At 39.6% G+C, this 125,382-nt stretch overlaps 1 protein-coding gene across 1 annotated transcript; it reads right to left on the bottom strand.

The window, feature by feature from the left end:
* Window positions 1–7,712: 7,712 nt before the first annotated feature.
* RNF180 (ring finger protein 180) lies at window positions 7,713–72,755 on the bottom strand. Its single transcript, XM_087815384.1, has 7 exons — window positions 72,695–72,755; window positions 56,658–56,792; window positions 47,289–47,384; window positions 44,713–45,651; window positions 22,698–22,923; window positions 20,079–20,207; window positions 7,713–8,701 (listed from the first exon to the last, which is right to left on the bottom strand). The coding sequence occupies exons 2-7, from the start codon at window positions 56,790–56,792 to the stop codon at window positions 8,502–8,504; spliced, it is 1,725 nt and encodes a 574-aa protein (XP_087671510.1). The 5' UTR covers window positions 72,695–72,755; the 3' UTR covers window positions 7,713–8,501.
* Window positions 72,756–125,382: the final 52,627 nt, after the last annotated feature.

Here is a 125,382-nt window from a genome sequence, read left to right as displayed (position 1 = left end):
GACTTTCAGCCTGCAGCTGCCTGTTACTGCTCCCACCTGGCTGGGTGTGTTGCTTTTATACTGTGTCAGCCTGGCTAAGCTGAAACTGTTCTCAGAATCCTTTTCTCATATGGCTCCAGGGTGGTGATTTTGTACCCTGCCTGTTTAGCTAGGTTGGAAACACTTTTCCCAGAATTTCATTTCCTGTACGGTGTCATGTAGAGTTGGCCGAAAGAGAAATCTGCGTAAGATTTGAAAGGCTGAGGGAAACAGCTGCCATTAACTCTGAAGGTCTTTGTGATGAGAGCCAAGAGGATGCTGTGGGGAGGCCAGCAGGTGCCACTGTGGGCTTGTTCTCCCCTGATCTGCATTCAGCTCTTCTCCCTGACTGCTGGTCCTCGGACCAAGAACATCTGCCGGCCCACCACCCATCCTCTGGCTATGGGTTGACAGAAGCAGCTGCATGAAGACAGTAGCCTTAGCAGGCCAACAGCTCTACAGAGCCCAGCTCCTCTTTGTGGTCCCACTTTAACAGCTGGTTGAGCTTAGCTCCCACACTTCCCTGAAACCTCCCTGTTCTAATGTTTTAGGACTTTTCTCTAGGACCTTTAATTCCTTAGCTCTTCCCACAATTGTGTAATGTCTAATTCCTACAGTAAATTCCTTATTCCATAGCATAATACACATTGTGGTTTTCCTTCCCTGATTGAACTGATTGATACATTGATAAAAGGCTGTGCTGACCAATACAATGGCCAGCAGTTAGCCACATGTGCCTACTGAGCGCTAAAAATGTGGCTAATCTAAATTGCAATATGCTGTGTGGAATAAATGCAAGATTTTGAAGACTTAATACAAAGAGACAATAAATATCTTACTAATTCTAAAATAATTTCATATTGATTATGTTAAAATGATAACACTTAAAATATATTGGGTTAAATTTATTAAAATTAATTTAATACTTATTTTTACTTTTAGATGTCCATTAGAATATTTAAAATTACGTATGTGGCCCACATGACACATATCTTTGACAGTGCTAACCTAACCCTCTTTCTATTATTTAGATATGCTTTTTACACTCTGGGGGCTCCTCTCTTTATCTGTCACCTTATTACATCTGAGGTAGGTGTTGCTGCTGAACATATTCCAGGTGTCTAGAGCTTTTAGAAAAACTCATGTTCTAGGTGGTGGTTAGGTATAGTTGAAAAGTTGTATTAGTGCTATGCTTATACATTATATAAGTTTGTATGGAATGTTATGGACTAATCTGAGAATCCAAATAACTCTTTTTTTTTTTTTTTTTTCTATGAGAAAACATATTCAAATGTAGAAGAAAAATAAACTTGGAAGATTTTGTGAAAACAACTTGTACTTTGTTGGAGATGGTTTTATGTTAGGAAAGAAAAACACTGTAGAATTTGCTGTGAAATACCTGAGTGTGGTAAAATATAAGCATTGACAATGACTTCAGAATAGTAAAAAACAGCTCTTCTTATCACATCAAGAATAGCCTTATATGAAAGAAATGATTATTTTATTCAATTACAGTCGACAGCTTTATAATTAATCTGCAAGACCTTTACTGTCTTATGTATAAGTTAAAAACTTTTGGAAATAAATCTAGTAACAGTTGTTTGATGAGCTTCAAGATAATTTGGTATGATAATCTGAGGGTTATGACCACAGACAAAGCTCGGTGATGTACTGTGACTAGATACTGTGGTTTACTGGCTAGATTACTATGTTTGTAGTACTGTTATATGAAGTCATAGCTGTAAGTAAATGAGGCTCCTTTAGCCCTGAATTGACATGGGATGGCACGCTGCACCTACAAAGTACAAGTGCAAAAAATTACTATGAGTACTCTTTTATGATTGAATTTATGGTAATAAAACAGTGTACTTTTGCATGTTAAACATTAAAAAAAATTCTGTGACCCAAATTTTGCAAGTAGGTATCATCAGAATCATTTTAAATGTTAAGAAAATTAGTAAGTACCAAAATTGATAACAAATATTTAATTGAACAAAAGCTTCTGAATAACATCAAAATTAGGAAATCATACTCTTCCCTGTTCAGAGTAAATTTAGTAAATTTAGCATAAGACCAATGCATTTGCTTTAATTTCTCAGTAAGATGTTTTTCTTGGTGTGGCCATGTGCCAGTAGCCATGAGCCACGATGCTACTAAATCTGTGTGAAATAAAGTGAGAGCACATCAGCAGCCCTTCATTCTGTTGGCGAGACAACTTGACTTATAATCCAATTCTGCCTAATGGCCCAGGTAATGACTCAGTCCTTTGCTGTACTATGGCTGCCAGCTTAAGGGAATATAAGATTGAGTTGGTGGTTAATTGATTCTAGTTGTACATGAACAATAGGGTATTTGTACTTATTAATATCTTTTTAAATAAGACCTTTTCTGTGGCTCCTTCAAAATAAGTTTTTAAATAAAGAGAAGGGAAAGAATAACACAATTATTGTTTGCTTTCACTAGCATTATTTCCTTTAATCCATAACACTATTGTTTTCCTTTTCCTTTTAATAAATGAAGAAACTGAAAATGAGAGAGGTTAAATAACTTGCACACATCAAATAATGTAATTTGTAAATATTGCGTTATCTTTGCACAAACTGTTTCTTAACTTCTAGATGTTCCCTAATTTTCTTGTGAACTGAATTTTATCCCAGCAGAATCCTAGGAAGTTCTGTTTCATAATGCATAATTTTACAGGTGAGGGAAATGCAGAAAGAAAGGTTAAGTAAATTTTAGTCATATAGCCAGGACTATAAGGAGGTCTCTTGATTTTTGCAGATACGCTGTAGAATAAGAATTAGAGGTGAGCAGAAATGCCATACTGTATTTTATTTTATAGCTCCAGATGTGACATGATGAGTGGAAAATAGAATCTCATTTTTTCTACTTAAATATATTGGAGAGCCATGAAGGCCAAAGGGTGGATAATGGGAGAAAATAGGGAAAAGCGGGGAAATATTTTTTTTCCCTTAAAAATAAAGGGAAAAAATTTTGATTTGTGGATTTTAAATAAACTACTTATGTATTGCAACCTAGCCTTAAAACTCCACCAAATAATTTCAGAAGCATACTCTATAGATTTATCTGAAATTATTTATAGCATCATTCATTATAATTCCTGTATGATGGATGACCAGTCTAGTACAACTCTCAAACGCCAAAATAATGAGAAATTTGTCCTCTTGGGACACTGCTATTTTAATGACAAGAAAGCAAGATTCATTGCCTTCTTTTTATTTGAGCTTCTTTCAATTCCTTGTTATCCTAAGAGCGGTAGCTTATTACCCATGTAGAATCTTAGGCCTGCCCTACACATTCTGAAAAATATACATTTTAACGGGATTTGATGGAGGCATATGAAGGTTTAAGAAGCCTTGTTGTGGTTGACTTTTGATCTAGACTGATTGCTATACTGTCTTCCTGCTTTACCTTCAAATATTGGGACCCGAATAAATATTACCAGCAGCATCCATTTAGTCCTACAGAATTTGCAAACCAGAACTGAGCTTTTTTTTTTAATGACATGGGTTTAAATTTTTCTGAAATGAAAAATTAAATTACATTCTAGCTACATCATTATGTTTTAAAAATCTGATATGTAATTCACAACTAAGTTCCTATTAATCTTCTGTTTTAAGGCAAAATGAGAAGTCAGGCTGGAAAGCAGTGTGCTCTTAATTACAGCTCAGAATGAAATTAGTATATGTCATAGTGCTATTAAGTATAGTCAGTAAACTACATTTTTCCCCCTTCAAAAAATGGCAAGGCTTGCTTCTGAAACGAGTGCCTTCCTGCACCCTTACCCAAGGATGGCAAGTAGCTGGCACGAATTGCTTTTCCTCACCCCTCTCCTTTGCCCATACTCCAGGAACACTGTCAGGGGAGCCAAGCTGTCACCTCAGAATCCCGCTCAAGAAAGCACTCTAGGCAGCCACCTCACATCAGTCACAGCTGGCCCAGAGAGTGAAAACTATTATCAAATGTGGTTTGGCGTACCAAACAGTGTCCTGAAGATATTAAGGAGTTTTTCATTGGTATAAGCAATGACAATTATTATAAACACAGTGCAAGTAGTTCCTGCCTGCATCCCTGATTCAGACCATCTCTCACCCCCGGCGCTGCTTTAGCAGGATTGTCACCAAGGTTGCTTCGGTGAATATTCAACGTGATACTGACAGTTATCGGCTCTCACTCACAGTGTAGATAGTACAGGTCTTGCAATCGGTCAGAAATGAAGACAAATCCATCACTTTCTGTTTGACTTTGTTCACATTACTTTTCTTCCTCATCTGTAAACATCAAATTATTCAAAGTGTACTGAGATTAAATGTTAATGTGACCAGCAAAGTATCTGAGATACAGAGCCGTTTCCTTAATGCTAGCTGCTGCCCCTCTCACTTCCCTCTGGCTCTTAATGGCTTCTTGGTGGACAAGGTGGCACCTGTAAAGCAACTGAAACACTCGCTAGGTTCTTGCATGAGCAGTATCGTCTCTTGCAATGCTGTCAATAAAAGTGCATTTTAGCGGGCAGTCTGTTTACTTATTAGATATTCTTTGGGGGAGGCTCTTACACTTATGAAAATGTGAAAGAGTAACAAAAACTTAGGAGGACTGTGTCTTAACAGTTCTTAATACATTGATGCTATGTGTGTGGGAAGGACGCTAAGCTTTGTGACCACAGTCCAATAACTATTTTTAGAAGCGTTGAAATAAGAAAGATGGTTCTCAAGGTATATTTACTGCACCCTGTGAGAGGTACTAACCAAGAGTGGGAACGCTAAAGTATTTGTTCTCCTGACTATAAGTGGAAGCGTGACAGAAATGAACACTGCGGTAGATACATATTATTGTAATAGTAGTTAATGCCCTGCTCTAATGATACTTCCTACGGAGAATTCTCACAGGATCTATTTTTAAAAAGTAAAAACTGACATGTGGACAAGGAATTCTTATTATAGGTGTTATCTTCATAAAATAGAAAAAGGAAATAAATACACTCTGGAGAAAAGCATACATCGATAGAACTTACTGAACGCATACATTGTAAATTACTGAAAATCAGGAATTTTTCAAGAAAGAGTTGAGCATGTTAAAGTATTCAGGACCTTAGAACACTGTGCTGTATGACAGTGTCCTGTCCTCTGGCTTCAATTGCAGAATTCTAAGAACAACACTTTAACTGTCATTGCATTTAATTGGAGAATGCTCCTCTGTAAGTCATTCATTAACAAGTGATCGAGATAAAAATTAAGCTTTTAAGAATCCGGGTCTTGCCCTGGCCAGGTGGCTCAGTTGGTTGGAGCGTGGTCCCATACACCAAAAGGTTGTGGTTCGATTTCTGGTCAGGGCACATACCTGGGTTTCGGGTTCGATCCCCAGTCCAGGCATGTGGGGGAGGCAGGCAATCCATTGATGTTTCTCTCTCTCTCTCCCCCTCACCACCTTCCTCTCTCTAACATCAATTAAAAAAATATATTCTCAGGTGAGGATTAAAAATAAATCTGTGTCTTCACTTAGCTTTATGGAAGACATTTAAGTGAAGATTTTAACTGGCTTTTTTTTGTCATGCCCTTACAACTATCTTAGGAGCCACATTCCAAGGTAGAAGCAAAATTGATGGTGCTTCTGTTGTTATATTTAGTATTTAATGCTAGAGCGACATTAGTAACCAGCAGACACAGAAATAGTGTGGGGTTTTCACTGTTGAATTTGGTGATTCACCGTGGCAGGGTGACTGCATAACACAAATTCTGATTCCTTTTATAGTTTATTTAATTTAAATTTACCTAGGTTCTGCTGAATATAAAATGAATTGGTGTTAGTTTGTGAATTTGCTTTTTTAAAGTGAAAAAAAAATCACCTGCTGAAAGTATTCAGAAATGTACTTCTATTGGAGCATTTTTTAAAAATGTGCAAAAATGTTTAAAATTAACCTTCACCATAATTCAGTTTAGTAGAAGTATAAATTGTTAATAGTGATAGCTCAGAAAGTGAAAACTATTAAATAGTATTAATTAGGGCAAATGTTGTAGTACACGATTAGTTTTAGGATTTTCCTTACCTTTGTTCTTTATTGGAAAATGAGTTTTATGTAATTCATGTGGTGAAAGATACAGTAAGAACCTTAACTTTTCTGTTTAACTCTAAAGCTCATTCATGTATTTTATTGATACATTTAACAATCACCTATTTAATGGCTGCTGTGTGATACATACCAGGAGAAGGGTTTCTTTTCAACTCCAGTTTCATCTGGCTTCTCATAAACTGGTAGCTCTAGAAAATGCTGAGTTAATAGTTCGCGACTGTTAACTCCGTCTGTATAAAATTTTAAATATTTTAAAGTAAAATTAAAAGTTTATATTTTCTAAATTTAATTTTAATTTCAACATGCCAAATGATGTAATTCTCAGGTCAAGCTATCAATCAATATACATAGTCAATCCAGTTAAAATGTTCCTGCAGACTATGCTTTATTTTTAAGAGTATTATAGTTATTTAATATAATGTATATTTATATTTATTACATATTTGCATTTAGTTTATAGATACATCTCTCTAAAATGATATGTATCACTGACCTAACAAATATATACTGAGAATCAACATTATTTCTCTGAGAAATATGTATCTATACTACTACTTACTTTATTTTACTTCAAGAATAATTAAAATTAACTTTCTAAGTAATTTAGGAATGAATGAAGGCACATTTCCTAGAGTTTATGAGACAGGAATTGCCTGGGAAAAGGCTGGAGCAAACTCCACTTAAAAATTCCTAAAATATTGCTCCCCGTATGTGTTTTAAAAATTTTTTCAGCCCTGACATATACTTCAGGTGGGCAGTATTTCCCCTTATATTATCTTTACTTTGAACAATAAATTAGAGATTATATATGGCAATTTTTATTCTTGTAAGGTAATACTGAGCTTTGTCTACAACAGTTTTCATATTAGTAACATATCACAAGACGCAAGCATAATTTATATATTTTATTATGATCTCTGAGCAAAAGTTGATCTGTTTCTAAATTATATTTAGTTTTCTGCTTTGTGAATTTCATGTCTAATGCATACTACTGTTTTCTTTCACAAATATGATTTAAAACACAATAACAGTTATAGAATAAAAACTGTACCATGCTTCCATATTTCTTAGAACATCACATACCATCCGTTAAGTGCTTTTATTCAAATAATTATTTTATTCAAATAATTATAAAAGTCAGTTATAATTAGGCCAAATTTGTACTTTTTATAGGCTGAACTATTGAAGCCTGATCCATCCCAATTTGTTTGGATGATGGTAATATTTTTAGTGGCCTGAGAGATTCACCTACCTTATGTAAAAATCTGTATATTGCATTATAGTGTAGGAATTATGGATTAGTAGTTCCTAATAAAAACTTTTGTCCGAGGTTTACACAAAGACCACCTGAGTGACTGAGACAAATAAGCTTACTTCTCTGTGTGTCCATTTTCACACTCTTAAAACTGGGATACTGGCCCCAATTCTTTCCCACACTGGGATAAGTCAGAGCTTTTTTTTTTTTTTTTTTTTAAATAAGGAAAAATCTAATTCCAAGGGTTACTGTAATAATAATAAATGCCATGTTTTCTTTCTATAAATCTAATAGAAGCCTATTTCCAACAATTCTTTATTCCAGACATTAAATCACGTAACAATAAAAATGTAAAAGTCACTCTTTATTGCACATTTACTATGTATTTGACAACCTTATAGTTAAATGAATCATTAGATTACAGTTTGGACATGCACTGCTATTTTAGACTACTGAAAATCAGTCAATAATTTTATTTCTTTGGGTGCGTAATCTTGTAATTCAAAAAGTATTAATATATTTCTCTAAGTTTCTATTGGTGGGGGTTAGTCTCTTTTTTAATACTTACTATTTTGTTCTTGTAATAATTAAAAATGTTGCACTAAAGCTCTCTTAGGTCTTAGGACAGCCAGCTTTCTTGGTAATAGAAAGGGGCATAATTAGGGATGACTGGAAACCAAAACAGAATATACCCTGTTGGACCAGTGCCCGAGAATGTGGCTTATCTCGAATGCATATATTTGCCTGAGAATAAGTGGTGACTGACTAAATATTTTTTCTGATACATATCCATATTATCATTTTATTTTGTATTTTTACTATTTTTAAGTGGAGGAAAACAGTTTTTACAATGAAGGTAAGTATGAAAGACTGTAAAATTAGAGCCCACAAATCCTAAACAAAGAACAACTATAAATTCATAGTGCATTGGTGCTAAGAGCTAGATAGATCAAGTCTAGTTTGTTACATGAAAAACATTAATAAATTACTAATAAGTTACTTATTCTCGGACTTCCTATAAACACCCACATTTTATATAATACAACATTATAAAAAGTTCAAAGCACAGTTACAAAATGTTTCAGCAATTGTTATCTGTATCACCCGTGATTGTTCAACTGTGGTAAGGTGTGAAAATTCCTAAAATGGAAAGAAAAAATAGCAAAGAAAGCAGAAAACAATGAATCCAATGATCCAGTTCACTGAGTAAATGTAGATGATCACCATATCCATGTCAAACCACCACCCACGGCTGTCATCCTCGAAGTGCAGGTAGTCCATCCGGTGCGCACCATGCGGGAACTGCCTCCTGGTAACTGGGGCCGCGCGTCTGTGGAAGCCTAGAACAGGTATGAACACGCTATTTTAAAGTCCCTTCAACTCCAGACATGTGATCAGACAGGACGATGCACTATGAACTGAGCATATCAAATTCCACTCGGTGGTCATTGTATTCCTGACAGGTTTTTCCCCAATGATAAGCAACTATCAGCAGTCTCTTTTAGTTAAGGGTTTTTAGGGTAGGGGCAGTAAAATCAGCAGAGTTCAATGAACTAATTAATGAAATAAAATTAGCTTTAATTTTTATAAATTTCTAATTATATGTCTATTTAAATGACTGGTTGGTACATAGAGAGCAACTCTCAAAAGTAAACAATAGTCCAAGTGATATGACTAAATGAATGTAACATTTCTGAGAAATACTACCTCTCACTGTGAAATGCTGTCTTTTTTCTTTGTGACATTTACATGCCAATTATTCAGAGCTTGAGTATACACTTCCCAGTGGCAACCTGGTTTTGTTGGCTGATTAATATGTAAATTCAAAAGTTTCTAAAACTAAAATTCATTTTCTAAAGACTGATAACCTGGTTATTAATCGTTGCTTTTTACTTATCTACTGCCTCCTCTATTTCTGTACTTATTAGTGTTAGTGCGTGAAGAAAACACAATAAACTGAACAGAAAAGATTAATTCTAGTACTTGCTAGTAACTCAATGATAAAAGGTTCTGCAATGCTCAAGATGAAAGCAGGTTCTAGTTCACCCACTGTAACAACTGAGTAAGATTAACTATTAGCTCTAGATTAGGCTGCTTATTCTGGTCACTAGGTCACATTCACCTGGGGATTAGTGCAGTTATTTAAAGTCAAACTTCTTTGATCAACAGGCCTAAATTATTGTTTATTTTTTAAAATAAAAATTGTATGCATTTAAGGTACAAAACATGACTTGATATAATTATATGGTGAAATGACGATTATGACTTTTTTGTTGTGAGATCACCTGAAGTCTTAGCCAATTTCCAGTATCTCTTATCACAAATGGTTTGCAAATATTTTCTCCCAGTCCATAGGTGATCTTTTCATTTGGATTGTTTCCTTTGCCATATGGAAGCGTTTTAGTTTGACATAGCCCCACTTGTTTATTCTTGCTTTTGTTGACTGAGCCTTTGTGGTAATACGCAAAAAGTCATTGTCAAGGTTGATGCTACGAAGCTTGCCCTCTGTCTTCTTGCAGAGTTCTACAGTTTCAGGTCTTTAATCTATTTTGAGTTAATTTTTGTGTTTGGTGTAGATTCAGGTTCCAGTTTCCCCAGCACTCCCTATTATCCTCTCCTCACTGTATTCTTGGCACCCTAATTAAAAGTTAGTGAACGTACCTGAGTGGGCTATTTCTGGGCTGCCTGCCGTTTCCATCGGTCTGTGTGTCTGCTTTTATGCCAGTACTACACTGTTTTGATGAGAGTTTTGCAATATAATTTGAAATCAGGAACTATGATACCTTGAACTTCGTTGTTCTTGAGATCGCTCTGGCTGTTTGGGGTCTTTGTGGTTCCCCAAATTTTATGATTGCGGTTCATACAAATTTTATGATTTTTTTCTATTTCTGTGAAAATTGTCATTGGTATTTTGATAGGGATTGCACTGAATCTTTATATTGCTGTGAGTAGTATGGACATTTTGACAATATTAATTCTTCCAGTGAATGAACATGGAACAGTTTCCATTTATTTCTTCAATTTCCTCCACCGGTGACTGAATTAACAATAGGATGAGGTGTCAGCTCCTCTATTTTTTGTTTGCTTTCTCAGTATTATCGTCAATCTGATTTCTTTATAGGGTTCTGTTTAATTAAGTCTCCTGTCCACTCTGTACTGGTAGTTCAGCTAAAAGTAGATAATATAACCTAAAATCAATTTAACTGGGCATATGTAAACTTCAATATATTGCAACACACAGAAAAAGTGAATGAAGTCAGCCCTTCTGTGTTGTCATACCTGCAGTTTTCCTCAGCTAACATTACATACCGTAACATGTAAGAATGCCAGTGTAAGGCCTCACTAAATACTAATAAAGCTTACTTGTTCTTCTGTGTAAGCAAATATAGTATAAATTTTAATGTTATCTTCCCACACACCAATGGATTGCCTTGCATGCAACCTGTGGGCATTGTTTTGGAGAGCATAATTAGGGGATTTCAATCCCAACAGCTTTTGAAAGCTATCTAACCACTATTCTCTAAACTATAGTCACTATTTTAAGAGGAAAGGGGCCCCCTGTTTGAATAAGAGATGAGAGGGATCGAGAAGAGTTTTTCTCACATTCAAAAATTATCCTAACGCATAAACACAAATATTCCCAAAGTAGTTTATATACCTAAAAACTTCGCAAATTTAGGCTGGAGAACTGGTAACAGTGCTATTGGAAATGATTACTGTTACTTTTACATTGGAAAGTATGTGATTTAGCTATCCCCAAAGATTTTTTATAACCCTTCGATTCTTCCTGTTCTAAAGTTCCAGTTTTTTGTGTCACAGGGTAACGGTGTTGATGCACAGCTGTAGGAAACAGTAGCGCCGAGAGCAGACGTGGCACAGCAGCAGTAGCAGTGTGAGGAGGGGGATCGTTCATGCTGGTTTCCTGGGAGTCCGCTGGTCGTGCTGTCCTGGTGTCATTACCTGTAGTGCCCCTTTTACTCTAAAGCTTTCCTCATGAGTGCTAATTTCCTTTTTAGGTGGAAGGCAGGAGAGAGAATGCAGTGGGGGAAGACAGTGCACTGTAGAATTTCCTGCTCTGGACACCAGAAGGCGATGGTGACTCAGGACGACCTAGGCAATAAGCTTTCATAGGTAAGCTGGATAATCATCATTTTTGCAATTATAGCAACTTGCACAGTATTTATAGTGGGCATTCAATACTCGTTTGTTGAATGGGTGAATGAGAGCCTATATATTAAAGGATGTACTTAAGAGAATACACTAAATAATTAGCATATTATGTAAGACTTCCCAAATCAAGCCTCTTGAATGCATTTGCAGTAGGAACAGAGTATTATTATGAATATATTTGAGATACATTTTATAGTTCTTATGGAAAAAAGATTCTTTAGAGCTTAATTCAGAGCCCTGAAATCAGTACTGAAAAGGACGTATGTCCTGTCCTTCAGGTAACGGGGCAAAGGGTGAAATGCGGTGCTTCACTACTCTGTATTCTTCATATTACATAAGACTTTTATTGTGTCAAAAGTTGATTGATATAAGTAGGTCTTAGCAGAGGTGGAGGAATATTTTTACAGTCACAAGTAAGTACAGAGTTACTCTGTTAATATACTCGAAAACAATGCAAAATGGATTTTAAATTTCATCTTTATCTCCTATAGCTTCACGATTGCAGTCAAGTGTATTAAGTCTGCAAAATTAAATTTTTATATTGAATAAATTAAAATATGTTGCAGATTATTTATAATTCTGTAGCACTTGCTTAATTTTCAATATAGCTTATAAAGTTATCAGGCCAAATTATAAAATTTTTAAATGTTTTGTTTCTGTAACCAGATAGAAAAGTAACAAGTCATTTAAAAAATATATTTTTATTGTAGTAAAATGTTATATAACAAAATTTGCCATTTTAACCATTTTTTTGGTATACAGTTCAAGTAGCATTAATTACATTCACAAAGTTGAGCCACCATCACCACTATCTATTTTTAAAAAATGTTTCCATTACCACAAAGAGAAACTGCAGCCATTAAGGAATAATGGCCCCGTTCCCTAATCTCTCTCGCTCCCTACTCTCTCCAGTCTCCGGTAACCTCTGATCTCCCCTGTCTCTCTGAATTTGCCTCTTAGATATCTCATGTAAGTGGGATCATACAATATCCATCCTTCTGTGTCTGGCTTATTTCACTTAATGTTTTCAAGGTTCAGAGATTTTGCTGCATGCATTAGAACTTCACTCCTTTTTATGGCTGAATGTCCCCACTGATGTGTGCACCACATTTTGTTTACCCATTAATTTGCTTACAGATCCTTGGGCTTCCCACCTTTTGGCTACAAGAATAGTTCAGCAAAAAGCATCAGCACGCGAGTGCCTGCTTCAGTCCCAGTTTTTAATTATTTTGGGTATATACCCAGGAGCACACCTGTTGAATCGTATGATGATTGTCTGTTTAGCTTTTTGAGGAAACTATAAACTGTTTTCACAGTGGGATGCATCATTTTACATTCCAACCAGCCATGTACGAGGGTTCCGTTTATCCATCAATGGACACTTAGGTTGCTTCCGTACCTTGGCTATTGTAAATAATGCTGCAAACAACATGGAAACAGTTATCTCTTCAAGATAATGATTTTTGTTTCCTTTGGATATGTATACCCAGGAGCAGGGTTGCTGGATCATATGGTAGCTCTATTAATTTCTTGAGGGAGCTCCTTCCTGTTTTCCATAGTGGCCACCAGTGTACATTCCCACCAAAAGTACACATAGGTTTTCTTGTATCCACAGCCTCACCAGCATCTGTTATCTCTGTGTTTTCAGAAAACTTGTTATAGAAACACTACTGATTTTTGCATAGTTTGTGCCTCCCAACTTCACTGTATTGATCAGTTCAAACAAATGGAGGCAATTTTGAGTCTTCCCTTCCCATTTGGATGCCTCCCATTTCTCTCTCACACCTAACTGCTCTGGTTATGGCTTCCAATACATGCTGAGTGGAAGTGGCAAGTGGCCACCCTCATCTCGTTCCTGATCTTAGAGGAAAGGCTTTCACCATTGAGGACACAGAATGGGGCAAAAGTCGGTTTACACTTGCTTGTAGGGAAAATAATACAATCATTAATAAATAATAATACAATAAAATCTGTGTTTTGCGTACTCATAACTGTAAACCGACTTTTGCCCCACCTTGTATTATCAACTGTTGACTTGTCATATAAGGCTTTCGTTAGGTTGGCATGTTTCTTTAAGATCTGCATTGTTGACAGTTTTTATCATGAACAAATACTGAATATTGACAAGTGCTTTTCCTGAGTCACTGAGATATCATTCTCAGTCTACTATTGTGATTTATCACACTGAATGATTTGCATATGTTGAACCATCCATGTATCCCAGAGTTAAATAATAAATAAATGTACTTCATGTATACTGTAAAAATAAAGGATGGGGGTACAGCTGTGGGATGGTAAATCATGGCAGTGGCTCCCGCTGGTGGCAAAAAGGGCCTGGAACTGTCAAGCCTACCTTCAGATCATGAGCATACTGCTCATGTCCCCCCAAAAAAGGCAGCGGAATTTCTTTTAGTCTCGAGACAACCTTGATAACCACCTTTAACGTGCTTTCAAGGTACCTTACATTCAGAGTCCACAATTCTATTCTGTTATGTAGTCATAACAGTTTTGCTTCACAAAGCTAAACAAAACCTTAGCTCTTCTCTTCCCTCATGAAAAAAACTTTTTTTGGTCGAAGTTAGTTGAGGACCATGAAGCTTTCCAAGGTGATATGTGAAGTTCTGTTTCATAACCATCGTCTTATTTGGTAGCTCAACTAACCCCTGAAATTCTGGATTAAGATTATGAATGCTGATGGTCTTTTATTTCTTTTACAAATGTTTTACTTCTTTATAAATATCATTGAACTAAATGCTCACTTGATTGAAATGAATTTGAGTTTATGCTTTACTTTCCCTAAGTACTAAATGATGCAAACTGTAATTTCCCTAGAGGCCGCTTATTTTGTTATTTTGAAAAATATTTTAAATGTGAAATTACATATAATTATGCTCTGTAAACAAAATTTCCTTCCATAACTTTGGGATTTTTTTTGAGTAAAATAAATTTATATGATTTCTGCACATTTACTATAATGGCTTATGAACAGGATGGCTTTTGGCCAATAATATGAGTAATGGTGGATAATTATCCAGTCTTTAACTAATATGAGGGAAAGCAAATTGTTTATAATTTGTTCCTTTTTGCATCTGTCATGACGGTGTTATAAGTGTTTTTGGTTGGAAATGACACAGACTTTAAAGAGAAATTCTAGTTTTCAATCATTTGTATCTGAACGTATATCTGAACGTTTAGGAAAATTTCATTAAGAAACTGCTGAGCCCTGGCTGGTGTGGCTCCGTTAGTTGGAGCATAGTACCATACACCGAAAAGTCTCCGGTTTGATTCCTGATCAGGGCACATACCCAGGTTTGGGTTCAATTCCCGGTCAGGGTGTGCATGGGAGGCAACCTTTCAATGTTTCTCTCTCTCCCTCCCTCTAAAATCATTAAGAAAACCCACAACAACCCTAATTAAAATGAGCGTAGGACCTGAATAGGCATTTCTTGAAAGAAGCCATACAGATGGACAAGAGACGCATGAAAAGATGCTCAATGTCACTATCATTGGAAAAATGCAAATCAAAACCACAATGAGACATCACCTCACGCCTGTCAGAAAAGCTATTATCAGAACGTCAACCATTAAGTGCTGGCGAGGATGTGGAGAAATGGAAACGCTGGTACGCTGGTACTCTGGTGGTGGGATTGTAAGTTGGTGCGGCCACTGTGGAAAACAGTATGGAGGTTCCTCAAAAAATTAAAAATACAATTACCAGAAAGCTAGCAATTCCACTTCTGGGTATTTATCTGAAGAAAATGAAAACACTAATTGGAAAAGATATGTTCCCCTACATTCTTTGCAGCATTGTTTACAATAGCCAATTTTGGAAATAACCTAGGTGTCCATCAACAGATGAACAGATAAGGAAGATGTGGTATAAGTATACAGTGGAATATTATTCAGCTTTAAAAAAGAATGAAATCTTGCTATTTGCAGCAACACAAGTGGACCCAGATGGCCTTATGCTAAGTGAAATAAGTCAAACAGAGAAAGACAAATGCCATATGATTTCATTTGTATGTGGAACCTAACAAAACAAATGAACTAAAACAGATTCATAGACACAGAAAACAAACTGATGGCTGCCACAGAAGAGGAAGGTGAGGGGATGGGTGAAAAGGGTCAAGGGGAATAAGAGGTACAGACTTCCAATTATAAAATGAGTACGTCATGGGGATATAATGTACAGTATAGTCAATAATAACTTTGTACAGTGACTGGACTTACTGTGATCACATTTTAAAGTATATAAATGTAGAATCGTTATGTTGTACAAATGAAACCAATATTGTATGTCAGCTATACATTAATAAAAATATTTTTATTAGCATTTCTTACCAACATCCAATTTCATATGGAATTAAAAAGCAACTTCTACACATAAGAAACAATGACAGGGATGAAAATGGTTTCTGTATGTGTGAGAGAAAAGGGGGAGGGGAAGGAAAGAGGGAAAGAGAGAGAGAGAATGAAACTGATGGTAATTTAAAAAATAAGTTATGAAATGGTGATATTTGAACAAAATACACAATTTGTATAATAATTCATTTGGATCATGAACTTAATATAAAAGCAAAAGTGTTTTGATTGAGTCCATTGCTCGACTGAACTATGTAGCCTTAGAGACCATGGATTCAGTGACCCAACACCAGACTAACATGGGTGAAAAGAAATGGAACTATTCCAGTCCTGTCAGGCTCTCTGACACAGAGAGCCAGGGCCCAGATAGAAACCAGGCTCTATGAGGAACAGCTGAAGGAATGTGGGCTATTCAGAGTGTGGAATAAAGATTTGTAGAGAACATCAAATGTGTCTTCATGTATTTAAAGAACAGTCAGTCAATGTGTAGGAAGATTAAAACAGACATGAATCAAGAAAAGGAAACAGAAGATAGAGCTCACTCAACATAAAAATTTGTCTGATAGAGTTGTTGAAATGGACACGCTGACTTTGTCAGGTGGTGAGCTCCCTGTCATTTGCATGTATAAGCAGAGTCCAGAAATCTATCTCTGAATATGATTGTTCAGGCTGTTCTTGTATTGGTTGGAAACGTGACATTATATATTCTTTCTAACTCTTTAGAATCTATGATTTTACATTTTGGTGGACTTGCATGTGTCTCTTGTTTTTAACGTAGTTTATGATAACACAGGGCTTATTACTGGGTTGATTTCTGAAATAAATGTAAAACTCATAAGTAAACCCTATAGCAAAAACAGGGCCTGATTCTGCTACTGGAAAACAAATAGAAAGGAAAAGACCCTTTTAAAAAATTATCTGTGAACACAACTGCTCGTTTCAAAAGAAGTGTAAAGGTTAGTGCACCTCCTGCTAACGTGCAGCACACCAAGTCTAGGGCACATTTGAAAATCTGACTTACCTCGAACTTTCTGGGAAGGCAGATTTCCGGGTTATACTCAAACTCCTGCTGTTTGAGCATATGCTGTTTTGTTTTCTATTCTTTTCCATGAGGACATTCCTTCATTTATACTGAGCACGTTTAAACTTGCAGAATCAATCTAACACCTTCAGGCAAATTAATGATCAAATAGAACAATTCCCCAGGCTTTTACAAGAAATGGATGGATTTGTCGTAAATATATCTCAGATGTCGGCATTTTAGCTGAATGTTTTAGTGCATGGAATATTAAATCATGACTTTTTTCCTCCCATTTCTTTGACTTGAGTATATTTAGAAAAGAATTCAACAGCATGGAACTATTTTTTTGGCAAAAAGATCTTAGTAAAATCTGCTAGCTTGAACGCTTTATATATATATATTTATATATATATATATGAACATGTTAATATTATATTCTTACATTTATATACTTATGTAAGATTTTTAGGGAACCAGCTAACATGGCTGGAAATACATCAATGATACCGATAACTGAGATGCAATGCCTGGAAACGTTAAATATTTCAGAGGAAAGAGCTGAGACCAACAGAGCTGTCAGTGCACTAGCACCTGAGAAGAGATGTAAAGTGCCAGCTCACATTTACCTAGAACATTCCTATTCCTTTTCACACTACCCATTGTATGTATAAGTACATACATATGTATTTTTAAGAAGAAAAAAATTAAAACATGTCTGCTTACTCTATTTTCAAGAGACTACTTGGTAGGTGAGAAGAAATGGGTCTATTTGACATAAGTGTGAGCTAGTTCAATGGCTGGATGGATTCGAGAAGAGTTTACATGAGCTTCCTTGGCTAGAAAATCTAAAACCATGTCAGAATGTTCTGGTTTTATAGAAAGAATGCTAATTGTGTGGAGCCAAAGGCATATATGGGGATGTCTATTCTTTCCTATAAGATCCCCCTGCCCACCTACTTCCTTCCACCAACCTTAGAAACCTCAGCTGAAAAGAAGCTCGCTTAGGGAAACAATTACCATGGCGTGGATGGCGTGGTATCTGGAGTCATGCTTTATAACTACGGAGTACAATCCCGATTTTGTACCTTTTTATTTTTAATGAGGATGATTCAATCAATATCTAATTAAATGTAGCTAATTTCTTATGCAAAATAATTAGAAATGAAGAATAACAAAAATACTGCATGTAATATATCAGATTACTGAGAGGAAAATATATGGCTTTAAATAATAGTCTTTTAAAAAGTTAAAAAGATGAAAATTAATGTTCTAGAAAGCCACCTTAATATCGTATAAAAGGGACAGAATAAATCCAACAAGAATAGTAATAAGGATTTAATGAAGAGCAGGAATTATGAAACAGAGAAAAAGATACAACAGAGTTATTTCAAAAACTGGTTATTTAAAAAGAATAATAAAACTGACAAATGTCTAGCAAGATCAGGGAAAAAACAGGGCATGAGTGAATAATATTCAGAATACAGAGACTATAAATACAGGAGAGGTTAAAAGATATAAAAAACTTTTTATCAACAAATTTTAAAACAGAAAAAATGAACAAATTCCTAGCAAAAAGATAAGTTATAAAAACTGACTCAAGAAGATGTTGAGAAAGCAGAATGTGAAAAAAACATGGAATAAATACAGTACTAACACGGAATAAATCTGTACTAATAAATACAGATGTAAAAATCTCCAAACAAAATACTGGCAAACCAAATCCAGCAGTCACAGAAATGATCAAGTTGAGCTTATCCCAGAAATACAGCAGCGCTGTAATATTAGAAAACAGATCACAATCATGAAGGGAAACCACTACGATCATTTCAAGAAATGCTGGAAAATGTTCACAAAATTAAAAATTCACTCAAGAAAAAACTATTAGCAAACTGGGAACAAATAGAGCTTTCTTAAAACCTGATTAAGGGTATCTACAAAAACACAGCAACAGTTCTAGAAAATGATAAATATTAAAAGTATTCCTTTTCAAATCAGGGATGCTGCTATCACTGTTTCTATTAAAAATCAAACAGAAATCCTAGCTTAGAAAGTATACCAAGAAAAAAGGGGAAAAAGAATACATATCAGACTGAAAGACATAAAACTGTCTCTTTTAAAAAATACGTGCTTATATAATGTCCTTAAACTACTTCTTCATTCAAACTACTGTATAAAGTTTTATTTGTCCTTAAACTACTGCCTTTAAACCTCAGGGATCTTGTAAATCAGTTTATTTCTTTACCTCAAGCATGCGGCTGTTTCTTTCTCCTTTTGGTCTGTGTCCTTGCTGCGCTGATACTATCCATCTTCTTTATAGAAGTCCCCAATTCCCTGAAGATCACAGTTCCCTGTATCTCAGATCTAAACCTTTCCAACCAGACCCCGCGGTATCTCAAGGGGCAAATTACTAGAACTGCACAGTAGTTCATGCTCTGACATACCAAGGCTTTCTCTAAGGTGAAATTACATTCTATGTCCAAATGGTATGAGCATCATTATACAGTAGCAAAGTCCAAAGGTGCAAAAGGTATTAGAGGTTGCCTTGCCCTGATTTTGATAATTCCTTACATCTGTCTATATAGTATATTTAGTTATACTTTACAATACTTTCCCATTAGTTTATTTGATCCTTAAAACAACTCTATTAATTAGGCAAGGCAGATATAATTATTCCCGTTTTACAGATCAGAAGACAGAAACGAAAGAAGGGGTTTTGATGACATCCCTGAGGTCACGCAGCTAGTGAGACCTGAACACAGAAGTTGGCATTCCCAGTCCTCTGTATGCCTCTGTGACTCTCTACACCACGGCTCTGCCACTCACTTCCTACTTGTTCTCATCTTGTGGGACAACTGTAAAAATACTACAACTAAATAGACAAACCTGTTACTTTGGAGATGCATTTCATTATCTACACGTTAAACATTACTGACAGCAAGGCAAAGCAAACTTAATCCCGAGTTTCTCCCAAATATTGCTCTTGTTGCACAGTCTCCATTTTCTTCATTGTACGCCTGTAGCTTTCAGCAAAATCCTTCCTTAAAACAGATCAATTCAGAAATATATTTCTGCTAACATTTCTAAGGCAGGAAGGAAATAGCTTTAAAAAGAGAGCTTGGAGAAAGTCAGCAGACTTTTTTTCCTTTTTGAATAAATTACCTTACCTCCAAACAGATGGAAAGCTTTCTTTTTGCAGCTCGGTAGGGGCCACTTTGCAGAGCTGGACTTCTGAAAGCTCTGCTTTATTTTCAAATATTCTTTAGTGAAGAATGTTTTTGTGGCATTGTTCAGCTCTAGGACAAAGCAAACGAAAATAGTATTTTTAAACATTAATGTGAGTAAAATGGCAAGAACATAAAAACAATTGTAGTATTTTGGCAATATATTCAGGTCTCTTTAAGACAGTGAAAACAAAAGTAGAGTTGATTTTCCTTTAAATTGAACCAAATGTAATTCTCCCAAATTCACATTTGAGGCAACTATGATTTACCTATACACAGGACACGTGAGCTGTGCCAGACGCGACAGTGAGTGAGACATACAGTTCCTGCTCTCAAGGCTGCAGACTAAAGGGTGGGAATATACAGCACACAGAATAGGGGGAATGATGTGTTCGGGGCAGCGACAGAACGGCTAGAGTACAACCACGTGAGGCCCAGGAGTGATCAGGGCTGGCTGAATCTGCAGATGCAAAGCCTGAGGATACTGAGCAGGCAATGTCCTTAGAAATCCTCAGAGCAAGTGCAGTAATGGGCTTTCTAATACACCTTAGAGGAGAAATCATGTGAAAACTCCTTTTAAAGTGCCAGAAAAACTTTTGCTTACCTTTAGGAAGTGCTATGTTTCTTTCCATGAATCATGAAAACCATTTAACTGTGTACTTACTTTTATTTTTCCTTAGGCAGCCAGAATATTTAAAACCAAATAGTTTATTTGATTATAGTTACAATGTAGGCTATAAGGCTTATTTATCAGCCCATCCACCCTCACCTGGTCTTTATATTCCATTTCAATTAATAAATTCCCTTGTCCTGCTATTCTGTTGACTATATCTTTAAAAACATCTCAAATCATTTTGAGGTAGGGTATAAATATTTAAGAAGTACAGTCTCATTATTATTGTCAGCTTCTAAATTAAATTACAGTACATACTTTAAATTACCGTACACAAGTTTATTCCAGCAGAATATGTATTCCCAATATGATTTATTTTAGAAGAACCGATTTTGAAAATTAAGGAAAATATTGCATTGTTGTTTTGATAAATGAATCAAGAGAGGCTTGAGTCATTACTGCTTCACGATGTTAAGGAAAACAATTTTAAAATATCTATCAGTGTTAAATTAGATCATGGGAGGCAGGGACAACATCTGTCTAAATCACTGTGTACATAGTCTAGATGCCTCCTATTAAGACAGGCTTCTAGTAAATGCTTCCTTGCATAGATAGCCAGAGATAATGTTGAGAAAGAGGTGCCACAGGGCCTCTACTTTTTTCACGCCAAAGAACCCAGCAAGGGACCCAGTATTAGGAAAGAATCCCTTTCTCCCACTTCAACATAAACCAGAAATGAGGAACTCCCGTCAGCTCCTGCCCTCTTGTGGAGCTGCTTCCTTCGCTCTCTCCATCCCTTCCTTGTCCTTCCCAACGAAACGGGGAGCAGCCTGCCTGGAGAGACTGATGAGCGGGGTGTTCCTAACCATACTTCTCTACTGGGTACAGTCACTATGCTTCACACGTCCTTTTGTCTCTGTCTCCATGTCTGTCTAAGCTCTGTTCAGCGATTCTGTGCTCCAGTCTGCATGCACTGGGCAGATCCAAGAGGCGTCTCTTTCCTTTCTCATTATTTGATCACTGGGCCTTACACGGGGCTTGCGAGTCTCCATGCGGGGGGTTGTTAGGGTACTCAGAGCTTAGCTTCATAATCTGACTCTCCCTCACGGGTGAGTCCTTGGATTTTCTTTTAGGGGAGGAAAATGTGCCATATGTTTTCTTCAGTTTACTATTAATAAAGCATGTACTTGGATCCCCATTAAATCCTCTGTGGTTGAGGCGAGAGCGTGGAGGTGGAAATTTTTCCCTTTAACACTGAGCACATGGCCGTGCACTCAGTACATACTAGCTCTGCTCACCTCCACCATTCTTCCCCTTTTTTCCAGCAGTTCTCTATGTCCCACATTCATGAGCTTTTTCTCTCTCCATTAATATGTTTTAAATACCGTGTTATACTCCATCTTTGCATGATAATCAGATAAACAAAGCCTGGCTCCAATTTTACCTTCTTCTCATTCAAGAAGAAAAACCTAAAGAGCAATAAGAAGGTTGAGGAGATTTGGGGTGTGGGGGGAGATATTTCTCTGAGGTGTACTGTCTGAGACTCTGGACAAAATAACAAGAGCCAAAGAACGAGCAGCAGCGGAAGGCAGACAGGAGGGAGAGACAACGAACAGGCTGCTTCAGATTTCAGTGGAATGTCCTTGACACTGCAGGAGTCCAAGTAAAGACTGAAGAGCAACTACTTACAGTGTTTTAGAAAAGACCTGAGCATAGAGTAAGGGGTCAGAGATAGGATCCTCTTCTTGCCTATGACTCCATGATTTTAACACAGCTCTACGAGTTTATAAAACAGTGCTTGTTTTATAAACTGGAGAGTAACAAATTATGTTACAGTATATATGGTTTTAAATATCTTTCCCATAATAATTTATAAAATACCTTTAGACCTGGAACAAAAAGGTAGTCAGAATAATCAGGCAATCATGTTAATGAAGGGGGAAAGTTACCTGTCTGGAAGAAGACTCTGGAAATAATTGTCCGACACAGTGGGCAGGGAGTGCTCGCAGGATTGTCTTTGGCAAGGGTCCGTAAGCAGGGCTCACAGAAGATGTGGTGGCAGGGGTAACACATGTAGGGGTTGAAATAAACATCCAGACACACTGCACAGATGTAGCTTTCCTTTTCTTCTACATATTCATTCTCATCATCTGTACTCATGTCATTAGTCAAAGTCTGCAAAACATAAGCAAAACCAATTTTTCTTAGTTCAGTATGAGATTAGTTTCCTTGATAAAGAGAGACTGACTTTATATTTTGTTAAAATGAATGAAAACGTTTATGAAAAGCACATATTATCTGTTTCTGTGACATACTCCAACTGACAGAAATACTACCTGGCAAAGTGAGAAGAAACTGAAAGCATACATGAAAAAACTCAGAAGTCTGAATTATTCTTTTTATATAATGCTAAATGCTAAAATACACCTAAGCACATTAAGTGTACCTGTATCTCTATTTAACCAGCACTAGTCAGTAAGTGTGAGGTGTACCAGTCCCAGGATGACAGATTCCCCATCCATCCCACTCCCACCACAGCAAGAGACTGTCACAAGGTCACGAGTCTTATATGGGCATCCACGCATGAGGAGAAGTGAGGACAAGGGGATATCATTCCCCATCTTTCTACTGTGCAGGCAGCGTTCTCTAGTCTGTGCTTTGCACCCTCCTGGACCTTAGAGCCAAGAAAAAGCCAAAGCGTCAGGTGGGTCAGGAAGCAGACAAGGCAAAGAAACTTGTGGTGATTCTGGGATCAGCCGCGAGGCTGGGAAAGTGTGTCCCCCCCCTCCGGCCATATGGGATAGTGAGAAAGCCGCTGTTAAGAGGCAGTTATGACAGAGGCAGCTCCGAGGTTAACAGCCCAAGGCCTGGTAGCAGAATTCCTGTTACTTAATTAATCTCACAATTTCCTCATCTGTGAGGATGTTGCAAGAATTAAATGAGGTAAACCACTTAAAATGTTTAGCACTGTACTGGCACGTAGTGAATGTTCCATAAATGGTAGCCCCGGCCACCGCCTCCCTTCACCCCAGCCCCTCCTCCCTATTCATCTCTGCAGGCCCTGGAGCTTTCCCTGGAACCCTGAGAAACAGTTCCTCAGGCCAGGCCTGGACTCAGTCCACTGGGGCACAATGGGAACCTACACTTGGGTGATCGTGAAAAATGGAGATTAATGATTAACACGTGAGTGGGCCTTGGGTTTAATAAATACTAGTAAGTTACATGAAATGTGTAAGTTATGTAAATGAGGCCAACAGAGCCTTGAAAAGACAGAAAAACCTTTCTCCTGGCTACACTATTATTGGTTTTATCCAGATGACTGGGCTTCCCCTCGGCCAGTGTCTTTCTGCCACTTGTTGGTAATTTCTCTTTTATGAAGGATGTATTTAAATCTTTATCCACCTATTTTTAATTGGGTTGTCTGAGTTTTCTTATAGACTTGTAGGTACTTTTACTTTCGTTATGTTTTATGGGTTAGATGTGTTGCACGTGTGGGTGTGAGGTCTGAATTAGCACTTCCCAAGAAGCTCGGAAACCCTGCATAGAAAAAAATGACATTAAGATAAGTCCCAAACTAGTGAAATCTATAAGACCACAGCAAATCAAACACAAAACTGGCCCCAATTCCCCCAAATTCAGGGCCTTTGAGATTCACACAGATACAACTTCTACTGAAGATAAACTCACAGTCAAAAATTATTAAGTATGCCAGAAAACAAGCTGCCAATGAAAATTGGAAGTAGATATATGAAAGGAAGAATTCACGAACTTTGAAGAACTACATATAACTAAAAAATATATAAAACATCTTAAAATAAGTGTGTTAAAAGAGAATTTAAAAGAAGAATACAGTCCATATGGCAAGAACAGGAGATAATAAAAATACAATAAAAACAAAAAGTGAATCTGAAGAAGAACCCACAGAGAGATAGTAAATATAGAAAAGCCAGGTTAAAGAAGACAGATTTAGTGAACTGGAAAACACTGTTAACAGAAACAATCTTTGATTCTCAGCTTATCTTAGAGAGACAAGGCAGGGGCTTCCATGAATCCTCCTAAGCACAGGATAGGAATAAAGGGAATTTCAGAAAATCATCTAACTCAGAGATAAAACCAAGGCTTCCCTAAAAATATCTTTTAAATAATACTCTATCTACTTCTCTAATAATTAAATTGCATTGTGCTCTTCTAGGTAGGCAGTTCCCAACTCCAACATCAAATCTGTGGGAACAAGTGTTTTTTTTCTGACCATGTCACTGGCTGCTCTCTGATACGACTCTACTAAAACCTCCACCAGTCGCGATTTCTTTCAAATTCTTCCTTGGATCCACACTTTTAATTTCTCCAATGGCTTCTCACATTTAAAAAAAAAAAAGACACAAAAACACAGAATTCCCTTAGTCTTGCATTTTGTTTTAGCTGCCATCCCCCCTTTCTCTCCTCTGCCACAGCCAAACTTCTCAAATAAACTGGCTCCACTTGTTTTCCAAATGTTATCACTTCTGCAAATATTCTTCAACTTGTTTTTAGCTGTTACTAGATCCAATAGATACATTTAGGTTTTTATCTTTCTTGATCTCTTGGTTGCATCTGACACTGCTGATCATTCTCTTCTAAAACATTTTTAAATGTCTTTAAATATTTGTCACATCTCTTGATTTTTATGGCACAATATTTTCTTTTTTGTCCTGCTTGTTGCTCCAGCGCATCTTTCTTTTGTCTCCTGAGAAGCTGGCACCCCTCAAGGCTTCCTTCTAAACGGCCTTCTTACTTTTCTTCCCAGTCTGTATGATTTCCCTAGGTGATGGGCCCACAGCTTCGGCTGACACCTGTACACAAATGACTTTCAGATTTAAAACTCCAGCCCTGGACTCTCTTTTGAGCTCCAAAATGACAAAGACACTACTTCAGGAAAGCCTTCTCTGACTCCCTAACCTAAACTAGGTACCCCAGTTATATGCTCTCGCAGCAACATGTACCTCTCTGTTACCGCATTTATCATAGTTTGAATGTTACATATTTGTGTATGAGAACTTGATTAATGTGTGCCACTGCCACGAGACTGTAAGCTCTGTGCTGAATACGTTGCCTGCTATGTAGAACGCACTCAATATCAGCTGAATAAATGATCTATAGAATATGTTTAATAAGTTAACAATGTTTGCAAATAATTTAGTTTCTATATTCCTTATTTCTAATCCATTCTATTATCCCTATACTCTAAATCTATCTGCATTCTGATTTTTTCTTGATTGGGGGGAACAAGGCAGGGTCGTAGACGGGGAGCTGGGAAGTATGTGTAAGTCTGGAGATGTTCCTGAGATGTGTATGAAGCTCCCTTTCATTTGTGTCATTGTGAGAAGAAAAAAGGCAGCTGAGATTGCCAGCTAATAGCTTATTATTTTAAAATTAAACAAAGTTCTAAGAAGATAGAAATAACTGAGACACATTATGCCTCTTTAGGCCAGTCAGCAACATGTGACTAAAGGAACTCAAGTCCTCTTCACTCTATTGTATCCACTGTGTGGTGTCCTAGTTATAACCTCCCCTCTGGGAATAAGCTAGCTTTTTTGATAAGTAACGTAACAAGCAGAAAGTAGAACAATCTAGTTCTCCAAAACAGTACTTCATGTTTATAACCATCCTTATACTGATGGTTACGCAATATCTGTATTATATTAGGCACATGCTTTATTCCAGTTCCATGGACAGCAATAAAAATTCAGTTCACATATATCATATTTTACTTAAGCCTTTCAGGAATAATGCTGTGAATAATATTTTAAATTAAAATTTTAAATGTTTTCCTATGAGTAGAAATTATTATACGTTATGAACTGAATGTTAGTGTCCTCCCCAAATTCATATGTTGGAATCCTTACCCCAATGTGATGGTATTTGGAGGTGGGCCTCTGGGAGGTTCGTAAGCCATGCAGGTTAACTCATGACTGGGATTAGTGGCCCTGTCCCTTACCACATGGCCCAGAGAGCTCCCTTGCCCCTTCCAACACGTGAGGATGCAGTGAGGAGATGGCCATCTGTGAACCAGGAAGCAGCTCTCACCAGACAGTGAATCTGCAGGCCCCTTGATCGTGGCCTCCCCGGCCTCCAGGACTGTGAGAAATAGATGTCGTTTAATGCGCCTATGCTATTTTTGTTATAGCAGCCAGAGATGACTAGGCCAGTAGTGCATCTTCCACGTAAGTGACTGAATATGACATAGAGTACGTTATCGTTCTGATTAAAAAAGTAATACATGCAAGAAAAACACAAAGGAAATAAAACCCCAAATCACACTTTATCTCAGATAAGATACTCACTGTATTTTATGTTATTAAAATTTTTTTTCACCCAGCCGGGTGTGGCTCAGCGGTTGAGCATCGACCTAGGATCCAGGCGATCAGGGTTCGATTCCCGGTCAGGGCACATGCCCGGGTTGCGGGCTAGGCAGCCGATCAATGACTCTCTCATCATTGATGTCTCTATCTCTCTCTCTCCTTCCCCTTTCCTCTCTCTAAAATCAATAAAGATATATTAAAAAAAAAAGTGCTTTAAAAAAAAAATTTTTTTTTGATGTGTGTGCATTTGTTTTTTTTTACAAAAATAAGATTATAGTATGCATATTTTCCCACTGCGAACATTTTGCAAACCTGTATTCTTTTCTGTCCTTAATAACGGATGCAAAATATTCTAGGGCAGTGGCTCTTAACGGGCGATTTTGCCCAATGGGGACACTGGGCAGTGCCTGAAACATTCTTGCTGCCATGACTAGATGGGAACGTGTGAATGGCTACTAGTGCCTGTGCATCTAGTGTGTGGAGGCCACAAATGCTGCTAAACATCTACAATGCACAGGAAGCACCCCACCCCAATGAAACTGTCCAGTCCAAAATCTCAAAAGTGACAAGGTTAAGAAAATACCGCCATTTGGGATGATATGGATGGATCTTGAGAATATCATGCTAAGTGAAATAAATCAGAAAAAGTCAAGAACCATATGATTTCCTCATATGTGGGGTAAAAAACTGAAAGCAACAGCCCTGGCCAGGTGGCTCAGTTGACTGGAGCACTGCCCCATATACTGGGTTCAATTCCCAGTTGGGGCACATACCTAAGTTGAGGGTTCATTCCTGGTGGGGCCGTAGGGGAGGCAGCCAGTAGATGTTTCTCTCTCTCTCTTTCTCCCATCTTTTCTAAAATAAATGGACATGTCCTCAGCTTGTTTGTTAAACAAACAAATAAAAACTAAAATACAAAATAAATTATTTTTTTTAAAAAGAATGGATAATCTTAACGAGACTATCCGGTACTCTTATTATGGCTTGCTTTATGACTGTGTAGTTACAAAACCAGTTTTATTTAATAAGTCCATTTATAAATTCATTTTCCTCCAGCTCAAACTCTCTGAAATGCTTTTGGTAACATAACATATTACAAAAAGCATGCTATAAAATGCAAGAGGTTTTCTGATGTCCCAAGGTATAAAATATTTTATTGCTATTTAAACAAAAGAAATAAAGTAAACAATTTCTGTTTGAACAGCCATACAATACCAGAAACAAGGCACCAATGTGGTTCTGCCAGTCTCTGAGATGGGAGGAAAGAGAGTGAGTTGCCCATGGATGTCCTTGGTCAATGTTAGCTCTGGGTCGGGGAGGGCATTTACTATAATGATTGTCATCCATTCATTTCATTCTTATTGAATTCCTATATGCATATCAGTAAACAAAACCTAAACAGACCTTTTTTTGTGTGGAGCTTACAGTATAGTGGGAATAGAAAAACAACAAAATAAATATATATTTGGTGGTAATAAGTACCATAAAGAAAAATAAAGCGTAAGGAAATAGAGAATGTATGTGTGGGATAGGCAGGCCACCAAGACAGGGTAGTCAAATAAGGTCTCTCTAAAAGAATGCTATTTGATTTAGAGATGTGCATGAAATGAGAAGCTCACATGGGTATTTGTGGGTAGATCCTTTTAGGCAGAAGAACTGAGAAGTGCTTGGTGTGCTCAAGAGGCAGTGAGGAGACGGCTGTGGCTGTAGCAGACTGAGTGAGGTGATCAGTGACACCATCAAAAAGAGGGCAGAGTGTCAGGGCAGAATGTTATAGTAAATCACTGAATAACCACTGGCTAAGTTCTGACGTAGCCCCGTCATCAAGTTTCCATTGGGAAGGTAAAAACTGGTGACTGTGTATCAGGTACTCTGGCTCGTTAGCATATTTAATCCTAAAATCCAGTTTACAAACGAGGGATCCGAGATTCATACAGGTTGAGGCTCTCACAGTCTCTATGATAAACACAACATGCTTCATCATTAGGGCACATGACCTGCTGGTCCTTGCCATATAGTTGTGCTAGAACTGCTGGATTAAGCAAGATTTAACAGATTTCTTTCAGAAAGAATTCATCCAGGGCCTTTATTATACTGATATGTACTTTGAATGTCCAAAAAAAGACACTCATCCTTAACCAGTTTACAGTGTGTTTCCGTATTTAAGACACTATGGAAACACAGGCCAACATTCTGCGGAACGCTAACTGTGACATGCTGCTGTATATCACAGTCCTGGGTGGACTTAAGGCGCTGCTGGTTAATGTGGAAGGAAGGCGAACACAAGCGTCACTTGCTATTCCAGCCTGTTTGAGTTCAGAGAGTGGGGAGCAAGAATACACGGAGAAAATGTGCATCTCCAAAACTGTTCAAATCCATTTGGTCCCTGCGTTCAAAGAGAGGGGTGCCTGTACGTTTTGATGGATGAGCTGCGCTTTAGCAGTTCTGTCTGACATTTGAAAAGGTAACATCTAAAGATATATTTTGTTATATCCAGCAAATAACTGTAATTTCAAGTAAAACCTTTATTGTGTTTCTCATTTTAAATGCACATTTGCTCTCTTTGAAACAATGCATTTACAAAATAAGCATATTCCAGTAAACATAATGCTTGTTTTTAGGATGATAGTTACTTATTTATACCTATTATAAAAAATTCATTAGCACCAGCATAGCTTGAAGAGAAAGACAACCGCTTCAAGACAAAGGGCACTGGGTTTCACAAGATCTCTGATTTAAAAATGTTTCTATCTGCAAAAACGAAGCCAAATTAATAATTCAGCTTGCTCTAAAATGCCAAAATCAATACAACAGCTTCTAACTCAACTATGGAACGATACTTTAAAGGACAACCACCTTGTTTTGAGCTAGACACACAAAAAGTAGCAAGCTTTTTCAAAGATAGGGCAGTGTTTACTAGCATACAGGAAAGTGCAACATACAGCAAAAGCAATTACCACCAGGAGCAGCGAGCTGTCCATATATAACGACTAAGAGCTGGGAAGAAAACAGCCTGAGGCAATGACTCTCAGGCAGTAACCAGCACCTGAACCCCCTGGGAACTTACTAAAATGCAGGTTCTGATTTGTTTGGTGGAATGGGACCTAGGATAGCGTATTACACAAGTTCTCTTGTGATGCTGATGGTACTTGTCAATGAACCTAACTTTCAGTAGCAAGACTAAAAGTATACTGTTTACAAAGTTCCTGCACCTGGGATGCTGTTGATAGATAAGTACATAAGTAAAAATAATACTCAAATCCTTTCTTTCAAAACCAAAATCAAAAAATACAAAACACCCAGAAAACACCAATCACTACTATAATCCTTCAACTCATAAAAATTTCAACTGATATTTGAGTTTGGGGGAAAAAGAAACTAATTTGAATATTAAGAACTTAGAGGTCTCTTACTGAGGAGATGTTAATCTTCCTGGCTAAAAACTGGGATGTCCACCTAGAAGACTTGTCAGTCTTTGAGGGGATAATGACAGGGTAACAACTAGACAGAATCGAGGATGTAAAGTTAAGCAACACATACCTAACAGTTGTCGCTTCTAGGAATTTGTCCTGAGGAAATGACAAGACTAAAGGTGTATGTATAGAATAAGTTATATCAGCCAACGACTGTGTGTTTGTTATCAAAGTGACCAAAGAAGGGGACTAGTTAAGAAAATTATGGTATGTCTACAAACTATACTAATCCATTTTATTTCAGGCCTAAAATGAAATACTAGGTGGCCAATAAAATGTTGATATAGATCTGTAGTTAATGACATGGGAAATTATTTACAGAACACTGTTAAGAAAAAAAGGCTAGAGCATAGTATGTGCAAAATTATTATTCTACTTAAATATATGCAAACATAGAAGGAGAGGTTATGAGGACTTTGGAAGGCTGTTTTTAACTAAAATAAATATCATTTAGCTTAATAAAAGCCAATGAATGAATTACTACATCTTTCCCGAGCACAAATGCATTGGTTTTAGAGTTATATGCCTCAAATTCTGAACTTGAATAAGCAACTTAATCTCTTTGTGAATCAGTTTCCTCACCTATAAAGGGGCATAGTAACAGTAAAACCTTTCCAAGGGCTGTGGCAAGGATTAATATGTGCTAATTGATGTAAAGTGCTTAAAACAGAACCTGGCATATAGTAAGCATGATATAAGAGTTGGCTATTTCTGTTTTTTAATTTTATTTTAATGATTAAACTGGTCTCTCGCTGATGCCTATCTGAGATGATATCATTATAATTCTGCTTTGGCACCTGAGCCTACATATTAGCTCTAGGAACTCTGGAGATAAGTAGCAGACCCAAGGTCTAAACTGGAGCAACAATACCCTGGAGTGGTCTTTTGGCAAGCAAGGCAGAACTCTGTACATGGCTATTCAGGAGTCTGAAACATGCAGTAGAATGACTGTTCATAAATTGCTGGTAAGAAGATAAACCGGTTCAATCTTTTTAGGATACAGTTTGGTATTATGTATTTAACCAACATCTGAACAATTCCATTCCTAGAATTTAGATTAAGAAAAGTAGCTGTGATATTCAGAACACAAAGACTTAGATTTAAGGATGCCAGTATATAATAACCAAACTTTGGAAACAATCTAAGTTTTCAACAATAGGATATGGCTGAAAAATATTTAATATAGTCATATACTATAATTTTTAAAAAACTATTTAATGTTCTAGAGTGTTAAATTTTGAAAAGCTGAATACAGACCTGGAGATAAAATAAGAACTTGTTGTTGTAAAGATTTTGAACATAAGATGCATAGAAGCATTTACAGACAGTCAATATTTCAAATGATCAAAATGTTAATATTTAAGAGAAAATTCACGCATAGATACAGACAAGAGCGTGGTGACAGACAGAGGAAAAGTAGGGTGGGGGAAGGTGGAGGTGGGCAAAGGGGGAATGAGTGGGCATGGAAAGAGACTTTGCTTTGGGCAATGGGCGCACGAGGCAATCGACAGATTCAATGTAACCCCTATCAAAATATCAATGACATTTTTCACAGATCTAGAACAAGTATTCCTGAAACTTATATGGAAGCACAAAAGACCCCAAATTGCCAAAGCAACCTTGAGAGAGGAGAACAAAGTTGGAGGAACCACGCCACCTGGTATCAAACTACCACAAGGCCACAGTAACCGAAACAGCACGGTGGTGGCATAAAAACAGACACATAGATGAAAGGAACAGAATAGAGAGCCTGGAAATAATTCCATGCCTTCGGGTCTAGTGTATCAGTTGTTTCCAAAATCTTCAAAGTCACTGGAGGTGATAAAATTCAGAACCAATGTGTGGAAAGCAGAGTTTGAAACAGCAATTTACGCTGTTGGGTGTTAGCTGGGCAACAGGAAGGGTAAGAAGTGACATGAAAGCAAGCAGGTCTCATCCTGTCTTTCACCCTCACTTTCCGGTACTCTACACCCCTCTCAACTCCCAAGGGCTTGCTCAGTTTCCTATTTGACTTTCCTTTCCACAGTAGCTGTAACTATTGAAAGCCTCTAATGCATGAGGCATGTGTCATTTAATCACCTAAGCGGCACTGTGAGGAAGTTGCCCTGCATCTTTCTCTGGAAGAGACACAGACCTTGAAACTGGACAGATTTGGTCTGGAATCACAGCTTGCCGTATAGCAATAGTACGACATTGGGCAAGTTTTTAATCTCTTTATATCCCATTTGTTTCATATCCTAATGGGGGTAAATGGAAAATAGTATAAAATTAGAAATATCACCTATAGAATAGGCACTAAATAAGCCTATACCACTACATACTTTTTTTTTTTTTTTTAAATATATCTTTATTGATTTCAGACAGAGGAAAGGAGAGGGAGAGAGAGAGGGACAGAAACATCAATGATGAGAGAGTCATTGATCGAGCCCACAACCCGGGCATGTGCCCTGGCCAAGAATCGAACCGTGATCTCCTGGATCCTAGGTCGATGCTCAACCGCTGAGCCACGGCTGGCCGGGCCCTATAACATTCTTTACGCTGCATAGTATTTACCTGTTTAACGTCTCAATGTCTTTAGACTGAGCTCCGTCCAGGGCAGCGGCCTTGCCTTTGGGCTCTCGGTTGTATCCCGGTGTTCAGCATACAACACAACATAAGATAGGTACTCAAAGGCTCCCTGGATGAATGGATGGAGCTCTACACCTTGATGATGCTTTGGTTCCTTGCAGATCGGGCATGTGACTATGGGCTTACATTAAGGCTCATTATAAATACAGCTTTCCAAAATTTATTTTTCTACTTACTACACAAAAAGCCACTGAGAATATGGTTCTCTACTTCAAAAGTCCTTTTTATGAGAGGCTTAAGGGAGAGGACTTCCCAACAGTACTAAAAATACTGGTTTCCAAAGCCACTAGTTTTTACTTCATGAACTGTGTATCTAAGTCATTTCCCTTACTGTACTGGCTGTGTAAGTTTTGTGTATTAATTTCACCCTTAGCTTCATCTTATCTTAGCTATTCTTGCTATCCTCCAGATTTCTTTACTTAAAAATATAATCATATATGTATTTTTATATTCCTCAAATCTTTCTAGAAACAAATCGGAAGATATAAACATATTATTAACTAATAATATCAAACTCAGCCAAAATTATAATAATCTGTGGCTGAGACAATTCTCCTAGTGTTATGGTGCTTGAATGGATAACTAAGGATGGTCAAGTTTCAGTTCCTACTATAACCAATCAGTATATCTCTGGATGATTCAGGTTTGAAGTAAGCATTTCAACACTGAAGGATATTTCCTAAATTGCATATTGGTTTAGTTCCCTCTGCCATTTCTCTTATGTTTCGCTCCATTCCTACATATACTGTCTTATTTAAAGTCCTCACCAGATTGGTTGATATTCTACTTTCTGATCTCCTAGTTTCCAGACAACTATCTCAGTCTCCACAATATGCTAAGAAGAGTAATCGTTCTAAAATGTAAACCTGCCATCAGGGCCTCTTTGTTGCCAAAAAGTCTCCTGAGCACGGACTACAAGCCTGTCACTGAGTTCTCCCGACAAGGTTACCAGTCTTTTGTCTATACTGAATTATGTGAGGTTCAGAGAAAGAGCGAGGCTCACTGGTGCTTCTGTACTATTCTCTGCATTGCTCTCAGTGTCTGGACTGCTCTTGTCACCTTGTCTAACGAACAAAAACCTTTCATCTTCCAAGATCACATCTCATTTACCAGACTCTGCTCAAGCATCACGTGTCCTGTGAAACATTTTCTTTTGTTTACCATTTTTTATTATCTTGCAATGTACCTCAAATACTTATGATTACGGTCATTATATTCTTTGGGCTCATGACCTAAAATCATCTTTTTTTTTTTCCAATTACAATTTACACTCAATATTATTCTGTTTTCGTTTCAGATGTACAGCACAGTGGCCAGACAATCCTCAACCCCTGACATTTCCAGTAGGCACCTAGCCCCACACATAGCATTAGGATATCACTGACTACATCCCTCGGCTGTAACGTACACCTCTGCGGCTGTTCTGTAACCACCCGCCTGCACTTGTCAATTCCTGTGAAACATTTTCAGTCTTCTCAGGTAGAGCTAACTGATCCCTTCCTCTTCTGTACCCCACGGCACCCTCTAAGATGCCCAGTATTATACTTTATTTCCATTCTTCTCTCTTCGATGCCCTAGGTTTGTATTCCAGTGCCTAGCAGAGGGCCTGACACATGGCAGGGGCTTGCACCTGGATTGAAAGGATTCTTCGCTTGGGCCCCTTGTTTATTTTTTCTGCCAAGTGCTATGATTATTCTCCTGAGAGGACTGTTGTGCAGCGTGGAGAAGGGAGCAAATGAAATGGCTGTTAACACTTGCAAACCGACTGTTCCGAGCAGCGGCACGTGGTGCGTGCTCCAGGACAAAGAGGCACAGTCTCCATCTACCCGCAACCTTCAAAGCAGCGTTTCTCAGGAGGCAACTTTTAACCCATTACTGAGTCAGGAAACAAAGTTAGGTCAATTTAGGCAAGAAATCAATCTTTCAAGTCAAAAGAGTTTGGAGAACTCTGCAAAAAGAAATTCTGACAACCATGTAGCGTCAAGACATTAAAAACACACCACACGATTCCTTTTGTTTTAGCCGTTCCTATACATGCAGAATGTACGACTACCTCCCAGCTCTAGGGTCAGAGCAATTCTGATTCATGGCTACGGTAAAAAATCAATGATTTCAATAGGCTCAATTAAATTAATCTGCCTTCACATGTAGTCCAGCTGGAACTGGGGCCATGTTCTGTTCCCCTCCCACTGCCACCTGACAAGGTTCCCTACTGCGCTCCTTGGGCAAAGCAGATGCTGCCGTGTTCACCCCAATCTTCTTAGGAAAGGGAGTCCGAGGGCAGAAACTGAGTCCCTCTGTGGGTGTCTGATTCCTTCCCAGGCCCTAACCTGACTGACCTCTGTGTCACCAGGTTTTCCCCTGAAGCTCTACCGCGATGCCTAGGAACTATTTTCTCTTCTTTCTGGACATTTTTCATCCTCACCACATGCCAGCCTGGCCTACTCCTGGCCTTCCACCCGTCTCGCCTGTGGAGAGCCTGGCACTCATGCGGACACTGCCACGCCCTCATTACAGTGCTGTTATCCCCGGCTCTGCCAGTCTGCTCACTGGGTGACTTCTGCAGCCACGCTCGAACCCTACTAAGTTCTACAATGCAAAGCTGTGTATTAATTTTGGTCCTCTAGGGACTATCAAAAGATCTGCAACTGTTTCAAAGATTATGATTAATTCAGCTGCAATACAGAATAAAGCTTGACTTTAAAACCTGTCATCTTGACTTTCTTTATAAAACTGAGCAGTTGATAAGTTTCAATTTTCTGCTGAAGTCATAGTACTTGGGAAACAACTCATGGAAAATGTTCCTATTTGTTATTTGCATAAAAAAGTGTGTTTACATAGACATGCATACATGCACATATATAGATACCTTAAATTTCACAAACATTAACTGCCTATGTGATAGCTGGGCCTGTGAAGTATTAAGTTGAAAAACTCACAGGCCCTGCCCTGTAGAGGCCCACAGTCTAGTCGGGGACACGTACAAATCCCACAGTGCGTTACCTGCTGTGATCAGGGCACTTCTACAGAGCCTAGGGGCTGGGGAAGCAGCTAAACTTGCCTGCATAAGTTGATCAGAGACTAATATTTTAATTGAGTCTTGAAAGATGAGTACCTTCTTAAATGGAGAATGCAGAGTAGAGAAATCAAAATAGAGGGACTGGTTATAGATGTATGAAAGCCCATATCATTTTCTAGGAAGTGGGAAGAACCTGGACCAAAAGGGGCGAGGGAGGCTCGAGGGAAATGATATACTGGCTTAGGTCATTTCACTCCCCTCTGCCAGCACCCACTCCACTCTGTAGCACAAGTTTTGCTGTTGATTTTATCCCGAATTTAGGGGATATGCCTATTTCCAGAAAACTGCACATGTCACCTGAAAGTGAAAACCAGAACAGATGGAGGATCTACAGCTCCTTCAGAGTAATTACCCCAAGCATTATCACAGGTAGCTGTTTCATTCCCTCTAACAAACATAATAAATACCCTGAAAGGCAGCTTAGTGAAAGCACCAGCAGCCTTTGCTGACCACAGCAAGAGGAAGCCTTACTATGATTTGTAAACTCTTTTTCACAAAGCGCAACTCACTTTTCTTAATCTCTCAAAATCTAAAAATATGCCATTCCATAGTCTACCCCAATATATGAAATTCTTTGATGGAAAGAAATGATTTTTACTATTTTGCTACAAGAGAAAATTTGGTGCCCTCTGGTGTTGGAAAACGAGATGATCCATGCCACTTTCACAAACTAGCACTCCATAGTTTCTTAAAAAATGCCTAACCTATGGACACGGACAATAGTTTGGTGAAGGCCTTGGGGGGGGGGGGGGGGCAATGGGGGAAAAAGGGAAACATCTGTAACACCTTTAACAATAAAGATAAACTTTTTAAAAAAGCATATAATGTTGTCCTGGCTGGTGTGGCTCAGTTGGTTGGAGTGTCATCCCAGACACAGAAAGGTCATGGGCTTGATTCCCAGTCAGGGCATATACCTAGGCTGTGGGTTCTATCCCCTGCCCCAACTGATCAATGTTTCTTTCTCCCTCTCTCTTCCTTCCCCTCTCTCTAAAAAAATCAATGAACATGTCCTCGGCTGAGGATTTTAAAAAGCACAGAATTTTAGAGCTGAGTAGCACATTCCAGTGCAGCACAGATACGTACTTTTACTAGAAATTTTTGCTCATGGATTATTAAATACTCAATTTTATTTTGATGAAGTATTAAATGGAGCTCCTTAGGAAAAAGAATACCTGCCTATATTATCTGTTGAAGCCTACCGCTTCACAACCAGGAGAACAAAGGTGAGTGAGCTAAGATTCTGTAGCAAAAACAATGAATAAAAAGGGAATTACATTATTAGGGTAGTACGATTTATAACTGATTCTTCAATGTATTACAAAATATTGGAGTCATAGAAAATGAAAGAAAACAGAAAATAACAGCTGTGGTAACACTGTCCACCTTAAGAACTAACACAAACAACAGAGTTGGAGCCGCAGGTGTGAGGAGAGGGGGCAAGAACAGCTCAGCCTCAGACAAGTTTTAAGGAGGTTTGAACAGGACCCGGAGGCGCTGCCAGCAAGTGACTATGATTTTTAATGGGGCAATGAGGGAGACAGCAGGTGGGCAGTGACTACCTTGGGTAACATGGTAAATGAAGCCAAAAGTAGAGGTTTAGGATGTAAATCAGGCACAGTCTTCCCAGTGCACCCGAGGCCAAAAGAGCTGGAGGCATAGCCTGCTTCTAGCTGTCAAACCCAGCGAGCACCAGGTCCAGCCCTATGTGATAAGCTCAACTGTCACTCTGGGACTAAGCTGCTGAAGACTGTTTTACCCTTCCCCAAACAAGTTGACCTTACACAAAATTTGGGAAAGGATAGCACGTATCTTGGCTATTCTCCTACTTCCCAATTTCCTTTTCCCCCGGTGCCTTCAGGTTCCTCTCTAGCTGCCAAACTTTGTCATCATCAGAGCTTCCCCATGCTCCAGCAGCCCAACAGCTCATGAAAATCAGGTAATACAAGTAAAACACCCTGTACTGTGCCCAGCATACACTAAAGCTCAGTGAACGTGAATAGCTGCTATCATCACTCTCACCACCACAACTCTCCATTCCATTCCCGCCCTCCCCCTTGCTCCTAGTCGGACTTTCATTTTCTTCATACCAGACTAAGAAAAGCTATCTGAATATACTTGGACATGGATATTTATACTGTCTTTTCCTACAAGCAAGGAGCTACATTAGGTTGGAAAATACAAGATGAAAATATTCTGTCTTCTCCAATGTGGTTCTTCTCCCAATTCCTCTTCTGCCTGCTTCCTGGTGACAACTGCCATTCCTCTGTTACAGCCACCAGAATCTGTTCTCTTTGTTCATTAATACATCATTTGCCAAGGACCCTATCGACTCAGTTCTAAATCACTAATTCCTTTGTGTGGACCTCTCTTCTTTCCAATAATTCTAAACCCTGACTACACATAGGAATCACTTGTAATATATATGTAATATACAAAAATGCACATAGCGATGCCCAGTCTAGACCAACCAAAGCATCACTGATGGGATTCAAGCGTGGAGTTTTTAAGAGCTCCTAATGGGATTTCAAGGTACAGCCAGGCAGGGTTAAGAATGACTCTTAGCCTCTTCCCTTAAATCATTTACCATGCTTGAAGCATTGAATACACCATTTGTTTGTTCAATTCATTCACTGAGCAGCCACTGACTGAGCTCCTAGTGTGGGCCCAGCCTGGAGCTACTCAGAACTCTCCAGCAGCTGTGTAGCATCCTCACGATCCAACGTAGGTTTCTGACCACTGCATCATAATTCTCTCTTCTCTGTCATCAACCTTTCAACTTCTGCCCAATCTTCCTGCCCTCCCTCCCCCAAGCAAGCTTGCTTTTTTTGTGACTGCTCTGGGACTTCCAATGGCATCTCAAGTTTTTGGTCAAACCAATCCTATGGCATTTCTGCAAATGTATGAGAGAGGAGACCGCTGAGGTTCACATGTGTCTTCCCCACTCACTCAAAAGTCCCCAAGGGGAAGGACTGTATTCTATTCATTTCTGCATCCTCAATACTTAGTGTACCGTTTCCAGCACATGGTGAACTACCCAGCGGGCATCAGTTAAATGCAGAGGAGGATGAGTGAATAATTAAGGTATACGATACTACAGTGTTTTCTGAATCACCAAACAGCAAAATATGTGAGGGGGAAATAAAAAAAAAATCTTCTGTGGTATGATGATGATGAAAGCATGCACTTTGGGATCTAGACCTGCCACATGCTAGGTCTGTGAGCCTAAGGAAGTTATTGAACCTCTCTGATCCTCAGTTTCCCCATCTGTAAAATGGTGATAATAATAGAAATCACCTCATAAAATGATGTAGAATTAAATGAAGAAGTCAGAGAAGTACCCAGTGTATATACAGTAAGATGTGATAGGCAGAAAAATGGTTCCCCAAAGATGTCCATTTCCTCATCCCCAGAACTTATGAATATGTTACCTTACGTGGCAAAGGGGACTTTGCAGCTGTGATTAAATTAAGAACCTTAAAATGGAGAGATGAATTTGGATTATCTAGGTAGGCCTAACATAATCACAAGGGACCTTAGATAGGTCAAAGAGAAGATGTAACAAAGGAATCAGAGGTGGAATGATTTCATTGCTAAAAGGAGGCCACAAGCTAAAGAAAGAGATCAGACACTAGAAGCGGGAGAGATCAAGAAGTCAAAGGATGTAGCAAATGCAGTCATATTAAATGCTTAGATGACAAAAAAGAGATTCCAATTAATAATGCAAGTTTCTACCATAAAAAATTTTATAAGAGAAAGGAAAATAAAGTTAAAACAAACAGAAGAAAGTAAGTAATAAAGGTAAGGGCAGAAACCAATGACTTTGAAAATAGAAAAAATAGGAAAAATAACTGAAACTCTAAGTTGGTTCTATGGAAATGTCAGTAAAATTGATAAACCTCTAGCAAAGTTACACACACACACAAAAGAGAGAGCGGTGGTGTGGGAGAGAGAGAAAAGATACTAAAGGTTATTATCATGATTGGAAAGAGAGATATCATTACAGACCCAACAGACAATAACAGTATAATAAAGAAATATTATAAACAACACTACACATAAAATTTCAAAAACTCAGATAATTCACTGAAAACAACAAACCACCAAAACTTACCCAATATGAAATATATCACCTGAATTGTCCTATAACTATTAAATGAATTAAATCCACAGTTAAAAATCTTCTAAAAAAATTCTTCAAGCCCGGATAGTTTCATTACCAAATTCTTTTAAAAAGTAATATCAATTCTCCAAATATTTTCCAGAAAATAGAAGAGGAAAGAACACTTCCTAACTCATTTCATAAGGCAAGTACTACCCTGATATCAAAACCAAAGAGTATAAAAATACGGAAAATTTCAGGCCAATATCCTTCACTTACAGACAGGGGTGGGGTTAGGGAAGAAATCCTCTAAAAATATTGGCAGACAGTATCCAGCAATATATAGAAAGAAAAATACAACATAATAAAGTGGTATTTACTGTGGGAATGAAAGACTGGCTCAATATTTGATAAACAATATTAACACTGAAAACACATGATCATATCAACTGATGCAGAAAAAGCATTTGAGAAGATCAACATCCATTTGTGATAAAACTTTCAGCAAACTAGGACTAGAAGGAAACTTCCTTGACCTGATAAAAAGCACCTACAAAAAACTTGCAACTAACATACTTAATGGTGAAAGGCTGATGCTTTCCTCCTAACATCAGGAAAAAGACAAAGTTGTCTGCTCTCACCACTTTTACTCAACATTGTACTGGACATTCTAGCTAACTCAATAGCACAAAAGAGGTAAGATCCACACTAGATAGCAAGAAGTCAGGCTGTATTTATTTGCAGACAACATGATCATCTAAGTAGAAAATCCAATAGAATCTACCAAAAAGCTACTATTCCTAATAGGTGAGATTAGAAAGTTTGTAGGATATAGGATCAACATAAACAATTTATTTCCATTTATTTCTATATATTGTCAATGAACAATTAGAAATTAAAATGTGATAAAACAATACCATTAACCAACATTATAAAAATATGAGCACTTAGGGATAAATTTGATAAAGGATATCAAAGGTCTGTGCTACTAATATTACAAGATACAAAGTTAAAATACAAGTCAACTGTGTTTCTACACACTAGGAATATACAACAGTAAACCAAATTTTTAAAAAAAATTAACAATAATATAAAAAGGTAAATACTTAGTTATAAATCTAACAAAACATGCACAGGTTCCCAATGCTGAAAACTGCAAAATATTGATTAAAAAAAAAATGAAGAGCTAAATAGAAAGTGAGACGTAACTTGTTTATGGACTAGAAAAATCAACATAGTAAAGCTCTCAGTTCTCCTCAAGTTGATTATATAGATTTTAACAGGGTTATTTTTTGTAAATAGAAACAGGGCCTGTTCTAAACTTTGTGTGGAAATGCAGAGGAACTAGAATACTCAAATAATTCAGAAAAAGAGCAGTAAGGTCAGAGGAATCACAGTGCCCTGCAACATGACTTACTACAAAGCTACAGGCAAGAAAACAATTTGACAGTTTCTTATAAAGTTAAACATACACTTACCATATGATTCAGCACTCCCACTCCTGGGTATTTACCCTAGAGAAATGAAAACAGGTTTACACAAAAACCTATATATGAATGTTTATAGCAGCTCTTTTCATAATTGCCAAAACCTGAAACAACCCACTTATCCTTCAACAGCTGAATGGATAAACTGTGGTAATACATACAATGGAATACTACTGAGCAATAAAAAAGAACTACAGGTATATGTAACAACTTGGGTGAATCTCACAGGCAACTGTGCTGAGTAAAAGAAGCCAGTCTCAAGACATTATATACTACATGATTCTAATTTTAAAACATTATGTTATTATTTTATAACATTATCAAAAAGGCAAAACTAAAGTAATGGAGAATAGAACAGTGGTTTTCTGGGATTAAGGATGGGACAAGGGTGTGATTATAAAGATATAATCAAGGCATAATTATAAAGGCACAAGGGAGATTGGGGGTTGATGGAACTGTATCCCCATGTGGTGGCTGTTATATGAATCTATACATGTGTTTAAACCATAGAGCTGAATTCCAAGCATCAATCAATTTTACTGCATGATAATTAAAAAACACACACAACCCAAAAGACTATGCTGAATTTAAAAAGGCTTGCTGGCTGAATGTAGCTCAGCACTGTCTTTCCCCAAAGGAGATGCTCAATTAACATTTGCCAAACAAAACCACTGAAAACTGGCTGTATTTTCTGCTTCAATATCAGTCTCATTTATATTCCTAAGCTTCAAAAGTTTCAATAAATTTTTGTAACGTCATGAACATTTTCTACAATGGTATCTGCCACAGACGTATATATAGTTTGCACAAAAACAAATCATTAAAAATGCCAAATGAAAGTCAGAAATCTATATTTCCCAACCAATTATTTTAAACTTTAAAAAAGTTATCATTAATAACAAAAACTTTTTCTTTATGCTGTGTATGCTTATTTTCCACATTAAAAAAAAGGGGGGGATCTGTACTGAAATTACACAAAGGCATGGTATACTAAATATTTAATAAATGCTTACAGATTTAACTAATCTTTATTAAACATGGGATGAACCAAACTGCTAAGCCATTAACTTATCTCAAACATTAACTCTTTTCAGAATTTATCTTTTTGTTTGAGTTAGCAAAGCCGACTGTTAAAGTTTATTTTTGTTCTTTCTGGCTCAAACCAAGATGTACACTCAGATCCCTAACTCATGTCATTTCTATGTTAAATTTTCTTTGCTAGGAGACATTGGGCATGGGCCTGTAGCTCTTGTGCAACCAACGAAACCTATTAGGATCCCACCATGTCACTCCCTATATTGACCTGTCACAGGTCTAAGGCTCACTCACTGTGATCAATTTAACAAAGCAGATGGGTTAAATCACATGTGTGTGAATGAATGAAAGTAACTATTAAGGGGAAAAAAAGTCCATTAACTTTGGTCTTGCTTTGCTCTAAACTGTAAAAGTGTTCCCTGCTGGAAAATGATCAATAAGATAGGTGAGGTTTCAGAAGTACCCAAGCTAAGAATTAAATACATTTTTAAAAATTGCAAGTATGTAATTTGTGTATACTTACAGTAGAGAGCAAGTACAGTTTTAATACTTCTTTTAAATTCCTGTTTGTTAGAGAATTACTTTAGAGCCTTCCACACTGCTTTTAAGGTATTCTTTCTGAATATTCACTTAACATATAATCATCTCCAATTTATCTAGGTTTAGGTCAACTTTTCAATAATATTTTTGAATTTTATAGCTTTAACAAATTAAACTATAAAGTATTTTATAATGGTGCTAAATTTACTCATTTATCCATTCTACAATACATGCTTTGATGCCACATTACACTATCATGTGCAAATAAAGCAACCTGGAATGCTCTTGTCAGTTAACCAGTCAAAAATAAATAAAGTTACCTATTACTATAATTGTACTACCTCACTGACAGATGACAAGGACCTAACCTTATCGAAGCACTCAATGCAGTAACTTTATTTTGTTCAGTCTGTGACTGCGATCATAAGCAACAATGAGTTCATTTAACTGTTTCTGAAAGAATGAACTGCTATGTAAAGTTGCCGCTTTCTACATTTTAGCTCTGAGGACGTTAATATTCAACATACTGATGAATTAGGACTACTATCTATTGTGAGCAAGAAAATAATAAAGGCCATTTGCAAAAATAAAGTTTATACAGAAATATACTAGTCCTCAAACTTCCAAATTTCCATGAGCATCTCACCCATTGGCTTTAATTGCTATCCTCAGCACCCAACATTCACTGCTCAGTCCCTTCACACACCCCACCCTTGAACATATCATTATGGGTATAGAAGTTTAAACCAAAGAGAGGCATGCTCTCTTATAAAACCACAGGAAGGGTCGATTATCCTTTGGATTATGTTCACAAGGTCACACAGTTAACCACATCTGGACCATGCGGGCACATAATCAAATAAGGCTCCTGGAAAATATCCATTTAAGCTAAATGTGATGAAAGGGAATGAATGTCATTAGATTAGATTTACTTAGAGAAACTTTTTTGCCCCAACTTAACCCAAAATAAAATCCTAACTCAAATAAATTTAAAAACGTGTATGACAATCTAGTCTCAATATCATGGAGGTTACTGTTCCTTTAAAATATTAACAGTACTGGGAAAAACTTCACAAAAGAAGATTTTCTAAACGTGCAACCACAGAGGCAGAGTTAAGCATGTCAATTATGACAGAGCTGCATCATTAAGTTCACCTAAACAGAATGCTTCAAAAATGATCAAAACCAAGGTTTTAGATAACACAGGTGTTCAAAGTTAGCTCCTCTCCCCAAGCCTCAACATTCCTAATATAGAATTTTCAGTAAAACTCTTTAAAAAACGTACCTGCTTCTGCAACCACCTTTCATGCCTTCGCTGTTTCCTTCGCAGGTTCTTCAACTTGCTCCTCTCCCTCTTACTGAGCCTCTGATTAATGGCCCCCAACGAAAAGCTGCCCGAGCGCAAGAAGTGCAGCGGGGACAGGCGCTCCTCCTGGTCCGAGGCCTCCAGCGCGCTCCTGCCGCCCGCGGGCAGGTCCACCAGGAAAGCCAGGCTGTCAGAGCCAGCGCGCTCGGCGTACGCTGCAGAAGCTTCCAGAGCATGCTGCAATTCTCCTCTTTGTCTCTGTGCCTGGGTCTCACGCGGAGCCGCTGAAAACCTCTGCAGCGGCGTGTCAGGATCCAGGCCTGATGCCACGGGAAAGGGGCGGCCGAGCTTGCCAGGCTCCGACGGCGCCTCCCTCAGCCTGGGGTGGGCCGCAGTCTTGCTCCGGATTTCACAGAACGTGGGCAAGAAAGTCAGCTTCTCGCTGATGCTCAGATCCAAGCTGTGCGATTTTCTATGGAGAGCTCTCCGGGGGCAGGTGGCAGCCCCAAGCTGGGGAACAAAAAGCTGGCATTTGGAGTCGGACGCTTTGAAGAGCAGCTTTTCCTTCTTGACCTGCAAAGGCGCCCACCCGACCTCCAGGCAGAGGGCCTCTGTTAGTCGCCCGGGCCCGTGACTCTTTTGTGCCATGGCCGAAGGCCTGCGGTTTCTGTTTCTGAAGGCGCCACCTGTGAGCAGAGTGTCCGAGCCGCCACCTGACTGAACTCTAGGATGTGGCGAGTGTCTGAGCGGCGGTGTCGTTAGGCGGCCCGCCCGCGCGGGCTGGCAGTCGGTCCGGCTCCGGGAGAGATGCACAGCTGCGCGCTGGCCGCAGGCGCATTTTGGAGAGCTGACAAAATTAAAGCCCCCGAGGCGGGCCCCGCAGAAAGGGCAATTCAGTTTTCCCACCGTCCACTGGGCCTACAGGTAATAAAGGAAGGTAAAGACAATGAGCTCACTGTAAATTCATCAAAAAGAATGGGAGTTGTGTTGTTTTTTTTAAGCAAACCACATGAAAGTTTCTATGCCACAGAAACGGCTGGCTTTCTGTTTTCTGATTAGTAGACAGAACAGTAAATGGAAACAAGCTTTCTAATAAAACAGAGATAAGCCGCTCCAAAGTTCTAGAACGATGCACACTGCACTTCATGCCCACTGAAACAATACTCTTAAGAATTCTAAATGAATCTCTTTAAACAAGAGGTTGAACATGGATACAGTGTGAACTCATGAAAAGAAAAATCCACTATGGAACCAGGAAGCACATCAGTCTACAGAGCTTAATTTGCAAGTAAAATCTCCCAGAAAAGTGTCTGTTTTGATACACTTCTTGCATACCAAGCACTGTGGGAGGGAGCTTTCCCAACCGCCAGAATCAAGCTTTCCCTGCCTTTCTACATACAACCCAAACCTACTGGCTGCACACATCAGGTAGAGTATTTTCCATACTCAGATTCAAAACTGATGTGCTGGCTTAAAATGATCTTTTCAACAGCGAGAGTGGAACATTTGCAGTGTTCTGATACAGTTTGCCAAGTTCAGGACACTTATAAGCACCACAGTGGTGTTTCCGCAGGAAATCATTACAATGTCAGCATGGATGCAGGAACAGCTACCAAATGTTATTGTTTAATAACAGCAACAAAAAAATATTGGCTAGTAGGCAGAGAAAGACAACTATAGTTTTCTAAAAATCACATTACTTAGAGTTTTCTAAGAATTAAGTGTCTTGAATTGTGAGAAAGAATGACAGCATACTGTTAACAAGGTGAGTGCTTGCTCTTAAAATATTTCATTAGAGAACCTTAAAATGTGGTATTTTGATTTTTACTGTGCCAATATTTGATCCAGTTTATTTTGTGTGTGCATTCATGAGTAATATATATATAGGATATCTCATTCACTCAACAGATACTGTTGTAGGTGCTGGGGATACAGTAATAAACATAATATAAAAAGCCTTGACTTCATGGAGTTTATATTCTAGAAGGGGAGCGGGAAATTGACAAGAGTGCATATATGTATGTGTATAATGATTCATATATTTATATCTGTAAGATGAAGTTATGCACAGTTATAAGTCCTACGTATTACTTATAGTTTGTGTCTGTGTAAATTATAGATAGGTAAATACAGCAGAGAAGGAAGAAAGGAGGTGTGAAGAGTGGTAACAGTGAGGGCCAATGACAGGTAAGGCCAGGCAATGCCTCACTGAATCAAGGCCTTTATCTGAGGGAACAGGTGAGTATCTGTGGGAAGAGCTCTGAAGCAAAGGGAAGTACCAAGTGTGCACACAGTTCAAGGGCAGAAAAGTACCAAAGCACCAGGAATAGTGAAGAAGCCAGTGGGTGTCATCAGGAACTACACAGCTTCTGTGTGTTGCATGTGTTCACCACCCCAAGTCAAGTCTCCTTAGAAAAATACAATTTAAAAAAATAGTTACATAGCCTTTCATGTCTGTTAGAACAATGCATCCAAGAAAAAATAGCTCTCAAATAAGGAACAAAACATTCTGGAGGAAACATATTCCTAATCTCACTCCGACTCTAAGAACTTACCTTTTGTATTAGGCAGTTTATCCACTCTGGAAGGGCTTCTATGTTCATGTGCCACACACGACAAGCATCGTGATCATCAGCTGAGTCATAGCTATCCTGTTATATCAAAATGCATGATATTAGTTTTTACTAGTTTGGAATTTATTTCACAGATTTCATATTTAAATAAAACACAAAAATATAAATTCAACTTTAGCTAGGAAGGAAATAGACACTACCAGCCTCTTCACCTCACTCCCATCTCCAAAAACAAGCCCACAAAGACAAAAAATATATATATTCAGGGAATAACTACCTGTGAATTTAAAACAAAAAAAGCCCTCCATTTTATTGAGTTCATCAATTAAATTTAATATTTATTGGTACGTTACTCAGTGGACAAACCAGTGCTCTATTCTTTTTCCTGTGTGTTTGTGAGAAAAACAGTGCCATTCATGACAACTTTCCCCTGCCTTCAGTTTCTAATTTTATCTGGATCCTACTAATGACAGAATAAAGGAGTTGCCATACTCTCTATCAAGATGACCAAGAAAAGTGCAAAGGGGTGCGGGTGAGGGGCAATCAAGTAGGCAGTGAAAAGCCCCAAATAAACAACAAAAAGCTACTAATGCATGCTAGATCACATTTCATTATCTTATACACTGTGCACAATGGCATTTTATACACCATAAACAATAATCAGTGCTAAACCACACTCAGGATTATAATGTTAAAAGAAAACTTTTGCTAAAAGGTTTGAAATTCTTCCAATTCTAATGCTTTAAAATCCACAGCACACTTTGAAAATATTTCACTGGCAAATAGGAAGTCTGTGGGAAGAGTTTATAGTTGGCCAAAGAAAAATGTTATAGACTTATTTGTGATGCCTGAACTCCAATTCTGGTCAACACAATGCAACTTTCCACGTCAATAGTGAGGCTGAGGAGAGAGGCCAGGCGATATGAAGAGGGTATTACTGAATGGAAGCAGGTTAGGGAGAGAAGAGGAAATGCTAGGAATAACTTCCAGCTCAATCACCTCACTGCTCCCTAACACACGTCTCCTCACCAGAGTGTCGGGCAAACATTCCGAAGTTTATTTGATTATAGATTCTCACAAAATGGTAATAGGGAAAATTCACTCAGGCAGAGAGGGATTTAATTCTTGGTTTCAAAATGGCAAGGTGAGTACATATACCAGTGTATTCTCCCTTTTAAACCACAAACCTATAAAATATATTTAAAAATAAAAGAATCAATAGCTAAACTAGAAAATATAGATGGGGAGATTTCAATGAACCAGAAATTGAGTGGAATCTCTGAAAGATTCATGAGGGAAACAACAGCATGCTGTATCTAGGTACATAATAGATAAGACCACACAGAGAGTGGTCCATGCCAAAGTGGTGGAGACGCGAAGCAAGAAGGGCTCTGGGAAACCATTAGAAGTGGAGTTGAAGACTGTGTGTCTCCAGCCAAGAGCAGTATTTGGGGCAGAGGGAAATAGGGCGACACAGCAGGAAGGCTGGAAAGGCCAGGCAAAAATGAAAAGCATTTGCAGCTTTTCAGAGGATGAGCTATGAGGCCAACTTCTGTTCTCATTGAAAAAGCACCATGACAAATAAGGAGTGTGATGTAGATTTGTTTGTGCTAATAAGACATATCGCTAATACATATTGTTTGGTGTGTAGAGTTTTTTTGTTTTTTTGAAAAAGCAAGTGAAAGAGAGATAACACATTCTGTATTATGATATTAAAAGCATATACAGCCTAAAAGACAGTGTTATACTTTTCTATGGAAACATATATATGTGCAAATATTAAAAAGCATCTAAAAGGAAACTTTAACTTTTCCATGGTTGTTTTAATGGGAGAATATATTATACTTGTAAAATTAAAATTTTACTTAAAAATTGATTCAAATAAAAATAAAATATTGAATCTGGCAATGCTAGAGTACGCAGTATTAGGCATGCTCTCACCATTACAAAACTAAAACTAGGCAAGATAAAAAAGGTAACAAGAGACAAAGATGGCCATTTTATAATGATAAAGGGGACAATTCATCAAGAAGATATAACATTTATCAATATATATGCACACAACCTAGGAGTATACCAAATATATAAAGCAATTACTAACATACCTAAAGGGAAAAACTGACAAAAACGCAATTTAGTAGGGGGCCTGAATACCCTGTTGGCAGCAACGGATAGATCATCCAAACAGAAAGTCAATAAGGAAATATCAGCCTTAAATGATACATTGGAACAAATGAACTTAATATTTTTAGAATTTTGCATCCCAAAACCACAGAATACACATTCTTCTCAAATGTACATGGAACATTCTCAAGGAGAGATCAAATCTGGGAGCACAAAACTAGTCTCAATAAATTTGAGAAGACTGAAATGATACCAAGCATTTTTTCCAACCACAGAGGTATGGAACTGGAAATAAACTACAAAAGCTGGAAAACAACCGATGTGTGGAGATTAAACAACATGCTATTGAACAACTATTGGGTCAAAGAAGAAATAAAAGATAAAAAAGTACAGAGACAAATGAAAATGAAAATACAACATACCAAAATTTGGGGGATGCAGCAAAAGTGGTACTAAGAGGAAAGCTTGTAGCAGAACAGGCCTACCTCAAGAAACATGAAAAATTTCAAATAATCTAACATCACACCTTAGGGACTAGAGAAAGAAGAACAAATAAAGCCCAAAGTCAACAAAAGGAAGGAAATGATTAAAAATTAGGGTGGGAATAAATGAAACAGGGAACAAAAAGACAACAGAAAAATTAATAGTTGGTTCTCTGAAAAGATAAATAAGACTGACAAAAGTCACTCAATATGATTCAACATACGAAGAGAATATGGAAGAAAAACATGAAGAACATTTCAACACACGTAAGAAAACCATCTGATAAAATTTAGCACCCATTCATGACAAAAACTCTCAGGAGACTAAGAACAGAAAGGAACTTTCTCAGCCTGATAAAGGACATCTTTGAAAAACCCACAGCTAAACTTGTAATGGTGAAAGGCAATTCTTTCACTCTAAGATTAGATATACAATGTCTTCACTCGCCATTTCTATTCTGCACTGTGAGGGTCCACATGAGAACATATGGCAAGACAAAGAAATAAAGAACATGCCGGTTGAGCAACTTCATACCCGCCAGGATGGCTACAATAAAAAATAAAAAAAATAATGAAGAAAACAGAAAGTCGGTGTTGTGAGGATGCAGGGAAGCTGGAACCCGCACGCTTGTGGTGGGAATGGAAAACAATGCAGTCGCTGTGGAGAATCGTTCCGTGGTTCCTCAGTAAGTTAAACACAGAATTACTAACTGGCCTTACAAATCTACTCCTGGGTGTGTGCCCAAAATAACCGAAAACACATGTCCAAAGAAAAATTTGTGCACAAATATTCACAGCAGCACTATTGACAACAGCCAAAAGGTGGCATATCCATATGATGAAGTATCATTCAGCTGTAAAAAGATGAAATACTGATGCCTGCTATAACATGGATAAACCTGGAAAATACGCTAGATGAAAGAAGCCAGACGCAGAAGGTTCCATACTGCATGATTCCATTTGTATGAACTATCCGGTCAGCAAATCCGTAAAGACAGAACGACTGGCAGTGGCCAGGGTGTGGGGGCGGGGAGGGGCAGAGTGGCTGCTGAATGAGCAAGGGCTTTCCCCGGGGCGACGAAGTCAGGTTCTGAAACTAGACAGCGGTGACCGCTGCACAACATTGCAAGTTTCCTAAATATCACTAGTGGTAAATGTTACGTTTTGCACAATTTTTAAAAAGAACAAAATAACTTTTTTATTCACAGACAATATAATATGAAAAAATACTAAGGAATTCACCAAAGAAAACTGTTAAATTAAAAAGTTAGCGTAATTTCAGTGTACACTGTCATTATACAATTTCTTGTATGCCGTCTCTCTGTATGATGGGAGAATGAAAAATTTCACAATAGTGTAAAATACACAAACTACTTAGGTGTAAATTTGACACAATACATACAGGACCTATCCACTGAAAACTAGAAAACACTGCATAGAAATGAAAATAATCTCAGGACCCAAAAATAATAACTATAAAGAAAAAAATGATCAACTGGATTTCATCAAAATTAAAACCATCTATTTTTTAAAAGGCACCACAAAGCCTTAGGAAAAAAATTGTATATGACATTCATGTTATTTACTTCCAATATAATTTTACAAGTAAAATGGGATGTATCAACTATTAAGTTTATAAGTCTATGGTCACATAATTTTAAAAAACACACAAATATGTGATAAAACAAGTTCTAATGGGTGTATTTTAAGATGAATGATGAAACTGGAAGCAGCCCGATTTGAAGAACTTAAAGCTTTTGTAGTAGGGACATGACAGGTTATCTCCTTGGGAAAAAAATTTAATTGAAAACCAGAAAAACTGTATTATTAGGATTTTAAAAATCCTACTACACAGATTTTCATGTCTCAAATTTATCACATTGGGTGAGGAGGAAGGAAAGAGAAAGTAACTAACAATTTAACATAATGCTGCCAGAAAAATGTTGATAAAACATTTTGTACCCTGGCCCGCATGGCTCAGCAGTTGAGCATTGACCTATGATCCAGGAGATCGGGGTTCGATTCCCGGTGTGCAGGAGGCAGCCGATCAATGACTCTCTCTCATCATTGATGTTTCAATCTCTCTTTCCCTCTCCTTTCCTTTCTCTGAAATCAATAAAAAAAGTACATAAAAATATACATACACGTGTTTTTTTTGTAGACGAAATAATCTGTTCAAACAGCAGGGGGAGCTAATGCACTATTATTTTATTTTTGTGTTGAAGGGTAGAGTGTGTTCAGTTGCTGTGTAGGAGAACTTCATTTAATTTTAAAATTATAAATGTTATACATTATCTTTTATCATTTAATGATAAGATTTTTAATTATGCAGAACACATTAAATGTAAAATGTTGACATAAACAATTTAATGTTATTACCCAACGTTTTGAAAGATGTTCAACACAATATTTCCAAATGTTAGCAATAACATTCCCTTAGCTAATTCATTAAAAGTAAGCCAAATGTATTATTTAGCTACTCCAGTTATAAACACTACAGGAAAAGAGCAGATAACAAAAAGGTCATTTAGATTAACATTACTAATTAAAAGTATTACAAATATACAGCAATCAAATTCTGTTAAACTGCTTGGTTTTTCTATTTGTATTTTGAGAAGGTACTTCGAAGGTGAAAACTTTTTATTCAAAAGAGAATGAATAAAAAAAAGAAAGAAAGAAAGAAAGCCTCTCTTAACGGCAGTCTCCCTGCATCCATTCTTGCTACCTTTCTAAATTCAATCTTCACACAATAGCCAAATGATCTTTTAAATATTCAATGGTTATGTCATTCCTTTTCAGTCACTTCCCAGCTCTTAGGGTAAAGATCAAAGTCCTTAATGTGATGTACAAGACCACAAATGACCTAACCAATATTCATCTTTCTAGCCTCAAATCTTGCCACACTCCCTCTGCATCTCTCAACTCCAATCATGCAAATCTTATAGCTCCATGGATATACCGCATTCTCTCCAACACAGGGCCTTTGAACATGCTGATCCCAAAGCTTGGAATGTTTTCCATCCTGTACCACCCTTGATACTCACCCACCTCATCCCCACACAAGCCACTTCCTCAGAAAAGCCTCCCCCACACAACTAGGTCCAACCTTCCGTCTATATCCTATTCTTATGGCTCCCTATAGTTTTCGTTTTTGCCACCTAAACAGCTAAAATTTAATATTGATGATTGCCCACTATCCTGAAAGCTTCACAAGAATAGAGTACCTCCCTTCTGCTACTAGAATTCCCAGTGCCTATGACAGGACCTGCCATGTCTTAGTCTGCTTGGTCTGCTCTAACAAAATGCCACAGACTGGGACTCAAACAATAGACATACACTCCTCACAACTCTGGAGGCTGGAAGTCTGAGGCCAGAGTGCCAGCACGCTCAGGCTCTGCTGAGAGCCCTCTTCACGCACTGCGGGCCGCTGTGTCCTCACTTGTAAGGGAGGGAGGAAGTCTATAGCCATGGCCTCTTACCAAATTGGGATCCCATTCTTATGCCCTAATTGGCCTTATTACCTTTGAAAGACCTATCTCCAGATACAGTCATGTTGGGGTTCGGACTTCAACATATGAATTTGGGGGGAGGGGACACAATTTAGTCCCCTCTAGCAGGGGTAAGACTAAATATGGACTAATATATGCTGATGCTAAGAAAAGGGCTCATAAAATATCTGAAATGTAATAAGCAAAAAATACACAATTTATTTCAATATTACAGCCATTGAAAGAAAGATGTCAGCAGGATAATAAAGCCGGAAAGAAAATGAGCAAAATACCCAGCTAAAAGATTAAGCAGGAAGTATATAATCCATAATCAATGCAACACCCATCGACCATAGCAATGGCCATCACTGTCCTGGTGATATTATAAGAATGAAACACTTCATAGCCCGGTCATGGAAAGGGTCATAACCCAAATAACTGCAATGCTTTAGAGTAAGTGTTGGACCATTCCCCAATTTCCACTTTCCTCAACTTAGTGGAATCTGATATCTGCCCCTACAACTCACACTACAGTGAACGCTGATCAGTGATTTCCTCTTTGCTAAATTATTGCACACCCTTAGCTGTCACTCAGGTGTATGGCCATACAGCTTGTACGCCCACTCTGTACCAATCTCGGGCACCTTTCACAGACAAGCACCCTCCAGAATTCTGCAGTGTACAACATGCACACTGAAGGCACCGTCTGGTCTCCTACGTCTCCCAACAACATTCACTACTGCTAACCAACAACTCCTTCGGGAAGACATCTGCCCCTTGATTTTCATAGCATCGTATCCTACTTCCTGGTCTTATCTTTGTCCCTACTCCCCCCCCCCAATTTTATAAGCTGCTTCTTCTGTCCATCCTGTAAATGTTCCTAAGCCCTCTCCTTTCTCACTTCATTCACACTGTAGTGATCTCATCTACTCTCACAGCCTCACTCACCACTTACATGTGACAACTCCCAGGTAGTTCAGATGTGTTTTTAATTCCATACACTCAGAACCAGCAGCCTCCCAAAAATCTCTATATGAATCTCATACACTTCACCTGTTCTCAAGTGTATCGAAGCTGACTAAGAAACTAAAATCGAGGACACCCTTCTCCTCATGGCCCTAGACATCACAAATGGAGATCATTTCTGCTATTTTATGTTTTTGTTTTTAGGGCTTTTTTGTTGTTGTTGTTTTGCTTTTGGTTTTGGTTTTGACCTACAGTTCATGTATCTCAGACTTGGTGTGGTAGGAGTTCCCTTTCCTCCCTGTAGACATAGATTCTTTCAAAATTCCATTCTAAGTTCCCTGTCACGTGCCTTACTACATGCCAGTGGCTGGAAAACTAAAGCTCAGATGTCCCAGGTTTCCTTACAGCTCAAGTTCCCCACATGACCCAGCTTCCCCCAACCTGACACACCTGCTCAGTATTATAAAAGCAGAGTGTTGACTGTACTTGCGCTGTTTCTTTTGGCAAACTTGGTTTTGGAGGCCCTTGGTTATTCTGCAGCAAACGTTACAGTAACTCCAGGTTCCCGTTCCTGGTTTTGTGGGTGATGTGAGGTTGAGTGTGAGACTCCCATTTCCTGGCATTGGACTGGGACAGAGAAGTGTGGTCCTGGAGCCAAAGGCTATGAGTGCTGTTTCCCAGCTTCCTAATCTTTAATGTTGTTCTGAGAGCCATTTCACATGTGCATGGCGTGTGGAACATGGGAGGAAGGTCCAGGGTTTGGTCAGGGTAGGGAGACGCAGGGGGGAACCCTACATACAGCTGGGCTGTAATCTCAGTATCAGGGTGACTGCTGCTCAGGACGACACGGCAGGAAGCCTGCCTATCTAAACTTTGGTATTCAGTGGAAGGAAAAAAAAAATCTTCCCCTCAGGTACAGAAGAATTTCTTAAACAAAAAGTACAAAACATAAAGGACATGATTAATAAATTCACCTATATTATATAATAAACTTCTGTTCATCAAAAAAGACCATAAAGAGAGCAATACAAGTTATATAAACAAGCAAAAGCTGTTTGCAATACAATAACTGTGGGATTAGTATTTAGAGTACAGAAAGAACTTCCAAAAATAAAAACAAAACTGCCTGGCTGGGCATGGCTCAGTGGTAGCGCATTGACCTAGGATACAGATCTCAGTTCGATTCCTGGTCGGGGCACATGCCCGGGCTGCGGGCTCAGTCCCCAGTTGGGAGCGTGCAGGAGGCAGCCGATCAATGACTCTCATCATTAATGTTTCTCTCTCTCTCCTTCTTTCCTTCTCCCTTCCTCTCTCTGAAATCAATAAAGTTATATTTTAAAGAACTAAAATAAAATAAAAACAAAACTACCTAACAGAAAGAACAGGCAAGAAAAAAAGATATTTTACAGAACACACAAATGGCCTCAGAAAATGAGAAGACAAAAGGGTGGGGATGATATAATCATGATCACATGTGAATGAGGCAAAGCAACAAACCCAGCAACAGTGTCTCTCAAAGAAGGGGGAGGAAACAGCAACAGGGGAGTACAGCCCCTCTCTGTTGAACTGAGAACTCCGGGTAAAATCCACGGCCTGCTGTCTAGTCTGCCCCTCTCTGATACTGCCTTCATATTGCTTAGGGGAGTTTAGGGATTTGACTTTTGTTGTTTTAAAAACACTTATTTTTAGCCCTGGACAGTGTGGCTCAGTTGGCTAGAGCGTCCTCCCATACACTAAAAGGTCAAGGGTTCGATCCCATGGGGGAGCTATCAAAGTTTCTCTCTCACATCGATGTTTCTCTTTCTCTCTCCCTAAAATAAATTTTTATAAAAACAAAACATTTGTTTTTATCAGGACAACCAGTTAAAAGTTTTTGAGTATTATTCAGGTGTTCTTATTGACTTTTCAATTATACGTGAACTTTCTCTTCTAGGCCCATACTGAATACTAAAAAAATACAATATAATAGGTTTTCCATTTCTTAATAGAATCTTGAATTTAATTGTTTGGTGATGACTAAAGTTCACTCACAGTAGGATTAAAAAAATGGACTACTATTACCTTTAACTTATTTCTATGATATTATACTTCAAACTTTAAGGTCATGTTAATGTGAGCAGCTAAAGATAAAATGAATCATCTCTGAGGAAGGTGGGATGCCTTCTGAGTAGCACTTTGAAATGTTTTCAGTGGGTCAAATAAAATTAGGTAAAGCTAAGTCAGGTGCATGTGTGAGGGCCCACAGCATCCCTGCACAGGAAACTAAAGACTAGAGAGGTAGCAGGACTGACCTTAATCACTTGATTCTCAAGATATTTCATCAAACAACCAGAACTTGCTATGCATTTTCTACATTTCCAACAACGAAGAACATTTATTTCTTCTTGATTATGATTTTTAGTTATCACTTCTTTACTTCTTTTCATCTGTGGGAAAACAAATTTAGTGTTAGATGTTAAACTGTGTCACATTAAACTTGATTCTCTAAATCCTTTGTACAGCATTAGCTACATGTGGAGCAGAGGAAGAGAATTATTATTTACTGAGGCATCTATCAGGGCTTAGGTGAGGAGCACTCGATAAACAATGTCTGGGATTGAAAATTCCATTTAATTATTACGATGATGCACTACGTTAGTAACTACCAGCTTATTTTATTTTTGCAGAACAGACTATTTCTTTCCATCTGTTACTAAAAATGGTAAAAGGCAACAACTCCTGAAGATTCAAATAAGTTATTGCAATGGCTTTAAAAGAGTCATAATAAAGAAGTATAAATATCCCTGTAAACAAGACATTTTGAATAGCCACCGCATTAAATTTTAAGTATAATAGAATTTATTGAGTTGTGGTTAATTCTGTGAAAATTGAAACTTACTTACTTTAAATTGATGGCAAAAATCCCTTATACTGAATGCAGTAATTTCTCTTGTGTATTGTACTCGGTAGAATAATCAACTATACTCCGTCTTGTGGTATGTGTAGTCAAACAAATAAACTTAGAGAACAGACCTACCAATTTTATAGTCTATCTTGTGCAGGATACTTTATATCAATGATGTGACTTAGAGCAATTTATGAAACCAGTTTCACAGTAATAAGAATTCCAAAATAGATGCAGCGCATTTAATAACCGGCCTGGTGACTATTCATTAAAAAGAAAGGAGATGTCCATTTATCACGTTACCCACAGGCGTCTGCTCCTGCTCCCTGGCCACATTTCCTCATTTGTCGGCTCTTCCATTTTTCATGCATTCCACAAACACCGAGAGCTAACCATATGCCACACAGTGCGTCAAACTCGGGGGGCACAAAGGTGGATCAATCTTATTTTCTCCCGCAGAAGTGCTCACTATGCTATAGGATCAACTATCCTACTCCATTCGAAGCACTTAGGAAGCTTTGAAAAACAGTGATGGCGAGGCCCCTCTCCTAGAAATTCTGGCTTATTCTGAGATGAGGAAGGCGTTAGGAGTGGGTACTTTAGAAAAGTTCCCCATGTGAGTCCAGAGTGGGTTCAGGGTGAGGGCAGAGATGCACCACACACACAATGCAATAAAATGCAACAGCTAGAAGGACTGTATGACAGGAACATAGGTGGACCTTAACCACATTTAAAGGAAGGACCTAAGGAGCTGCCTGAGAGCACAGCACGCCCCCTGCAGCCAGTCGGTTCTGACCTTCTGAGGTTGCTGGGCGGCAGTTCTGTCTCCACTAACATCTTCGGAACCCACCTTAGCCCAGCTACCACTCTACTGGAACTTTGTCCTCGAGGATTATCAATAATATCTTTAACATTTAACATGTTTTTCTTTTTATTGAATTTCCTGGGGTGACACTGGTTAATAAAATTATACACGGTTCAGGTGCACAATTCTACACCACATCATCTGTAGTGTTGAGTGTTCAGCATTATCAGTAATATCTCAATCTGCGTATGTCCTGACCTCCTCTGGCTTCATTATTGAACCCCCCCCTTCACTGGACTTCTTTAGCACTGCTTTCATCTCCCTGTTTCCCTAGCAGCTTCATTCTCATCTCCCTTTTAACCACCAGTGGTTCTCCGCCAGGAGTGGGGGCTGCAGGGAGGGGTCATACCAGAGTCAGTGACGGAGAAACTCCATGTCTGCCTATGTTCTCCCCCTCCCTGAGCTCCACGCATACCTCCAAATTTCCACACCCACCTCCCAGATTTTTCTGTGCCCTCTTGGGTGCAAGCATGTCATTAGGAAGAGCCCTGTAGGTAAGATTCTAACAGGTCTTCTCTGCAAAGCACTGGAAAGTATACTCGGTGTGACAACTATTTTATATAAAAGGATTTTTAATCTACACATCTAGCTTTGATCTTACTCCAAAGCTCTAGACCAGTATTTCAATCTCCAGATGTTAAATACACATCTCCACAGGAACCTCTCCTCCAGGCAGCCGCTCATCAGATGTGCTGCTGAACACCTGAAATGTAGCTAATCCAAACGGGGATGTGCAGACTATAAAATACACACTGGAGTTTGAATGCTTAGTAGAAAAAAAAGAATGCCAAATGTTTCAATAGTTTTTATATTAATTTCATACTGAAATAATGGTTTTAATGTACAAAGTAAAATATAGTGTAAAAATTAATTTCATTTTTTTATTACTTTTTTAATGTGGCTACCAGAAATTTCTAAAATTACATATATGACTTGTATTATACTCCTCCTGGACAGCACTTGTCTAGACTTCCTGGTTCCAGGTCTTTCCGTGGTTGGCTTCCTTCCCATCATCTCCTCAGAGGTGGGGCACAAGCAGCACCTGAGGAGTTTACTTAAATGAAGGTCACAGGGCTACACGCACAGAGATTCTGATTCAATGTTTCTAGGGCAGGAATCTGCATATTTACAGGTGACCTGAAGACTACACTTTGAGACACCAACCTACAGAAGCTAGCCTAATCTCCCTACTGTGTCAAAAAGGTCCTTTAGGTGGGACGGGTGTTCCTGTGATGGAATTGTTCTGCCTCCGAGTGTGGGGATGCTCACATGCATCTACACATGTGATAAAATTACATGGAACTAAATACACACACAAATCACATGTAACTGGTGAAATATGAATCAAGTCGGTGGAATGAAGGGTATACAGGGTCTTTCTGGGAATTCACAATTCACAATTGCATTTAAAACTATCTCACAGTAAAAGTTAAAGAAAAACTTTACCACATACATTAAAAACTCAAAATCTTAGAGTCATACTATTTTTACCAATTAACTGTCCTGACTACTTGCATAATCCTCTATACCTATTTTTGGCTGCATATTTTTGTTTGCCTGTTACTATGACAATTTTGCAATATTTTTTACGGAGAGATTAAAAAGATCAGTCTTCTTTTTTTTTTTTTTATTAAATGGCCCTCTACACCCTTTAAGACCTGACTCCAAACTGGTTCTCAAGTCTTAGCATCCCCTCCAAGAACACACACACCAGCTCTATGCAGATCTCTGTGCAGTTCCCTAAAAATACCTTTTTCTGCTTTTTCTCTTTCAAATTGCTTCTCTCTCTTCCTGTAATATCATTTTCCTTTCTCCTGGTTTTATGTTAAGAAATATTTTCCATCCTTGAAGGCTGAGCTCAAATTTTTCTTTTACAGATGCTCCCCAGAGAAAAACACTCCCCATTCTGTGTTCCCGCAGTACTTTGAACACACCTGGACAGCATCACTGGTAATGCTGTACTGCACGTATCTGTGTGTATTTGTGTCTTAGTGATTTAACTGTGAGCTCCTAAAAAGCACCGTATTCCATTCAACTCTGTATTGTTACAATTAAACATGGTATCTGGTACCAAAAGAGACACTCAACAAATGTTTGTTGTAGTCAAATTAACATCTGGCAGAGAGCTCAGCTTACAAAAAGTCTTTTTCCAATACCAAGTGTTAAGTATGCTGGCCAACTACTGGGACCAAACAAGCAGAAGTCGTTTTGCAAGGGACGTGAGAAGTTCAAGGGAAGAAATGAAGCCATGCCTATACATAACTGAGCTTGAAAGCAGAACTATAAGTTATCCAATAGTGATATATTTATAGGGGAGCTGAAGTGGCTTCTGCCAGAGAACTTATATTAAAAAAGGTTAAATATGGTAAAGAAACCTACTAACGAAATGGTAGCTCTTGAATGGAATACAGCATGGTTGTTGGCTGCTAACTCAAATCATCCCCAACTCAGCACCCAACACGCTAGTACGGGTTTTAGGAAGAGAGGGAACGGTATAAGTAAACAACAGGAAAGTCAGATTTCTGATGGGATCTAAGCAATTTGGGGCAGCATACACCACATGGCTTTAACACCCTGAGGAGCTGGGGCAGCAACTAGAGAACTACTGAAGCAAAAACGTGATCTTGGGAAACAATACAACATAACAGGAAAGTGAACTTATTGCTTAATGTATATGGATGCCTTGCATTGCTCAGAAATACTTGGAGGGACTCTGCAGGGGGCTGGGTTCTGCGTCAACAGAGGTGTTTAACAAGCTGTAAAATTCTGGTATTATGATTCCTATGACTGCTGTGGAACTTACGGGCTTATAAGGCCTAAGAAATTCAGGTACAGTCATCTTTTGCTTTTCTCTCAAATTCAGTTCCTCATCTCTTAGTCCAGTTCTGATCAGATCAGATACATACATGCATTTTTCAAAGATGGAGGGCTTCCCTTGGACCCTAGCTCTTCCCACCTCAGTCACAGTCTTTGTTATGGTGACCTTATCTCCTGCCCCACGGCTGGTCTCCAGGACCACACCAGCTGCTAATATCTACTTGACATGCTCCATAGTGCCTGTTCATAGAGTGCCCCTTGCAGCACCTCACTACCTGTTCTAATGTCCTTGCCACTTTCTGGTATTTCCTCAATGCACTGGGCTTTTAGAAAATAATGTTTTGCTGACTTACGGGTAATCTCCCAAGTTGATACATTTCACATTTCATTACAGAATATCAAAAAAGCCACATTTCTTACTATCACCTCCAATCCCAGCAAAAAATGTTTTTAATTACTGGGCAGAAATCAAATTTATAGTGGTAGATGCAAGTTTTCTAAAGTGCTAACTTTTGTTTAAAGCTCAGATTTTATCACCTGCAACAAATAATGCCAAATATCCATGACTGAATATCTGAATAACCATAGTTTGTCAATAATTCAAGTAAAAACGGTGTGCCACAGACGGCGGATGGTTCAACTTTCAACTCAAACAACTGCACAAGGGCTTTGCCTCAAGACTACCATCAGCCTCAGTGCACTGCAGAAGGGCTTCGCGCTCCCTCTTCAATCTTGGAATGGGCCAAGATAGAAAAATCTAACATAAAGTAAACCTCGACACAGGGACTGTGAACAAAGATCTGGAGATACCTTTTTAAAGAATTTTAAAGAGAGTTTATTCAGGTAAGGATCTGCAAACCTGGAAATGAAGTCTTTGATATTCTCGGTATGAACTGAGACTATGTTCCAAAATGGAAATACCTTAGGGTTTATAAGGCACAAGTTGCAAAGAGCTATTGATCAAAGAGATTGGTTGCTAGGGGCAACAAGATTGTAAACTCACATCACTCATTTTCTGATTGGTGGGAGCAATTCAACTTTCAATAGTTGACTGACTCAGTGAACAAGGAAGTGGGGCTGGGAGGTGAGAGCAAGGAGTTACCAGGAGAGAACGATACATATATAATGAATGAATGAAGCCTCATGCTTATCTCGGCAAGACCCAGTTTCAGCCCAGGCCTGCAGAACAAAAAGGCTGTCTTTGATCACACAATCATAGCACAGGGAGTATTATTTAACAGTGATGCAAGGAGTACAGTTTATCAGGCAGTACAATCAGCACAGGGGAGGCTGCTGGCCGTTCCGGAGCCCAACAGGGCAAAGTTATTCTGTGCAGGCAGCTTCAGAGCTCAAGCTGCAAAAATTCAAATTTGGGGTCACGAGTTATGATATTAAAGTTCTCATAAGTCCTCAGGACAACAGATCTGTATTTCATGCACAGAACTTTGAATGTGAAATATTCTAACTTTTCTATCAGAATAGTAAAGAAAAACAATTTTAAATTAGCATTTTCCAGCAATTTCAACATCTTTACGTATGAACATCTAATTATTTGGGTAGAGAGAGTTGGGGATGAATGGATTGAACACAGGAGAAATTTAGTTTATGTTACTATAATGGTGAATTAATGACATCATACATTTGTTAAAACTTCTAGAAATATACAACACAAAGAGTGAACCCTAATGTAAACCAAGGACTTTAGTTTAAAATAATGCATCAATACAGGGTGGGACAAAAGTAGGCTTACAGTTGTGAGTATTCGAAACAGAGTCTATTCTTGTATTATTACTTATTAATTATTGTATTATTTTCCATAGAAATGACTATAAACCTACTTTTGCCCCACCCTGTACTAATTCACCAATTGTGAAAAGTGTATCAATAACACAAGATGTTAATAATATCTATGTTAAGAGGGAGTATATGGGAGACTTCTATACTTTCTGATCATTTCTTTAAAAGCTAAAACTGCTCTAAAAATAAATTCTGTTGATTATAAATATTATTCTGATGTCTAATACTAACATTATGTGCTCAAATTTATTAATATTAACCAAAAAGAAGTTTGTTTTTGTCTTGGCTATTCAGATAATTAAAAATAGCTTTTCCTTTGAAATCTGACATTGGTTTCCTAAATGTAAGAAAAATTTCTGTCTTGTCAGTATGCTACCTGTATTAGTTTACTTGGGCTGCAGTAATAGAATACCACAGGATGAGTGGCTTAAACAGCAGAAATTTGTTTTCTCATAGCTCTGGAGGCTGGAAATCTGAGATGAGGGTGCCAAAAATTTGGGGTTCTTGTGAGGGCTCTCTCCCTAGTTTGTAGACAGCTGCCTTCTCTGTGTGTTCATGTGGCCTCTCTGTGCATGTGCACTTCTGGTCTCTTCCTCTCCTTATGACAGTGGTCCTACTGGACTGGCATCCCACCCTTATGACCTCACTGTAACTTACTTACCTACCTTAAGATCTATCTCCAAATACCATCATATTGGGGTTAGGGCTTCAACATACAGATTTGGTGTGTGTGTGGGGGGGGGGGGGCATGTATGACACAATTCACTCCATAACAGTACCCAAAGAACCAAAGCTTCTCAATTTTGACATTATTAGAATACTGTTTTATCGTGTCTTTTCTGTTAAAGAAAGTATAGAATAAAAAGCTCTATCATAAAAGAGAAAAATAATGAGTTGATAATTTCTCAAAAAGTAAGTCATTTGCAAGTGAGCAAGAAAGAAAGATCAGAAAGTGGCCAAAAAATGTGAAGTTCCCTTATCAATTATCTGTACATTTCTGAAAAACTGGAATAAGGTAAATCCAAGATGAAAAGCCAAGGGAGGTAAAATTGGTAAAACTGTGAAAGGAGCAATATGAATTAATTAGATTGTAAAACACTAAACTGATTTAGCCAGTTCAGACCATCTCGGAGCAAATAATATTCCTAAATTTTGCTCTTACTTAAAAAACAAAAACAAAACTACTAATGAAACTGCACTACAGATAAGGGGTAACATCAACCCTGCCTCTCAATATCATGTTACTACACCTAAATGATGCAGCATCTATAGTGCTTAAGTCTGCTAAAGATTAATGTAAAAGCAGGAGGTCTACGGATAAATATGTCGATGGGAGCACATTTAAGGCTGATGAGATGAGATTCCTCTTTAATGTACAACCAAATCAGTCATCGACTCTTATAAAGGAAACACGCTGTGGAGGAAAATACAGACTGTCAGTCTTACTCTGCTGCAATGATGACAATAGAAAAAAAAAAAATAGTAGAACTACCGAAGGAAATTTGAATACATACTTTTAATATATACACCTTTCCTGTATTTGTAAGGTTAAAAAAATCTACTGATCTGGCAGAATTTGGGGGACGGGGAGATTACTAAAATCGGAGAGAAAATGACCTGCAGAATAGGGTGTTGTACTACTGACTGAGAAATGCCGCCCAGCCTGGCGGGTGTGGCTCAGCGGTTGAGCGTCGACCTAGGATCCAGGAGATCACGGTTCATGCCCGGTCAGGGCACAGGCCCGGGTTGCGGGCTCCATCCAGAGTGAGGGACGTGCGGGAGGCAGCTGATCAATGATGACTCTCATCACTGATGTCTCTCTCTCCATTCCTCTTTGAAATCAATAAAAAAAATGCTGCCCATATGCTCTGGGGACTTAAATTTCAAATGTGTATATACCTTCATTTTTGCTGTGTGTGTGTGTGGTGTAAAGGCACCATTCTGTACTTGTGGCCATTAGACTGAGTCACAATCAATCACCTAATGGTTGATGCTAGAAGTGCCTGGTTCATTTTGTGTCCATGAAATGAGAAGGAGCACTCCTTTTGTAGTGTAAAGAAATAGCATATTGTTCATGTGAGAGAAATCTCATTGATACACAGCCACCTCAGAAGTAATCCACACTGTTTCGTAGAAGTGGGCTTTGGAACTGTTTGCATGAACAGAGCGCATCATATTAATAATCTCTGTTGGGAATAAGCTGCCCAAATATTGATTATTTTGTAAAATTGATACCATGTCAGCTCCCCATGCTGATGCTGAATATTTTTAATTTAAATGTGTTATAAACACAGGAGAACTGGAGTAAAACATGCCCAAATCCAAGCAGACCACAGGAAAGAGGTACTAATAACACTGTAATCAATAGTCTGTGGAAAACTGTAAAAATAAAATGACTGAGCTTTCAGAGCAAGAGAAAGTCACCTCATTTGTTTGTGAACTACCTAAGAACACATCAGGACCAGAAAAGTAATCTTACATTAAGCAGAAATTAAAACAGGGTCTTAGAGATCTGACTAGATTCCTGTGGAATCTATATGCCTTATGTAGTTCAATAGGTATTTCTAGGACATGTATTATTTAGTAAAAGGTGGCTGGTAATTCAGGATCCCTTTCACATTAGCTTTCAGTCTTTGTAAAGGGTATCAAATACTTTATATGTACAGCTAGGAGACTGGATCAGGTGATTTCTAACTCATCAATTTCATAATTCTAGACTTGGTAGCTGCTGAAGCCTCCAATTTATTAACTCTAGAACTGTATAAATCATGAGTTAGAGAGAGAGGCCTCAGTCTTCTTCAGTAATTGTTGATGCTACACACTTTGGGGTTTGAACATGCTGAAGTCAGCTTCAACAGCCTTTTAACTGTTGAAATGATTCTGCATAATATGCTTTGGTATTCATATCTAGACACATTTTTCTTGGAAAGCACCCAACCTTTGTTGATAAAAAAGTATTCAATAGTTTAAACTACCTCATCACCAACTAATCAGCTCTCACCTACCTTCCCTCTACTTCTCTTCTACCTCCCCTGGGCTTGCTGACCGCTTAGACATGACACAATGCATATTTAACTTTAAGAGAAATGGTAATATGAATTTGACGCTATTGCAGCTACCAGGTACTTGGATGCTCACTGTAGTCTTTCAATCCAAGTGACACCTTTAAGAATTGTAAAAAAAAATCACTGAAGAAATGCAGACATTTTGTAATGTCTATATTTCGATTAATTTTGCCCATTTTAAGTGTTACCGTTCTTTGGTAAAAGAAGGAATAAGTTCTAAAGATAAATAAAATAGTGTGAGAACCCATTCATCTCACACACTACCTGTCACAAATTACTTTCTTAGGGAGGAAATATAAGAAAACACATTACACACAGAATTAATGAGTTGTGAGCAAAGCTGAAATATACTTTTGACAATGGTGTCTGTATACTTGTACTTACATGTAAATCTTAGAAATCACCATATAAATGAGTCTACACATTTTTGTTCCAAGGGATACATTTAGCCATTTTTGAGCAGTTTAGAATATAAACATATGCCAATAAATTTTTATTGGACCAAATAGAGACAATAGCAAGAGGAAACTGAATCAGGTGATTTTTCAAAATTAATTTTAAGTTGTATTTTGAGGTCATAGATATTCTTTCATTCAATAAGTATTTGCTGAGCACCTACTATTTTGTCAGAAAACACAAAGAACATCAGATACCTGTATTATGAAAGTATATGAGAGAGGTTCTAAGCCAGGTGGGTAGGAGAGAGCAGGCAAAATTATCAGGGTCCTCAGAGGGAAACATCTAAGAACAGACCCTGAGGTCAAATAGAGCCTTCTTTCCCCAAATGCCCGTCAGGCTGATTTCTTAGGAGGGTATGTAAGGGCTAAAACATGTAACTTTATGTGAAATACGTTAATACGATATAAAGCTTGGTCTTAACTGAAAGTTAATAATAAGTTAGCTGTCTGACTTGCCAGAACTTTATTGGATAGTTATATTCCTTTTGATAGGTCAATACTGATGACCAAGGAAAGATTCAATGAGAAAGTGGCAGCAAAGATAAACACACTAGCCTCCCTTCAAACTCCTTTTATCTTCTGGGCAAAAAAGTAGCTACACAGAGAGGCTTTTTGCTGGCTACAGAGGCAGCTCTACCAAGTTCCTGCAAAAGACTGCTAGATAACAGAGACACAGAGGAGGAGGTATCTCCTGGTAGAAAAAGCACTAACCTGGAAGCTGAGAGACTCGGGCTATTTATTTTACTTATCACATCATCTTCCCCCCAAAAGCGTGTAAAGCTCCTAGGACGCTTATTGTTTTCTTTCCCTGAACAAACCTTCCTTTGAATAGTTCATGTTACCTAAGCCTCTGTTTAGTCCTCATGTCCCTGTGCCACCAGGTACTACACTAATGTGTCTTAGTCTACATATGTTTCTATACATGTTTCTTCCTTTAAATTGTAAGCTCCAGAGGATGGGCATAAGCAGTGTCTCAGGGCTATAGACTCCGTCACAATACCACCAAATACCTTGCATATGACTATATATGTTGCTGAATTGAATTAGAGGCAACTAGAGCTACTGTTCTCTCAGTTTTGGCAATGACAGGAAATTCTAACCCATCACATATAAACCCCATTCTTTATTAAACTCACTTATGAGCCAAATCTCTAAGTACATGCTACTGCATTAAATGGGGGGAAAGCCCAATTCAGAGACTAAATTATGATTTAAATTCTCACATGACTCTGGCTGAATCAAAATGCTTGTCCTAGGACACCATGTGCTGCCACAAAATTCTGCCCCCTCCCTAGTAAACTCTAATAAAGTTAAACGGCCAGAGTGCGGAAATTGCCCACGGTCCCTCTCCTGCCCTCCTGCTCAGATGTACGGTGGCAGAGCTTTGACACACAAAGCACCCAGTCCGCTTCCCCTGTCCCTCAGGCCTTCAGGGCCCGGCTCCCCATTCTCTACCCTGCTCTTCAGAGGGGGCACCGTGACTACCCTTTACTGCCCGTTTCCCTGGGTGACCTGCCAGGACCCATGAGGAGGACTGTAACCACGATGCTATTTATCATCACCAGGCTTCCCAGGCCTCTGGCCTCCTATGCTCTGGGGCACCCGCCACAACCCCCTGCATTCTGCCTGCGGCCTCCTGGAATTTGCTGGGAACACAGAAAGTGAAACGGAAATCCAGCAGTTGCTGCCTCGCAGGGCAGTCAGGAGAGGCAGAGAGGGGTCTTCCCAGCTTGGGAGCTGGCAGCGGACCTAGGTCACTGAGGGAGTTGGCAGTAAGGGGCAGAGAAGGAAGCCTCTTGGCCTGTATCGGACAGTCTGTACCGAGAGGCAGGGGTCGGGCAGGGCAGGGATCCCAGGGGCTGCCGTAGAGAAATTCCTCTGGATAGATAGACGACAATCTGCTTCTATTAAGGTCACTTCCTCCTGGTTTTTAGATTTTTGCTTTTGATTTTGTAATGAGTTTCCATTTTATTCTACATCTTCATAGGGAACTAATGAAAAATTAGAAAAAGCTACTATTTAGATGCCATTCTGAATACAGAACTTTTACGTAAATTGTTAAAGATGAATAATTTTATATATATTCCAGGGATGAACTGTGTGGCATTTTCATTTATTTACTTATACTCTACTTTATCTGGAAAGCATTTATGAAAGGTAGAAAGCCGCAAACTTTAGGAAGACCAAGGTTTTAACTGCATGTTGAGTCATAAAACTGTTCCAAAAAAAAAATTATATTGACATGTTTAAAATATTGATATATTTTTGAACTTCAGTATAAGAAAATACAAACAAAATTAAGAGACAACTCAGAGACAGGAAGAAGAGATCTGCGAAAACTATAAGCAGATAGTTAATATCAAAGTTAATTCTACAACACAAAATTTTAAAAAGACAAATATCTAACAGAAGACTGAACAAAGACTTTGAAAGCACAATTCCCAAAAGAGGAAGCCAAAATAGCCAACAATCAAGAGTGTTCAACTTCACCAGCAATCAGGAAAATTAAAATTAAAACAAGGTACTATCTCACACCGATCACACTGGGAAAAACGTAGAAGTCTAACAAAACCGAGTGGGAAAATGATACGGAGCAACAACAAGAACCTCATAAAGCACTAAGGGGAGGTATAACTAGGTACAATCATTCTGGAAAGCTATTTGGCAAGATTTGGTAAAAATGAAATGTGTATCTATGGGTTTCCAGTAAGACTTTTAGGTTTGTATGTGCCTAGGATAATATTATATCATATAGGAATGTTCATTTTAGCAACATTTTATGGTAGTAGCAAAAAATTGGAAACAACCCAAGTGTTCATCAATAGATTTGACAAACACTTTTCCGTTCATTGATACACTATAATGCTATGCAGCAATAAAACTAAAGCTATATTTACATATATATTGTGTATATATATACATATAATTCCAAAGTATGTTAAATATGGAAAAGACTGCAAAAATATACAGCAGTAGAGAATGATACACACAGCATAGTTAAGGTACAAAAAATTTTAAAGCATGTGCAATAATGTTATGTTTTGTTTACTATATATACATGTATATGCAGCAAAGATGTAAAAACATGAATGGGAATGAGAGATACCAAGTTTAGGACAATGGTAACCTCCATTCCATCTGGGTCTTAAAGGACAGAGGATTTAGACAGCAAGTAAAGTGGAGGAATGGGCATCCTGAACAAGGAAAACACCAGAAACCAAACAGCAAGTTGGGGCAGGGTATGGTGTTTGGTGACCGAAATGTATGTCTGACTAAAGCGGAGAAAGGTTTATTTAGGAGTCTACAGCCTTAGCTGGTTCTAAGTCAAACAGGTACAGCCATATAAATATTTATTATGCAATTTTTATATCCTCCAGAAGATAAATGAGCTGGGAAATACAGTCTACCTTAAACCAAAAATTTGAGAATATGTTCCTCGCCCCCCCCCCCCCCCCGCAATACCTGTTTTAATTTCTTTCTCTATGGACTAAACTTTAAGTAGACAGTCCCCAATTTACTTATCATTGGCCCACAGGTTTCTACTACTTTTGCATCCTGACTCAATTGGTGTCCAAAATTCAATTCTGGCCTCCTGGATAAATTATTTCAACAAGTTTTCAAATAGGCCAGGCAATTCTCATTCAGAATTAGTCTCATGCTTATCTGAGCAGTTTTAAAAGAATTTCTGAAGCTGCTTTAAAAACCTGTGCTAATAATCTATTGGTTGTTTCTAAGGTGTTCCAGCTACTAAACCATCAGTGAACTAATAAGGTGCAGAGATTACAGAACTTGAAGACACTTCTATTATTATTATTAAAATAATCTCCTATATTTCTCCTTGCTACAGAGAAAATTAACAAGATAAAAAATGTAACCACTCCAATTTTCTCAGCTAGCTTTGTAAGAGACTGACCACTCAAGACATTTCCCAAGTATTTTCTAAAATCTAAGAAAGCAACAAAACACCTTAACAAGTGGTTGATGTTCTCAGTTTTCATCAGTATGACTTTATTTTTGTACACTTTATTGTATACTAGGGCCAAACAAAGGTATTTTAATGTGGGCATTATTGGGGTGTTGATGAAGGGACATTTTGACTAGACCTTAAATATGAACTATTAAATTCCCAAATTGAGGGGGAAAGTTTATGTTATATATGTAACATATCCTTATAGCTTTCCTGAGACTTCTTCCTTCCTGAGCCAATATTCCTCTGCCCGGTGACGGCAAAGATGCTGTAAGGTCATAGATTAGGTGACAGTCAAAGAGGCAAGATACAATTCATGGGTAGGATGAGATGGGCGTGGACCACTATCTGGAGACAAAGTATGTGCATAATTAGGAGAAAAAAATCTATACTTTCTCATCTTAGAAAGGGCTATTCCAGGGGAAACTTCTACTTGTCTGCTGATAATTTACTTCACTTCGAAATCTGTGATTCTTCTCAAAGTTACCATTCACGCTCAATTTAAAAAGAGAGATTTGGCTGCTAAACAGTGGACTTCTTTTCTACTTAAATATCAAAAGGAGAGCACCCATTCTTTTTATATGCTCCTGATTACACATTTATTAATCAGCGGAATGCAGTGCATTTGTAGTCCCAGTATTATCCCTGTCCTCAGGCTACAGACTGCACAGAAAATCACCTCCTCCTAACTTCTCTCGGAAAATTTCATGTGTTTATCATAAAACTCCTTATTGATCTTAGGGGACCAGGCCAATATCTCTTTAACTGCTAGTTACAACAGACTTCTGGCACTTACAAAATATGGCATACAATACCTATAATACAGTTATAAAACCTTGAATCAACCCGGACATGAAGACATGAACGCATCTGGTAATCGGCGTCATGAGGAGATCTGCGTCACACACAACTTGCTAACATCTTTTTTGAAAACAGCAATTCTGCATTTTGATGAGGCCATTCTGACCCAGTTGTATTACATTCAAAACATATACTGTGGAGGCAAATTTCACGGTTCTAAATTATTATAAAGATGCACAATCGCATTTCCGTGAAGTTCAAACTTGTATATTAAATGTACTCTCAACTTAATACTGTCTCAGTGTTACCTGTGCTTTACTTACTGCGTCCTACTCAAAACCTGCCCATGATTACAAGGTAATTTCATTGAGCATATTAAAATGACTATGCTCCTAAACCTGTAATTCTTTCGTATGAGAAAACTTCCTGCTCAATAGTTAGGGGTGCCTAGGAACTCGCCCCCTCCATTCTACTTACTCCTTAATTAAACATTTAGCGTCCCTGCCAGGATGCCACTGTGGGTCCCAGTGGGAAACATATTTATATAGGAGACTAAAGATTTGACAGATGAAAGACAAAAGAAGTTCAGTCCTTCCTATGTGCGACCCTAGGGATCCTTTTCAACAACTGAAATGATTCAGGCCTTTTAAGTATCAGGTGGGGTGCTGCCCGGGAATGACTCAACTTCATTTTTTAAGAAAGGTTTTAGTAATAAACGAGTAAATAAAAACGTGAGTATCGGACAGGCAGGCACCCGAGCGGCTGGCCTGGGGACAGCGGCGCCAGACAGGTCCCCGTCCCGCCCGAGGTGCTGAGCGCCGGGCCTGTTAGTCACGCTTCCTCGCGGAGCCTCAGCCGTCTGGTCTATAAAATGGGCGATTTAATAGCAACCTGCCCGCGCAGCGCGCCTTTGAACTTCACTAATGAAGGCTCTCCCGGCGCACTTAGGGCTATCAGACGCCAGGACGGCAGGGAGTGCGATCTCTGAAAGACGAGGGTCCCCGCGGGGCTGACCCAGGGCCCCGCCGCCCCGCCCGCTCCGCACCTGCGCCCGCCGCATCCCCGCCGCCGCGCCGCACGGGCCGCGCGCCCGACCCCGCACCGGACAGACAAAGACCGTGGGGCCGCGCAGAGGGGCCGCCGCGGAGCGGGTGCCGACGCCGCCTCCGGCTCCCACGCGATGGGACAGCACGGGACGCAGCTCCCCTCCGACCGCAGGGCGCCCCGCACCGACCCCGCGGCCGCAGCCTCGCGCCGGCTCAGGTTCCCGGCCGCGAGTCATTCGACCCCCTCCCGGGTCACGCGGCGCCGCAGGTGCGAAAGTTAAACGGTCGCCGCGCCCCCTGGGGCCGGGCGGGAGGCGGCCGCGGCCGCGCAGCGCAGCCCCGCCCTCGCCGCGTCCTCCCCGGGCGACCGCGGCCCGCAGCCGCCGCCGGGCGGGGCCGGCCCAGGCCCGAGCCGCCGGCCTCACCTGCGAACAGTCCCCGCGCCCGCCCCGCGCCGGGCCTCCCTCCCGCAGCCCGCTCCGAGCGCGGACCCGGCGGCTCCCGCGGCGGCGATGCGGGTTCTGCGGGACGGGAAGCGACAGGAGCCAAACCCCGCGGAAAGCGCTCGAGCCGCGCCGGCCGGGGGCCCGCGGCCTGGTTCCCGGCGCCCCGCGCCCGCCCCGCTCACCCGCGTCTGCGATCCGGCCGTGCGCGCGTGGGCGGCGCCGCGCCCTGCCCCGACCCCGCGCAGACCCGCGAGCAGCGCGGCCGCGCCCGCAGGCGGCCGTGGGAAAGTTCCTCTCGCGGGCGCCCGGGTCCGCAGGCGGCAGGAGTCGCCCCGCCCCAGCAGGGGCCTCCCCCTCGGCCGCCCAGCCCCCCGGGTCCCGAGCGCGGGGCCCACCTGCTGCGTCTGTTCCCGGGCGCCCCGCCGCCCACCGCACGCCTCGGACTCTTCCCGGGCAGCGCCCCGCCTGGCGGCTCCCCTGCGGCCTCACCCCCGAGGTGCTCACCTGGTGCCCGGCTCCACCTGCGGGCAGCCCGACGGACCACCGAGGCTCCGGCTCCAGGCGGGGCGGGGCGCCGGAGGCCGCCGGAGGCCGCAGCCTGCAGGGGCCGGCGGCAGCTGGAAGGAGCGTGGGCTCCTAGCCGTCCGCACCTGGATCCTGAGCAGTGAAAATAGGCGATCAAAAGGCTATAAATAAGGCTGGGAATATAAAAAGCAGGTTTTATTAGTTGGCTTGAGGAAGCGGAAGGAAGCTAGGGGTGAACCTCCAAAAAGTGTGTAGCTGTGTGCCACCCGGGATGCCCATTTGCCTGAAGGGGGTTCCTGGGGAGCCTTGTCCCAGGACTCGGGCTGTATGAAATCATTTTCCACCTGAAAATCCGATGAATCAGTAACAAGACCAAACAAAGACATGGCAAGAAAACATCAGGCTAATAAACCTTAAGTAGTGCAAAAATCCACAACAAAGAACTAGAAAACCAAACCCCAAGACGTAGAAAAAGCATTTAAAACACGACCAAGAGGACTTATCTAAGTAATGCAAGTTGGTTTGGCAAACACTGTCTATCAGTAGGAGAAAGGATACGAACCACAGGATCATCTCAATATGTGAAGAAAATACTTTTCACAGAATTTAATGGTAAAAACACTCTACAAACCAGGAATGGAAGGGAACTTCCCCAACCTGACAGCGGATCCCTGTGAAAAACAACCCCCCATGAACATCATACCAAACAGTGGAGGAGTGAATCCTTGGCCCTCAGATCAGGAGTAAGACAAGGTGTCTCCTCTCGCTGCTTCTGTTCAGCGCTGTCCTGCAGGTTCTAGCCAGGGCGATGACGCAAGGAAAGGTCAACTTTTTAATAGTGAACAGAGCAAACGGAAGGAGGAGAGGTGTTGAGGGAACCCAGGCAACAATTCTCAGAACCGAAGGGCAGTAGGACACAAGCTCTCAGCTCAGTGGGTAAACGTGAGCAATACCAAAGTGTATTATTGGATTTTTCAAAGCACGTGTGTTAGAACTTGATAGCTTCCAGGGAGAAAAAATAGATCATTTATGAAGATTCAGAAATCAAAATGGCATTGGACTTTTTGGCAGAAACATAAATAAAATAAATTCTGGGGGAAAAGAGTTTCCAACCTAGAAATTAATAAAGCTATGAGGTTACAAAAAGATAGTTTTAGATATGCAAAGTTTTAAATATTCTTTTCATGCACCCTTTCCCAGAAGAGCAATTGGAGAGGGTGCTCCACTGCAACACAGGGGTGATGAAGGGGGTCTGAGAGGCAACTGTGGGAGGTAGAGAGGGCCCCCAAAGATGTCCACACCCCAATCCCTGCAACCTCCAAATGTGTTACAGCACATAGCAAGAGGGACTTTCCAGATATAATTATAAACCCAAATAGCCTGGATTGTCCAGGTGAAACCAATCTAGTCACATGATCCTTTAGAAGCAGAACTTTTTCTCCAGCTGGAATCAGAAAGATGAAATGGAAGATGACAGTGATTTAAAGCCTGAGACCTGCCCTTCCATTGCTGGAGGGAACCACATAGAAAACACGAGAAAAAAGGTCGGCAGATTGTGGAAGCAAAGACCCTGGCTGAATTTACAGTACCTCTAATTTTTAAGAAATGAAATTTTAGAGGTTTAAGATTTATTACAATCAGGGCTGAAAGAAGACATAAGTCTCAATGCTTTCTAATTAAGGAATGCAAATTCGCCTCTTGTTTCCTATGAAATCACAGAATAAAGTCACAGAAATTGATAGGGTTGACAAATTTGGCAAATAAGAACACAGGAGACTCAGTTCAAACAAAATTTTGAGTAAAATTTTAGTATAGAAATACACTAAAAAATGTTTTGTTGTTAGAAATTAAAATTTAACTGGTATTTGAAAGATTAACGTTCAGTGATGCGCAGGCAGGCTAAATAGCCATCTCAGATGGTGAATAAAGAAAAATTAAATTTATTAAAAGGGGGTGGGGGTATCCAAAGGGAAGGGCTACACAGCACTGAGTCAAAGGGTATGGGGTCCATGATGGCAGCAGATGTACTTAGGACGGTGAAACAAGGAAGGGCGTAGAGGAGGCAACAGGAGAGCCTCGGCTGGGCTGCCTTGGCTCAGAGAAGTCAGAGAGAGAAGGGGCCTTGGGGGCAGGTTCAGGGGGTTAGCCCAGGACAAGCTGCAGCTGCCCATCGCTCCCCTGGTTACAAGTCTCGTGGGGTCCCCTCGGAGGGGAGGAAGAAGAAGGGTATGGTGCTGGCGTGCTCCCCTGGTGGGGAGTGTGCTGGGTCCTTTGTTCTGTGCATATTTATTTTTTTCTTGCAGGCAGGAATCTTAGGGGAGGTCCCAGGGGAGGGTCTCAACAGAATATGCATCAGCTTTCCAGGTGTGCTCTTTCAGAGTCGTGGCCTCCACTGATTGGCCAGTGCCAGGACAGGGGGTCATTAGTCAAAGTAGCTGGTCCTGAGGCAGCCATGGTGCCACTTGTCTGGTTTTGCTGCTTTTCTGGGCCTGGAGCTGAAATACAACTGAGGCCTAGATGTTATCTGTAGGGAGGAATGGTCGGGGTCTAAACCGTATGACCAGCGATATGCTAGAGGAGAAAAGGTTACCCTGGAGACAAGGTTCTTGTTTTCCCAGTTTCACCCCTTGCTAGGCATCTGGGCTTCCTGCCCTGGTGAGTTTCCATACACCAGTTTCTGTACCTGGGCTTCTGTACCTGGCCCACCTAACAGTATCCCTCATTTATGTACCAACCTAAAGCGAACCCTCAGAACAGTAGTTCTCTACCTTGGCAGCACATAGAAATCTCCTGAAGAGCTTGTGAAAATACCCAGGCCCCATTGTCTGCCTGGAATAACTGCATCAGAATTTCTTGAGGTGGGGCCTCAGGTAACTCCAGTTGAGAAAGAGCCCAGGGGGGAGATAAGGAGAACAAGGAAATGGCATTAAAAGATAGATGAAAGATAAGATAACACAGACAGAGTGTATTTACTCAGTGTCACCGTGTGATAGGCCCTTTCAACAGACAGTGCCTCATTTCTAACTCTCCACGGTTAGCTCATTCCCAAGGAGCGTGGCTGGTTATTGCGCACGCAGGGTCATCGGAAAGGGACAGCAGTGTGGGTGGGGACAACCCAATATGGGCACACGTAGAGGGCACATGTTCTTAAGTAGGAAAGGACACAGAAAAAATAAGAAACAACACAGCCTCCTTCCAGGTGGAGCGACAGCTTCCCACAGTACCGGAGCGTCCCGTGGAGAGTTTAGCTGTGGATGGTGTCACTGGTGCCAAGTGAAGATTCCTCCAGCGTGGAAACGTGGCTCTACCTCTCAGTATACTGTGCCTGTCTGCCCACCAGGTAGAAGTAATTGGTGGAAACAACCCAAACACATCCCCAAGTACTTGTTGCAAAACAAGGAAACATGAAGGTCTGTCTCCCAAGAACATCCATCAGTGGGACACACTTGTGTTTGAGGTAATTTCTATAATGCAGTAGAAAAAAATAAAGCCCCTACCATATTACACACTTGGGCATCTTCAATGACTGACTAGCCTGAAAGTACAGAAAGGACCACCCTTGCTTTGAGGTGGGGACAACACTTTAGTGCAATTTGGGCTCCAGACCATCCCTGTAGGATCAAGTAAAGCTGGTCTTCAGCAGAGACGATAACCCTGCTTAGCGTTTTCCCCCTGCTCTATTCTGCTTCCTTCCCCATCTTTTTCTGAGATTAATTCCTGAATAAACCTCTTGAATACAAATTCCTGTCTCAGACTCTGTTCCAAGGGCATGAACCAATGGTATCCATTGTCTAATTCGAGCATCCTATGCGTGTATGACTTGACAATACGTGGAGTGACAGTAGAGTTAGGGTAACATATGGGTAGCTGAAGGGCAGAATAGGCCAAAGGAAACCGGGCAGGAACTTCTTTAGACCAGTGCTGTTGGGCGGCTAGCTTGGCCAGGATCTAGTACGCCCAGCCACCTGAGGGGAATGGCAAGTGTGTAATGAGAAGCTACAGAGTTGTTTTACAATTATACAGTGTTGATGGAGCAGCTTCTGTATGACAGAGATCTGGAGGAAGAGTGGGTGGGAGATGATTAGTGGTTGCCGTCCAGATCATTGCCTCTCAAGCTTTAATGGGTAAACAAATTACTCGGGGATTTTTTTTTTTTTTAAATGCAAGTTCTGATTCTACATTTCTAAGATGTTCCTAGGTGAGACCTTTCTTGCTGATGCACACACCACAGTTTGAGTAATAAGGCTCTAGACCAAAATGTGCAATAGAAATATGAAGATAGGCATATGTGTGATTAAAATTTTACCTAGCAGCTACATTAAAAAAGAACGAACGAAATAGGTGAAGTTAATTTTATATTTCAATTGACCCAACATATCCAAAATACCATCATTTCAACATACAATCAATATAAAATGATTGACATATTTTATATTTTCTTTGTCTAAGTCTTCAAAATCCAGTGTGTACTTTTTACTTGTGAAACATCTCAATTTGGGTGCTAAATTTTTATTGGAAATTTGTAGTTCTGTAACATTTACAATGGAAAGTGGACTCATGTACTCAATAATGGAATCAAGTCTGAGCTTTTAAGTGTAAATTAATTAAAATTGAATGAAATTTTAAGTTCCGTTCCTTAGTTGCACTAGTAACATTTCAAGTGCTTAGGGGCCACACACATGTGGCCAGTGGCTACTGAGTTACAACACTAGCTTAAGTCATGTAAGAAAGACAAGAAGAATGTTGAGTGAAACACAGGGAAAAAGGAACTTGGGAATAAGCTTGAGGAGACTGAAAACAGAATGATGAAAGGACTATGCTATATATATTTCTTAAATCTAAGGAATGATGATTTCTTAGTGAGCGTGAGCGATAATGGAAAAAGCCTGTCTTTTCCCAACCCTTGGTGACTAGAATCATTTTAACTTGTCTTGAAAATTTAAAGGCCCCAATATCTGGTTTTCTTCTGTAATAACCTGGACCTAAGTACATGTCATCGTTGTTTACACTTAGCAAAGTATTAGATGTCAGAGAAGGTGTGCCATACTTGTGGGGACCTGCACAAGTCCCCACCTGTCCTCTTACAGGTAGGTAAATTTTACTCCAGACTCTGGCTACAAAGATAAATAGGATTGTACTTGAGATGGGTACCTCACTGCGGCCACTACCAACAAGTTTGCCTGATTTTGCTGGGATAATCTGCCTAATTCTATACCATCTAATTAGGTTCCCTAATAACTGATCTATTCATTTCATGGACCCCTCAGTGAGGATCTCATTCTGCTGGACAAACCTTGTTTTGCTCTGTTCCTGCCTCTCTCCCAGCTTCTTGGCGGGGACAAGGCCCTAACCCGCAATCAGGCCTCGCCCTCCTCAGCTCGGACCCTGGGGCATGTCTGCTGGGCCTACTCTTTCATTACTTCTTCCCTTCGGGTTGCTGCCCTGGAGCTGGTGGCTGGCTGCTGAACTGGTGAAGCTTTGCTGCCCCCATCTGGTTTGAATGCTGAACAAATATTTGTTTAATGAATCCTGGAAATGCATTATAATTGCAAGCCTTTCCAAATGATAATGTGTAATGAAAAGCTACATAATTTTTAAAAAATTAAATACTATGTATTGAGCAGCTCCTGTGTGCCAGAGATATCAGGCACTGGAGACACAGCAGTGAGTAAAGCAGACAAAACTCCGAGCCCCCCCCCCCCCGCCCCACCGCGAAGGGAAGACAGACAAGTCTACAAACAAGTAAAATATGCAGTAAGTGGGGCTTCTGTAAAAAGAAATAAAGCTGTGAAAGGACATAGAAAGGGGCATTTACATTTTAGATAGGGCCAGGGAAGGTCTCTCTGAGACCTAAAGGACACTCTGGCAACGAGAACAAGACACGCTGAAGGATGAGGCTGGTTGGGATGTTGGAAGAACCTCGAGGAGGCCAGTGTGGCCGCAGTGCTGGAGCTGAGGGACGGAGGGGGAGTCGTGGGACAAAGCTGAGTGCAGCGGGGCGGGTGGCAACCGGTTCCACCAGGCCTGGGGGGCAATTTTATATGTATACATATACATACATGTCTATGCGTGCGTGTGTGTGTATGACTCAGAATATTGGATAGAGGGGGGACATAACATGGCATCATGACACAGCATATTTAGATAGTTCACTGAAAATCACACAATAAATAAACTGCAAGGGTGGGAAAGGACAGGCGGGGAGACTAGTTGGGAGGCCAGGAGTGACAGCGACTTGGAGCAGCATGATAGAACGGGTGTAGTGAGACGTGGGCAAGACCTGAGTATATTTTGAAGGTAGGGAATTGCTGAGGGGTTGAGGGAGGGTCGAAGGACGCTGACCGGATGACTGAGCAAACAGAGGACAGGCGTTGCCACTTGCTGAGATGGAGAGGTCTGGGGGAAGAGCGGATTGGAGGGAGAAAGGCAGAGATGAGAACAAGGGTTGTTATTTGGAGACGCTTAGTTTGAGATGCCTACTAGACATAAAACAAATTGGAGATCAGAGGACAAATCTAGGGAAGTGATAAATTGTTTTGGAGATACAGCATACAAATGGTATTTAGAGCCATCAGACTAGATGAGATCGAATTAAGGACATTAATTTAATGTGGCAGAAGCTGTTGCTAAAAGTGAATTATCACTTGCAATATGAACATGGTGCAGACCCCAGTGGTGCAGCTTCATTTGAGATGTAAATGCCCATTTGACTTGTGATAGATGATGCCTGTTTCTTTCCTTACTTTTCTCTGTTTAACTATTGTGAAATTTTAGTTCATTTATCTCACTCTGTAGTCATCTGGTCTTCATGTGGCATGACTGTATCCTGGATGAGTTAATTTTGCCTCTGACTTTTTCTCCTTAGTTCATCGCAATTAAAATACCTGCTGTCAGCCCTGGATGGTGTGGCTGAGTTGGTTGGGACGTTGTCCCATACACCAAAAGGTTGAGGGTTCGATTCCTGGCCAGGGAACATGCCTAGGTTGCTGCTTCAATACCCAGTCAGCGTGTGTACGAGAGGCAACCAATTGACATTTCTGTCTCTCTCTCCCTTCTTCTCTAAAAATCATTAAAAAAATATCTGCTAGCAGTAACAGGATTGTGAATGCAAGTGAAAATAACTGGCAGTGTTGTGGAGCGTCTGCCATGCCTTCCCCTTTCCCACATTCCCTTGTGCAACTGCAAAATGTCTACATAATTTTTAAGACTCAGTTTATATGTCATCCCCTCTGGGAAGCCCTTCTTGATGCCTCTGGGCAGTGCCTAGTGCCACCTTTTCTGTGATTTCATCGCGCCTCCTTTTACTTCTCGATAGCCCTTGCCACGTAATAGTCATTAGCTTCCATATCCTTTCTGCTGTGTGATTGTAATTTCCTGGAGGGCACAAACTGTGCTGTCTCCTTTTCATATTTTTGATGACAGTTACTGTTATGTAGTAAGTGCTCAATAAATATTAAATGAGTAAGTAGATACTATTTATGCTAAACGAAATGGTGGCTTTTCATTTTGGCCAATTTTATATTGAAAAAATGAAAATCATATCATTGCAAAAGCTATCTCAGTGCCTTCAAATAGAACAGAAAAAGAGCTCTTTAGTCTCTCCCGGCTATTTAAATAGCTGCCTCAGTTTTTTGTTGTTGTTGGGCATTAATTCCATTGGCCAGAGCAGATTCTGTCTGAGGAGCTGTAGGGCTTCATTCCTCACTGGTGCGCTTTTGCGAGTCTCACATCAAAGGGCTGTATGGGAATTTATTCATGTCCAGGCTTTCTGGCTCCTGTACTAGTTGGGAAAGAGGATCCATTTGGAAAATTAACTGTGTGGTTCCTAGTATTGGCTGAATGTTTTCATCGAGAATTATTGTAGTGGTTTTCTTTGGTTTGCCCCACACTTGTTTCTAGGCAAACACTGGCCCAGATGTTTGGGTCCTCTATGTGTTTTGTTCTAATCCAGTTAAAGTCTTATTCCCATTATGTAGTTATTTTGCAAGTCTTTATTTATGAAAAAAAATCTATGCAAACTCTTCAAAAACACTGAAGAGAAAGCAACATCCTCAGTCATTCTATGAGGACAGCATTTCTTGACACCAGTATCAGACAAGAAAATAAATCCACAGACCAATATCTCTCATAACAAAGGTGAAAAATTCTAAATGAAATTTCAGCAATTTAAGTTCAACAACATATAAAGCCCAAGTGGGGTTTATTTCAGGACTGCAAGTTTGGTTTAATATTCTAAAGTCAATGTAATTCACCATATTAACAAACTGAAAGAAAAAAAAAAGATCATCTCAACAAACAAAGAAAAGACATTTGAGAAAATCCCAGGGCTATGACAAAGTTAATATCATTTGTTTAGAATCTAGCTGAAAATTCAATGTGAATAACACAGGTGATTATGTAGAGGCATTAACTGGACAGAAAATCAACACCTACAATGAAAATACTGAGTACTATTTAATTCCTAATACGAAATCAATAAGGAATAAAAATGTAACAAAGAAACAATCCAGTGGTCTTAAAGAACCAATTTTAAAAAGTGAAACAAACAAAGTTGGAATTATGTAAAATCTTATTAAAACATTTTTTGATGCTGCTTTTGGAACAGAAATGACCCACTCATGAATATTACATAGACCCTAGACATTGCTTACTGTTTGTGTGGGGCTTTAACATTCGTCTCACCATGGGGATCTTAGCTAATTAGATCACATTTCTGGTAAAGAAAGATAGTGTGAGATGCCTGGTCAAGGGAAAAGTCATTTAGATTTCATTTCAGATAATACAGTCACTTAGGAGGAGGCCTTAAAAAATTGAGTTTTTATATGTTTCTAAATTCAGGAATTTGAGCAAGCTACATACTTTAGTCTTTATGATATTTTATTCATGACCATCCTTCATAGGTCTGTGTATTGGACAGGATGGTCAGGCTCTTTGTGAGTCATGGTAGGATTCCTGTCTTCACTCCTACCCACTTCCCAGGAACCTCTTAGACTGTTCTCCTCTCCTTATTTGTACCCAAATGTATATTTATAGGGTAAAAAGTAACTTAATAAAAACCTTAGCAAAATATAATTAAGAAGCTAAGTTGTAGAATTGTAGAAGTTTAGAACTGGCGTTTGATGATCTTATTTCACAGGTAAGGATTTAAAGCAACTTATAATGAACATGCCTCTCTTTTATTCTGGGTAAGTGTAGGTTTTCAGTCAGTATCCAGTAACTCCGTGTGAGGATATTGGCTATATCATTTACTCCTGACATGTTTACACTACCAAACAAGGGAACACTCCACTTACATACTCTGAGCAATTGTATCTCAGGCCCTATGTATTCTCAAAGCATGGCCAGTTGATTATGGGCCGTGACTGTCCTAGTACTTCTTCAAGACTACTTTTTAGAAGCTGGAAGTAAAACCAAATTTACTGTTAACCTCCTTCACCTTCCACTATCCATTCACTGAGAGCAGTGGGGGGCCATCACTCATTAATCCTCCTGGATCATTCTGTAACATTCATTTCAGATATCACTCCTTGTGGTCTTCTGTTCCCATCAGTCAATGCTTCTTGTTGTGCTTATGAATATTTCATACGTCATATCTTTTGCTTCATGTCAAGATTTAATGACCCTCTTTCTTCTTTACTGTCCTTTGGACATATGCTCATTAGGTTCAGGGGTAAGGGTTGAATAGATTTTCTTGAGCAAGTCTAAGATTTGTAAAACTTTAAAATTGTCTGCATTATCAGAACTTGATATTTGAAAAAATCTGTCTAGGAGTCTTGAGAGAGATGTATTTACAAAAACAGATATTTATTTGAGTGAATAACATTTTTATTTGGGTAGTATATAAAAATAAAACACCTTTAAGCTTGAAAAATTCTTGGATTCTGCATGAAATAATTACTTCGTTAACTAAAATGGGTTTTACAACTTCAACAAGTTTAGAAGACTGACAAGAAAACAAAACGAGCAGTTTCTTACGAAACCAAGTCACTCTTTGAAACCTGAGGGAGCTTATAATATTCTCTTTTTCTGATAAGCGTAAGAAACAGTTATCCTCAGCAGTTTCTGGATAAATGCTTGATGGCCTCCGAACACACTAAGGAGATGGTATAGTTGAAGCTTGTGAAGAAGGGAGTCCTCTGAACACTGTGAGGTAGTGTCTGGCCATCTGGTAAAAGCCATTTTTTCTTTTCAAAGAACTTGGCAGCTCTTCCTCGTAGTGATTCTGTTTGCATCAGCAGGATGTTTTCAGGTAAAGAACACTGTGGCATCATTCTTACCATGAGACTACTTTATAGATAAGAACCTCTTTTAAAGTGATCCTTCTGACTTGTCATTAATCAAACACTCTTTGGAGGGGGTACAAGACAGTCTGGCTTCTTTATGAAAATGACACGGTAGTGAATGATTTTGGAAAGAAACTTAACTCAGTTTGCATTTGACAGATGCACAAATTAGTTTCCATAATTAGTTGACAAAATGAAAGCAAACTGTTAGTAGAATATAGGCCAGGACACATCTTCTACTCAAGGTCTGGGATCTGGTGTAGGGGTCTCCTCTGGTCGTTAGTGTAGGATGAAACCATCCACAGTTTACAAGACTTGCCTCCGTTTCCACAGGCCTTCAGGTAGCGCGTTCAGACATGGAACAATATGTGCTCTGAATCTATTCCACGGTGCTCTAAAGCCTGCTGAATTCTGTCCTTTAGAAAAGGACCAGCTGGTCATCATTTTCTTATCTATGTTAAAAATAGTTATTGCCATCTCTTTTCTCAATTGGACAAGCCAAATTTATGTAACTTTCTCACACAGATTTGATTTTCTCATCCCTAGACTCACCCCGATGATCTCCCCGAAACCCTCTCCAGGTTCTCCCTGCCCTTGGATGTATTCACTTAATGAGGTGGCCTGGTACCACAGGAGCCCTGGCTCTTTAGTCCCCTAACTCTGAGTGTATTACTTCTTGGCCTATCTTCAAGCTTACTGATTCTTTCCTTGGCCATGACCAGTCTACTAACGACCCCGCCAAAGGCATTCTTTTCTGCTCTTCATTCTTTGTGTTTTTAATTTCTGGCACTTCCTTTGGATTTTTCAGTAGAGTTTCTACCTCTCTGCTTACATCATCCATCTGTTCTTGCATTTTATCTACTTTTTCCATTACAGTCTTTAACATAGTTGTAGTTATTTTAAACTACATTTCTGTTAGTGACAACATCTGTGTCATATCTGAGTCTGGTTTTTACGATTGCTTTGCCCCTTCCAATTGTGCTTTTTCTTTGCCTTTTGGCATGCCATGTAACTTTTTTGTTAAAGTCAGACATGTTTATGTGAGGCAATAGGAACTTATAGTAGGCCTTTAACATGAAAATTTGTGATAATCTGGGCAGTTTAATGTTTTCTGTAGTTGTAGTTTCTGGTGTCTTGAAATTCCTCTAAAGTCCTTGTTTTCTCTCCCCTCGTAACTTGGGGCTTCCCTAACGACCCCTCCTCGGGGAGAGCCTGTGCATTGCTGCTCTTTGGGCTATAAGCCCCTGGTCATGCTGGAGCCCTGTCGCTGTGGTGGTAAACTGTAGTTGAGGTGACATTCTGTAATAGGATTAGTGGTTCTCTGTTTCAGGTTCAAGACCTTCACAATTATTTTTTTCACAGTATAGCTTTTATTTTCCCCCTTAGGTAAGACAGGAAGGCTGGAGTGGGCAGGAGGGGAAGAAATATCCTTCTCTCAGCTAGAATAAGGCTCTGGTCCAGTTTTTTTTTCTTTACTGAGTAGGCCTTTGTTATTAGGAACACTATGGGCTTAATTTTACATTGATTTCTCTTCCTCAGATCTTTACTGTGATAACATGGGGGTTGCTGGGGGTAAACTCATGAAAGCGTAGGTTGCTCTAAAACTGTGATCTCCAAGAGTTTATCATTCTCATGCTGGTCCACAGTCAGCCTCCAGCAAGTCATCAAAATTGCCATTTAAATGTTCCTACCAGTTTATGAATCTAATGGCTTCTGCTCCAGGTAAGCACATCCTGGTTGTGAGCATACAATGCAACATAGAGATGGTGTAGCATAGAACTGTACACTGATATAATTTTATCAACCAATGTCACCCCAATAAATTTAATTTAAAAATTCTATGGCAATCCAGTGGGAGGGAATACATTCACCTGCAGAATCAAGGTCTTGAAGAAAAGATAGAATTTTTCATGGTAACTGAATGCTACATTAGACTTTTCCTGTTATCTTTAAATTTTAGCTAAAACCTCACCCCCAGTAGAAAATAGACACAAAATACTAAAAAGAGTCCCAAGGAGTTAGTAGGCTCCATGCATGGATTTCTAAGAGTTAGCCAAGCTAGAGCTAACTCTACCCCATCAAGTGATGAGGGATGCTAGGAAATCCCCCCCTTCCTCACTGTAAGGGAAGACAGGGTATTAGGGACTAAACTGCATTCTTCCAAAATTCATATGTTGAAGCTCTAACCCCCAATGTGACTGTATTTGGGGACAGGACCTTTAAGGAGCTAATTAAGGTTAAATGAGGTTATAAGGGTGAGGTCCTAACCTAGTAGGACTGGTGATTTTATAAGAAGAAAAATAGGCACCAGGAATGTGCATGCACAGAGAAAATGCCATATGAGGACACAGTGAGAAAGCAGTGGTCTACAAGCCAAGGAGACAGGGCTTAGGAGAAACCAACCTGGCCAGCACCTTGATTTTGGACTTCCAGCCTATGGAATTATGAGAAAATACATTTCTGTTATTTAAGGCTCTCATTTTGTGACATTTTGTTATGGCAGTCCTGGGAAACTAATAGAGAGGGTTTTCTAAAGCAGAGGAAAACCCTACACTTCTTGTAGAGATTAGAAATGACTACAAAAAGGTGAGACTGACATCTCATCCCCCAGTATTTGTTGGTGTACATACAATTAGATGCAGAGTGTGAAGTTGGTGAAAAATAAAACTGGTTCTTGTCAAGATTGTTCAGCAGGCTGGTTACAATGCAAAACTGGGACCCTCTGCATTAAAAATATCTACAAGTGTTGCTAATCTCATTGAATGTGCTCTAAGACAGTGATGGTTTTATTTTATGGCATTAGTATTTTTAAAACACTGCATAGCTTTTGACTCAGAAAATAATCCCCAGTAATCAGATTTATGGAGTAGGAAAGGAACATAGTATAACAAATATTGTCTATATTTCCATTTGGCTTTTCTTCTTTAAGACTAGAGAAGGGCAGGGTTTTTTATATTCTGACATTTTCTTACTTTCCATCTTGATTTTTTTTTTTTTTTTTGGCAGATCAAATCATAGCTATTGTCTGTCTCTGTCCCTCTCTCTGTATATGCATTTGTGTGTGTGTGTGTGTGTGTGAGAGAGAGCAAATGTTTAAATATTAGAATTCTATGTATGTGAGAGAGAAGGAGAGAGAGAGAGGGAGAAAGATAAGTCTCTGTATTTCCAAATCAGCTTTTTTTGACCAATGTAAGTATTTAATGGATTATATGTATGGCTCATACGAGAAAGTTAATTATCTAAACAGATCTTGGCTCAGATATTGCACAATTTCAATCAGTGGTGACTGAATTTACAAGTCATAAACATCTAATAACACAACTGCCAACATTAACTGACTTGGGTATTACAATGCCTTTGCCAGCAGATATCATACCACCTGCCAATACTATTGGCGTATTTAGCTGGCATCTCACTTAACTAGTTATTTTGATTCTGTGTGAGAATATGAGCTATGAGTTTTTCTTACAAGTTCTTCTCTTTTGGAAACTGTAGGGTGAGTAAGAAGCTTAGAGTGTTTGAAGTACCAGGATAGTGCTGAAATGCTGCAGGAAAAAAATCAGAATTCAAGTAAAAGTAATAAGAAATACATTTTAGATAATTATATAAGGGGATGAACAAAAGTCAGAGATTGGCTACATAACAACTAATATGTGGCCAATGTAGGCAGTTCACCATTGGAATCCCAAAGTGTGGAACAAAAAGTCATTCTTTCTGTTTGACGACGTTAACCACGTCAGTGTCCATATAATCCTAATTGAGCTTGATTTCAACACATTTACAAATACTCATTTAGTCTACATTTATCTCACACTAATATATGTAGTCAGTGATCATAACGACCGAACAGAATGCAAATGCAGATAGAACCCCACACTTGGTCATCAAGCCTACGGGAAGAGCTCACACTGCAGCACAAACTACCATCTGTGTTTGAAGCTCTGTGCAACGAACGATTCACTTGCTTGATAATTATAAACATTATTTACTACCCTCTAATCTTAGGGTGATAGGGACTTCCTTCTACAGCTTCCCTTCCATACCAATTGCGGTAGGTCAGAAAAGACTCCCCCAAAGATATCCATGTCAAATCCCTGGAACCTGAGAAAGGGGTCTTTGCAGATATATCTAATTTAAGAATCTTGAACTGAGAAGGTAATCTTGAATATTCTGGGTAGAAAGAAACAGACAGGCATACAGTGAAGACACACACAGAGGAGAAGGTAAATATGACAGAGACAGAGACAAGGAAGCCAAGGAATGTGAAGAGCCACCTGCACCTGGAAGAGGCATGGAAGGATCCTCCTGGTCAACCACGGTCCAAAAATATTAAATGGAAAATTCCAGAAATAAACAACTCATAAGTTTTATATTGCCAAAAAAGAAAAAAAAAAGACCCCCTTTAAACAGGGGTGGGGAACGTCTGGCGCGAGGGCCATATGGTCTGGCCCTGCCAAGGCAACTGCAGGTGGGACTCGAAATTCAATAAATTGAGAGGCTTTTTTCATAGCTAACTTTTAAGTTGATAATTTTGTATGGCCCTCGAATGATGTTATAAATATCCAAATGGCCCTTGGCAGAAAAAAGGCTCCCCACCCCTGCTTTAGTGGGAGGGTATGCCTATTGACAGACACCTTGATTTCAGATTTCTGCCTCCAGAACTGTGAGAGAATAAATTTCTGTTCTTTTAAGCCACCAGGTTTGTGGTGATTTGTTATGGCAGCCCCAGGGAACTAATATTCCAACACACACACACACACACTTACTTTACACACTATTTAGACCAATACTATTATTAGTTCATCTTACTCTTAATCTGAAAGATATTTTGACTCACTGTATGTTTCCCAAAAATTTACCTTTGAAAAGCCCAAGATCAGCTTGAGGAGAGTAAAACAGATGGTGATGTACCTGAGCTGGGTCCATTTAGCATCGCATTCTGGTTCCCTCTTACTGCTTAACAAACCACCCCAAATTTTAGCAGCTTAAAACAAAAGTATTGTTTTCTCTCCTGGTTCTGTGGGTAGCTGAGCTCACCTGGGTGGTTCTCTGGGGCTCTCAAATTAATTGAAATCATATGACTCCTGGGGCATGGGTGACATGAAAGTTGTATTGGGCTAATATTTCAGGTGACTTCACTAACTTGGTGACAGTTGATTCTAGCTGTCCCCTGAGAGTTTAGCTTGGGTTGTTGCCCTGGGGGCACCTACACATAGCCTCTCTTTGTAGCTTGGACTTCTCATAGGATGGCAGCTGGGTTTCCAGAGTGAGCACCCGAAGAGAAAATGTTCTAAGAAACGAAAGCAGAAGTGCCACATTAAGACCATGCCTTAACAATGTCACTCGGCTACATTTTATTGGTTAAGAAGTATTAAGTCTTACTCAGGTTCAAGGGGGTAGAGAAATCAACTCTGCTTCCTGATGAGGGAATGTCAAGGACACAATGCAGAAGAGCATGTGAGATATTTTGGTGGCTATTTTTGGAAAATACAATCTGCTATGCATAGTAATCAGGGTCATGAATAATTCCAAGTTCAGAAAAATGATTCGTGCTTGAGTTAAAAGGATTAAAATTCAAAGGCTCTTTGAGAGATAAGCTCCTACAGGAATGACTCCTCACTCAATACAGTATTTGTCTGGAAGTCTCAACTGTAGCATTTCTCCTTCTTTTTCAACTTTCCACTAAAAGAAGACTCACATCCCCTCTAAAACCTCAGACCAGGGAGCAATATGATACTAAGAGTCCTATTCCTTTGAGTGGCACATCTGGGCTCGGATTCATGACACACAGTACACCTTGAGGGGAGCCCTTGCTCCCATTGCTATTATCTATTCCCAGCCCCAGGGCCCCAGGATCTAGATCCCTCAGAAAATTAGGCCAGTGTCTCTACCTGCCTCCTTGCCTTACCCTCAACCTTCAAATATTATTTCTCCCTATCAAGTGACTACTCCCATCAAAGATATTCCCATCAGAAAATACCTGGGCGAGAACTGGGGAGGGGAAGTATGTCGTTCAGCACTGGCGGTGGGGCAAGTCCTTAAAAAGTAAAGGACTTCGGCAGAGAGTTAGGACAGGAGGGGCCCATTCTGGAATTGAGGTGCAGGGTAACACATCCAGGCAGTGAGGGCGGCCAGTGGCACTGCTCCAGGAGAGCAGAGGGGGAGCTCTGCGCATCGGTGCCCATTTTCTGCCCTCCAGCTGTAAATCTGAGGAGAGAAATGAAACATCCCAAACAGTCAGAGAGCGAGTCACGTCAAAGGTCTACAAACAGGCATCGCTTCCAAACGGAGCTTGTGCTGTTCAAACAGAGCAACAGGGTCCTAAGCATCACCACTAAAATGACCTGCGATGAAGTACAGAAAGACATTTCAAGAGGTGGTACTGTACTTTCATCGGAGTGCAAAAATACACAACTCCCATAACCTGGGAACAGGGAGAGCAAGGAGAGAGAGATGCAGGGAGAAGTGGGTAAGCTAAAAATCTGGCAAGAAACCTTTTCTTGTAGCCCCCCGAAAGTTTCTAGGCTGCATGAAAAAGTTAAGTATACATTCCTCAGGGACAAAGCAATGTTTTATATTTTTAAAAAGACAAAAACAAATAGAATACTAAGCTACAAGTTGAAAATAATTGCTGGTGCTAACAATGACACAAAAGGATAAATGGCCTGGGATAATTTTGCGTAGTTTAGTGTTTTACTACCAAATCAATTTATGTCGGCAATGGTATAGACTTAAGGACATGAAAACACATTCCTGTCATATGTTTTTATTGATTGCGCCAAGATAATTTAATGTTTAACATTTTAGGATGGACATTTTGGTAAAAGTAGAAAGAAAGAATAATAAAAGATGAAACGAGTTGGAAATAGTCCAGAGAATGCAATGGAATATTACTTAGGCATAAAGAGAACGGAATCTCACCATTAGTGACAACACGAATGGACCTAGAAGGTATTATATTAAGTAAGAAAGAGAAAGAAAAATACCATATGATTTTACTTATATGTGGAATCTAAAAAACAAAATAAACAAAACAGAAAAAAACTCATAGATACAGCGAACAAGGTGGTGGTGGCCAGATGGGAGGGAGTTTGGGGGACTGGGTGAAAAAGTTGAAGGGGATTAAGAAGCACAAAATGATAGTTATAAAAATAGTCACAGGGACATAAAGTACAGCATAGGGAATATACCCACCAGATTTTTCAAAGGAACTATGATCCACCAAGAGCACTTAGTGATCCCTATGACACGACTAGCTTCAGAAACGTATATCCCAAATCCTATGCTAGCTCCACTATTCCCCTAAAACATATGAGAAAAGGAAAAATATAATTGAAACTAATTGTTACAATGACGTTGAGGAGAAATGCGGAGATTATCACAGGGAGTTTTCACACACTTCCAGCTGGCACACATTAGGGCGGCCTCCCCTCTTAGACTCAGGGGCAGTAGGAGCTGCCTCAGTATTTAAAAGTTTGAAAGAACATTTCTGAACTAAGCCAAAAAAGCATAAAAGTAAATATATTTTTATTACACGGATTAATAAAAATAATGTAGGATATATCTCCCCGATTTAGCATTTTTTTCTACAGGTTTATTCAGCCCAGAGACTTCAGAAGAGCAAGTAGATGCACTGTAATTAAAAGCAGGATTGTCTACAATACCAGAAATCAGAAACCACAAAAAAACTTACAGATCCTGAAAAATCTTAGACTCCTGCACCGGTACCTATTCACAGTTGTTTAATCTTCCTTCCTCTTGTTTAGGTGAGCATTTGTATTTGAAATTCTGTCATGCTTTGTGCTTGCATAGCCCATCCTGATTTTTTCTCTCCAAATGATTGGTCAACCAGACTGCTCTTCTGGCATTGTTTATCACATACTATCAAATCCTCATTTACAGCAACTGCTATTTAAGAACCCTCTGATCACTAGCCAATCTTTTTGGCAATGTCCCTTTCTCCAGTTACCATAACAACAGAGGAGCTGGTCAAGAATTCATCATCCAGTCTTCTTACAAGCCAAGGACAGAGGCCTTCCGGAAATACCAGTAGAGCTTGAATGAGTTTTTAAAGGAACAACAGATGATTTTCAACTAGAATGTTTATAGAATATATCACAGACTTAGAGTTGGAAAGGGCTTAGATTTTTATTTACTCCCCCTTCCTACCTGATTCAGGAAATCCTCTAGATGACACCGGTTGCAGGTGCCACATAAACTAAACCTAGAGACTTCCCGTGATAGGACACCTTCCCTTTTTGGTGCAGCATATTCATTGACATCTTTAATGATTATAAAGTTCTGACTTGTGTTGATTATAGGTATGCTTCCCTGTAACTTCTATACATTAGATCTTATGTCAAGTGAGACTTCACGAAATAAGCTGGATCTGTTTTTAATTTGTCAGACATTTAACTATTTAAAGACAAGTATTCTTGAAGGGGTTATCTATTTTTGTCTGCCCAGGATCCACTTCTGTTTTTTTCTCATAATCATCAATTTTCCAATGGGATATTATCTTCATCCTGTTCTCCACTGATGTGGTTTACCAGGGAATGAGATCTTTCTTTCCCCCACCCCCTAGGATGTGCACATAATAGAGACCCTCTCATTCAGCATATTCCGTTCACCTGGCCACAGTAAATATTTCAGCCCTAAACTAATGATCCAAACTAATTCAATGCATTCTATACCAGGAACACTAGAGAAGAGAAGTGCTCCATATTTTGGAGTTGCTAAGATATTAGAGTATGAGGTTGGAGCATGAGGGGAGATCCTGCCTGAAAATGAGATTAACCCAAAGAAAGCTGAGCCTTGAGATAGAAGGAAACAGAGCAGTGACCACACTGTTAAATCACCTGGAGCCAGCCCTTAGCTATAGTACTTCTTTTAGATACTTTCAGACACATGAACCAAAAAACTATGCTTAAGCCTGTTTGAGTTGAGTCTGTTAATTGCCCCTAAAGAGTCTTGAATAATACAAACATATTTTGGGGAGCCTTTTCTTTTCTTAGCTATAGAATTCTGTGGCTCAATTCTCAGACCTTTTCATCTCTGAGTCGCACTATGCTACATGTGCTCTCAATTGTCAATGTCTCCATGAAACCTGGGGTACACAGATTTGAACACAGCACTCTAGATGAGAACAGAATGCACCAGTGTGGAGTACAGCCAAACATTTTCCTTCCTGGTTTGTGCCCCCTTGTCTTAAGCTTTCACTGGCAGAGACCTAGATTGCCTTAAGCCTCTCTCCTCCTTTCTTTCCATAGCTTGCCATACCGTTTACTTGTACAACAGCTGAATTTCTTAGGCCTTCCCCCCAAATTTAGGCAATGCCTCACCTCTTCATTGCTTCACTTTTACTTCCAGCCCTTTCCTAAGCTACAAAGACATATATCCACATGTCTGGTCTACAAAATAGTTTTGAGTTTTGAGCTTGAGAAAGTAACCCAGTCTCTCAGAGCTTCCGTTTGCTTTGCTACAAATCGTGCGTATCGCTTAGGATGTTTTCGATTGAAGATATGAGAAACTCTACATTAAAAAGGCTAATCAATAAAAATATATTATCTATCACAAGAACTCTAAGGCTAAGACAATTTTAATTTGGTAAATCTGGTGGCTAAAGGATGCCATTGAGTCTCTTTCCACCTTCCCATTTTGCTGCATTCAGTGTTTTCTCCTCAGGCTCATTCCCTTCATAGTTTTAAAGTGGCTGCCACAGCTCCATGCATCACAGGTAGACATGAAAACTCCCACCAGCAAAAGAAGAACTCCTCTTCCCAAAAGGTTCTTTTTAAGAAAGAAGAAAAAGTTTCCTCAAAGCCCCTCAGATGTCCCCTCACATCTCACTGACCAAGGTTCTATCATAAGACCATGTTTAAATCTGTCCCTGGCAAGGGGTATGAGATGATGAGATTGATCTCACTAGCTATGTGTCAGAATTACCTGGAAGACTTCTTAAAATGCAGATTTCTTGGTTCCACCCCTAGAATTTCTGATTCAATATGTCTGATATGGGCCCCAGCAATTTCCTTTCCTAACAGATTCCCAGATGATAATGATGTTGGTAGAGCTCACATTCAGATAGCCGCTAGCTTAGACAAACATGTACCCCTGGGACAGGAGTGGAGGTTGGGGCCTATATGGAGCAGGTAGACTTCCTCAGGGCTTTGTTATTGAGAAAGGAAAGGTAGGTAATCACCAGTGTCCCGCTATGGGAGCAGATAACAACCTCAAGGTATCACCCTGAGAGTTACAGATAATGCATATAAATTGCTCACCACAGTACATTCAATAGATGTCACTCTTAATATTTTGTTGTTAGTATTATTGATTCTATTATACACAGACATTGTATTTATGGATTCTTTCCATTTTACTTGAAAATTTGATAAGTATGTATGCTTTTCCATCTTTATTCATGTCATTGATAATATATTAAACAAACTAGGGACAGAGAATTCTAAAAAATTGCAGTAGAGATTGGCATGATCATGGACATTAACCCATTAATCAGAATGTTATGACTTGGTTCTTTAGTGATTTTACTTCACTGGACTGTCATTTAGCTTTATTTTTCTACCTTATCCAAAGGATATCTAGAGAGACTATGAAATCATTGGTTTCAAATTTGCCTATACATTTCTCTAGGAAAAATACAGAATAAATGATATGTATTGACATTTAATTAATAACATTACATAACATTTTTATATCGTGCTTACCCTGTGTCAGATACTGTTCAAGCTGTCTTACATGGATGGGTACTGTTATTATCCCTGTTTCACAGAAGACTAAACTGAGGCACAAAGTAATTAAATGGCTTGCTCAGGACCTTGCAACTGGTAAATGGAGGTAATGAGATTTTTATTTTCTCTAATGTAATCTCTGCTAATAGGTATCATTTCATATGAACCGTACAATATAGGAAATGGTCATGATGATAATCCAGCAATACAGCCAGCACCTAAAATGCTCTTTCACACACATATACACATACACATCTGTCTTCTTCATTACATTTTAGTATTTTTAGTTCTTTTAAAGTTGTTCAACAAGCAAAGGTGCATAGCCAAGGTTTATGACGGTTTAGTTAACCACTGAACTGAATAGAATCACCATGATTAATAACAGACCTATTATATATAGAAAAGCATATTTTAATATTGTACTGTCTGTTTATTATTTTACTAAACATTTAGAATAGAAGTATCTGCAAATCTTTGTAACAACTTTTTCATAGTTTCAAAATGGGTCAGAATTAGAGCAAAATAGCAACGATAGGAACTGTGAGAATAGGAATTGGCATTGAACTAATTAAATTCAATACCTAAACACTGCCATGATTTTGTCTTATTTGTTATAAACAAGTAAGTTCTGATGATTAATATTTAAGGGACTAAAAATACCAAATACATAAAAAGCTCATTATTTGACGTTAAGGAGAGTCTTCGATGTATTTTGGGTTCCTTAGCTCTTCTTGATAACTTTTCTGTGTTTGGCCGTTAATTGAATTTATTTTATATCCTGATCACTAGTTTGTTCTTTGAAACTTGGCTGAGAGCCTCGCATCCTTAGGGAAGAAACTAATCAGCACTTTGTGAACTCCCCAGATCTACCTGGCTGTGAGTCTTAGCAAATCTAGGGCAGGATGGCAGAGGGGATAGGCATGGCTGCCGTTTCTGTTTCTCATCACAGTGTGTTAGGTCTGTTGCACCAGCAGGTGTCATACTGGGCTGCACTTTCCCACAGAGATACATCAGGTAAAAATTCAGAATCATTTTCTGTCCTATTAACTCTGAAAATAGAACACTAGCCTCAAGCATTCTACCGTATAGAAGCAGTAAGTTGTGCTGTCCCGGTTATGAACACATCACGTACGAAGGCCTTTGGCCCCTCGCAGGTCTCTCATGGAGAGTGCACATAGCATCAGGGTTGTTCATCTAGATAGCTAGTCTGATTTTTTTAAAGGGGTTAAAGGACATAGATATTTAAAGTCTTCCTTTGCTGTGCAAAGCAGAGGTGGCATTCTCAAAGGCAGTATCCATTTAACTCAGTGGTTGTCAGTCTTGAGAATACATCAGAATCACCGGGAGGGCTGGTTATACCAAGGATTGCTGGCTCCCATCTCCAGAGTTCCTGAATTTGCATTCCTGACAAGTTCTCAGCTAATGCTGGGAGCAGGTTTTATGAGCCACTGCTTTAACTTAAGATTTATTTTTTTTTACTTGGCAGACTTACCCAGTTGGGTGTATTAGATGTGCCTTGTTTCCTCTGTCTACATTTGCAACTGCCCAGCACTTGCAGCTTTGGGGAGCAGCTCACATTAGGAAGCCTTCTTAAAAATAAGTACATAGGGTGGTCACTGACTGACATGGAGGTACCAAAGTCCTTGACTCAAGGTGGGATAGCTCTGTGATGTTGTTTTCAGCCTAAGGCTGCACTGTCCAACACAGTTCTAGCCACATGTGGTTACCAAGCCCGTGACACATGGCTTATTGGAATTGAGATGTGGTGTCCTAACCCAGTAGGACTGGTGATCTTATATGAAGAAAAATAGACACGAAGGATGTGCATGCACAGAGGAAATGCCATATGAGGACACAGTGAGAAAACACAGTAGTCTGCAAGCCAAGGAGAGAGGCCTTAGAAGAAACCGACCTGGCCAGCACCTTGATTTTGGACTTCCAGCCTATAGAACTATGAGAAAATAAATTTCTGTTATTTAAGGCACTCAGTCTGTGGCATTTTGTTACGGCAGTCCCAGAAAACTCATATAGAGGGTTTTCCAATGCAGAGGAATCCTAAGAACACTTCTTGTAGTGATTAGAAATGACTGAAAGAAGGTGAGACTGACATCTCATTTGTTGGTATACATACAGTTAGAGAAAGAGTGTGAAGTTGGTTTTGATGTTTTTAACACCTAAAGTTGAACTATTCTCACTAAAATGAGAATATACTTGAGATGTTGTTAGGGAACATGGAAGGTAGAGCTCATAGGTCATTTATGAAACAAGGAGTTGGTGAAAAATAAAGCTGTTTCTACATCTGATGAGCAAGAAGTTCAGAGTGCTTTGGTAAAACACATGTACACAGAGATTGAGAGATAAGTCCCACAAAAACTCAGGGGTCTGCTACCTTAGTGAAGATGTTATGGGTCCATTGAAGAAAGAAACTGAGGAAGATACAAATAAGTGAAAGCATAGACCATGTTCATGGATTGGAAGAATTAACATCATTAAAATCTTCATAGTACCCAAAACAATCTATAGATTCAACTCAATTCTTATTAAAATATCAATGGCATATATCACAGGTCTAGAACAAATATTCCAAAACTGTATCTGAAACCAAAAAAAAAGAAGAACAAAGCTGGAGGTATCACAATACTGGATATCAAACTATACTACAAGGCCATTGTAATTAAAACAGCCTGGTACTGGCGTAAGAACAGACATATAGATCAGTGGAACAGAACAGAGAGCTCAGAAATCAACCCATGTCTCTATGTTCAACTAATATTTGACAAAGGAGGCAAGAACATACACTGGACTTCCTTGGACTTTATCTTCTCATCTGCAAAGTAGAGATAATACCACATTCCTATCCTACCAAGAACAAAATGAGATGTTACATGGGAGAGAGCTTGGGAAGCTTTAAAATGCTTGCAAATAATAGATACTATTAGATTTAAACGAGATGATGTGGTAATCTCAGGGGAGGTCTTGTTGCAAATATCCAATTACACTGATTGTTTTTAACTTTAATGCTTGCAAATGCAATGAGGTAAAGGGAATAAATTATTTCAAATTCTGTTCTGGTACATTAACATTTGATGACATGTAAGCCTAATGAGGTCACAGAGTCAACACAGAAAGCCCTGTTAGTGAAGATTATATACATGTCAGGACAAGAACAGGAGACAGAAGAACAGAACCATTGCTATTTTAATATAATTCTTGTTCTGACAGAATGAAAAGTTAATTAACATGTGCTACCTGAAAACCGAACAGCAGATTTCATCTCCATTTTAGTTTATTGAGTTTGATTTGATTATGCTGATTCTCAAGCTTTAATAGCTTTTTGGTATTATCAGTCTCTTGGTCCTGATTTCTTAGTCAGCTAAGTAATGAAACATAGCTGCTCATCTCTTGCACATGGTTAATTATTTTAGCTCATTTATTTTGGAAGGGACCACAGAACTTACCTAGGTAGCTGGATGGGCCGCCTCTTTCCTTTTTGGGATAATCACTTCCAGAGGAACTTTTAAAATTTAGGCCACTTTGTTCTAATTTTTTTTTTTTTTTTAAGGACAATCAGACCTAGGTGGTTGAGTAGCTTAATCAGGGAATATTTATTGCAAGGAAGCTATTCAAGCTAGTTCTAGTAAAGTGAGATCAATTCTAAAGATTCCACAGGCAGCCTCAAGGGTATAAAAACTGAAACACAGATAGGCTTGTGAAAGCAGGAATCAGGAAACCAGAAACGATGGCTTCTTCAACCACCTTTTAGGGAGCTTTTGGTCTTTTGCTTCTGCTTGTGCTTAAATCCTGCTCCACTTTCCTGCAGGTATCTTTTCTCTGCTTAGTTATCAGTATGCATATAGCTAAAAATAACTATCTCAAAAGGGAAGCCTTGTGCACTGTTGGCGGGAATGCAGATTGATGCAGCCACTATGGAAAACAGTATGCAGGGTTCTCAAAAAATTAGATTCCACTTCTGGGTATATACCTGGAGAAATACAAACACTAATTTGAAAGGCTATATGCACCCCTATGTTCATTGCAGTGTTATTTACAATAGCCAAGGTATGGAAGCAATCCAAATGCCCATCCATAGACAAGTGGATGAAAAAGCTGTGGCGCATATATACAATGAAATATTACTTGGCCATAAAAACTGAAATTTTACCATTTGCGATAGACCTAGAGGGTATTGTGCTAAGTGAAATAAGTCAGTCAGAGAAAGACAAATACCATATTTGTCTCTAAAGAACAAAATAAATGAAGAAACAAAATTAAACAGACTTATAGATACAGAGAACAGACTGACGGTTGCCGGAGGAGAGGGAGGGTTGAGGTACTGAGTGAAAAAGGTGAAGGGATTAAGAAGGACAAATTGGTAGTTACAAAATCATCACAGAGGCACAGTATGGCATAGGAAATACAGTCGATAATATTGTAATAACTCTGTATGATGCCAGGTGAGTACAGAAAATATCAGGGGGAACAGCTTATAAAGCATAGGATGACCAAGGTTTTCCAACAACTCTGCTGTACACTGGAAACTAATTCAAAATAATGTTAAATGCAAACTGTAATTTTAAAAACTTGGTTTTGAGTGAAAAAAAAAATGACCATCTGAGGCCAGCCTCTATGTATATGGAATTCAACTGCACATATCCCTTTCCCCCACATAGCACCTTAGTTTAAATTAAATTAGTATAGAGAATAAGATTGATCACTGGCCGGTTAGGGGATTGGATACTTTAAGTGTTCTACACACTCCTAGTGCAGTGAACTCTCATGTTGAAGTCACAAGGCACAAATTTGGCTACAATGGTCTACAGCCTCTAAAAGGCAGCTGCCAGAGAAGAGGGCTATGGGGAGCCACACCTCTCAACACATGCCTTTTACACTTAGTCACACTTAGAGCTTCAGCGCCTTGTGCTTGAAGAACAAATTAATTTTCCACCAGGTTTATGCCCTTGACCAAGGTTTTCCACTACAGACATACCTCTTTTTATTGTCCTTTGCTTTATTGCACTTCACATTTTTTACATATTGGAGGCAAGACCCTCCATCAGCAAAAAGATGACAACTCCCTTGATGGAGGTAATCTGGAAATGAACTCACAATATCTTCAAGGTGTGCCCATATTTAATTTCAGTATTAGACATTGCCTCCTTCCATTTAGAGCTAATGAATAAAGTGAGCCCAATATCATATCTCCAACAGACATGTCAGAAATACTGTTGCAAGTAACAACATTTTTATCCTTTGAGAGTTTATAATCACAGTCTTTCTACTTATTTCCACTAAGACGAGGAACATGTGTTCATAGTTGGAATTATACCAAAGTTGTTTATAATGTAGAAGTGTTTTTCTGCTTTCTGAGGGAAGCTTCTGCAACACAAAACATCTCCTTCCAATACATATTGACTTATAACTAGTAAGTCAAGGAAATGACTTGTGACTCAGCAATAAAATCTGAGTTCACAGAGCCTAAAGACATAATGCCAAAGCATAAATCTAAATTCCCCACTGTAGGGGGAACTTTGTTCTCTTTTATCTTCATTAAAAGGAACATAAATGTGATTGTGAGCAGTTCAACGAGAAATTTTTGTTGAGCCTGATGATAGTGTGGGAAGTATCTCTAAAGCCATTTAAGTTCCAGAATTCTAACTAATTTGTGGTTTGTGGAAAAATTGATTACAAAAGGACTTCGTGAAATAATTTTGAGCTTAGATGTATTAGACAAGACCATCAAGGACTGGTTCAGGATAAATGACTGACAAAAATGTCAACGTCAGCTTGCCAGAAGTTGCTTTCACTATGGTTTATTTCTGGATCACTGGTCTCTATTTGAGTCTCACAAGTACCATAGTTTGGAAAGTGTCCCCAAACAGAGCTGGGGTGAAATACCTCATGTGTTTTCCTTCACTCAAGGACCACAGCATTCACAGTATTACAGTAGTTTATTGTGAAAGGATCTGTCTAATACCCTTTATTAGGTCATATTTGGAATCAGAAGTCCTTCTTTTCAATTGTAGAGTTGAATGAACTGAGAGAGCTTAAGTAACTTGCCAAGGCCCCTACAGCTTGGCCCAGCCAGAGTCTGGATTCATTCTATCTGGCTCCAGCTTGTGTGGTCTAAGGGAGGGCTTGGCAATGGTGTTTAGGGATTGTTGAGGTGTTTTTTTCTGTTTTTTTCTTTCTTTTTATGACCTCAATTTACTGGAATTAAAATGAAGAAAAAAAAATCAGTGTAATGTAATAGGCATGGGTAGGTGTACTCTATGCCTAGTGGCAAAGAAATAGAACATGATGTTAGATAACCATGGTGACAGCAAGTCATAACTTATATTCCCTTCCCCAGCCAAGAAAAAAAAAAAAAAAAAAAGCAACAATACATCGTTTCTTTGCTTTTCTGACCTGTGCATTGTTCAGTCCATGGAACCTCCTATGAGAACCAGACATCAGAGTCACCTCTATGAAAACTGAAGATGCTGTGAGGAGCTGAATCAACTCAATCATTTGTACCCTTGATATGGCATAATGTAGACAGGGAATCTCATCAGAGAAACTGAAACTATAAATAAGCTAACTGGACATTTTTGAAAGAAAAATGCAATGATCTGAAATGAAAAGTTACCTGAATGTACTTTCAATGGTGTATTAGATACTGCAGCAGAAAGGACCAGGAAACATGCAGCCGGGGTAACAGAACCTATTCAAACCGAAGCACAGTACAAAACAAAACAAAAAGACCAAAAAAATGAAGACTCAGTGGCCTGTGAGCAATATCGGGTGGTATCACACACGTGAAATCTGAGTCCCACAAAGAGAGAAGAAAGGCACTGGGGCTGAAGGGAATATTTGGGGGGGGGGAAATGACTAAACTTCTACAAATTTGATGAAAATGGTCAATCCACAGATCCAAGACACTTAACAAATGCCAAGCAGGTTAAAATATAAGTAAAACCACACCTAGGCACATCATAGTCAAATTGCTAAAAATCAGATAGAGGGGGAAGTCTTTAAAGAAGCTAGAAAAAAAGACGATTTACATATAGGAGACCAACGATAAAAATGATCCCAACTTCTCATCAGAAATAATACAAGCCAGAAAACAACGGAACTGCACTGTTCAAGTTCTGAAAGAAAAATAAGAATAAAGATAGAAATAAAAATCAATGGGACAAACAGCATAGAAAATCCTGAAATGACCCATTTTACAGTTAAATTATCAGTTAGTTTTTGACCAAGGCATGAAAGCAATTTAATGGAGGAAGGAAAAGTCTTTTTTTCCGGCTGCTAAATGATGCTAGAACAATGGAATCATTATTGGGAATCTTTATATTTTCCTGGTGAATTGTGGTATGAGCATACTTTCATTTGTTTACTGACCACTTGTGTTCTTCCACTGTGAAATGTTTGTTGTTAAAAGCCCCTTGCCTATGTTTACTTGAGGCTCTTTTTATTATTATTATTGTATTGTAATACCTGACACGGTACTTGAAAAAGAAACAAAATAAGCTGAGATGAATCATAAACCAAAATGTACAAGTTAAAACTATAAAGCTTCTAGAATAAAACATAAGATGATATTTTCATTTCCTTGGTATAATGAAACATCTTCTTATAAAGAAAACCACATTCACCCTAAAAACAAAAACAAAAAGACCAAAAAAAGAGAGAAATTGGGCCTCATCAAAATTTAAAACAGATACTCATTAAAATACCCCAGTAAGATAATGAATAGCTAATACACACAGGGGAAGAAAATATTCACATTACATATTCTGACAAAGGACTGGTATCCACAATATACAAATAACTCTTACCATTCAATTATAATAATATAAACAGCCTCAAGTAAACGTAGGCAAAGGACTTGAACAACTGATGCTTCACGATGGAAGAATACAAATGGTCAGTAAGCAAATAAAAGGATGCTCGTAGGAAAATGAAAATTAAAAACAAAATGAGGTACCATTTCACCCCCCTACGCATGAATACATTTTAAAAGGGTGACGACGCCAAATGTTGGTGAGGATGTGGAATGACCGGAATTCTTACACGTTGGTGGGACTGTTAAATGATACAACACACCCTTAACTTATAGTCCAACAATTCTAATTCTAGTCTGAGAAAATAGAAGTCAAAGGTTCACAAAAAATTTGTTTAAGAGTATTGATAGCAGCCCTGTGCATAACAGCTCAAAACTGAAGCTAACACACATGCTGGTCAACAGGAAAATGGCTTACTATTGACATATGTAACCAAACAGATGCATCTAGAAACATTAAGCTGAGCAAGGGAGCCAGACAAAAGAACACATGTGTAAGATTCCGTTTATATGTAGCTCTAGAGACAGTAGCTCAGAATAAAGATCACAAGAGACTAAAATACCAAATTAATTTATTAAATTAGCAAAAATAGAGCCACATTTTAGCTCTAACTTGCTTTAGTATAATAATTCTAATTTCTTGAGAAATTGGAAGTCAAAAATGCCCACCAGTTGGCTGGCAGTGGCCTCATTGCCCCAATTCCACATAATTACTGTTTGATCAAGCGAAGCAGAACAACAGCCGGCCCAGATATTAGCCCGTGTTCCCATTCTAGATAAGGAAGTTTGCAGGATGCAGAAACAGTTTTTCCCCTCCACTGCCAGGAACATGGGCACCCTGTACTTTATTTATGGCCAGAAAACTTTTGAAGTTAGACACCAATCAGATAATCCATCCTGCTATGAAAGACTTTATTAAGAGACAAGGTTAGCGAGGGTGTCCACAGTTGAACCTTTTAGCACTTAGAAATGCTCTTCTTAAACAAGAGATTTAATTAAAAAAAAAACAAAAAACCACTTTTTTTTTTTTACATTAGATTCCAATGATTACACGAAATCTTCTGTCTCTTACCTTTCCCTGGAACTATACCTTTCATCATAAAACTCCTAACAAGAAGGCCTGAGGTCTATGAGATTATAAAGATCCAATTTTCAAGAAGACCAGGCTTCAAAATATAAAACAGACATTTATTGCATATCCCCAAATGAAAGGGAATACTGGAAAATTAATCCATAAAAGTAATTTTATCTTAAAAACATTGCACTTGTTTCTATGCACTAAAAAATCTTGTTATTTTTTTGTTTGTTTTGGAATGCTCTGGCAGATAAATGGCTTTTTCACACATCACATCATTTCAGGCAATAATCCACCAGACCCTTTTTATCATTCAGAGGATCTCTAGAAATTCTTCCTTCAAAATGTTACCAAAAATTGGCTCATTTAAAGTATCCTTGTAAACTCAGAGGCATAAACCTACCAGCCCCCAAACACCCACGCATCCACCCAACCAGCCTACCCACCGACCCACCAGCCCCACTATTTTCATAATCAGCAGCCTTTCGGACTTTCACAAGGCCAGTCGCGGCGATGCCTAATGCTAGATTGCCTAGGAATGATTTAGGCACAGCAACAAACAAATAACAAAACTAAACTAAACAGACAATAAGCTCCCTCTTAAACAAATACCCTACAGCATTAAATGCCTGACATTTAAACTTTTAATTGCCAGGCCATCCATTCCAAAGTCATCCGTCTCAAATAAACATTGCCGGCTGTAAGACACAGTTCCTAGGAAAACAACCAGACACGAAACCAGGCCACTCTCACCCGAGTTCGCATTTTAGAAAGCCCTGGGAAAGCCAGACAACTGACCTCTCGAGTGACCTCCCGTTCCATGCCCGAGTTCCCACTCTAATGTTGCAAATTCACCAAAAAGAGTGAACCCACCAAACCCTAGGCACCCCAACCTTGTGCCCCAATAAAAGCAGAGCCCCAGGTGCCCGCACTCCCTCCCCCTCTCTAGCCTGGAGCTCACCGGGAGACCCTGGAGCATGCCCTGCATCCTGCGGTAGCTGTGAGCACCGGGTCCTCTCAGAGTTCCTGGTGGCTGGTGCTGAGAACCGCGGGGCCAGGGCGGCCCAGCCTCGGCTCGCGCTCGGGTGGGGGAGGAGTCTGGGGGCGGCCCCAAGCCTGGGGCAGGTGAGGCCGCAGGCCTTCCTCACTGATAGCATCACTGTGGGTCAGCTGAGACGAGAGGAAGCACACCCCCAGAGAAATGTGCCTCTATTGTTTTTGTAAGTTTTTAGTTTTTCAAAAATCAAATGAAAAAATGACGTTTTTTAAAAAGTGCAACTATCTTTTTCTTTTGCAAAAATCCAACACAAAACAAAACTGTGTTGAGCATGGAAATGTGCCTTTAGGGTTCCAGCAATTGTCGTAGAGAAAGGTTTTCATTGTTTGCTAAATATGAGTTCAGTATCTAACAAATTTATAAATGCCGGTCATCTATAAACATATCTTACCGCCTCAGATTAGAAACACTTACATGACCAGAATTCACTTTAAAGTGTGTTCATTTTCGATATATCCTTAGAAATATACTGTGCGGGGGGAGGAGGTGCCTCATTGCATTTCCACCTTTTAAAAAGTTATGCATTTATTATTAAATATAAAAACAGTATAACCACATTTTAAACATTTGGGATGAAGAGGAAAAAACCAAAACACATTCATAATTATTTAGTTCAACACAATCACTGCATAGCATATTTCTAAAAAAACAACAACAACAAAAAAACAAACCAGAAAAAAGGAAAGCTTTGTTCAGCTGCGGAAGGGAGGAGGGTCGGCTTTTCTGGGAGTACACTTGCTGGTACACTCGCAGGGCGCCACAGGGCTCATCTGTCAGTGTGTCACTCCAGTGTCAGTGATAATGACAAGCCACTGTTCTGGACACTTCTTTTGTGAGTATTATCCCCACCTGCTGGCACTTTGGGAAATTTCCCCACAAAGCTGAGGGCGGGAAGCAGGGCGCTACGTTTCGCAGCTGTGTCTGGATCCTCAGAGGGGTTCCTGCTTGATTCCGGGGAACACTCGCACCAGACGGTGCTGCACCTGAGAGTCTCACTCTTCACTGTCTCCACTATTTTGTATCTTACCAGCTTCCCTGCGTGGAGTCTGCGGACCTGCTTCTGTCACTGTGAATGTTCAACATGCTGCTTTTTCTCTTTTCTTGGAATGGAAACTCCTTGAAGGAAAAGTATGATAGTTTGTACTTATTAAACAACCTTGACTAACTCTCTTTTCCAAATATTTTAAACAACATAAAGGGAACAAATCGCTAATATGCTTCTGAATCTTCACTCTCACCGCTCTGTGACCTGGTTTCCTCATATAGAAAGAGGGAGCCGTCAGCTGGATCTACCGGGAAAGCCACCAACTCCCGCGATTCTCACAGGCCGCGCCGGCGCCTTCCTGCGCCTCGGTTTCCCCTCGCTGCGCATCCCGCAGCAACTGATCGCCAGCCCCACGGCTCCGCGGGGCCGGCTCTTGCGAAGGTGACTTGCCAACGCCTTCTTGCTGAACCTAACAGGCACCGTTCAATCCTAATGTAATGTGACCTCTTGGAAACGTTCTGTACTTCCTTCCTCCCTGAGACACTTCATCTCTGGGTTCAGGGTGCAGTGCTCCCCTGATTTTTTCGGACCTCCCTGGCACTCCCTGCTTCATGTCTTCTGTCTCCTTCCCTGGCACACATTCCTTTGGGTTATTTCCTCTGCTCTCTGACCTTACCCACCAATCCCAGCACTTTATACATTTTTCCTGGGAAATATCATTCACTCCCAGGCCTTTGTATTATGATGATTTCCAAATCTGAACCTTTAGCCCAGTTTTCCTTTGCAGTTATGGGCATTTTCACTTATATGTCTCATAGACAAATCAAATTCACCGCGGCCAGGTGGAATATATTATCTGCTCTCCAAACCTGTCTGCACTGTCTGCTCACTGAGCGGTTTCACTCTCCCTGCTCAAGCCTACAGCCTGACCTTTATGTGTCCCTTTGCCATAGTCTCCCATTCAATCCATTAGCAAATCAATTCTCTTTTCCAAACTTATTTCTGGTTCACCCAGTATTTTCTATCCTTACAAGTTCTTTCTAGTTCCAGCAGCGTCCTCTTTTGCCTGGGTTACTGCTCAGTCTTGTTCTCTTGAATCCATCCCGACATTGTTGACAGGTTCATTTTCCCAAGAAAAATATGACTATGTCACTGCCATGTTTGAGACCCTTTGAAGTTTTATGCTGCCCTCAGGATCAAGTTACAATCTTTAATAACACAGCCTGCAAAGCCCTGCTGACTCTCTCGCCTTAACTCGCCTTTTCTTCCACACCCTCTGTGCTCGCGCCACACTGAGCTGCTGTTCCTGTCAATGGCTGTGCTCCCTAACCTCTAGCAGTTGCATCTGCTGATTCCTGTCCCCCAGAATACACTTGCTCTCCATGTGTCCCCATCTACTTGCTTATCCACTATTTAATTTTGAGTTTTAGGCTAGATGTTACTTTCTTCAGGGGAGACCTTCCCTAAAACCCCAGGACCTTCATATTATACAATACCATGCAACAGCTAAAAAGAGTACTAGATTGGAAAAGAATGTTGGGTTTCAGAGTAAGATATGTAGACTATCCTCATTGTATTTTTAAAAAAGAAGGAAGAAAAATCCCCCGATAGGTTGTATATGTATTTGGAACACAAATCATGCTGTTTGCAGCAAAGACTTCAAAGAAGTATAGCTAGAGATGGGCTACAGGCATAAAAGTTGCCTTTTTATTTAAATATCTTTAAATTGTTTTTACTCCCCTCAATGAACATAAGTTACTTTTAAGATTAAAAAATTAATTCTGATATGACTATGCCACTGCCATTTTTAAGATTCTTATTTAAAATGAAAGCTCTCATATGTCTTTTCTCTCAATTTTCCTTCCTTGGGATTCACCTCTTCCAGATGTTTAGCTTAGACTGTTTGGGCTTCTATAACAAAATACCGCAGACTAGGTAGCTTATAGACAACAGGAATTGATTTCACAGTTCTGACGGCTGGAAGCTGGAGATCAAGGCACCACATGGCTGCTTTCTGGTGAGGACCCTCTCCCTGGTTCAAGTTCAGCGCCTTCTCACTGGGTCCTTACCTGGCGGGAGGGGTGAGGTCTCCTTTATGAGAACACCGGCCTCATTCATGAGGGATCCATCTTCATGACCTAAGCACTTCCCAAAGCCGCCCTTCCTAATACCATCACTTTTGGGGGTGAGTATTTAACATATGAATTTGGAGGGGGACACACAAACATTCAAACCATAGCAGTTTTCTTCCCCCAGATTCTGTTTCCTTCAGTGAGTTTTAATTTTCATTGCCTGTCCATGGTTTTCTGAAAGTAGCTTAGGCCCGTAGGGTCTCTAAGGCCAGGAAAATGACATCCAAGAGAGGAGCTCTCTTCACAAACTTGAGTCTGAGAACATTTCGGCCCACTTTGCAGGGATCCTTCGTGTCCACTGGACTTAGCTGCCTAGAAAAATACACAAGCAGCCACAGGCAGACATGCAATTTCTTTTTTCTTTTTTCTTTTTTAATGTATCTTTATTGATTTCAGAGAGAGGGGAGGAGAGGGAGAGGGAGAGATAGAAACATCAATGATGAGAGAGTCATTGATCGGCTGCAGCCCGCAACCCGGGCATGTGCCCTGACCGGGAATCGAACCCTGATCGCCTGGATCCTAGGTCGACGCATAACCACTGAGCAACGCCCGGCCGGGCAAGACATGCAGTTTCTGTCTGTGGGGACTCAGGCTTCTACCACCTGAGGGTCCAAAGAAGGCACAAAATCCTTTTGTACTTCCTCACCTGCTCTCCTCTCCCACCAGTTCCCATACCTGGTCTCCCCTAGAAATTATGGCTGGCTACCTTTGGCCCCAGGAGACCTCTTTAGGCCCCACCAGCTTTACTATTCTGGCTTTTGTGTTATGCCCTAGAGGGGGTTGAGGGGAAGAGAGTCAGGGGTGTGCACCAAAGACTCCATCTTCTCTGAATGCCCCATAGCTGCATTCTCATTTCTTAACCCCCAACTGAAAACCATTAAATATCCTGTGACTTTTATTGGCACTGATTTAAAGTTAGCAACCTTGGTTTATTTAATTTTCCAAGAATTATCTTGTCCCAGTTACTTTCATGCTTTGTGTCAGTGTCCTATTAAAAAAATAATAAAGTGTTGCTCCTTAAAAGGTTACATTCCAATTCTCTGAATAGGTCATCTAAAACATTAGTAGGGACAGGCTCATTTTTATTTTCACATGTTCGAATTTCTTGTATTGTTTGCTTCCTGTAGTGCCTTAGGACAATTTAAAATGAGTCAAGTTTCTGAAAAATGGTTTCCTAAAATCCCAGGCCCATTCTTATAAATCTGACAATTTCCCATTCAAAATAAGAGCTACTATAGGACAACTGGTAATTTTTTTCTCTGATGGGTGCTAGGGAGCAAAATTTTTACTTTATAGAAGAGATACTGCGGCCAGGGAAGGACAAACAACTGGTTTGGTTGTCCCATTACACAGTGGTAAGGCTGGGACCCAGACTCTACATCACCACACTGGAGCAGTGACATGATTTAGGGACAGACACAGTGGCTGGTCTCAGATGATAGAGGAAGGGACAGAAAGAAAGGCAAGAGAATATGTGAGCCACCTCCCATTTTAGTGAGTATGTTGGATGACTCAGTCCTTCACTCGGCTGATGGGTGTTTTGAAGAACATGGTTCATGTGTGTGGCCGTCTTCTCAGGAAATGGAACCCTGGGAGCATCAAGTGCACATAACCGAAAGTACATCTGAAAAGGCCAATTTATCACATGAGATACAATCTACTCACCGCACATGAATTAAAGAGTTTTAATGCACTTAGACAAAAGAAACAATCTTATACATGAAGAATAAGTGAAATTAATAAAGTTCATCTTTAGCCTCCCAGGTCTCCTCTTTAGTGTTTAAAATAACATTTCCTTAAATTGGCAGTTCTGCTTTATAAAGTGCTCTTACATGCATGCGCTATCTTGTTTGATTTTCCTCCTGTCACTTGTCATTTTATGGATTCACTTCCACAAGTAGCCAGTATCACGCATCTGGAATGTTCACAGTGGGCGATTTTATTCTTCAACTTCTTTTGGCAACAGAACAACCTGTATTCTTATTTTTCTAACAGCATTAACAACAACAACAGGACATTAAAAGAGACTGAAAGTAAGAAGACTGAACAACTCTTTATAATCTCTTTACTGCCAAAACGTGTTCTAAAGAAAGGATTTGATACCAGACATTACTTTTGTAAATTCAGGTTAAAGTGTTACCCTTCTCAGGATACTTGCTGAGAAACTTTATGCTTAATTATGGAAGAAAGAATTGGCCTCTATTATTGGAATTTATGCTCAATAAGTGTCTTTAGAAGCCAATACGTGGAGCAGTTATTTTGGGAAACACCTACTAGCCTGATTATATTCTGCCCTACTTATACTAACACAGAGGTAATATTGGAAATATTGCATTAGCACTTTCTTAAGTGTAGGATCCTGGTAACCTCATGGTGTGACCCTTAAACCAGCTCTGGGGGAAGCCACAGGCCCTCAGTGGACACTGAATATGGAACGACATCGCCTTTTTATTAGATGGAGGAGTCAATTCTAAAATCATATATATTTATGTTTCCAGCGATGTTTGTTCTTAACAGTGTAAATCCAATGTGCCTGAGAAGGCTGTGGTTCCCGAGGAAGGGCTGTGCTCCTGGAACCCGCGGCTCTTGTTTCCCCGAGAGGCGCCGTACCTGCTGTGCGGGAGGCTGTGCGGGAGGCTGTGCGTCGCAGCCGCTCAACGCTGCACCCTTCCAGGCTTCCTTCCCCGAAGCTGCTCGTGAGGAACGCCGGCCCTGGTGCCTGGAGCGCACCGGGGCCTCGTGAGAGTTGGACCGGCTGGGTGGTTTGTATTTCATGCGCCATAATTCAAGGGCTCTGTGGGAGAGTCTTATTTTGAGCGGTTTGGACACATCTTTCTGCTCTCATACAGGGATTCTTCCTAATCATGGCACTGTTGGTGCAAACTGGACGTAATAAGCCTATCGACATCCCAGGTTAGTTTTAAAAAAAATACCTCCTGGTATGTTTGAAGAAGGGCGAGGAAGCCAGGGGTCCTTTTTCAAAGAGGTGCTCACAGTTCTTCAAGCCGTTATTTCCAGATGGTTCCACACGAAGCTGGAAGGGCTTCCACGGTGGCCTCTCCGGCTGTAGCTGGCTGTGGTGTTTCAGTCAACAAATATTTACCGAGCCTGCGCTATGTGCCAAAGCCTGGCTCCTGAGGAGGCAGCAGGAAACAAAAACAGCCCAAATCCTGCCCTTTTGGAGCTTATTTTTAGCAGGGAGTTAGGTTAAAAAAAAGATAAACGGCATGTTAGTTGCTGACCAAGTGCTAAGGAGAGAAATTAGGCCGGGAGATGCTGGAAAAGGGACTGCAGCGCATGACGGGGCGGGAAGGCCTCGCCGGGAGGGGGCTTTGCACAAGGACCTGCTGCAAGTGAGAAGCGAGCCACGTGGATGCCTAGGGGACGATTACTCCTGGCGGAGGGACCATTCCGTGGAAAAGGCCCCAGGCAGAGGCGGGCAGCGGGGAAGAGCGAGGATGAGGCCAGGGGCGCCGAAACTGAGCGAACAAGGGCAACGACAGGAGGGGGTAATGATGGGGCCCAGGGGACACACCGGGCAGGACACAGCGCTGTCCCTGCTTCAGTTCAAGACCAGCACCACCTAAGGCACACACGGAATTCGCTTTCCACTCTTGGAAGGTACTCCTTTCTTCTTTTTTTTAAATATATCTTTATTGATTTCAGAGAAAGGAAGGGAGAGGGAGAGAGACAGAAACATCAATGATGAGGGAGGGTCATTGATCGGCTGCCTCCTGCACGCCCCCGACTGGGGATCGAGCCCGCAACCCGGGCATGTGCCCTGATCGGGAATCGACCCCCAATCTCCTGGATCCTAGATCGATGCCCAACTGCTGAGCCACGCTGGCCGGGCTCGGCAAGTACTCTTGACGCCCAGAGAGCTTCCTGGGTGCCAGGAGCCACGGCGCGCTTCTTGCATTAGCACCGTAGGATGCCTTGCTTTGCTTTTCTTAATGGAAACAAAGACTAATGTGTGCTTGATGTCATGTCCGAATTTCCAAACAGAGGTTGGTTCTTGAGTGGTTGTGATTTCCTTGCTTTTCTACTGCTTCTTTCAGGTCCACAAAGCAGAAAGCCTTTCCCTCTGACTCCTTGGAATTACTACACAAGAAGTCATTACTGCTATTCCTATATGATGTTATCTCTTTTGACATGGTATTGAAATGTCAAATAACTGCCTGAGATTCAAGAAGCATGACTCCGACTAGCTCCACCGCAGATCCATACTTGAGATGACTCGCTTAGTGGGAGCTCAGTAAATTATGTGACATTGAAGGGAATTCATTCAATTCTGAGAATAGATGACCCGATTCTCCTCAGCCTGATCCTTCACTTAACTGGAAGAACGAATAGATGGTAGCTTTTCGGGCAGTTCTTACAATGTATGGACGCGTGAGGAGGTGTTTCTGAAATGAAAAGCTGGAGGCAGGGGAGTGGGTCCTACCTGCTAAAGCTCTTCCTCCCGAGATGACCGCTGCTTCTGCTCCTGCCCGCTATAATTCAATCTTGGCACCTCCTAGGCATGTGGCTTTTCTACCAGAACCTAAGTGCCACAAGTAAAAGAATCATGACTATTTCATAACCGTTCTATCCCTATTGCCTGGTGTTGTACCAGGCCCATTTTAGGCACTCGAAATATTTATTGAATGAATGAATTCCTGAATTTCAATGTGATGGACTCCCTTTGTATTTGTCTAACTCCTTCCAAAATTTTCACCCTGGGAATCCAATTCAGGATGCTCCGCTCTTGAGGAAATTAGGTAACTATTTAAACACTATAAGGCTGGAATAAGCACGAAATTAACAAGCAGAAATGCCTTCAACATACAAACTTTAGGTGCCGTTTCCTGAGAAATCCCATGGAGGGGGTTTATTCAGACACCTGACCCTCAGACTAAAGACTAACCTCCTGCCATGTGGCTTGGGAAAGAAACAAAAACCAGAGGTTAGCAGCATTAAAAAAGAAACACAAAAACTAGTAAGGACCTAGAGACTTAGAATATTAATGTACTTTTAATTCCTCAACCTCTCTTTCCAACTATTATTCTCACATCGGAGGTCCCACTTGCCCGTCCATTCCTTCTTCACTGCTTAGTGTAGAGATGTGATAGAAACAGCATGAACTGGTGTCTGGTGGGCCTGGGTATGAATTCCTGATTCACCAACTCGGTGGCAGTTTATTCCCCTATGGAAGTGAGATTAAGAGTCCCTAAGTCATGGGCTTGTTAAGAGGAAGTTAAATAAAACATGTCCAATGCCAGCTTAGAGCTGATAGGTGGAAGCCCCTTGAAAATGCTGCTTCCCTGTCCCTTTAGATGGTGGCCCAGAGGTTATTAGGGGTCTTTGTTTCTTTTTTCCTACCCTGTGTACCTATTGGGTGTTTAGGGTTCCAAGGCTCAGAGTTATATGCAGAAGTAAGGTGGGTCATGGGGTGGGGAGGAAATAAAGGAAAAGAGGTTGAAGGAGAGAGAGTCCACGAGAAAGAGAGAAATAACAGAATTCTTAGGTGAGCTATGGTTCTGGTAAGATAGGGTGATTTAATAACTTCCTAATAGGAATTCTTGCCTCTAATATTTTAGCTTTCTAGTTTAATCTTTACACTGCAACCAGAATTATTTTCTTCTATGACTCATCCCATTTCCCAAGCCCTCGCCACTATCCTAAATCACATTTACATCCCTCTCACAAGCCCCATGCTCTTCATAGCTTACTATTCCCTAAAAATACCATGCATTTTTCTGCCTTTATTAATCTGAGAATGTCCTGGCCTTGTTCAAATCCTACTCAAGCTTTCAGCCTTAGCTCAAGATCCAGGCTTCTTCAGGAAGCAGGCTCGATTCTCCCAGGCAGACTGAACTACTCTTTCTTGCTTCCTCCTATAGTACTGGGTGTAGACTGTGGCTGTTATATTTATTTTTCCTGCCTTATATTTATATAGAAAGCACAATTATTAACCATCTTATCACTGAAGTTATGAGTCTGTATGAGGAAACAAGAATATTAAAACATGAAAATAGTCACTGATTAGCTGGCAGTCTGTAGTATTAACCCCAGGTTTTCTACCCCTTCTCCCCACTTCTAGTACCAATTATGGGTAATAACTATCCATCACCTGAGCATCTTTCCTTCTTTTCTGGTAGGACAATGCTGGAAAGATCCCATACACAATACAGATACAACATAAATAGGTTGCTGTTAAGATTTCAAGAACCACAAAAAGTAGTGGAAATCATGAAGTCCAGGTATATGCTAAAAATCACTCACAGAATGACTGAAAAGATTTAAAAAAAAAGAAAAGTGGTAAGAATGATGACAAGAGCATCCAAGGGGGGGAATTTGTATACCCAAGCACTGGGAAAACTCATGAAGTTGGCTAACATTTTTCAAAAGTCCTCTTGATGATCATGTTATGAAAATTCAAACGGAAAGTGAAGGCTTTCACAATGTACATTTTCACAGGAAAAAACTACATGCAAAGACCCACACAGGATTTATTCTTTGTTGCAATTATAACCTATATTTTGTTAAGTATAAGATAAAATAAACATTTTTTCATGATTTTGAGTTCCATTTTTTAAACGATTACATCCAGGCCAAACCTTTTTATTTTTATTTTTTACTGTACTTATTTACTATGAACTCTTGTTACCTGCATTGAGGCCTTTTTCTAGTAGCAATTATCCTGGGAAAATGACCTCTTATTGTAGTTATTTGTGACCTTTGGAAGCCACTAGAATGTCAAATTCATGAAAACAAGTACCGTATTTTCACCAGCCAAAAGAATGCCTGGCACATAAGCACTGAAGGACCATTTACTGTGAACCAAACACTGATCTCAGCACTTCACAAATATAATCCTCCAAGGTAGGCATTATATTCATTTTACAGATGAGGAAACTAAGGTCACACAGCTTGTAAGCGGTAGAGCTGGAGATCAATCCCAGGCTGTCTGGTTCCAGAATCCATGCTTCTAGCAAATACACTGTGTTCTCTGTACTATTTCAGTGGGCCTCCAGATGTTTGTGGAATAAGTTGATTTTAATAGCCTGTGTGAGTATGCAAATACAGTATATAGATCAGATTCAAATGAGATCCTGAGGAAGCGGGAGACAATTAAGGAGGTTTATCGTATTTCTGGTTTCCATAAAGACTAGAAGAAAAATGTAAACAGAAAACACAAACAAGACTCCCCAAATTCTTCAATAAAATTAAGATCATCTGGCCTCTTTCAATATGTTTTTTATTCCATTTATATTCTCTTTATTTTTTATCATAAAGTAGAATGCACAAAATGTGAATTACACAAATATCTTGTGTGTCCTTCACCAACTGTTTTTTCTACCGCATACGGATACGTTTTGCCTTATTGTCTGAGTTGCTCTGCTGTGCACGTCCACTATTGACAGGGCTGTTGGCTGCACAGTGGGAATGCCTGCAGGCAAGGATCAAGACTTTATTTCACTTTTTTTGTATAGCACTTGGCATGGGGACCGGCCCCAGGCGCATGGTGGAGTCTCTTCCATTCTCATACCCCACCTAGGGTCCACTTGAGGTTCTCTGCTTCCTCGGTTTCCCCAAGCAGCCCCACCCTTGTCTTACTTTATAAAACCCTGTTCTCTCTTAGGCTTTTGTCCAGTCTTTATTTCTGTGACTCAGTCCCTTAGGATCCTGCTCTCTGCTGGGAGACAAAGGCCTAGTTTGATGACTTGGCCAGGACCCCTAGGTTTGCTGAGATGGCCTGGCTGGAGGGGGCACGGTTTAGGGGTAGGACTGGGGCTGGAGGTAGCAGGCAGGCTCTGGGCCCTCCGTATCTGCCTCAAGGACTGTGTCCTAGTTTACCCTTCTATATGTACTGCTAGGAAAATTATGTTCTCAGTGGGTGACATCAGAGTTCCGCTTAGGAAGGGAAGCATAAAGGAGCTGCCGGTGTTGGGAAGGCACTTGGACATCGCCCACGGAGATAGAAAGTTAGAAAGGGCAGGAGCCCAAAAAGCAAAAATCAGATAGTTAAACTGCTGTGCATAAGATATGAACAATTTTCACTTGTTTATGATTCTGTTTTTTGTAAGAAGGGGAGAGGCGATACGGGAGAGAGAAATGAAAAGGGGGGTAAAGAAAGAAGACAGTGAGATGGTCTGATAGAAACTCTTGGGGTGAAGGGCCAGTGGGACATTCCCCTGTGGAAGGACAGCAGAAAGAACTTTCTAGAGGGGAGAATTTTAAAAGATGTGCCTTTATGTTTCCCCAGTGATTAGGAAATCTTTTAACCCCAAGTGATTTGTGTGAGTGTGGTGAGGGTTGGAAATCTTCACGAGGATGTTTTCACACAGCTCAGCACAGAAGAGGAGCGGCGTGTACGGGAGACGGGTCCCCAGGAGGGCAGACCGCGCTTGGCCTAGTCCCCAGGGAGTCAGGCCTCTGCACCGGGCTTCGCACCATCACAGCATCGGGGCTTGGGGTTCAGACCAAACTTAGGTCTCCTGCAGGGACTGAAGGGGCTTGTTGTTTCTGAGTTATATTTATAGTTTGTTTGAAAGAAGAATGCCTCCGATGAAAAAAGTGTGTGCGCGGGTGTGAGAAAACCACACAGTATGGCAAAGAGACCTTGTGATGAGCCCACTAGTGTGAGCTTCTAGCAGCCAGAGGCGGTGTCCCAGCCCCGAGCATATGCTTGGCAGTGAGTAGAGGCGAGAAGTCATTGCGTAGAATCCAGCGCTCAAGACAGCAGCTGATGATGCCGCGGAGGCCTCTGGGGCCGTCGCTCGCTGATGAGGTCTTAGCCTCCCTTACATGCGCCGCACATGTTGTTTTTCTACTCTCGGTAGCAATCTCCTGGCATAGACCAAGCCTGCCGGTGACACCAGTCTCAGTGGGAAGGGGGACATTTGCTGCTGCTCTGCCCGCCGGTCCCGAGGAAGCCTCCCTCCTGCCGACTTGAATGGTGTTTATGTGCAGCTCTCACACCGTGGAAATCAGTGCTATCCACAGAACTCTTTAGCAAATAGTTTTGCTTTTTCAGTTCCCAGGTGACAGGACCTACCTCAGTGAGCTTTGCTGCAGAGTTTTTTATCTATTTGTGTTCGGTGTTTTGATTCCTGGGGGACTTGACCTCATGCATGCTGTGGGCACATACTTGGGAATGAAAAGAAGGCAAAGACCCCTTCTCCCTCCCCCAACTGCCACCATGGCCCACGAGTCATTCAAAACATTTCCTAACTGTTGGAATAAAAGAGTAAAGGGATGAGGGACAGAGGACGAAGATGATGCTTCTCCAAGCTTTCAGGTCTTGCTGGGCTCCCTGCCCTCACTTTCCTCCTCTCCCTACAAATTTCCCCCAATTTCCTTCTCACCTGCAGACTCAGGTTGTTAAAACTCCACCAGAGTCCAGAAACACAACTCTGGAAATACAGCTCTGGGAGTCAGCTTAGCAGGTTCCCCGAGAGCCCAGGCTTTTTACTATATTTATATATTTATTATGTAAATATACATAAATATATAGAACCCCTCTTTATCAATCCAATGAGAATTATAATAGTAGTTGTTTCATGAGAACTTTAGAGAGTTTATCACCATGCATGTGCTTAACATGTAGCCTGTCACCTAGAAAGAGCTCAGAAACAACAGCAATAATTATGGTGGTGGATTTCAGCATATCATTATATGTATGACCATACATATAATCAAGGTCATACATATAATAAAATTAAAGCTTTGGCATCTCTTAATTATTCTTTCACTTAGTATCTGCAACAGTTATTTTTATAAGGCTTTCACAAATTATTAAAGTTCTTCCTTAATTTATTTGTCTTTCCAAATGATTGAATGACCAAGATCTCCAACACCTTATACTAAAGGTGCAGTTGAGTAATATTACACCTCATTACTTGATGCTGAGGACTTAAGACATCTGGTGGAAATGGTTAAAATCCTTTTATAGCATGTTAAGAAAAATTAATGAAACACAAGAAAAAATTAAAACCCCCTCCCTATCTCTTAGGAAATGTCCTTCAAAGGTACTTACAAGATCGTGAATGAAATTTATTTGATTTGAATCTGTAGCTAATTTGCAATATTTTACTTAAAAAGAATGAAATAAAAAGCTATATTCCCCAATGCTGTCCTAAGAAGAGAGCTATGAATATTGAAAAGCCATGTCAGCTAGAGGTAGAAATCCCAGCAGCTTCCATTTTTGGCTTCTGTGCAGTGGATATGCTATTTGGTCTCCTTCATGAGTCCTTATTTAAACAGAATGCCTTTGCATCTGCCTCTAGAGTTAATTATAAAGCTAACAGAAGTCAAGCCCGACATTAGTTTTTCTGTGAGAATACCTACTGAAGTTAAAAATAAGGTTTCCAAGCTCCTCATGGAGTCTCTTTCCCCTGATGTCCACACAGCTCGATCCCTCATTGTGTTCAGGTCTCTGCTAAAAAGCTAACCTCGCCCGAGAGAACGCATCGAGGACATAATCTTAAAGAGCATCTCTCTTCATCCTCTCTCCTCTGACCATGATTTATCTTTCACACCACTTGTCTTTCCCTGAGATGTTATGAATTAATTTTTAATTATTGCCTTCCTGCCACCCCCTACCATCCCAGTGGTCACAAGACATGAGCAGACAGGGATTTTGCCCATCTCTACCGGCCCTAGACCAGGATTTAGAATAGTCTCTGGCATGAACTGATTGATGTTCAGTAAGTATTGAATAAATAAATCAGCGAACAAACAAAGCAAGAGGCAGAGCAGCATGATAGAAGAATTCTAGACTTGAAATTAAGGTACAGTTTTGACTCCTGGCTATGTTTGTACCAGAGCTGTATGTCGACGGGTGAGCAAACTAAAGAGTTTGAACTTTTGTTTCCTCATGTATAAAATGGAAAATAACAAAATCTATCTTGCAGTGGAGTTACACATTCAATTGAGATGATGTTTGTGCAAATGCTTTATACACTCCTTATAAGCAATGTTAATTTAAAGGGATTTGTTATTCTTACAAACTAATAATTATGATTATTAAATTGTTCTGTTCTATGTTTAGAAAACATGACAACACTTTGTAGGTTTGGCAGTTAGCCAGTTTAACCATGTCACGTGTCACCTAAGTTTTGTTTTTCCCTTTCCCCAGAAAACTCAGGAGGACTATGCTGAAATACTATTATTTTGATCATTTGTTTGTTACTCTGATTTTTAGCCCAAGTATTAATGGAGGCCACCTATTACTCCCAAAACTCATGCTCATGGAAGAAAGAACTTTTTCTATAGGTTTCTTGCTGAGGACATTTCAAATAGATACCTAGTGCAGGTATCATTAAGACAACTTTACCTGAAAGTTCAGAAATTAAATAAATATGTGGTAGGTTTTATTTTGAAGGTGATGGTAGACTGTAGTTTGATTTGAATTTTTGTAATCATTTATTACAAGAGCAAGTTCTATTAAGGATTGAGTATCTTCTCTTATCTTAATGCTGGGCAACACAATTTTTTGATATTTAGAATATTTTATTTTCAACTTTTAATTCTGGCAAATAAAAATGCATATAAACCCTAGGAGGTTTTGAGGAGTTATTGATATATTAATTGAAAATGCATTCATTAATAAATTACTCAATTTAAAATTTGGCACTATATATCCAAAACTTTATATGTATAATCATTGATCTAGTAATTCCACCTCTAGAGATATATCCTAAAGGACTAATCATGGTTATGAGCAAAGCTTTCTATGTAAAGCTATTTATTACAGCAACAAACTTAGGCAAAATAATCTAAATGTCTAATAATAGGGAATCAGTTACGAATTATTGTATATTCATTAAAAAGGAATATTATAAAGCCAGACAAAAGATGTAGAAGAATATTTAATGTCATGAGAAATATTCATCATGTCTATGTCAAGAGCTTCCTTAGAGTGTGGTGTGTGAGGGAAGCTGTGGGGAAGCTGAGCCAGAAAACTAAAAATCTCTTGTTTGGAAGGCTCAGACCATTCCCAAGTCAATAAATTTTTATTTCCAGCACACAGTCAAACCCTGCAGACCCAGCAGCCATTCTGTCTCAAAAGTAACTTGGCATCTCCTTGCTCACTGCTAGTAGTAGAGCTGAACCCTCAAAAAGGCAATATTACTCTCCTTATTTCCAAGTCTTGGCGGTGGTGATGGGATGAAGGTGAGGTCAGGGGTGAAGTTGGTACAGTCTCACTGTGACCCATAAGTACTACTAAGCTCTAATGAGGCCAAAGGCATAAACACCACTCTGCTTATGTTGATTCTCTTCGCCCTGTTTTTTTGCCAAATTAAAAATATGTGCAATTGGTCACAGCCTGCAAATCCATCACTGCTACAGGGCGATCTAGCCTCAAGTGAGTGTCCTTAATGCTGGGTCAGCAGCAATAAGTTTAGAGGTGAAAGAAAGCATATCCATTACCATAACCATATTTTTCTACACCTATTTTTAGTCTAAAAAGTGCTCAGGGCAATTTGCATTCATTTTAGGATTGAACTATTGCACTTGGTATGCATGTCAGTGAACTGGGCTGTTTATAACCTCGCTCCCCACCTTTGCATGCCACTGCACAGTTGTCTGCAAGGCAGGGAACTCTCATTTCATAAACACGACCTGTCTTGATCAGCATTTTGGCACCCCTTGTCTCTAATTGTGTAGTTGGGGCTGAATCTCAGATACAGAACCAACTGACATTTCCACATTGCGCTTAAGACTGATCGTATAACCGAAGCCATGATTTTGAGGGATCTCAAAAACAGAATTTAGAATTCTGTTTTAGGATGTGAACAGGTTGACTGCATCAGTTTTTCACTTGGAAAGAGAAACCTGGCCATTTCAGTCACTGAGGTCACATTCTGCAGAACAGTTCTGAATACATTTTCAGTATTCGGGCTCACGCATCAATTATTTAATATTGTACATGGATGCCTTCAGCATGAGATTTCCTTTAGCTCTTTGTGAAGACCACACATTGCTGGATGCAGCTCTTCCATATGTTCTACTGCTCAGATCTATTCATATGTCTGATTCCTATTGATGTGGCACTTTTTCTCTTATAGATTTTGTCTCTTATTGATCTCTTTAGTATTAATTTATTCCCAATGTTCTCAAATAGGGTGCAGGGTATGAGAATCATCAATATCCGGTCCTCTCTATGTGCTCTCCTGTCCCCCGAGGATTCTGATACCTCTCAACCTCTTGATTCACAGCAATTGATTTTGATGTTTCTGTTCTTACACTTCATCAAGGCGGGAAGCGGTTTTGGAGAATGGGAGGACCCCTGCGGTCAAGTGTGTTGGGAAAAGTGATTGGGTAGCCGCCTGAGCTGAAGTGAAAGCCCTCTGAAGAAAAGTGACTGCCAAGGACATGGTATCTGGTCTCCCTCAGGCTAAGCTTTGGGTTGGCTGGACTGGTCATCTCCTTGTCCGAGGAAGACGTAGGGCCAGCTCCCAGATCCCGCTGCTCCATCCACTTGGCTTGGAAAAGGCTCCCCCTGCCCACCTCACCTAACCTGATCCTACCTGTGCATCGGGATCCCCCCAGGCCCCGTCTCCCCCTGAAGCCTCACAGAAAACCAAACTTACGCCTTCCTGATTTCTGTCTTTTATAAACACCTAGGGTTCTTATTTCTTACTTTTGCATTATGTTGCTTATAGTCTTTCACTGTTTCCTGGGTGTAAATCTCATCATTTTAACATGATTACAGGTTCCTCGAAGGCTATACCTTTTATTACTTTTTAAATTTTCCAGAAGAGAGAACTTTGAACAGAATGGCAGAAAGGAAACTAATGCTTATTTAGCACTACCATGTGCCAAGTACCTAGGGCAGCTCTTGATAGCTCACTTCAATTTATTTCTGCATGATATTACCTCCTTTGGCACAGAACTAAAATGAGATTTGGAGTTTTAAGTAACTAGCTGAAAAGCCAATGAATTGTGACTAAAAATGTAGAGATTTGCTTTAGGCTTACAGAATTCCAATCTCATCTGTCACATGGTATTTAAACATAGGCCTCCTTATACTTAAAGTGTGCCCAATGTCCACTTTAGGGATCTTACTATTTCTCTTTTTAGTATGTAACATTGGACATATTTTTTCTATCTTAATATATTTTTTCAATGCTAGCGCTCAGTGCTAATGTAGTTTACCTTAGAATTTCAGATTAAGTAATAATTGTGTAATGATATTATAACCAGTCATTTTCCCAAAAGCCTTGATACAAGTTCTTTTGCGACAATTATGCTTATAATCACATTTATAATATTACTTTCAAAATCATCTTTTCTCATCTATTATAAGGATGCATCTAGTAGTGGAAATAGAAATAATTTACCTTGAAAATGCTATTTGCATTAACATTGATTTTTATTTATCACAGGAAATAATTTTCACATAGATAGAATCAAAAGTCAAAGGACTGCAATTATATTTTTATTATCTAATATTTCACGAAATTTCAATCTTTTTCTTTAAGTATTTGAGTATCAAGGCTGTTAATCTTTCCATTTTCTTTTATGGATGCTTTGAAAGAATCAGTAAACATCCTCACCAACTCTTCTGATTCTATGATGCTAGTCAGAAAATTGTATTAATTCTGACAGTTTCCAATATGCCAGCTTTTCTTTATCAATTTCACTTCCAGTATTGAATTCTTGTAAGATTTCACAACCAGTACCACTTTTGGGGCACTTTTGTTATTTTTATTACTTTCTGGCAGCAAAAATCTAGTGATTTCATTTTTTCAGTAAAGATTTAATTTTTGAAAACAGTGTTTAATACTTTAAGATTTTAAAAAATTATCACTGTATATATATTTTTATAGATGCCAGGTTTTCTTTTTCTTAATTTAATCTCCCTGGAGTATGTTTAAAATTTCCACTTTATTTGTCTAGCATTGACTTCTTCAGGTTTAGAAAGACTTAAATGGCTCCTATAAACGTTAGGTTTTACCTGATTGACATGTGCAGCTTGCCACCCAGGTTTTTCTTGAAGTTTCATGGCATGTCAAATATTTTATTATCATTATTTATTATTATTATTATTTGCACCAGGGCTACTGGACCTCAGGAGAAGAAACCATTATGAGACCATCTCATCATTTGATTTGCTTGACATCTATTATACACGTGGCGGAACAGGTGTAAAACTCCGCATCCATCTCTGTATTTAGGGAGACAGATAGAGGCAGTCAGGTGTAGAGGGATTGATAACATATTCTAGAATCAGACAGCCCTGGATTTGAAACCTGGACCTGCCATGTACTAGTAGTTATTTTGGGTAAATAACTTAACCTTACCGTGTTTTAATTTCCTCATCAGTAAAATGGGGGTAATAATAAACACTATTTCATGTAGCTGTAAGGAGAATTAAATGTACTAATACATTTACAATGCATAAAATAGTGCACATACATATACCTGTGTGTGAGTGTGTGTGTACAGGGAACACTCTAACAAGGCTTTATTTCAAACGAACCTCTTTTGGTTCCACTGCCACATATGTAGAGATAGCCCATGGCACTATCTTTCTCACTCAAAGCACATGTAGTAAATTTTGATATTCTACAGGGGCATTCTTGTGAACCAGAAAAAGACAAGATGTTTTTTGTTGTTGTTGTTTGTTTTTTTTTAGTTTTTCCTTTCAAGTAGCATATATTGATCTTTATATAAAACGCTAACAACTCCTTTTCTCCCTCCTTCCCCTTTCTCAAGTCTTTGTCTGCCAAGAGATATTGGCAGCTCTAGGTCTCACCCGTGACTGTCTCAAGAGAGAAAATCAATACAATAACTAACTGATATAAAGATGTCTAAGGCCATGCTTATTTCTTCTCTTTCTTTTTTAAATATTAAGACTTTCACAAATGGCCTTGGTAAATTTCCACAAATAAATCTATAACCATATCCACCTATAAAAATAGTTACATGAATTCAAATTTCCAAGAAAAGGCCAGGAACTGAATAGGAAGGAAATATATTACTTTGTTATATGCACTCACCTATGGACTGCATGTGACAAATAAATATTTTTTCCTGATCCCATTCAGTCTGTCAAAATCCCAGCTTTTCTAGAAGATTCAACTCAACTGCCCTTTCCTTCATGAAATCTTTGAAAGCCTCCATTAGAATGAAATGATCTACCCTCTTTATTTTCCCAGTGTTGGTTACATCTCTTTTATGACACTTTGAATGCTATATCATAGACTTCTTGAGGTCAGAAACTGTCATTTTATGTCTTATCTTTAGTCTTATATCCCACCCACCCTGCCTCAGCTCCTGCCTAGCAGCTCAGGTGGGTGTGTCCTCAACAAATGGCTCCTGAATGAACAGATTTACAAATGACTAGAACTAATATGGAACTTAGAAACCACTTAATTCCTCACTTCGGCCATGAGAAAATTGAGGCTCAGAGGGGCATGTAATTTTTCCTGGATCACATAGCAAGCACATACATAAAGGGGCAAAAAAGATGACCTTTCTTGTGTTGGTGTATATTTTTAGTTATAATAATTAAATCTTAGAAGTACTGGTCCTTGAGAATTACAAATCTCTAGACTATCTGAGACACTGCTTTGGATGTAATTTTAGCAAATCAGGTATTTATTTCTACATATTGTAAATGGGGTTCCCATTCAGCCAAAGGTCTCAACTGATAACAGCTTTATATTCATCTGTAATTTCGTACTATTTTTGACTTATAAATGGGTTTGGCTAATCAACTACTCACAACCGTCAGGTTCCTTGAGTAAAATGGGAGCCTCTGACAATGAGACAGAGCTGAGAACTACAATGCTGCTACCACAGGAACTGTTGAGATGAAAATTAGTTTGTCTAACCAAATGCTTTTGTTTGTTTTTTAGCCAGCAGGCACAAAATATTGAAACACCTTTTTCTGATAAATCCAGCAAATCCTTCTAGTCCTTTTAGGAACTCAGACAAGAACCTCACATGAATCAATCATTTTGTGGAAAATACCATATTCCGTCAGCAGCATCAGATAACCTAGTTGGATCAGGAAACAAATCCTGCATTAAATGGATGGACACAGGATGAAACAGAATTTAAGACCATCGGTGTGGCTTTGAAGGTGGTAGCCTGCTGTGCTCACCAGTCTTACACTTCATTTACACAAGGGCAGAGGTTTCTCTGTAATTTTCCAAGCCAACATATATCTTGAACAGCACTAATTTCAGCAGTAAAATTTACTTCCAAGGTTCCTTGTGATAATATATAAACCTTTCAGTGAAGATTCAGATATTGGTATTTGAAGGCCTTGTCTCAGCCCCCATCCTAGACAGTAGACTCCTAATGACTTCAGATGTTAACAATGCCTTAGGATGTGCCTTAAGTTTAACTCACTCCTTTAGGTAACACTGTTTGCATTGTATTATTTTAAAGTAAATTACAGATAATGCTATAGCACTGATGCTCATCTTAAAATATGGAGCTCTCAGGCTTTCATTCGTGTGGTCCTGGGAGTTATCTTTTATCTTTTTAAAAGCCTGATGGAAACAGTACCTCTGGTCAGGTACTTTTTTTTGCTTTCATATTATTCCAGTATGGTAACACTAATTGTCTCATATATATTAAAATTGTTATTGGCAATTATATATGTTTTGAAATCTTTAAATGGAAACATATTTTTAAATAGTTGTTTGATGTACAAGATCATCATATATAGGGCACCTATAAGATAAAATTATACAAAAAGACTTGGATGGTGATGAGAATAATGTAATGGGAATCAGAAATAATATTATCAGTGAGTTTCTGAACAGTTGCCTTTGCGAATGGAATTTTAGCTAGTCTGTATTAGCACTTTAGAAGACCAATCTGTTTAAGGTCATTATTATAGCAACAGAAAACTGTATTGCAATAAACATACTTTGGAATACTAAAATGGACTCTGTTAAGAACTCATATTTTCTTTTAATTTCTTTAGAAAAAAATAATAAAATTAGTTTGTTCAAAAAGGTATAAACTGATGATCTTAAGGTAACTTTGGGCGGGCACTTGAATTTCTAGATAACATATTTTCATAAGCTGTAGGTCACTTCATGTTTGTCCGCATCCGGAAGAGCGTATTAATAGAAAGGGGCTCATCTACGTCAACGTTCCGCCTGCGGCCTTCCCAGGTCCCCGCTCTCCTGCTGTTACATTATACATGGCTCTGCCACAAAGCCCTGTGAGATTTGTTCAGATGACAGCCGCTTATGCCTGGGCTTGGAGCACCCACAACTGTTTTTTTCT

Source organism: Miniopterus natalensis, chromosome 3 (genome assembly GCF_054644295.1).
Source record: "Miniopterus natalensis isolate mMinNat1 chromosome 3, mMinNat1.hap1, whole genome shotgun sequence".
In the NCBI taxonomy this organism is placed as follows: Eukaryota; Metazoa; Chordata; class Mammalia; order Chiroptera; family Miniopteridae; genus Miniopterus; species Miniopterus natalensis.
Note: the sequence above shows the minus strand (reverse complement) of the source record. Positions and strands in the feature narration are given on the sequence as shown.

Excerpts from the sequence above, each read along its gene's own strand:
- RNF180 (XM_087815384.1), bottom strand. The coding sequence starts at position 56,792 with ATGAAAAGAAGTAAAGAAGTGATAACTAAAAATCATAATCAAGAAGAA. Across the intron at positions 47,385-56,657 it reads TTGAGAATCAAGTGATTAAG|GATAGCTATGACTCAGCTGA; the intron begins GTCAGTCCTGCT and ends TTGATATAACAG. Across the intron at positions 45,652-47,288 it reads TAAACTGCCTAATACAAAAG|GCCCAGTGGACGGTGGGAAA; the intron begins GTAAGTTCTTAG and ends TATTACCTGTAG.